The sequence below is a fragment of the Botryllus schlosseri genome, chromosome 5, assembly GCF_051294905.1.
Source record: "Botryllus schlosseri isolate E-star chromosome 5, Bs_hap1, whole genome shotgun sequence".
Lineage (NCBI taxonomy): Eukaryota > Metazoa > Chordata > Ascidiacea > Stolidobranchia > Styelidae > Botryllus > Botryllus schlosseri.
The window spans coordinates 27,750,381-27,894,559 of NC_137240.1; the positions used below are offsets into that span (position 1 = coordinate 27,750,381).

The window sequence follows — 144,179 nt, forward strand, 5'->3', positions numbered from 1 at the left end:
ATAACTAGCAGTCAAGCCTTCTCTACCGTTCATTATAGCCGATAAATATAGAAATAGCGCATAATTCGGACAGATACTTTGCAATTTCCTTTCCCATTCTACAGAGAAGGCCAAACCGACAACGTGGTATCTCCATGCGGATGCCGTCTCACTCGGCGAGCTAAATTTCCTGGCTAACGACATTGTCGCTTATTTAACCTGCCTTTGGATGACATGTTACGTCACTAGTAACGTCATAAATAGTTACATACCCAGCGCCCCCCCCCCCAAAAAAATCCCTCTCAAACCTCCGATCTCTCGCATGACTCGGGGCTACTCAAGTGAGACACTTCAATATTGACTACAGCCGGCGGCAGATGCTATCGTATGAGCTGACCCCGACATACACATTGGACGACCTTTTCTGATGATGTGTGCACAACTGCACATGCACACATTCTGGGACATCTGAGAAGAATTATTTCGGCCAATTATATGTGTTTGTCCAAATTGTGTATCTCATGCGCAATCTGGTGTCTCAATCGATGAATTCAATTTAGAGTGTACTTTAATGCGTGACTGAGATATTTTTAAATAAGAAGGATGTATGTCTTCAAAAAGGCTTCGCTGAGGTCACATTTCATTTCTACAAGTTCGGTGCTCATCGAGGAACAAGATGTATCACGCAAGGGCATAAGTCGATCGAATTTCTCCTTCATTGATTAATATGGGCAACAAACACACAATAAATTCGACAGATCTTGTAGCCGGCAGATTATTACCAAATAGGTCATGAACCAAGAACGATCGTTAGGCTTGTTACCAACAGATCCACATCCTCAATCGCCGCGCAAAATCGCTGAAAACCAATGCATAATGAATGCATAGATATATAGTATAGAGCAGAGTATTTTATTTCAGTGCTTGCAGCAAACTTTTTGCTCTTATATTCATCAGTAACGAAGCAATCGAAACAATGAAAATTCAGACAGTATTGGCATTATAGAAAAATAAATGAAACAGACACCGTCGCGGACATGTGGCATATGAACAATGAAGTACTTCGACAGTGTGTAGTTGAAGGAGTGCAACATTGCGGCGACTAGGCGACAAAATGCAGATTCCGGATGATATTGTAACGAATACCATATTGTTTTCAAGCTACATGACCGTTACAGCTAATGCAATCTTCAGAATTAATAACATAATACCTCAATGCAGATTGTCAAGAAAACATAGATTCACTATGTGGAAAATATACAGGTCGAATCTCCATGAGATATCAAGAAGGTAATGGGCCAGCACTTTTCTTGCTGCTCTCGTTAGACGCGACCATGACGTGTCCGTATAAATGTAATCGCTTTGGCATGAATGTCTCCGTGTTGCAATCGTAATAAGAACGGTGATAAATACAATATATAGGGAAAATCTTGTGATGTGCCCGGGAGCCTCAGACAGCTGTCCTTGTGGATTCCTCGTGAAATCCGTTGTTACCTCTGCCGATAGTGGGATATGTATCGTTGGAGCCGTCCATGTGGGCGATTTCGTCAGGATTATCGGGTTTCGCCGGCTAAAACGTAGTGAGATAAATAAGTTTAAAATAGGAATAATCTCAAATATCGGGTCAGGCGTCAGAGAAAGAGACGATATGTAGCCCACTTTATAGTATGGTTGCCATATTTTTGTGGTTCAAATTCCGGACGCTATCTTTAGCGCCTACTAGCCGGGTTTAAAATGAGATATGGGCATTGGACACATTGTCAGTAAATATGACGTCACACTAGCAAAGCTGCGCCCATCGACTTTATACAGGAGTGGAGTGGAACATAGATTCTGAATAAAGCCATCTCTAATGTGAGCTCTGGTGATTGGTTGGGTCTACAACAGATTTCTGGCGGAACGGATCCGGCCCGCCGGTCGTGTGTTTGGCAACCCTGCAATACTCTTAGCCGTATTAGGTCGGTGTGGTTATCTGGTTGTGTGTTGTAACCAGGTCGGAAACATCACTTTTTCAGCCCTCTTCCTCTCAGAAAAGCGCTGATCTTAGGCTCACCATAGGGCAGGGGTCACCAACGTGGTGCCCGCGGGCACCAGGTAGCCCGCCAGGAACAGATGAGTAGCCCGCGAGACTGTTTTAAAAATATATCGAATAGCAGCATCTACCAATATTCGTCAGATTATTACCAGCGAGCTTTTAAATATATAGATTGATTGATTTAGCTATTCTTGTTCAAATCACATTGACATGTAGCTTACACATGTCAATACATAATTAACACTTAAAATGATGATATCAAATTTCCTCAATTACAATTAGTAGTATACCAACAATAGAATCACAAGATATCGAAGACGTAGGATACGGCGCACTGCCTATACAATCGACATGACGGAATGCCATCCACGGTCTTCTTGAAATGGCGTGGGGTTCCGTTATGGTAGCTCGAGGTCCAGGACAATGCCAAAGTAGTAAACAACATTACTATTCGGTAACAGATAGCGGTGACGTACTAGCAGATTTTCAATATGTGTATGTCCATTACGTATTGCATCTTTTGACACAGCTCATTTCTCTTACACTCAACGCAGTTTAGTACCATATTTCTAACTTTCCGTAATCGATGCTGCTGTCAGGTATATTGAAATCTGTTATGTCTGAATGCTGAACAGTTTAAAATTGAAATTGTAACACTGCAAAATGACCTCCATCTCAAATCCCACAAGGCTGCAGCAAACTTTTGGTGCCTTGTTGACTTGGAAAAGTACAGTGGTGTATGCGCAGCAGCTATGACGGTTGCAAGCGTATTTGGTTCAACTTATCGTTGTGAATCAGCCTTTGCGGACATGAACTTAATCAGAAACAAATACAGAACAGAACTCACTAATACACATCGGGAACACTTACTCAGAGTTGAAGTGTCAAGTTACATACTACAGTACAGCGCACTAGTTGATTGCATGCAATATCAGGCCTGCCACTGACTGATATAGAAACAGATAACATGATGTCCTGTCTAAAGTGTGACATGATTTATTTTAAAATTTGAGTTGACTGTTGCTGTATAACTTATATAAACATGGTGCGAAGTAATTCGTGATTTCTTAAAAGGTCTTAGTGCTTAGCTAGTTAAAATCAGATGTTTTGATTTAGAAGACTCTCGTAGGAGTCTTACCGCAATGTGATTCCTGCCCAGTGTTATGAATATCAAAGCGGAAATTCAATATGGTACGGGTAAACGGTGGGAGTAAATGGTAGCCCGTAGACCCCTGCCATAGGGTGATCGATGCAACTGCTTGGGGGATTACTAAATGCATCTGGTTTTAAATTTTGTGAATAATATCACATTGCTTCTTCCATATATTACTATAAAATGCACCATCAGGTTGCACATCCGGTGGCTTTCAACCTGTGTGTGGTCGCGACCTCATTTCCAATTAATTTGAAAATGATCCGTGGTTCAGCTCAAAAATTGATAGGCTGATTACTTAAAAAGGTCAGCTTGCCCAAACTTACTCACGGCCTATTTAGGAAGCTGATAATGTCCAACATCTTCGTGATCCCAGCAAGAAAGGCGAACGACCCCCAGGTTTAAAACAACTGTCGTTGACTTAAGCATCCAAACGTCCTTAACCAATTCTAGGAATACCGTTATCTTATAATTGCGATTAGAATTAGACTTGTTTTAGTAAATGATGGTTATTTTTATTTATGTTTGATTGCATTTTTTTGTGAGGACGGTGCCTGGTGCCCATATTAATATCTACACACGTCGCACTAAATTGCGCGCGGCGCGAAGAAAAATTTCGAATAGCATGAATCTGCTTAAAAATAACATTGTTTATGTTTATTTACTGAGAAAGTTTTGGCATACTTTAAGCCTTCAAAATTCCGGACATTTAGGCATATTTTAGAATTTCCTCCCGGACACAGTTTCAGTTTTAACAGTGTAATTCCGGACATGTCCGCGAAATTCCGGACATATGGAAACCCTACTTTATAGCGTATGGGGGCCATTAATACCAGTAGTACGAGGAGGATGTTAGACCGACACACCATACATGGTACACACATCACACAGACCGCATTCAGTCTTCTGTATCGCATTGCACAGTGTGTGTCTGGTGCAGTTGGCCTAGTAGCACCGATCTTTGGTTGATATTGAGTAGGGTAGCGGGTAATTTAGGCTTACCATATTTTGGAAATCTAAAAAGAGGACACTTTTTCAGAAATTGGAGACTTGCGAAACTGGAGTAGAATTCTCAAAAACCGGTGAATTTTTCCCACTTCGTGACCGGTTGACTAAAAAAAAAAAAAAAAAAAAAAAAGGTTATCACTACGCGCTCAGATCTCAAAATACCGTTTTTTTCTCCGCATCGCTAGGTGGATGACTAAAAAAAAAATCATCTTTCCGCTTGGAGCTCAATATAGCGTTTTTCGCTCCGAAATACCCTCCGGAGCGTCACTTCTGTACCAATTTACGGCATATCACTCGCAATTTGCTCTAATTCTGACCTGAATTTTCAAAAAAGAGGACAAAATCTCAAAAAAGAGGACAAAGGGGCGTCCTCCGAGGACACTTTACCGATTGCGCGGTCTATCAATCGCCGCAACTATGAATCAAAATCGAATCACGAATGTCAATTATTTCTCCATTACTTTCTTGTCTCGCCTTGTCCATCTTCTGATGTAGTCAACGACTCTATACTCGCCCTTTTGTTTGTACAACCTCCACAGTACGCACGCGATAACGATCAGAATCAAGATCAGTATTCCAATTACGATAACCGCTATCATCCAAGGTTGGAAAACATCAACGATCACTGAAAACAACAAACACAAGGTTGAAAACTTGTTCGAGGAAACGGCGAGCATGAAAGTGTAGACAGAATTCCTTGAAACCTAGAAATGGAAGAATCTAGGATCAAAGATCTCTGCATTGAGGTCATATAAGAGAACTTTCCCAGTGGACATGCGAATAGAGTATTATTTAGTCATTTTATATAAATCATCATCACTAATAATCATAAATTTAACATATAGTTCCAGAATGTTGAAATCACATGTTGCAGACGTTATAAATGTAGTTAAATTAAATAGGTTACTGAAAGTAGGCCTACCGTATTTTAAGTACCCGAAAAGAGGGCATTTTTGTCGGCAAGGAAAACGAAATTAGATGTATTAGGTTTGAGTTTGATGATGTTTACATTTCCATGGCAGTGTCAGTCAAACATTACGAAAACAATGCGTAGCAAAATTTACAAACCGCATAAAAACAACAAATCAAATATATTTTTCTGATCGAGTCCATGAATATGCTGCGGTTCCCTTAACTTTTGCCAATATGGTACAGTTACAGAGAGCGTCGCACAATGTTTGTAATAACAATCAACTGTAGGGCTGGTAGGGCAATTCGTTGTAAAAACTTTTACCAACTATTCAGCATGCGCTTGCATTCTGTATTTTTCTTTTGGAAATAAATACAACGTTATTTGGTAAGGTAGACTATAAGCATCGTACTCGAAATGCGAAAAAATTGAGCATTTTTAGCGTCCACGTTTCTTGAGGAAAAGAGAACATATTATTCTAAAACAGGGCATATGGTAGGCCTAAACAACAGCGTACTGAAACGCAGTTCAGTAAACAGTATGCTGCCTCGTTTTGGACCACTAACAGACTTTATATCTCGCTCTCCATACCTTTCTCTTCGACGTCTCTTTCACAACCTTCGCCCTCGTACCCTTCCTCGCAACGACATTCAGTCTGTACGGTTTGGTCCCCATCGTCGTTCACGACAGAAGTTTCACACTTGCCGTGTCCAGAGCAACCGAGTGGGCATGACACAATCTTACCAGCCGACGGATCTGTCAATACCAATTTTGTCATGAAAGATTTCATAATCATAATTAGCGTATTGCTCCGATGTATTTAATGATAACAGTTGCAAAGCATGTGCATCATTTTTATTTCGTGATGGTGGGCTCTACATGGGTCAGTGTGTGAGATAGCCTAATAGTTTGTTGTGTCTTCTTATTTTTAATTTCAATTCAGGCAAATTGAATAGCGGCGACTTGATACCAATTATGCGAATAGTATGCCGTTAACACATGTTCTTGCACAGCCTATATTATACGAATTGGGTTTTGCTCCAACATGATCCGCATTTAGATTGCTTTATAATAAAATGTGAGGAACAGCATATGCCTAAATTATGTCATCGCATGGTCTCGTTGGCTGTACCCTTTGCAGTGCGCGAAGGTCAAGATTATTCAAGCTTCAGGCCTATCCATTTCTGGAGTCGTCTCGTTTTGTATGTTATGGGGAGTTGAATATGTGTCAATAACATGAATATAAGACCTACCTTCGTCGCCGTCAAATGTACCGTCGTTTGGTCCAAGTTCCACATTATTCTCTGTAATAGAATTTACAATTAGGAAATCTATCTTTGAAGATGCTATCAGTTAGGAGAATGAGAACAAAGCGAAAAGCAGTCACTGGGCGAACTTGCCGCCTTTGCTAACTCATCTGCTTGATTATAATTGTGGGCTTCGCTAAGAGTTTCGAGTCATCTAATACGTGACGAGGAGCATGCGCTCATTACGCCCGATACAGAAGATGCCATCGCATCTCTTCCGTGGGTGAGTGGGTATTTGTGATGAGTGGTGTTTAGCTGCTAAGGCTTTGTGCACCAGAACCGTGTTTACTGCTTATTCCTTAAATCACTTGCTATATGTCTCTTCCGGTCAATATAACATAATCGATTAACGGTTGAATCGTTCTCTGATTAACTATGAGAGAAAAAACTGTTTAAGGTGTTCGATACTTTTGTGCGTCTCTGTTCAGATGGGTCCGTTCTACGGAATATTTATTACAGAATAGCGCGAAATGGTCCACCGTTTCCGGCACACCACATTCCGCACAGAGTCCACTTTCGCGTAAGCCGAGTTTGTGCAGGTGTTTGTTAAGCAACGTATACGGAGCGCGGATATGCAATTCATATCATGTTTCAATGTAGTCTATACTCCACATGCCCAACCTAAAATACGACGCAACAGTAACATGACAAAAAGTCACTTCCACTATCGTGATGTAGCCTTCCTACTGTCTGTAAATATTGTATTAGTGGAACTCATCGTTGACTAGGCCAACGCTCGATCATGATCAGTGTGTTTCCGGTTCTTGCATAATAGCCATTGGACATGTAGTTCGGTTCCGTTTCGCAAACCAACAAAAACTCCTTTAATGGCGATAATTGGGCGATTTAGACAGAAGAAGAACATCCCAACAAATTCATTCCCTTCTATCTCTAAAGCTCCACGAGAGCGACAAATCACAACGATCGTCGGCATAGTCTGAGGAAATGATAACATTCAACCGAAATACTCGGCTTCGTTGATAATGTTATCACGCATTCAGTGCGATGCGATGGAGGAGGAAAATAGTGGCCAACATCGTTGACGCGAAGAAGGTGGTTCACCGCGTGAATCTGCTACCTGTACTTTTAGTCTCGACGAACGTTGTAGTTTCCTCAGATGCGGCTGTGCTCTCATAATCCCCAGTAACATATTTTTCGGTAGTGCCGTCTTCCGATAACGTCGTTGTTTCCTTACCTCCGAGAGATTTCGAAGTTGCTACTGTTGTCGGTATGGTGGAGTTGATATCAAGCTCTTCTGTGGTCACCTCGTCGATTATCGTTGTTTCTTCTTCGGGGCTGCTTGTCGTTAAGAAATCTGCGAGATGGCGATGCGTGTCATTTTTGTCGCGTTAGTTGATTGGACTATGGGAGTGAATTAATGACTGCGGGATAGGCTATTAATTTCTACTTAATAGTGATCAGAAGCAGCGATTATCGTGACATATCAAACTAGAAACGACGCTCTCGAAATCGAAAGGAATGAAAGTTATTGAACAACTTCAATTGTTGAGACAGGACATCGCGATTTTGCTGGTCGCTGATTGGTGCAATTTTTCACAGTTAAAAAGTACAACTTTGCGGCTATAACGCATAAATATTAGTGACACCACAAATGAAAATCTTTTTTCTGAATTATACAGGGCTTGCATTAATTTCAAAAACTCTTATGTTGGAATACTTAACAAGCATAACCGTTCGAGTACCCCGAAAAGTAGAACTGATATCACTTCTGTATGGATCGATAACCTACAAATCCTTTCAAGGTTGACACTTATCCGGCCCGTTAAATTTACGGCGGGTCTTCGGCGATTACGTCTTGATGTATATAATATACATTAAAGAGGAAAGGAAATCTTGCTTTGCTCCGGAATGATATGATGAGATGTCAGTCGGATTTCCTGGCTATTATTCGCAAGAAAAGCCTATTGCAGATATCCTAAATCATCTATATGGCGTTCGCTCAACTGAACCACACATTTACAATGCAATCAGGATATCTGATATTACTTACCCTCTTCAGTCATTACTTGGAAATGAATCCAGTCAGCATAGTAAATCAACTCGGCCTTTTCGTAGTTCTTGGTCACATTCATCAGGAAACATTGTTTAAGTGATACAAAGTAGCTGTAGGATTTACATTCGAATCTAAAATGGTATGAAGGAAAGGGTAATCACTAGGGCAAGTTTTTGTTGCAGTTAAATCCGTGGAAAGTTGCATTTATTCATTTATTTTCGAAAAAAGTAGAAGAAGTTGCATTTTGACCACATTTTGCTCGGTTGACTAAAAAAAGGTCAATTTTCCGGCTCAGCTCCCGAAATACCCGTAAAAGCGTTACTTCTGTGCTGATTTACAGTGTTTCAGTCGAATTTGGCCATGTATTTCACCAAAATCGAAAATACTTTCATGAAAAATCGAAAAAGTTGCATGAAAAATATGGACAAAAGTTGCAAAAAGTTGCACGATAAGAGTTCTTCAAACAGCTTAAAACAGCATTCTACATATCTTACGAGTATTTAGGAAGCTGCCGGAAGCTGTAAAAAAAAGTTGCAAAAGTTGAAAAAACTTGCTCTAGTAATCATCCAGTTATGTGTGAAGATCAAGTCTGAATAACCAGTGGGGCACGAGAGAAAATACAGTCGTGTGTTTTATAAAAACGCATGTACGTGGCGATTCGTATTTAAAAATTGTCTTGGAATCGAATTTCAACTGGCAATATTTGTAGTTATCACTTAATTCGGCCCTTTATCATTTAATAGTATTTCTGAACCGTCCGCATAAATTCGCTCACGCAGGTTGTTGATAGAGTTTTTAGATCTGATTCCAACACTAAAATACCTTATGAGTCCGGATGCAATGTTTACAATGTTGGTTCCTATCGAAGTTTTCATATACAAACACATACACACGGGAACACAAAGTCAATTCAGCAGAATCAACAACACTATCTTTGCATTCATTTATATTGCCAATCAATGCATGCAATAATGTACCAGCACACATACACGACAAGGAATTAGACCCGAGAATGTCGTTTAATGAGAGGTAAACCGCACCGGATCGAGTTTGATCAAAATTAGAACGGGTTTGACTCAAATGAAATATGCCAACTGCTTTATTGTGATGATATCCCAGCCGGTATTAATAGTTCAGATATTATTGTGAATGTGAAAAATATCTACAATAGATAACCGGTATTTACGTACCTTTCCTCAAAGCAACATCTCGCGTGACACTCTTTTAGACTCATAGTTCCGTTGACGGTAATTGTGTAAGGATATTTGACACCTCGCAGATATCCGCCAGGAAACTTCCGAACCATCATTGAGCAGGCTAACAATACGATATAAGAGAAGTTTAATACATGAGCCACGCTACAAAAATAATCTACCTTCGCAAACTCCATATCTCCATAAACAATAATCTATCTACATCCCTACCTAAGTGTTGGAGGTTTATCGAGGCTCCTCCTCGTCATATCATCCGCGCAAGTGCTGTGTCACAAAAAGCCTAGAAGTGGGCCGTGCTACAAGACGACAGTTACGGAATCAAAAATAACGAATATCGGCCTGCTGAAATTGACCATAGTAGTTGATAAACAACATGAACAGCACTAAGAATAATAGCCACATTAGTTAATTATCGAATATAAAGCACTATGCGGCACCGAATGTGAAATGGAAAAAATTCGTTTTGGATAAGATTGTGGAGGCCTATATGCGGTTAAGCTGTATAACAAATGTGCGAATCTATGACAGCCCTTCTACGACAAACCATATATGACGTTACTGACTGGAAATAACTATATAAATATTTGAGTTAGTATGTGGACATAGGTTGGTGGATTCGTTATCATGCTGACTCAATAAAAATATGAAAAATGTGATAATTGATTCAAATGTTTGATGATTTTCCTTTAGGCTCACAGTGAGAAATATATCAAGGTTTGTTTGCGGAGTACGAATTTTCCAGGGTTCGCGCTTACCGCCCACGAGTGCGATAACCTTGGATTTCCATTATCCGAATAATATACATATAGTTCAGCATTTCTTGTGTGATATATAGAAGACTTTAACAAAATAAAAATGCAACAGGCAGTACAGATGTAACCTTCAAAAATGTGTATACGTATTTAGCGCCTTATCGCTCAGTGAATGAATGGTCTCTTTGTTGGAGCACGAAAAACTATACGAATCATTTGTTGGCCCCTTCAAACTCGCCAGTCAAATTAAGATTATAATCTTCCAACAAAGTATTCACTGACAGATACATAATGATTACATGTTGAGATCAGAAATGAGTGTTATCGTAGTCGTGCTGTGAAGACAGGCCCTTTCCCCATATATTATATGTGGAAATGTCCCCTGTTATTTCACTATCTGATTTTCAGTGACGACACAGCTCTACGTTTATTTATATCGGTGATTGCCTCGGGTATGTCGAAATTTCATCCTAGCGATGAACATCGCCAAAATTGATGACTAGAAGTTTCGAGACAACTCATTTGATACAGCAAGATATAGGATCGTGATGAACGGAGCGGCCGATATATTTAATATTCTCTCACTGTCGAATAGACAAAGGAATGAAAACTGTATTTAATTGTGAGCTGTGATGTACCAATTAAACATTACGGGCCGTTGCGAAGCGCCACTGATACAGTGGTCACTGGCGAAAGAAATATAATTATAGCGATTTCATAGTCCAAACCTTTATTTAAGCGAAGAGATTCAGTCGAAGGAAGTAATTTAAGAACAAAAATGGAATTGTATCTAACACCTGCATCAACAAGCATTTGCCCCATTGCGTTAACGTGTGTTCGTGACACTGTTTCAAATGTGATTGACAAATCCGTCGTTAGCGGTCTACTTTGGCCAACGCCTAGCGAGATAATACGATACGGCAACACAATTTAGTTCAAAATAATGCAACGCCCAATAAAACCATCATATTCAGGAAGTCAAACGAATCGAGCACCGTTGTCTTTGGAACAATCTGTGCTTCAAGATCAAATATCGAGATTAACGCTAGCGGCAGGACATGTGGTTTTTTCAGATATTTTCCACTAAAACAAAGTTTGCTCTAAGTACAAGCGTTACAGCGTTACGGCTACAGAACACAAACGGGGGGAAGTTGAAGTCATTTGAAAACCAAAAATCTTGACGAAACAAGTTTTTGCTCGATATGAATATTATATATCCAATGCTTCTGATATTATTGTTGGACAAAAACTAGATTCTATTATAGAACGACGGTAAAGAAGATACTCGATTGAATTGGAAGTGAATCACCAATATATATAAAGGCCTGTAGTTTCGAGACGTATTGAATCGACTATACCTAATATCTCAACTGTCAAGTGCGAAGGTGTTTAATACTATATCATCAAATTTTAACGCTAGCGATTTAGTGGCCGCAGATCATATATCGCAATAACAACTATATCTATCGGGATATTTTTCTCCTTGGCATTACCTTTATACAAGTTGTAGGCTATCGTATGTCGTATGCTTAATTTCTTTTGCGTACTGTACAGTGTACATAGTGTAAGTATACCTCCGCAATACAACATATGATCACGAATTTTCCATAAGTACCAGTGTAATAATTAATCGACAGGACGGTCTATAACATACTTTGCAGTGTTTCAGGATCAGTATAATTGAATTCTTTTATGATTCGCTTGTTTTTCGTGACGACAGGTATCGTGGTATGCGCTATCGCAGTAGTCGTTTCGTTGAATTCCATCGCCGTCGAGACAGATACAATCACGAGCAGTATCAGGCATTCGATCTTCATCCTATGTCATGAGATTTCGTATTGAGTCAAAGACCGCAAAGACAGAAAACGCTCTGATATCGAGTGACGTTGGTGGAAAGACGACAGGTCTCCCGTGTAAGAAGATTATTGAAGGTGTAATCGGCATGATGCGAACATAACATCATTCGGACAAAAACGCTCTGTTCTGTGATCCCCTTCAGGTAGACGCGTCACGATGTATTAATTAAAATCAGAATTGCCTCTGGCGCCCCGTTTGGTAGAGCTCAATCAGTAGTACTTTACACTGGGCCGATTCGTTGAAATATATGGCGCCTTGAAATTCGCACTACTAAGAAAACACACGCGCTATATAATATATCTGACATATATTCGTGCATAGGAATAGACATCTCTCGTGTAATATAACGTTAATGCGGCGCAGCTACCTGGGATTTTGTAAAAATTCCGGTTCCAAATGAATGTCTCCAGCTTTTTATGTCATTACTTGCGCATGAGACGATTGATATCAAAATTCGAATGTTGTATGCAATAAAACATGTAGCAATAATAAGAGCAACCACATCCGTACTGCGATAGAGGAGGGACGTTTCTATATGTGTAAATTCAAACAAATACACTGCCAATAGATCGTGTCAATTATACAATTCTGATTGAGTGCTATATTCACACATATAATATTTCTATGGTTAACATAACACCCATGTGTCAGGGCTAGCGAAGTCAGCGATTTCGTCGAACACATTCCCGAGCAACGCATAATCAAAATCAGCTATAATTTTATCTAGGAAAATATAGTCTAAAATGAAGGCCCTCCGTAAATAATTATGGTGAGGCGTTGATATTTTCTTAACCGAATTGCTGAGAATAAAAATACGGCATGTTTTCCTCTGATCTCGTGACCGACAGCAAAATGATCCTATTACATTAACATCAAGATAGGAACAATGATTTCGAAGACTTCGGGAATTATTTAACATCGTAATAGCCTATGCCATATTTTCACAAAACGACAACAAAAGTTGGTTACCGCAGCACATGACGTATAAACATTCCACGAACAATTGATGCAGTCATTCCCGTGAAATTGACTTTTTGAAACGACTGAGTAAGTTGTTTTGGAAATCAGACTCACCTTATTTGTACCGATATGGAGAATTGTTTTACCGATCTGGAGACTTTGCTTGGAAGGTATACTATTACGAGTACAACTAAAATTTCTTCTGCACAAATAACACATAACATTCTAATAAAGTATAGCTTTCCCTTATCTCATAGTACATCCAAGATTAACATCAATCTTGCAGTAGGGCTGATGTCTAAAAAGGATAAACTCTCGACCGAATCATAACTATCCGGTATCATTTGAACATATTTATCTGCGGGACATGGCATGCCAGACTCTTCGTCGTAATCGTATGGAGAACTGATACTTGGATATGTAAATGCCTTGTCCACGTTAAAATGAATTGCTTTTCGTTTCCCATGCTGTTTTCTGTAGTTTAATGCGCTGTTCTCAGCGTAATATGCCCTCTCGGTCTTGCGTTATTGAATATGGTTTTCATCGGCATCAGACAGTAACTCGACGCCATCTGCTTACAATTTCCTAAGAGGCATATCCTTGCCACAATCAGCACTTGGCTGCCATTTACGAAATTTATTACTCAACAAGTCAGGGTCACATACAGCATCGTCCAATAGAGCATTAGACAACATACAAATCATGCTAAAACAAATTTTTCACCAAACGGTCAGTAGAGGCATCGTGATCGCAGAATACCTGCACTTCTGCAATCAACGTAGCTGAATTCGACACCTCGGCTGGACGTGTCTGAGTATAACATAAGGACTTAGGGTCGTATAAATCCCGCATACTAGGGTTACCATACGTCCTCTTTTAAGAGGATCTGCCCTCGTCTTTGACTATTTTTAAAGTGTCTTCGGGGGACGCCCTTTTGTCCTCTTTTTTGAGAATTTGTCCTCTTGTTTTAAATTTTTGTGAAGTGCACGTGGAAATTGGACTGAGATATAGTAAATCATCGCTCAAGTGACGGTCCGGCGGGCTTTTCGGGACTTGAGCCAGAAAATGACCTTTTTAGTCAACCAACGAAAAAATTCTTAGAGATACGTTATTTAGGGAGTTTAGCTGGAGAGTTGACCTTTTTTTAGTCAAGCAACTGCCTAATCGGTGAAAAGTCAAAGTCTCAAAATTTTCAAAAAGTGTCCTCTTTTGAGATTTCAGAAATATGGTAACCCTAAACTATATATAGGTATACCTACCTTGTACAAATCCATCCACACTTTTGCGGATACTAGAGTAATATTCATCTATCACTAGATTTCCATTAACGATTTAATCCAATTTCGACAATGACACGTTAGTTCTTAGGCGTTATCCGGAACGTTTAGTCTACATGTGACTCATTTATCCTGTTTCGTGGTTTTTTTCTGGCCCTATACTATCCGGAATCCTATTGCGATAGCACGTTTCTACAAACATATAAGTTCCGACATCCTGCCTTTCACAAAGTCATTCCTGAATGAAATGCGCAGTTTCCGCCGAAAGCTGACTCTTGTTTGTTACAAGACGCAGAAAACGAAAGCATTATTAGGCGGCGAAACGAGAAAAAAGCACACCGAGCGGAAGAAACGACTCTGCCGCACTCCGTTATTATTTCACTTACAGACAGAAATTACGCTGAGTGAATTGCCAGGAGAGATCGCGTTTTAACGCTTACGTCATTCTAAATCTATGCATGCCGATCACCAGATACGTCACAACCGTGGTGTCAATTCCAATTCAAAGCGTTTTCTGCGATACAACACAAACATCCACACAAGATCTGCTGTCGTTGCTTTTTTCATATCGAACAATAGCGACTCCGCCAAATTAAACTGTCGCTAACCACTGCTCCGTGAGCAATTACCTAACCAATACCGATTTGCTAAAAGCGTCTTCTGCTCGTCTGAAGCCTTGATCTATATTTAACCGGGCATGGTTTGAAACTTGGGCCGTGTCATTCTCCGTAATGGCTGAACCAATGTTTTCGACTGAATCTATTTATACAGTATGAATAAATGATATGCTGCGATATAGATGGAAGCGGTATTCTAATTCTGGAGCGTACCACAATACATTTCACAATTCAACTTCGTTGATAGGATATGCAGTGGAACCAGCATAGAATTTGGATTTGGAAGGAGTTATACAACACCTGAAACCATACGCTGTAAATTTGATCTAGGCATTTAAATATATTACGCAAGCACCAAGTAATTCATATCATAGTACAATAGAGATGCTTTCATATATACTTCAATTTCACCACTTGACCATGCGTAATTTAAAACTTGACGATGTAAAACATTTAAAGATTAGGTATATGATTTTATAAGTCAAGAACTGCTGAATTTTACGCGTGCTATATTACCGATTCGAACATGAGCCGCAGGATATTGTGATTCGTGACTCATCTGAGGCTTGATTGCCCTCATAACAGCGCGACAAGGAATTTGAAATCAGAAAATTTCCATTCTTATCGACGGAAAATTGCCGAACGTATACGTAATTGTTGCCAAATGACGAGTTTTTATCACATCATTCTGACAATTGAGTCGCATTTAAATATTTCGGCAAATTCACACGGCCGTTTGTGTATAATTAAAGTCACATAAAAACTTCGAGGAAAATAGTGTCGCAAATTAGTGATCTTGTCTATGTAATCAGCCAAGCGTCTATTGTGCTACTTAGTGGCTGTCGGATGGATTTCTGACGGGCTAGTGCGGAGCGGATCGACAAATTCTCTGGTCCGGCTCCGATCCGGTTGTTCAATTCTCTGGTCCGGCTCCGGCCGTATCAGGAAAAGTACTGATCCGGCTCCAATCCGGTCCGGCCAAAAATGAAAAAGTCCGGCCAGAAATCCGGCCCTACTCGGTACGGAGGTTCCGTGAATTGATAAATATGCCTCGTTTATGTTCACACTGGCTTGGAGGTTACTTACGTGTGATTGGTTGGTAGTTATATAGTTATAAAAGTCATGCTTATCCATAAAGATTCTGGCCGAATCAAAAAAGTAGTGATCCGGCCCCGATCCGGCTCCGGCCGTAACAGAGAAAGTACTGATCCGGCTCCGATCCGGTCCAGCCAAAATTGTAAAAATCCGGCCGGATATCCAATCCGGCTCCGGTCCATGCTCCGCACTATGATGTAGAAATGGGTGTTACGACAGTATTATGTATTGCTTGAATCCAGACATAATGTAGCTGTATAGGCCTGGCGAGAATGAAACACCATGTCAAAAGATTTATTTCTGATCAGTGCACTTTCCTCTGAATAGCATTGATAGCAGTGCCATCATTTCCTGATTTGGCGTTCAATAATACAGTTTCATTGATGTATCAGTCGTATCCATCACTGGTCTATCCAAAGGGTGTTAAGAGCTGAATCATACCAAAGCCTTTCAATTTAGGAATCACCATTCAATTTGACATATCCAGTTTATCTTTGATGTAAATTGACAACACAACTAGCGAATCATGCAAAGTTAAAGGTGATTCACAGTCAAATTCTGCGTAATCGATCACTGACACTGACCAGCCTGAAATCCAGGCAATAAAAAAAACTAAAGTCAGTTTTTCATATATATCAGTGCTCGGTAATAAGAAACTTGCCTTTATTTTCATCCAATTTTTCTTTCATTCACACCAACTCTGAATGAAGAGATGGCGTTTTTATAATTTGCATTTCCACAATCATTTTTCCTGTAACGAATATAATGTCCTTGAATAAAGAAGGTAACCGCGTCCAATTTCAGTTTTGAACATTTTATCCACATGAACGTTTGCGATGTCACTTAGTGCCATATGGCCAGTAGAGTCTTGACTTGTCAATTTATTTACCATATTTTCTTGTGCATCTTATCATCAATAATTTTTTAGAATATGTGTGTAATTTTAGTACAACTTTTATGAATAAGTGCAACACTTAAAGTTAATTTCTGTTTGAAATTGTGCCGGTTAAGCGTCCCACGAAAAGTTCCAGAAAACTAGTGATTTTTGAATGACAGTTGTATTAGAAGCAATAATAATGTTCCGTACCAGCAATATGAAACTGGAACAGTTTCATAGAGTTTCATTGGCCTCTTAAGAAATACTATTGATTTTAATACATTCCCAATCTTCCGTCAACGGCTGAAAAGAAATTATATGCATCATTAAAATTTTAATTCAATCAGTCCAAGATATACTCGTGACAAAAGTGGATAAACGTAGATCTCAGCTGTTTAATTGCTGCTTCATTAAAGCAAATACCATTCATTTTTCTTTCCGGTAGATCGCATCCTCTCGCCCACAAATTTGTGACGCCGTCACTTCATTCCATTCCTTCGAAACGCCATCATTACAAATAACAACGTAATTGCGAAGGCGGAAAAATAACGCCAGGAACATACATTCATACTTTAGTGGGCAGTCTGCAATTCATAGCGGCCTATGGCGAGCCAACTGGAGGTCAGTCACATCACTGCGAATATCAGCAATGGGATACGATGTGTTCAATTCACGGTACGAATTGAGAAAAATGATCAGGAAAATGCACAAGATACGATATCACGAACTATGGGCGGATAGGCCTACCGTACCAGTATGTGTGTATATGTGCTTTACTATCGCTCTGTTGATTCATGGTTATTGACCAATTTGCATTCCTGCAAAGTGGGAACCTGACATAAAAGTTTTTGAGACTCAGTCGACTCCGCTTAATTTTGACTCCGCTCGCTTTTAGCCGAATTAAGCTGAAAAGGGGCTCTGTCTTAATCAACTGTTCGTGTCATGGTCACGCGCAAAACGGTCAACGCATTGAAAATACTGTGCTGTTGTGTAATAAATGAATTGCAGCTGCGCTATACTGCAATATATAATTGGAACTAATTTCATAAAAATTAGGATTTCAGGTTTATTGCATTGTACAGTATTTCGATGCCAAATGACTTAACAAAACGACATACTATATTACTGAGTAGCACACACATATTCGGTTAAAATAGTATAGTAATTCTTCAAATACTGTACTGAACTATGAACAAGGAATTAAAAGAAAAAATAAATTAAAAGCTATGGATCGTCTTCGTTTCGTTGCAGTTCTTCATTTTGTGTTAAAATGAACGAAGTACTTTTTATTGCAGTGGTTCCCAACCTTTTTGTCTTCATTCCAACTTCAGATGTATTCCGAGTCTTCATTCCCCACTATACCAAAAACTCCTACATGCTCTTTATAAATGCCCCTCCATAGCATTTGGCCAGACGTTTAGCAGGGATTATTGAAAAAGTGTAAAGAAAGCAGATGATATTCAACAAATGAACAATTTCAACGAAAGAGAATACAAGAAAAACACCACTGTTTGCCTCACAATCAATGCGAATTCTTTGGTTCTTTTGCGAAAATGAGTCTTTGCGAACAACACGCAATATAATTTCCGATACATACATTCCAGAGCAGTTAACTTGTAACGGTAATCACGCATGTCTCTCCGTAAACACCTAGCCTATCCTCTATATAATGTGTAACAAATGCGTCTATTCCCCACCAGAAACCATTGAATTCCCCACCAGTGACGAATTCCCCACCGGTTGGGAACTACTGTTTCATTGCGTCATAACCTACCGATTGAAAATTGTGAACCTGTGTCCCAAGTTAAGCGGTTAATTATCCAAATTAAACGCAGTTTTTAGTTGTGAAAGAATAAAGAAATTGTCCGGGTTATTTGCTGTACGAATGAAGCAGAGTTGACTGTAGTTATCAAGAAATCAAAAGACACGGCACACAAAAAACATAAATCAAATACGCTATTCTCTGGTTAGTGTTGTACGTAGACCAGGGGATATGCAGAGAAAGACTTGAAAACTTATGAACGTGTTGGGCCTGTGCTGTATATATCATCATTGGTTGAATAGCAATTTTATCAGTTCAATACACCACCAACATGCGATACAATGAAAAGATAGGAAGGTGTCGAAGCGACTTGGAGTAGTCTATGGAATCAGACACCCACTTTGGCCTATAGGCGATGTAGAGAGGAGGCAATGAGGCATGCACACTGAATAAAAAGTAAAGACGATAGTATATAGAAAAAAGCAAGCGACAAAATGGGGTGACATGTCACAGAAGGCGAGATCGATAGGTCAGTCGTGGTCCGGTCATCTTGAGGATATATATATGTTCATGTGCATGAATATATGCGGCTATCCGTCATGATCGGAGAGCTTGATGTAGGATCAATTAAAAAAAGTATTAAAGGTTTCAATCAAGTGAGAACTCATTATTGCTGTGTCAACTTAAAAGCAATTGAATCATATCAAACATGACAAATTTCCCTTCCACACTGCAAGTCAGATATCACGAGACGCTTTCATGGTTGCCCGCAGTTGAGGGCGACATCTCTATAGTGTCCAACTTCTTGCTTTGAAGAATAGAAGTTTCTAAGAAAAGAGTAGGCAAAGTCTTATCCTGTGCGAAATATTGGATCAGTCATGTTCAAAACTTGCGCAGATTACGCGGGTTTCGAAAAGTGTAAATCATATACTATACGATACCATTCGAAGTCACAGCCGTGGGCAATTTCGACTGCTTGTCAGCGACTTCGTATGTTTCTCCCCGAAAACAGCGTAATAATTTGGTCGTCCACAAGACTCTAACATCAGATCGTTTCACGCAATACAGTAGAAATAGGAAGACGCCCTGAATGAAATAACGCGCGGTGTTATGTACAGGAAACTAAGGATAAACTGTGCAGTGTGAACCTATGAGAGTGTTTTCGCAAACTTTTAAAATGACTTGGATGTATGGAGATGTATCATACCATTGGAAGCCACTAACTACCCACAGAGAGATATTTCAATAACGAGAGTTGACCAGTAACGAAGTACTTATACTTTTCCAAAGTATAGGTTTGTCAACTTGTACTAGTGAATCAATATTTTTTGTTACGGATTACCTTTTCCTATAGGCTACATCGACATTTTTTTAGGAAAAACTACTGTCTTAGTCAGATGCTTCTAATTTCATCAATACCTTTAGGCGAGACGTTTCATTTGTTAAAAAAAAAAACAAGGCAGCCACGAAACATACTGAATGGTTGGTTTAAAAAACGGATTTCCCACAAATTAACCTACCAGTCATACCTTCCTGATTGTTATTGCAAACATTGTTCGACGTTCTCTAAAAAAATCTGAGCCTGTTTACATGCGATGATCTGGCGCAAGTTAGAACTCAACAGACTTATTTGCTGGATCAGATTCGAGCATGTATGTATGTATAATTGGAAATGGTGCGTATAACTGCAAATGGTTTTTTGCACCATGCCATTTCAAAATCAAAAGATCTATACTATAGCATATCTAGTGTCATATTTCTCTACCAGATAATATGACAAATTCAATTACTGGTGTACTGGTATAAGGGCTAGAGAGCAATTGTTCAATTTCCATTGGTACGTTGTGATACCGCGCACTGTCCCTTAAATGTTGTCGATGTCGATCGTACTTTAGACATTCAAGTAGAAAGTGGGCTACCGTCTCGGGTACTTGGCAATCTTCGCATAATCCATTTGGGTGACAATGCAATTTGCGCAAGTGATAATTGAGTTTGCAATGTCCGGTCCTTAATCGGAATAGGACAGAGGAAGCTCTTCTTGTTGTTTCTTCGCTGGGATACGTTTGGTACGATTCCGCATTGGGTGAGAAAATTCTTCTGTATTGCGATTCCTGATCCACTTGCCTGAATTCTTCTTTGAACAGGCTTCGGCATACTTCCGACACAGCACTTTTATATTCCTTGGTGGACAGTTCAACTTGATCCTCACCGATTCTATGCAGAGCGGCTGATTTAGCCAGCGCATCTGCGATTTCATTGCACCCCACTGAACAGTGGCCTGGAATCCACAGCATAGTGATGTTGAAGCCTCGGCGTTTCAAATCAGTACACTGGAGTATTATGTCTGCAACGATAATGTTATTTAATACGCGTGATCGGATAGCTTGTAGGGAACTCAGACTATCGGATAAGATAACTATATCATAGTTATTAGTGTCGTATCTTTGAATCCATTTGAGACTTTCCTGTATAGCTATGAGCTCTGTTGAAAATACTGATAAATGGTGGTTTAGTGATACATTTTTCGACACACCCTCGTCCCACACGTAGAAGGCGGCTCCACACCCAATCTCAGTTTTTGAACCATCAGTATATATTTTGATACATTCTCTATAATAATCGTTAATGTATTGCTCACTTACCAATTTGATGACTGCTGGGGGGTCGGTTTTTCGGAGCATCAACGATATACTTACGTCTACGCGACAGTCTAGAATGTCTTCCCATGGTGAGATGGGAAAAGTGTCAGACTTGTATATAGATATATACCTCACGGCAGGTATGTTCAATACCATATTAAATGTTCTGAAGGAATGCGATGGGAAAATCTCATGCCATGATTGTTGTACGAGAGATCGACAGGGGTGATTATTGCGCGATAATATATTTCCTCGGAACTTCAAACAGGCCTGTAAATGACGTAAGTGAACTGGCAGCTCGTTACACGCGTGTTGCAAAGAGTATATCGGGGTACTACGCATACCTCCACAGCAAAGTCGGAGTGCGGCATTTTGAACAGCTTGCACTGATCTGATCACATATTTAGGGGCGAACATGTACGCCTCGAATCCATATTCCATTACCGATCTTATTAATGCTCTGTATAGGGTCAGGAGACAGTCTTTGGACGCCCCCCAAGATGTGCCACTAAGAAGGCGCAGTAGATTAAGACGCTTGGTGCAGATTTCAGTGACAATTCTCGAATGTGCTCTGTAGCTTAATCTAGCATCAAACGTAACCCCAAGATATTTATACTCATTTTTTGTGTGAACCGCAGCATCATTAAAAACCAATTTCACTTCAGGTAATTTACGTCGTCTAGAAAATAGTACGGCCGCAGACTTGTTCATGTTAACTCTAAATCCCCATTTCTGACACCAGCGTGACAATTCGTGTAGCGATTGTTGCATAGTATCTATAAGACTATTGGCATCCAGACCTGACTCCCACATACATACGTCATCGGCGAAAAGATTCATATTTGATGTCACCGCATCTGGCAGGTCATTTATCATCACCAAAAATAAGACTGGACTAAGAATGGAACCTTGAGGTATGCCATTTTCTAGCTGCTGGATATTTGACACGGAACTACCCAGGCGGACTTGAAATGACCTTCCATTTATGAATGTGTTAATCCAGTGTAGCATATTACCATTTATTCCTAATGAGTGAAGTTTATAGATTAGGCCATCGCGCCATACCATATCATACGCCTTCTCAAAATCGATGAACATGGCCAACGTCGATCTTCTGTTAGCCAAGGACTTATATATTTCATCGTGCAGTAGCAGGATGCAATCACTCGTGGAATGTTTCATCCTGAACCCACTTTGCGCTTGATGGATGAGGCCATAGGTCTCAAGGAACCATCGTAATCTATTCGCAATCATCTTCTCCATTACCTTACAGAAATGGCTCGTGAGCGATATAGGACGATAAGAGGACGCTTCCCCGATCGGTTTACCGTTTTTATGTATTGGAACCACTATCGAGTGTTTCCACTCGTCAGGGCACCTTCCGTTTACCCACACATTATTTACCACTGCGAGGACGGTCTCTCTACTTTTGGCGTTCATGTTAGTGAACATCTGATGGCATATCCTGTCTGCGCCGGGTGATGTCGATTTACGTTTTTCTATTACCGCCAGCAACTCGGTCATGTTGAACTCTGTATTGAAATCATGGCCCCAATCGTTGCGTGGTTGTTGTAGTATTGGTTGTACATGATCTATTGCGAAGGTAGTTCTGGTAGATCTAAATTCGTCGTCGAGGTTTCCATCACTACTTACATTGTAGAATTGCTTGGCCAACTCGTTTGCCTTGTCTATTTCATCGGTTACCACCCTGTCGCCTGCCTTTAAATGATGTATTTGGTTCCAAGAACGTGACCCAGACATGGATTTCACTACGCGCCACACTTTTGATATGTTAGAATTGCTATTTAATGAATCACAAAAGTCCCGCCAATAAGACCGTTTTGCTTCCACGATTGCTTTTCTCGCTGCTGCTCGGCGTTTTTTGAAAATTATGACATCGCTCTCACGAAACGTTCGTTTCATTTTCTGAAATGCTGCTCGCTTGAGACGCACGTATCTGGCACATGTTTTGTTCCACCAGGGGACCGACAGCTTTCTGTTAATCGGTTTACTAGTAGGGATATTAGAATATGCAGCATTTAAGATAGCTTCGGTCGTCTTTTCCACCGCCAAATGGTGGGTCGGGTCAATTTTTTCCAGATTCCTTGAACAATCATGTTGGAAGTGTTCCCAATCGGCTCTTCTTAGCGACCATGAGCTATGGTGACTTACGGTCGAGTGTTCATAGTGTGATAGCTTTGTGAGTACAAGATAGTGGTCGCTCCCGAACAAGTGGTCCGTTACATCAGATTGCACGAGATGTGCAATATCGCTTGTTGCGATCGTCAAGTCCAAAAGTGATCCTTGACCCATTGTTGGATGAGAAATTGATATACGCGTGGGCATGCTCGTATTTATGACTACCAGGTTTTTTGATTCAATCACATGGTAGAGGTGGCGTCCACAGGTGTTAATGCGCCTCGCTCCCCACAGCGGATGATGAGCGTTCATATCGCCAATAATGATACTGCGCGAATCAAGGTGCATAAAGCAGCTTTCCATGTGAGAGCGTGATATGCGTCTGTTTGGAGGGATGTATAAATTCATAATTTTGATTCCTCCGATCTGTACAACTTGAGATTCAATCGGCGACACATCGTTCGTGGGTATCTCCATATATGGTAATTGACGTTTTATAAATAAACAAACACCGCCCCCATGGATGTCCCGGTCTTTTCTGATCAGCACATAGCCGTGAATTGTAGGGTTGTATCTAGGAACGAGATGAGTTTCCTGAATGGCTATCACGTCTGGTTTCGTTACTTGATCCCGTAAAAAAACTTTCAATTCGTCCAACTTTCTGTAAATACCTCTACAATTCCACTGAATAAATGATAATGGCATCTTGATTACTTGTCTCCCGTCTCCATATGTTGGCTATTTTTACCTGAAGGGTCCTTTGGAGCCTCTTTTTTGCCCTTTTCACGATTTCGTAGTTTCTTGTCGTTGGTTGACAAACTTGTATCTGGTACCTGACTTTCTTCAGCAGGTGTATCAACTGATAAATCCAATACAGTATCTTGTTCAGTTTCTCTTGGTATAGCGGGAATAATTATACCGAGATTGTTTCCCGCGGATTCCTCAACAATGGATTCAATGCATAACTCCTTTCCAGCCTCGAGGGCAAATAATGTATTTTTTATTACTTCGGCAATGAAAGTGAAAAATGCCTTGGTCGGGATTGTAATATGACTTCCATCAGTTGTAGCGTGTGTATTTGGTGCACACTGTTCTGCCGAAATTTCCGTTTGGGGTAGTTCTGTGGTTCGCCTCCATGCCGTACCAGTGGTGGGAGGTCGTACTTGATCTTCTTGTGTTGTGACTTGTTGCTGCATACCACTGTATCCCTGATTTTCTCTCTGACGCAGTTGACGAGCTGTCCAATAATCGACTTTGGAATTTGCCATAATGGACTGGATCTTACTCTCCTCCTTATATCTAGGACATCCTGCGTAACCCGCAGAGTGCGCTAGTTTGCAGTTGACACAAAAGGGGGTCTGACTATCACAGTTTTCGTAAGCGTGGTCTTTGCCACATTTCGTGCACCTCTTCCTTCCACGGCAATATTTCGCTTTATGCCCGAATCTATTACATTGAAAGCAGCGTGTCGGCGGTGGATTATAGATCCTTGTTCTAAACTGCAGAAATCCGATTCTAACTACTGTCGGTAGGATAGTAGAAGCGAAGCAAAGCAGTACTGATGTACTCATTTTGATTCCAGTCTTCGTGCGATAGGTGAGTCTACGAACGTAGCTGACATGTTGATTGGCAAGGGATTGCTTAATTTCCTCGTCAGTAAGATCATGAGGCACATCCGAAATAACGCCGCGTACCTCGCTAGGCTTAGTTTTGAACAGCTCTACGCGAACCTCGATCGGGTTTTCTTTAGTACCTAGATCAGTGCAACTGAGTAACTTTCCCACTTGGGCGTGGTTGGCGCATTGAATACACAAGTCACCTGATGGTAACACTCTGAGGTCAGTATATGGCCCCCCTAACACTTTGTACAACGTTTTATTGATAACCAATGGATTGTACTGCCGAATCTTCCGATTAACACCTTTAACTACCACGGAATGCGCCAATTCTGAATTTGACGCAGATGAGGCCCCTTTTGACGCAGGTCCTTCAAGCTCAGTATCAGCGGAGCGCTTTTGCGCCCCGCCTAATCCCCGCATATTTAATACACGAGCTTATAAACCAGTAAACGGTAAATATATGATGTAAGTATGGTAAGAAGTCACGATAACACCTTCTGTCCGGCGAGAAGCTCGGCCGCTAACAGCTGCTATCTGTCTTGATTGGTACGTCCTACCTCGACGACGTCCTGCACGCGAATGTGATTCGAGCATCTTAACGGTTGTATGAAGCCTACTTTCAATGATATTTCGTGTAATCAATTTCAAAAACCTATCACGAATCGTCATTCCTTATTTGAAAAAGTCAAAACAAACGCAAAGTATTCATGGGCTTAATCTTAAAATAAATTTGATTTATTGCTGTTGTGACCGTTTTTTTGCCTGCAACCTTAGCCTGCAACTGCTAAGGAAATGTAAAATATGATCAAACTGAAACGTTGCAATTCTACTCTCGTTTTATTTGCCGCCAGAAATGTCCTCTGTTTGGTGCTGAAAATGTGGTACGGTTACGGTTAGATCTATATACCGGTATATTTGCGGGGTTGTGATGTATGATGTGAATGGAGTAAAAACACACTCGCAGAGATCGATATACTGGTATTTCCATTTCCAATGCTGTCTATGAGTTAAGTCACGTAGGAGATTGTAAACGGAGACGGCATGTCATCACAATAGCATGCTATTTCCAGAACAACTCCCACACGCGGGTCAACGATGTTAGATGTATGTCCGACGTATCACATCGATTCATCACACTTTTGACGGGTAGCAATAAGCAATCCAGGATTACAGCCGAGAATCGTCATAACTTCCTCACTACACTAAACAAACCAAGATGGAATCTGCCGCAAAATGCTGTTTTGGCTCGTTTCGTCATAGCCATCAATATCTGAATTATCATTTTTACTAACACAGGAAAGTGGTGTTTCGATCACCGCCTTTAAAGGACTTTTACGACGCGCGCGAGAGCGTTCGGCATAATTGATATGCCGAGAATGATAAACACAGGACTGGTAAAAATGAAATGGAATCCACCAACAATCTAAGAGGTTCGAAGGTACTAAACGCTTATAGTGCACCACGAGAGCCATGAAATGTGAATACGCTATAATGGGAGCGCGCCAAATATCTACCCCCATAAAAACGTCGGCATCGGCTAAGTACACGTAACCGAGCGACGACTCAGGCCACATTATGCCACAGTGCTGAAGTATATGCTGACAATCAAATGCTATAATAATCCTACAAAATTAATATCGACGGTCTAGCCCAGACCGGTCAATGTATTCGGCGTCTGACTATTTCTATACAGTGATATTCAGCGGAGTGTAAAACGGGTTTCCAAATTACCGACATTACCCCATAACAAGTTATACAGTAGCCAACAACCCCAGTCGCAAAGATTAGATTTTATGGTGAAAGAAACATGTCAAATTAAGATGGATCCCGTACGCCTGCTAGATTTTTTACATTAGGCAACGATGTATTCTCTATATCAATGATCCCAACGGCGGCTCCCTGCTAACCTTCTTGCAGTTCCCATTGACGTTTGAAAATCCCGCAAAAATATTAAAAAATCAATTTATAACAAAAAATTAAATTAGTATTCAAAAATTACCCTTGCTTGGCTTGGAATCTGGAGTTTATAATTAATGGTGGAGACCAATTCCTCTGCTGTAGAGTAGCGATTCTTTACTCAGCAACGAATGTTGTCAACTATTTCGATACTCAACTCACGCTAAAAAGTATACTCGCACTCAAATGCGCTCGGATCGGCACTCAAATTTAAGTCAGCCCACCGCCAGACTTAAGTGTAGGTGAGCTGGCAAATTTCCAACGGTATGTGACCATCATACCAGTGGATCGTTTGATGCATACAACAGGCTTATCAGCAATTTTATTGATGAGTTCAATCGCCACATTGACGAGATTAATACCTTCTTGCCAATGATGGAAATGCTTTCAAATCCTATTGCATACAGGCCTGATGTCGCCACTGCTCCTAGTCAATTTCAATTGAGTTGCTAGGCATGCAGTCAGATATTGAGCTCAAGCAATTAATAAAGTGAAGAGTTTACTTGAATTTCGGAGTCAAATTCCAGAGACAAAGTATCCCAAATTGATAACCAATGCCCAGAAAAACGATTCTCTATTGTGGTCAACTTATGTACGTGAGTAGTTATATAGATCGCTGGTGACCTGGCAGGGGCTCTTATGGGTGCACCCGACCGGTGCCGCGAAACTCGTCCTGAACCGGTGACCCTTTCAGACCCCCCTTCCACCCGACCGGTGCCTGGGTTGGTATAGGCATCTCTCGACCGGTAACCCTTTTCGGTATAGGGATCACTCAACCGGTGCCTCGAAACTCGTCTTGAACCGGTAACCCTTTTCGGTATAGGGATCACTCAACCGGTGCCTCGAAAACTCGTGTTGAACCGGTGACGCTTTTCGATATATGCATCGCTCGACCGGTGCTAGTATAGCCATCTCTCGATCGATAACCCTTTTCGGTATATGAATCGCTCAACCGGTGTCGCGGTGGTAATTCGTACTTTCGGGTATATACATCTCTCGATCGGTGTTGAATATGTATCAAGTAAATAGTCATGTGAATGAATCTTTGTTAATGTGTATATCGTGCCGCGCAGACGGAAACGTGGCTTGTTGTGAGGATTAAGCAGTGCGTCCTATATTCCGAATGACCTGCGCGCTGAATTGTTTCCGTGCAGTTGTGTGCTACTATCGATTATACACTAGACCGATCAGTGTGAAATAGTTTGATCGTGAATTATGATATATGATGTCGTAGTTTAGTCGTACCAGATGACCGATCGTGTTCTTTTTTCTCGCTATTGATTGCTTCCTGAATAATACTTTCGGATTATTCGCTGTTTCGCGCCTACAAAATAGTCTGCTGTTCACAGTCGCAACTTCATCGCGATAGCACAATTTTCACACCTCGATCAGTAGAACAACACTGCTCTAACCCAGTTGTCGAAACACATAGGTCATACATTTTACGTGAAATATTGTATTGTGGTATACAAATATGCAAACTATTCTTTCAATTCAACAAGTCTAGTTAACGAATCGATTTTCAAGCTGCCGACACAGTTTTTAACACGAGTGAGTTGATATTTCTTCCCGGGTACGAGCGAGGCTTTGTTCCATTGATCCAAAACCACCTCACCAGTATCATCCTTCAATGTAAAACTGTATAATTTCAACTCCTTTCCGGCACCAGAATTGACCATCTTCTCCTCTCGAGAAACACAAGTAGCGGCGATCGAGACGTATTCATCTTTATTTCCGTATACCGATTCACAGGTCAATAATGGGTATTCTTCAGTCGTATGTCTCGATTTTCCATGTAGAGTTACTGACGAAGCCCGTCCCAGTAATACAGCAGGTTTTCCAGTAAACTTGTCAATTTGGACCCAACCGGATTTGACCATGAGTTTTTTTCGTTTGGAGAATGCTTGCTCAATGACCCCGAACAATTCACGATTGAAACACGTGAAAGATATCTCTTTGTTATTGCCGTCGATGAATATACCTGTGAGATATTGGCTAACGCCACCTCTTTTGGGTGATGAGACGAATTTGACACCGACGTGAAAATTTGAAGTTGCTCCGACTTGCATAGTGTTGACGCTGTTCGATGTCATATCGTTTGATAAAGTGGGAGTCATCAGTGTAACTCACTACACAAATCAAGTTGAATCGTATTTGAATGTATTGATTCGACCCAACTCAAATCCTATTAACGCGATCTGTTGAATCGAACGTAACCTGAATATTACTGACGCCAACATTCACCCTCATCGGATCATTCACACATTCCACGCCGCTGTTTTAACACTTATAGAATCAATACCAACTATCTCTGACCCGATATTATTCAATCATTTTGGTAATTTGCCAACTTTAAATCCATTCGCGGGATGTACTAAAGGTAAATCCAAATAATCCAGAATGAAATATTTGGACTTTGACATTGTGTGAATTGAAATAGGATTGACAAACATGACTACCAACTTTGATCCAGCCACATTTCAAACTCAAAAGAATTATTCACAACATTAACAATTGTTAAAAATCTAGTTTCACTTACTTGATTATATCATTACAACTCACAAATTTGAATTAATTCATCCTGGTTGTATTCGTATGCTCTATCTTTTTATTCAATTGTAAAGGTTGTTACTATTCTGAAGACAAAGTATTTACTAATCGGCGCATATACGATTTGACTTGGACATATTATATTTTGAGTATACGAGATTTGAATGTCTGAACAATAACTGAGAATTAATTTATCACAAATAAATCCGTATATTACAGCGTAAAAGATATCGGGGTGTCAGCAACTCTGTACGGTCGTAGTTACAACCACATTAACTAATCTACCCAGGCAACTCGTCATGATCATTCCTGAAATCAACACAAACACGACCACTGACTTGAGTTAACCGCGAAACACCATCAAGTTTTAAATCCGCTTGCAGCTGACGGATTATTCGAATGCATCGATGGGGAATATTATTGAACTCGTCGGTATTGTTACTTCAACAAATTACACCGACTGCGAAAGTTAATATCGAATGGTAAGACTTGATCACATATTTGTTGATCACAGACATGACGAAAAAAAAACATTACCGAGATTTTATAAACTAGTCATATTACTCTACACATCTATCAATATCAAAATCCGAGTCATCCAATTTTTTTACTAAAGTAACATTGCACTTTCGGATTCGAATTCGGTATAGTCATACAAATTGTATTAAATCCAACATCAAAACAAAAGGAATTTTTTTTTTTAGTTTATTGAAATCAAATCATTCGTCTTCGACTTGTGCTTTTCTAGATTACCCGCGACAATTCGTTTCGAGTGAGTTGTAACCAAAGTCAAGATATCTTTGTGTCCACAGATATGGAAGATGAATATAGCTAACACAATCACGAATCGACGTTTCAGAGTATTTCACGGGTGTAATAAACTTGTTAGTGTCACCTATCTAAAAGTACGCACGCGTTCGATTTCCATACCGACTGTTGCGATGTTTAGGATTCACTTACAATAACCACGGGTGAGGATTTAACATCAATGTCGTTACTGTCGGGATTTGCGCCAGAGAATTGAAACATATGCACTTTACAGAGTGTGAAAATATCACTTTGAGTATCGAGTACCGTTCGAAGCTAGCGATCAATTCTTAATCATTTCAGTAACTCCCCATTGTGCGTGCTAAATGTAAAATATCGCGAGGTTATACACTCTAAGACTTTGATTATTGTAAAAGTAAATTGTGATATGTTTGTTAGATGCATCCAATTCAACTAGAAGTGTCTAGTATCCAACAGTCGTAATATCAAAAAAGTACTTGCTACGCTGTAATCCACTTAACGTGTTTTGTATTGTTGTTCATTTGTAGTATTGATTGTTTTTGAACCCTCAAATAATAATTCCCGACATGAAACTAAGCCGCCGAAAGTCGTTACCATCACAAAGAAACAATTTGCACGATGTTTACTAAATGTATCCTATAGTTAGGTGTACTGGAATTATTTGTAAAACACACACACACACACACACACACACACACACACACACACACGATCAGAGAAATTGGAAATTTTTCCGTTGTCATTCGCTAAAGTAAATGTCATCACAATACTCTGTCACTAAAAGACGTTACTTGGACGTGCTTGAATTCTAGACATAGTTCTGATTTACCCAACACAAGACCCAAGGACAACCCTAGTTTCAGCCGAACACAGATCTCCAAAATACCACACACTTCGCTATTCCTAAAGCACAAACACACGATACAAAATAATACTTGTTGTGTTGTTGCGGCATCATCACTCAACAATATCACCCTCAATACAAATGATGTTTATGTGTAACATGCTATTGATTTGAACCACACCCACCTGACGGAAGAGGATTTACTCAATCTTTACAAAATGGATATTGACCAACATCACATCACCGGATTGTATCTGTTTCGCTGGATACGAGTTATGTTAGTTTAACAGTAAACAAATTTCACCCTCTTGGATTATGAACTCAATGCGTTAGCAGTCATTCAATATTTTGTTTGTGTCAACTAGTTACTTGGTATGTTACTCCACAACTCTTACAAAAGTACGAAGGATATTAACATCGCACTAAGTAATTAACTTTACTCGATATTCTCGCATTACGAAACTAAAGAATGGTTGGTTAGACTCTACAAACTGTTTCGATATCACAAGACCTTTATTGTCTGAATGGGTGTTCATGTGTCTTAAGAACCAAATAGTTCAACACAGCATTAGTACCAACAGAAACGTCAGAGTTGTTTACACAAAAGTTTGTATGCGTGCAGTATGCGAATACCATGTGTAAGTCCAGCACAATTGTGGTATCCATCCGGGTTTAGTTAACACAATTTACGACACCGAGGTCACCTCATCTTTCGTAAGACAACAAACCAACCAAGGTTTCAGGATATGTCCGTGTCATAGCAATAAATCAGCTACTCCAACAACAGAGTACATATGTTTTCTAGTTACGGCGCTTACATCTTACACACAAATCAATCTACTTTGCTAACAAAAAGTGCTGGGTCATCAAGTGATTACCCTAACAACAAAACAGCTAAACGTACTATCATACAAAATGGTCGTTATAGTCACCAACGGGACCAACATCACATCACCGGATTGTATCTGTTTCGCTGGATACGAGTTATGTTAGTTTAACAGTAAACAAATTTCACCCTCTTGGATTATGAACTCAATGCGTTAGCAGTCATTCAATATTTTGTTTGTGTCAACTAGTTACTTGGTATGTTACTCCACAACTCTTACAAAAGTACGAAGGATATTAACATCGCACTAAGTAATTAACTTTACTCGATATTCTCGCATTACGAAACTAAAGAATGGTTGGTTAGACTCTACAAACTGTTTCGATATCACAAGACCTTTATTGTCTGAATGGGTGTTCATGTGTCTTAAGAACCAAATAGTTCAACACAGCATTAGTACCAACAGAAACGTCAGAGTTGTTTACACAAAAGTTTGTATGCGTGCAGTATGCGAATACCATGTGTAAGTCCAGCACAATTGTGGTATCCATCCGGGTTTAGTTAACACAATTTACGACACCGAGGTCACCTCATCTTTCGTAAGACAACAAACCAACCAAGGTTTCAGGATATGTCCGTGTCATAGCAATAAATCAGCTACTCCAACAACAGAGTACATATGTTTTCTAGTTACGGCGCTTACATCTTACACACAAATCAATCTACTTTGCTAACAAAAAGTGCTGGGTCATCAAGTGATTACCCTAACAACAAAACAGCTAAACGTACTATCATACAAAATGGTCGTTATAGTCACCAACGGTACATGGTACAAGTAACAAGTCTCGAGAATCCAGTTATTGAAAAAACATGAAAGTGTTTCTCCTGGGCCAAGTCGTTATGTTGACGAAAGCGTATATTGTAATATCATGATCGATTTGCATTCGTTGGTCACAAAATGTCACTACTCTAAATAATTATTTTTCACTCAAACACAAACGCATACTTGTCGCCAATCGTTTTCATCAAGCACGAGTTCAAGAAACCTGCTACGACATGAATTGTTATTTTTTTTTATGTTGTGTAAATAGGTAATAATTAATTTTAGTAACACTATATCAACATCATCTAGTTGCGCGAATAGATTTACACGAAGTCTTGTGGTTTTAATCGAAGTATACAGCACGGTCTAATGTAGAGTCATCTCTACTGTACAGCAACTCGGTAATCGAAATGCATTAAAATTTAAACAACGATCTTGTTTCGTCGCACCAAAAATATGTTTACTATCGCGATACTCTGCACAGGCCGTGTAAATCCTTTTCACACTCGTAATAGTATACCAACAGCTACCGGCGACAACGTTTAACAATACCAACGACACTAAAAAACGATACCTACCCAAGTAAAATTACCATTTTCACCTGGAGGTCGGTCGCTACCCGAGTAGAAATACCATTGTCCTTTGGAGATTTATCGTTTACCCAGTGTAACAATCCCCTTTTCACTTGGAAATATATTTTTGACCTGGATAACAAACCCCTTTTCACTTGGAAATCTATTTTTACCCTGGATAACAAACCTTTTTCACTTGGAAATATATTTTTTCTCTTGGTAACAAACCTTTTTCACTTGGAAATATATTTTTTCTCTGGGTAACAAACCCCTTTTTCTTTGGGAATCTATTTTTTCTCTGGGTAACAAACCTTTTTCACTTGGAAATATATTTTTTTCTCTGGTTAACAAACCTTTTTCACTTGGAAATATATTTTTTCTCTGGTTAACAAACCTTTTTCACTTGGAAATATATTTTTTCTCTGGGTAACAAACCTTTTTCACTTGGAAATATATTTTTTCTCTGGGTAACAAACCTTTTTCACTTGGAAATATATTTTTTCCCCGGGTAACAAACCTTTTTCCCTGAGCAACAAACCATTTTCACTTGGTGGTCCGTCGTTTACCCGAGTAAAAATATCATTTTCCTTTAGAGATCCGGCGTTACCCAGTGTAACAATACATTTTCACTTGGAAATCTGTCATTTACCTGAGTACCAATACCGTTTCACTTGGAAATCTATCATTTTCCTGGGTAACAATACCATTTTCGTTTTGAAAACTAACCACCACACCGGGTCAATTTGATATTTTTGGATATTGTTACAACGGACAGTGACAACATATACACCAACAGCGACTCCGATACATTTGTGTAATCGCATTTTCACTTGTTCTGGTGCATCCCATCAAAATCGACGGTTAGCCACACACACACACACACACACACACAATAACAACGCGCTATTTCGATATGACTGCAATGTCCGGGTTCGTGCTTTAGATTTTCCAGAATCAATCCGTCTAAAGTTGTAATCCCCCCGACTTTGTTAACTGGTTGATACACGGATAACAATCTTCGGAAAATGTAGGAACGCATGCTACCCATCGTGCGCACGATTCCAGGTTACTTGTGATTAATTTCCTTGCTCACACTATACAGATTATACGTACAGGGATATGTAGCGGTAATCGGTTTGGTCAATACATATCGCCCCATCCAGTATGGAATTACAAACCCAATACAGGCCAGTTCATAACCGGATCCGGATATTCAATGCAAAGCGATAAAGCAGAACCAATGACCAAATGTAATTAAACATATAGATTCACAACCCTTGATTTTTTTTTCGTGAAAAATGACAATACATATCGAATATACTTTACGATTGTTCAACCCTACCAAGTATTCACGTAAATGTGGTTTATGACATTACATACAATGTGTCGGTGTACAAATGTTGGGTGTTTATGCACACATCGGTATGACCCATAGACAACATCATCATACCCTCCAGGACTTCAGTCAACTACCATTGGTCTCTCGATACAGCGAACGATACAGTATGCAACACATATCATTAGAGTGATATATCCACAGGTAAATATGGGGACTGGCCACAATAATTGTATCGAGATTTAACCGAGATTACTATCCGTTCACTGATTCACTCGATGGTTTTAGCAACTTGAAACATCACAAGATAGACACGACTCGAATTACCAATATTCACAATGTTTATAAGTTTCGTTACTGATCGCGCACTAAGTCTATATGAATATTCGAAAAATCGGGTATCGCTACTCTCAACACCAGTGATTCGGTTTAAGTTTGAAATCGATTTGGTAATGTAATCCGAAATGGAGTGTTTCTGCGGGATCTGTTAACCTTTACAAGAGAGTGCTGTCTCTTTGACGCATGAAACAATTATTATCAACCACACCTTGCGTGCATCGATTTGTCGGCGTCGTACAATTATTGTGGCCAGTCCCCATATTTACCTGTGGATATATCACTCTAATGATATGTGTTGCATACTGTATCGTTCGCTGTATCGAGAGACCAATGGTAGTTGACTGAAGTCCTGGAGGGTATGATGATGTTGTCTATGGGTCATACCGATGTGTGCATAAACACCCAACATTTGTACACCGACACATTGTATGTAATGTCATAAACCACATTTACGTGAATACTTGGTAGGGTTGAACAATCGTAAAGTATATTCGATATGTATTGTCATTTTTCACGAAAAAAAAATCAAGGGTTGTGAATCTATATGTTTAATTACATTTGGTCATTGGTTCTGCTTTATCGCTTTGCATTGAATATCCGGATCCGGTTATGAACTGGCCTGTATTGGGTTTGTAATTCCATACTGGATGGGGCGATATGTATTGACCAAACCGATTACCGCTACATATCCCTGTACGTATAATCTGTATAGTGTGAGCAAGGAAATTAATCACAAGTAACCTGGAATCGTGCGCACGATGGGTAGCATGCGTTCCTACATTTTCCGAAGATTGTTATCCGTGTATCAACCAGTTAACAAAGTCGGGGGGATTACAACTTTAGACGGATTGATTCTGGAAAATCTAAAGCACGAACCCGGACATTGCAGTCATATCGAAATAGCGCGTTGTTATTGTGTGTGTGTGTGTGTGTGTGTGTGGCTAACCGTCGATTTTGATGGGATGCACCAGAACAAGTGAAAATGCGATTACACAAATGTATCGGAGTCGCTGTTGGTGTATATGTTGTCACTGTCCGTTGTAACAATATCCAAAAATATCAAATTGACCCGGTGTGGTGGTTAGTTTTCAAAACGAAAATGGTATTGTTACCCAGGAAAATGATAGATTTCCAAGTGAAACGGTATTGGTACTCAGGTAAATGACAGATTTCCAAGTGAAAATGTATTGTTACACTGGGTAACGCCGGATCTCTAAAGGAAAATGATATTTTTACTCGGGTAAACGACGGACCACCAAGTGAAAATGGTTTGTTGCTCAGGGAAAAAGGTTTGTTACCCGGGGAAAAAATATATTTCCAAGTGAAAAAGGTTTGTTACCCAGAGAAAAAATATATTTCCAAGTGAAAAAGGTTTGTTACCCAGAGAAAAAATATATTTCCAAGTGAAAAAGGTTTGTTAACCAGAGAAAAAATATATTTCCAAGTGAAAAAGGTTTGTTAACCAGAGAAAAAAATATATTTCCAAGTGAAAAAGGTTTGTTACCCAGAGAAAAAATAGATTCCCAAAGAAAAAGGGGTTTGTTACCCAGAGAAAAAATATATTTCCAAGTGAAAAAGGTTTGTTACCAAGAGAAAAAATATATTTCCAAGTGAAAAAGGTTTGTTATCCAGGGTAAAAATAGATTTCCAAGTGAAAAGGGGTTTGTTATCCAGGTCAAAAATATATTTCCAAGTGAAAAGGGGATTGTTACACTGGGTAAACGATAAATCTCCAAAGGACAATGGTATTTCTACTCGGGTAGCGACCGACCTCCAGGTGAAAATGGTAATTTTACTTGGGTAGGTATCGTTTTTTAGTGTCGTTGGTATTGTTAAACGTTGTCGCCGGTAGCTGTTGGTATACTATTACGAGTGTGAAAAGGATTTACACGGCCTGTGCAGAGTATCGCGATAGTAAACATATTTTTGGTGCGACGAAACAAGATCGTTGTTTAAATTTTAATGCATTTCGATTACCGAGTTGCTGTACAGTAGAGATGACTCTACATTAGACCGTGCTGTATACTTCGATTAAAACCACAAGACTTCGTGTAAATCTATTCGCGCAACTAGATGATGTTGATATAGTGTTACTAAAATTAATTATTACCTATTTACACAACATAAAAAAAATAACAATTCATGTCGTAGCAGGTTTCTTGAACTCGTGCTTGATGAAAACGATTGGCGACAAGTATGCGTTTGTGTTTGAGTGAAAAATAATTATTTAGAGTAGTGACATTTTGTGACCAACGAATGCAAATCGATCATGATATTACAATATACGCTTTCGTCAACATAACGACTTGGCCCAGGAGAAACACTTTCATGTTTTTTCAATAACTGGATTCTCGAGACTTGTTACTTGTACCATGTACCGTTGGTGACTATAACGACCATTTTGTATGATAGTACGTTTAGCTGTTTTGTTGTTAGGGTAATCACTTGATGACCCAGCACTTTTTGTTAGCAAAGTAGATTGATTTGTGTGTAAGATGTAAGCGCCGTAACTAGAAAACATATGTACTCTGTTGTTGGAGTAGCTGATTTATTGCTATGACACGGACATATCCTGAAACCTTGGTTGGTTTGTTGTCTTACGAAAGATGAGGTGACCTCGGTGTCGTAAATTGTGTTAACTAAACCCGGATGGATACCACAATTGTGCTGGACTTACACATGGTATTCGCATACTGCACGCATACAAACTTTTGTGTAAACAACTCTGACGTTTCTGTTGGTACTAATGCTGTGTTGAACTATTTGGTTCTTAAGACACATGAACACCCATTCAGACAATAAAGGTCTTGTGATATCGAAACAGTTTGTAGAGTCTAACCAACCATTCTTTAGTTTCGTAATGCGAGAATATCGAGTAAAGTTAATTACTTAGTGCGATGTTAATATCCTTCGTACTTTTGTAAGAGTTGTGGAGTAACATACCAAGTAACTAGTTGACACAAACAAAATATTGAATGACTGCTAACGCATTGAGTTCATAATCCAAGAGGGTGAAATTTGTTTACTGTTAAACTAACATAACTCGTATCCAGCGAAACAGATACAATCCGGTGATGTGATGTTGGTCCCGTTGGTGACTATAACGACCATTTTGTATGATAGTACGTTTAGCTGTTTAGTTGTTAGGGTAATCACTTGATGACCCAGCACTTTTTGTTAGCAAAGTAGATTGATTTGTGTGTAAGATGTAAGCGCCGTAACTAGAAAACATATGTACTCTGTTGTTGGAGTAGCTGATTTATTGCTATGACACGGACATATCCTGAAACCTTGGTTGGTTTGTTGTCTTACGAAAGATGAGGTGACCTCGGTGTCGTAAATTGTGTTAACTAAACCCGGATGGATACCACAATTGTGCTGGACTTACACATGGTATTCGCATACTGCACGCATACAAACTTTTGTGTAAACAACTCTGACGTTTCTGTTGGTACTAATGCTGTGTTGAACTATTTGGTTCTTAAGACACATGAACACCCATTCAGACAATAAAGGTCTTGTGATATCGAAACAGTTTGTAGAGTCTAACCAACCATTCTTTAGTTTCGTAATGCGAGAATATCGAGTAAAGGTAATTACTTAGTGCGATGTTAATATCCTTCGTACTTTTGTAAGAGTTGTGGAGTAACATACCAAGTAACTAGTTGACACAAACAAAATATTGAATGACTGCTAACGCATTGAGTTCATAATCCAAGAGGGTGAAATTTGTTTACTGTTAAACTAACATAACTCGTATCCAGCGAAACAGATACAATCCGGTGATGTGATGTTGGTCAATATCCATTTTGTAAAGATTGAGTAAATCCTCTTCCGTCAGGTGGGTGTGGTTCAAATCAATAGCATGTTACACATAAACATCATTTGTATTGAGGGTGATATTGTTGAGTGATGATGCCGCAACAACACAACAAGTATTATTTTGTATCGTGTGTTTGTGCTTTAGGAATAGCGAAGTGTGTGGTATTTTGGAGATCTGTGTTCGGCTGAAACTAGGGTTGTCCTTGGGTCTTGTGTTGGGTAAATCAGAACTATGTCTAGAATTCAAGCACGTCCAAGTAACGTCTTTTAGTGACAGAGTATTGTGATGACATTTACTTTAGCGAATGACAACGGAAAAATTTCCAATTTCTCTGATCGTGTGTGTGTGTGTGTGTGTGTGTGTGTGTGTGTGTGTTTTACAAATAATTCCAGTACACCTAACTATAGGATACATTTAGTAAACATCGTGCAAATTGTTTCTTTGTGATGGTAACGACTTTCGGCGGCTTAGTTTCATGTCGGGAATTATTATTTGAGGGTTCAAAAACAATCAATACTACAAATGAACAACAATACAAAACACGTTAAGTGGATTACAGCGTAGCAAGTACTTTTTTGATATTACGACTGTTGGATACTAGACACTTCTAGTTGAATTGGATGCATCTAACAAACATATCACAATTTACTTTTACAATAATCAAAGTCTTAGAGTGTATAACCTCGCGATATTTTACATTTAGCACGCACAATGGGGAGTTACTGAAATGATTAAGAATTGATCGCTAGCTTCGAACGGTACTCGATACTCAAAGTGATATTTTCACACTCTGTAAAGTGCATATGTTTCAATTCTCTGGCGCAAATCCCGACAGTAACGACATTGATGTTAAATCCTCACCCGTGGTTATTGTAAGTGAATCTTAAACATCGCAACAGTCGGTATGGAAATCGAACGCGTGCGTACTTTTAGATAGGTGACACTAACAAGTTTATTACACCCGTGAAATACTCTGAAACGTCGATTCGTGATTGTGCTAGCTATATTCATCTTCCATATCTGTGGACACAAAGATATCTTGACTTTGGTTACAACTCACTCGAAACGAATTGTCGCGGGTAATCTAGAAAAGCACAAGTCGAAGACGAATGATTTGATTTCAATAAACTAAAAAAAAAAATTCCTTTTGTTTTGATGTTGGATTTAATACAATTTGTATGACTATACCGAATTCGAATCCGAAAGTGCAATGTTACTTTAGTAAAAAAATTGGATGACTCGGATTTTGATATTGATAGATGTGTAGAGTAATATGACTAGTTTATAAAATCTCGGTAATGTTTTTTTTTCGTCATGTCTGTGATCAACAAATATGTGATCAAGTCTTACCATTCGATATTAACTTTCGCAGTCGGTGTAATTTGTTGAAGTAACAATACCGACGAGTTCAATAATATTCCCCATCGATGCATTCGAATAATCCGTCAGCTGCAAGCGGATTTAAAACTTGATGGTGTTTCGCGGTTAACTCAAGTCAGTGGTCGTGTTTGTGTTGATTTCAGGAATGATCATGACGAGTTGCCTGGGTAGATTAGTTAATGTGGTTGTAACTACGACCGTACAGAGTTGCTGACACCCCGATATCTTTTACGCTGTAATATACGGATTTATTTGTGATAAATTAATTCTCAGTTATTGTTCAGACATTCAAATCTCGTATACTCAAAATATAATATGTCCAAGTCAAATCGTATATGCGCCGATTAGTAAATACTTTGTCTTCAGAATAGTAACAACCTTTACAATTGAATAAAAAGATAGAGCATACGAATACAACCAGGATGAATTAATTCAAATTTGTGAGTTGTAATGATATAATCAAGTAAGTGAAACTAGATTTTTAACAATTGTTAATGTTGTGAATAATTCTTTTGAGTTTGAAATGTGGCTGGATCAAAGTTGGTAGTCATGTTTGTCAATCCTATTTCAATTCACACAATGTCAAAGTCCAAATATTTCATTCTGGATTATTTGGATTTACCTTTAGTACATCCCGCGAATGGATTTAAAGTTGGCAAATTACCAAAATGATTGAATAATATCGGGTCAGAGATAGTTGGTATTGATTCTATAAGTGTTAAAACAGCGGCGTGGAATGTGTGAATGATCCGATGAGGGTGAATGTTGGCGTCAGTAATATTCAGGTTACGTTCGATTCAACAGATCGCGTTAATAGGATTTGAGTTGGGTCGAATCAATACATTCAAATACGATTCAACTTGATTTGTGTAGTGAGTTACACTGATGACTCCCACTTTATCAAACGATATGACATCGAACAGCGTCAACACTATGCAAGTCGGAGCAACTTCAAATTTTCACGTCGGTGTCAAATTCGTCTCATCACCCAAAAGAGGTGGCGTTAGCCAATATCTCACAGGTATATTCATCGACGGCAATAACAAAGAGATATCTTTCACGTGTTTCAATCGTGAATTGTTCGGGGTCATTGAGCAAGCATTCTCCAAACGAAAAAAACTCATGGTCAAATCCGGTTGGGTCCAAATTGACAAGTTTACTGGAAAACCTGCTGTATTACTGGGACGGGCTTCGTCAGTAACTCTACATGGAAAATCGAGACATACGACTGAAGAATACCCATTATTGACCTGTGAATCGGTATACGGAAATAAAGATGAATACGTCTCGATCGCCGCTACTTGTGTTTCTCGAGAGGAGAAGATGGTCAATTCTGGTGCCGGAAAGGAGTTGAAATTATACAGTTTTACATTGAAGGATGATACTGGTGAGGTGGTTTTGGATCAATGGAACAAAGCCTCGCTCGTACCCGGGAAGAAATATCAACTCACTCGTGTTAAAAACTGTGTCGGCAGCTTGAAAATCGATTCGTTAACTAGACTTGTTGAATTGAAAGAATAGTTTGCATATTTGTATACCACAATACAATATTTCACGTAAAATGTATGACCTATGTGTTTCGACAACTGGGTTAGAGCAGTGTTGTTCTACTGATCGAGGTGTGAAAATTGTGCTATCGCGATGAAGTTGCGACTGTGAACAGCAGACTATTTTGTAGGCGCGAAACAGCGAATAATCCGAAAGTATTATTCAGGAAGCAATCAATAGCGAGAAAAAAGAACACGATCGGTCATCTGGTACGACTAAACTACGACATCATATATCATAATTCACGATCAAACTATTTCACACTGATCGGTCTAGTGTATAATCGATAGTAGCACACAACTGCACGGAAACAATTCAGCGCGCAGGTCATTCGGAATATAGGACGCACTGCTTAATCCTCACAACAAGCCACGTTTCCGTCTGCGCGGCACGATATACACATTAACAAAGATTCATTCACATGACTATTTACTTGATACATATTCAACACCGATCGAGAGATGTATATACCCGAAAGTACGAATTACCACCGCGACACCGGTTGAGCGATTCATATACCGAAAAGGGTTATCGATCGAGAGATGGCTATACTAGCACCGGTCGAGCGATGCATATATCGAAAAGCGTCACCGGTTCAACACGAGTTTTCGAGGCACCGGTTGAGTGATCCCTATACCGAAAAGGGTTACCGGTTCAAGACGAGTTTCGAGGCACCGGTTGAGTGATCCCTATACCGAAAAGGGTTACCGGTCGAGAGATGCCTATACCAACCCAGGCACCGGTCGGGTGGAAGGGGGGTCTGAAAGGGTCACCGGTTCAGGACGAGTTTCGCGGCACCGGTCGGGTGCACCCATAAGAGCCCCTGCCAGGTCACCAGCGATCTATATAACTACTTACGTGAAGCACTTTTTAGCAAAATGGTCATAATCAAAAATAAATATCGCAATCGATTGACCGGTGACAATCTCAAACAGTTAGACTTAAACAACTGGATAATTCTAGCTGTCTAATTTTCTATTTTCTATTCTATTTGTCTAAATAAGAGCGAAATGCCAGTAATCTAATTTTGATCTAATTTGTGAAATGACCCTATGCTCTAATTTTGATTCTAATCTAATTTATTGTTTTTCTGGAAATGCCTTTTTGTCCGAGTTATTTTTCAGCGAGTCAACAAAAATGTCCGTCTCGTGCAGGGAGATCCAGTGCCAAGCCCCCATCGCCTCACTTACACTGTGCACTGCATTCTCTGCAACTACGTCTCATTTTGACACACTTCTTGAAGCTCAAAGCCAATATTAAGTTGAACAATAAATTGATTTTTTTTCTTGTTAGTGTTGCTATTCGTTGGTACGTGCTTTCATGCTTTATAATTTTTGTTATACCTAATGAATGTGTTCGTGCGGTTCCAAACGTAGCCTACTCTGAAATTTGAAATGCGGCTCCAACACCAAAAATGGTTGGGAATCACTGCTCTATATCAATTTCATTGATTGGTTGAATATGCATCATTCGCTCACTATAGATACATGTAGTGTATTTCGTTCTTGATTTTGTGTGATTGCGGGTCAAGTTAACAGCCGATAGTGACTAAATATTCACAAACTGAAAGCTGAATATTTCGTGCAAACTTTTGTAACAAAGCAAGTAATTTTTTAGAGATAGGGCAAGATGCATGTACGTTTAGTGTTGATTTTATGTTGCCGGCTCAATGCGTATAGAGTGGTCCTAAGTTGAAATGCAAAGAATTTACATTTCTGAGGTTCACACACAGAACGCGAACGTGAACCTCACGTTCAGACCATCCCTATACTAGTCTCTTACAAATATGGACTTTGTTGTAAATACATGGAGGTTTTATGGGATATTGTTTTCAAGTTACTGCTGGCGGCAGACCATGCTTCTAGATCGGTAGGTCGTCGTTTCAATCCCCGGCCGGGTCAGAGCAAAGACCTGAACAGTAGAACTGGTGTCTGCAGCCTCCCCGTTCGGCGCTCAGCATTTCCAAGATAGCATGATGGAAAGGAGGGTAAAGGACTTTGATAGCCTCACAAGGTCAATGTTGTTTCTGCACCTTCCTTATCCAGCGGCATATGTACTGATGGTATGCCCAGATCGCATGTATATGTATCAAGTCGTTGCTGTGCCACATGAATTGGTGTATATGACGTACAAACATTAATGACCAAATACCGAACGTTCTACTCCTAGTTGAAAGATATCCGGCTGCGATGTCGGCAGAAAATATAGGATTTATGGGCAAAAAAAAATATGATATATTGGCTCAATATCCCAACATGTGTCTGGCTTGGCTCATAGTTATGATGCCTGATACAGCTAGCATAAACGCACCTGAAAGCAATTCGCAATCGAAAATAACCAACTAAATATTTCATTAGTTGTGGGATCGGCGGTTATCGCCAATGGAATGGCGAAGATCCAGGTCAACCCGAGAGTTACAGCGACGGTGAAGAATCGGTATGCGTGATCTTTAAATTCCACTTTGTGGATTCTTGAGGACCTTATCTGTAACGTATGAACGAATTAAACAGCGATATTGCGTCCATAACGAACCATGGCGACTGCTTTCTTGTGTATATGTATATATTTTATAACAGCAACCTTTACCAATCGGGAGCGCATCGTAGATCGTGGAAGATAAGATCATCAAAAGCAAAATTTCAGGATTAAGATAATTCACGTTTGTACTTAGTAGAGCTAGGCAGGGACCAGAGCCGGACTGGATATCCAGCAGGAATTTTTCATTTTTGATCGAAGTCGGATTCGTACTTTGTCTTATGCGGTTGGAGTCGGATCGGAACCGGAGTCGTGATTTTTGATACGGTCAGAATTAACTATTGAGGCTATTGATGAGTATGAATATGGCAACTGGCAACTAAGCTCAAGTATAGCAGCCAATACCAACATATATTGTCATGTTTCTTTTATTTCAATATTCAATATGTAACTTGAACCTAATCTAATATTGTTTTTGTAGTTCACTAGAAATAGGTAGGCCTACTCATAGTGGATGATTATCGGAGTTCATTGGATCGGAACTCGGTCTTATCCAGAATATACCCTAGGAGAAGGATCGGAGTCGCAGCAGAGATTTTGTCGATCCACCATGCACTAGTATAGGCTACTTAGCCTTCGGTACATCATTATATCGACGAAGATGATCGTTAGCGAGGAGCGCAGGCTTATTCATTACATTTCTCGTGTTAATGGTCTCAGGCATGAACAATATATAGTACACGGTACTGAGCGTTAGCAAATGTCGCCATCAGATTAATCTGCAAATCATATGACAGGATGAATTACCAAATAGTCTGCGTTAGGAACTGCGCATCAAGAATATTAATACGCGTGAAAACAATTCACCTTATTGCGTTGCCGACTTATCACTTCTACCTTCTACTTGGTGTCGTTTGACTTCAATTGGATACCATTTCTTTTCTACTTGTATTCAAGTACACTGACAATCCATGAATGGAAAATCTGTATTAATCAGATTTCCACGATTTCGTGGTGGTGGCATGGTTGCGTGCAACAGGTCAACGTCACTTTGAGGTTTCAAATTTTGCTTTCACACTTCTTACAACGGATGAAAATGAGTTGACGCACAAATCCTTATGGATAGGTGTTTGGCTCATTTACACGCTTTGGAAGGGTTTGAAAGCATAAGTTATTACCTAAAAATCCCGTTTACCTGATTTACACCCCACGCAGTGCACTGATAACTCTACCTATTTTCCACTTATGGATTTATAGCGTGATGTCATCGAATGTTTCGGCGGCATTCTGTAAAATCTACGATGTAAAATGAAACTGCATACGAATATCGGTAAATCTTACGCAGACAACTAAAACAGAATATTCTTGTAGCGGTGCAAACGGAGACCTGTAACAATTTGCCTGTTTCCTCGGCGAAGATGAAATATCTCAAGTGGTAATTACAGTGCAAATTTCCCAAGCGATGAAAGGCAAACGAAAACCGGTATTCTAAAATTAACTTAACCGCACTCACTTCTGTTCTGCTACCGAAGAGTACCAAAGCAATTCTCGCGAAGCCGAGTACATTCGCCGTTAGTAAAATCCCGATTGGTGTCAGGAACCCGCAGTACAGAGAAAACGAATGCAGCCAACAAAGACGATCGCTGATATATAGTGATGGACGAAAATTGGGATCTGTAATGATTTTCATTGGTATTGGCCGGATCCATTTTTGCAATTGGTGTACGATAGTCGACAAAAATTTAATGATGAGCTACTGTACGCTTAACGTCGCATAGTATAATCCTATCAATATGCTACGAGTAATATGCAAGGTCATCCGCCTGCAAGTAATATATGGAGCACTATATTATCACCTGAAAAAGGATTATAGAATCAAGTATCTTCATTGTACAACCTATAAATTGCTATGCGGAAATTATACTTTGCCCGGACTATATAATTATGATTCTGACTTGGGTTCAAAGCCACGAACACGACAGCCGACATCAGTTAAGTAGCCATCAAATACGTGACATATTTGATCAGTAGATTAACCGACTTCGGGGTATGTTGATGCTCATACTGACACAGTTGTTTTGAAGTTATTGATGATACATGAAACCCTTTATCACATCTCAGGCTAATCCTTACCACTCTCGTATTTATCATCCTATTCAAGGATTATTCAGAGGCCCGTGCGTTGTATGTAGGATTTTTAAAAAAGTGACGAATATTTTCGTTGAGAATGGCACACATGGGAATGTATTTCGCTATCCGAAAATTGTATTGAAACTAGTGCACATACCGTTGTCCATTCTCGGATGCCATTCTCCATAAATTGCTTTTTCGCTCAACAGTGAAATAAGGATTGTCGATATCGTCAGCGTCGCCGATACAGCGTACACTGTTAGGCTCGATTTCAACATGTACTTTGAGGACATTTTCCCAAAAACATAAATGAATTTCCTGTAATTGGTAACGTGCATTCAGTCTACGAGGAACACAATCAAGTAAAGCGATGCTTTGAATTAACTTTTTCTTAACAGCTTTCATCATTTCACCACAGCTTGATAACATGCTTGATGGCAAATCTTGGTTTATCGTTGATGTATCAATGGAAAGTAATCAACGACGGGTCTGGATCCGGAATGGATCAGAAATCCATTTTATGGAGCATGATTTCCAAATTTCATGGTTGTCCCACACCAATGCGTGTGACCTTGGACTTGAGTTCAAACATATCTGGGAGACTGTTCAGACTCAGGATCAGATAGCTCTGTACCATGAATCGACTTGTCTCTTGAATACCTGTTTGAACTCAATGTCGACTGCAAAACATTCGAAAATACGATTTGACTGAGGCACTATAGAATCCATGGATCGAGTCGTTGTAGAAGTCATGACTCATGAGATTAATGATCAGGTGAATGCTATAATCTCACTCGTAAACCTAACTGGGATATATAGTCATTCAGATTAACCGTCGCCTGTTTATGTTCAACGTAGACGTGTTTATGTTTACAACAAGACTTCGTAATGTGTTCGCCAGTTCTCTCCAATAAGTTATATTGTATTTTTATCTCCGAACTTATCATTTATCAAAAGCAAATGAAGACTTGTTGCGACGACACTGAAAAACTTACAGCGTCCACGCTTACTGTACATACCTACATAGTTGGTACTGTGTGATAAATCTCGAATGACAGATATGAATATATATTGTCTACGATTCGTAGATAATTCCTCGTAAAGTACTGGATACATATATAGATTCATACATCAAGTATTTTTATGACAATCACTTCTAGTGCTGATCGGGTCAAGTTTTGCTACAAAATTAGGAACGATCAACACTGATGAAAGCACGAGAAAAATTGAAATGAACACTGCATTGGACTTTACTTTGTAACAGTTTAGGCATATAATTCCAGTTGCTAATATTCCATGATAAAATATTCCATGGGAACAACTCACTTGTACATAGTAAAACATTCCACACTCATCCAACCCCACGCCGATAGTAGGCTAAATTGAAGAACTGCCGCAACTGTCATACATGGCACGTGTGGTCTTGGCCTCTGGACTCCTGTTATAAATGTCACATACGAAAGAAGGAGACTGAGACTGAGGTGTATGTGGATTTGCGATACAAGACTTGTCCTGAGTTTTCTGTAATATCGGATATCATGAATAAAATGCTTACACAAGAAAAAATCAAATAAAGATTCGGCTCCAGAAATGTTAAGTAGTAGATCAAACCGTAATTAATCTAATGAGGAATGAATGGTAGTTTCATCTTGTGCATGAAGAACAGCTTAAGTGGATAAGTGAGACTGATATTTTAGCTTTAAGATGGTCTCATGTAGCCTACAAGATGACTTTGCCATTGTATGCAGACAGTGCGGTACCTACAAATACACATGGCCGTAATTCCCAACCTCTACGACAGTGGTTCCCAACTGGCGGGAATTCTCCACTGGTGGGGAATTCAATGGTTTCTTGTTGGGAATAGACGCATTTGTTAAACATTATATACAGGATAGTCTACATATTTACGGAGACACATGCGCGATTACCGTTGCCAGTTAAGTGCTCTGGAATGTATGTATCGAAAGTGATACTGCGTGTTGTTCACAATAACTCGATTTTAACTCTCCAGATAACCAATGATGGCGTCACAAACGCATCCAGCACGACCAGTATGACATGAAATAACGCTTTCGCTAAATTTTGAGGGGTACCGAAATCGGTTCACAATGCGTTTTATTATAGTATAGAGTATGTCATACTCTATAGTTTTATATTGCAGTTATAGCCGATTGTCTTGCGTACTGTTGTGGTTGTGTGCCTTTGTACTCAAACAAACAAATGCTTTTGGGTATTGGGGAATGAACATTCGGAATAAATCAGAAGTGGGGAATAACGACAAAAAAGGTTGGGAACCACTGCTATACGATGTACCACGCCACGAATGTTACTTTAATGTCTCTCAAGTGGAATATTGTACTAAATTCCACAGTTCTACGTGGGTCGAGCTCACTGTCGAACACGGCTGTTTTATGCTTACCCGCAGGCAATTTATTCGTCGACAGGCGAACCCACAATCTCACATGCAATCATGGCACAAACGTTTATATTACAATCAATGCTATCACATATTCATGACGACTCTGATAACTGCGACGTTGTCAAAGACTGCGACGTCGCCTATAACTTTCGGCTGCATTCATCATGGCATATCAAAAGAATAGTATGAATTCTTGCGTCAGCCTACAAGAAACCTATAATCGGCCTGTTGCGGGAGAAATGGATGTTCATTGTTCACATGAGTATAACTTTGTCCGTGTATCAAACGAAATCTACCGCGGCATTGATTGCGAAAATATAAATTTTATTCTGATCGTGGTTCTGGAACCCCCCAAAATCAGCTTCGAATGTTGCATTGTGACGGAGTTTGGTATTGTAACGCAACCATGCCGTCTGGGAGCAGCTGAGAAGTAACGCAAACGGCAAACGTATTGGCCTTTGTTGCGCAGCCGATTGAGCATTCTAACTCTCGTTCTCGAGCGCACTCAGACGGCATGGTTGCGTCACAATATCAAACTCCGTCACAGTAAATCAGGTTTGTTAATGTTTTCATCGTTTCAAAACATCACAAGACTGCGATACAATGGAAAGATAGGAAAGTGTCGAAACAACTTGGAGTAGCCTTTAAGATCAGACACCCACCTTAGCCTAGGCGAAGTAAATAAGAGGCATACACACTGAATGAAAGGTAATGCAGAGAATATAAGACGCAAGCGACAAAATGAAGTGGCATGTGGCGGAGGTCGTGGTCCGGTAATCCTGAGGACTGGCTAGTATTCATTTAGAAGAAATTGCTTGTATTTCGACTTGTATGCGGACATGCTCGACGACTGTCGGATAACCGGCGAGATGCTGTTCCACAATCGGGGTCCGGCATAGGCTACTTGATAGAACAATGCGTTTTCTGGTATTCAGTCCTGATCATATGGCAGTTGTTCTTCGTTGAAGCGCGTGTGCTGTACTTGTGCGTTTTTGTCTCCGAGGTGAAGTAGTCGTAGAAATTTGAGGGACATTGACCGCAATGGAACTGATACCTAAACTTGGCAATTTCTAGCTTCCTCATATCTTCTATGTTTAGAACACCAAATCTTTTGAGAAGCGATTTATCAGTTGCACATCCAGGCCCCCGTGGGCCTTTGGCAATGATACGGATGATCCGATGTTGAAGTTTTTGCAATGGGTCAATTTTATTCTTACAGACAGCACCCCAACAAAGAATTTCGTATTGTAACTTTGATAGGAATAGAGTGTTGAAGACAGTGGTGCCATTCCTTGTGTTTCAACACTAGATCTAGTGTTTTTTCGGTCATCCTAGTGTTCTAGTGCTTTTTTCGCAAAATTTTGCTAATCTAATTTTTTTCTGCTATTATGCGAACAATGAATATTCTAACCTTGGACTACTAAATTATACGCTAACTTGATCGCTATTAAGGCGATTTGGTGCCTCTGGCTGTGTTTCTTTTCAACAATTCTATGTGGTGGTGCAGAAACAAGCAATTATTACGTAACATGGTGCGCGGTGAATCCGTACTTATGAGGGAAAGTCTCTGAAAAAAATGAAGTGCGATTTCGCTCTGATGCTCTGTCGTTTCTTGTTGAACTCAGCCTGCAGATTCGGGCAATATTTTCATTTGAAGGGGACAGCATACTTAAGTGTCTTGAATCCGTTAATTAACAGCCTTTTCAACACAAGAATAATAAAATCAATCATTCCTCGAGCTGTGCAATTTCTGATATTATTTGATGAACTTGATAATTTGTCGGAAGAATGGGCTGCTTTGGCAAGATCACAAAATGAGCTGCACGTTATCAGTCAATACCCTCCAACAGAATTTTTGCAAAAATTGAAATCTGTACACAATGGATTCGGTGAATCAAAATTTCCTTTACTGGGAAAGCTCATGACGAATCTCTTGGCATTGCCATATTCCACTGCATTCGTGGAAATGAATTATATTGCACATAGACACTAGGGCTCTTCAGAACTGAATTTTTTCTCAAATCGTACTGGCTACTTGATAAAATTGTTAGGTTACCTAATTTAAGCCTGCACACAAACTTTGGTTCAATTCCAGCCAGCAACCGCTTTGCTACAGGAGAAGAAAGTTTATATTTATTATGTAAAAATAAATGATAAAATTTTTTAAAATTTTCTGTTCACCCCATGAAAGTGTTAGGCTGTCTATAGAAACGATGCTCACCAAATTTGGTTCAATTCCAACCAGTGACATCGGAGTTATTGCCGTCGAAAAATTTGGATTTGAATAAAATAGTATTTACGGTGACCGATTATTTGTTTATTTATTATAGTTGTAGAGCTTCGTGGAGGTACAGAACTTCAATATACAATTAAATAGTATATTCATATTGAAATGAACCCGAATATTTTCGGCTGACACTCGTCAGGGGTAATCGTCAGCAACTAGTAGAGAATTGGAAAGAACATTGTATATCAACAATCGTATCACAAAATATGACGTCACCAGCAAGAAATTTCGAATGAGAGAGCGTTCAATGTACTATTTTTAGGTGATACACGAACTCCTTTTGTTGACAGAGTTTTGGTTGGTGTATTTTGATAAAAGTTGATTCCAAGGCACACAAATGGAATTGTGAACGGCCTCGACCTACGATTCGAAATCGGTCGTCTCGATAATTATTCGCACAAATCGGATTATCCAACAGATGTTTGCCGATGGCAGAATTAATTGCCTTTGTTGATATACAATGTTCTTTCCAATTCTCTACTAGTTGCTGACGATTACCCCTGACGAGTGTCAGCCGAAAATATTCGGGTTCATTTCAATATGAATATACTATTTAATTATTATAGTTGTGCTCACCGTAAATACTATTTTATTCAAATCCAAATTTTTTGACGGCAATAACTCCGCTTCCCCTGGTTGCACTGGACGGCCCAGTGCTAACATTGCAGAGTGATCGCCTTTACCAACCCTCTTGTATGATTCAAATCCATATCAATTTGTTACAACTTCTCGAGGCTTCTATCTATTCGATCCTATTGGCTGATATAATAACAGACTGGAGCATAGCTAAATAGTTAGTCACGTATTTTATTTGCGGTTCTACGTGTGCGTGATAGACGCCTTCTTGCATGCATATTGAACTTTATATTAGTTATTTGATGTAAGATAAATGGCAAATTATTCTGTCTTTCACACAGCTAGCAAAATGCAATGACTTAGAATCGTCACTGATACTTCAAACATTCAATTTGACTTGAATTGTGACTTAACTCGTGACTCGACTTGACTTGACTTGACTCGAGTCACATCCAAAAAACGAGTGACTTGACTTGACTCGAGTCACCTTCAAAAATCGATTGACTGACTTGACTCGAGTCAAAATGTGCAATGACTCGTGACTCGAAGGTAGTGACTAGATCCCAACACTGCCATGATCAAGAAATGAGCATGTATGCTGTTCTAGTAGGCCTTGGAGGTTAAATGCTATGCATTGATAATAAAACTCATGTTAATACGAACAAATACGGTTCCAAGTGTCCTCTTGATCTCCCGAAATCATCAAAGAATTCATACAACCATACTGACTTTCTCTACAACCTGATAGTGTGAGTCAGTATTTCCCCGTTGACGAACATAAAGTCTAAACTGACTTGATGTTTCGAATTACTTTAGCTGTCTGCCATCATCCACAGCACCCAAAATACAAAGCCGCTGGACAAAATAGAGCAACAACCTTCACAATAAATTTGATAAATATTACATTTGTTAAATATATTGCGTTGTTTCGACACTGGTGTTTTTTCTTTGAACGTTAATGGGTCAACGTCAATTCTTTACGAATTTAGTGGGCCATGTGCAAAAATGGCTCAAGTCCGCCTCTGTCTATGTCATGAAATCTTGCTAGTTCACAAATACCGTCTGCATAAATGATTACATTTATTGTATACTCACTTGAACGTTATGTGTATCACACAGACCAAAATCAATCCGACTATAGACGTTCCGCATCCAATATAGCCCACGACGTCCAGCGCAAAACTGTTTGGTATTGGGTAGGTTTGCTGTTGATAAACACGCAACCAATCATTACGTACGAATGGTTTTGTCAACGGAATCCATAACAAAGTACCGTTCCCAATATTCGGTAAATATCGCCAGTGGTACAATATATAATAGGGTTAGTGATAGAGTTGCATTTAAAACAAAAATCAATATAAAACAAACATGTTCATAACAAGGCCCTTGTTTAAAACATGCTTTATTGCATTTTTGTTTTTTGTTTTTAAGTAATGACGTCACGAATACTCAATTGTGACATCGTAGTGGATTGACATTGACAATTGAAAACATATGGTAGATATAGATCCTTTGACGACATATCTGTGCCATTGTTGTTGAACCGACGATTTTGAGGGTTCCAACCATCCCATATCGATATACGTCGGCTATATCCGGTGGTAATTGTCCGTAGGCTCATACGACATGTTTATGGAAAGTATTTCACGATTGTAGCACAATTTTACAATTTAAAAAAACACTATTTTTTGGAACAGGCCTTTGTTTAAAACGCTGTTTGAAACATGTTTCAAACGAAGTGTTTTTAAACACCGTTTGTTTTAAATGCAACCCAAGTTAGTGGTATATGGAAGCTCCTATAACATGGCCGCTACTCAACTGGCAGACCGTGGTCCGAATGCGAACATTGTCACAGTGTTGGGATGACTCGAGTCATGACTTGACTCGTGTCAGACTCAAGTCAATTTTTCGCTTGATTTGACTTGACTCGAGTCACTTTGCAAAATTGACTTGACTTGACTTGACTCGGCGCTTCAGAAATGTGGATTGACTCGTGACTCGGAGCAAAATTTACGAGTCAATTTCAATCATCTAGTAAACGGTGTCGATTAAATCGCTGCATCTTTTTGATGTCAGGATTGTTCGCGATAGGCTGGTGTGACTTGTGAGAGCAATAAATCAGTCAATCACTGATTGTACTTTTCGCTGATCCTCCATTGTTACATCACAAATAGATTGACAGAAAACGAAGTTATCACGGCTTAAGTTTCTTTACTAGCCGTAGAATAATCTAATAGTAACGTATCTCTGTTCGTTAGACGGATCAGTGCTTACATCGCGAAGTGCCCACCTTAGCCAACCCCTTGTATGATTTGAATCGAACGAATATTTAATGCGTTAATAATCTCACGATGTGCATTAGGGTGTATTGTACCATATCAATTTGTTTCAACTTCTCGGCACTTCGTATTCGATCCTTTATTTTGACTCAGGTATTTTATTAGCAGCTCTAAGCGTGCGAGAGCGATACAACGCATGTTGCACGTATATTTATCTTTGAATCCTCCCTCATACTTCGAAAATTAAATTTGACTTAAATTGTGACTTGACACGTGACTTGACTTGAATTGACTCGACTTGACTCGAGTCACCTCCAAACAACAAGTGACTTGACTTGACTCGACTCACCTTCGAAAATCGATTGAATTGACTTGACTCGTGACTCGAAGGTAGTGACTTGATCCAAACACTGCATTTTCAGCGTTTGATCGGACCTTATCTGTCTCAGTATTTACTTAATTTTGTCAACAAAATCAAAGCAAAATCAAATACACTGTGAACCAAACTCATTTCTTGATATGACTGACAGAAGAATAAATACCTACGCTTATTACATTTGCTAATATCGCTCTACCACATGTCTTATATAGTTTTACCGTCTTTCGTCTGACAGTAGATTATTTCATGAGAGGTAAAATGGATTTAAGCAAATTTCAAACTTTTGTATCTGGAAGTTTTCTAAAAATAGTCGAGTTTCCCTGATCTGCAGTCTCATATTCATACCTCAGAATGTGAGAATACCGACGGAACCATGAACCTTTCGCCACATTATTATGTACACTATTGTCTATATAATACAGAATGTTAATCGCGTCAACACAATAATGATATAACAGGTAAACATGCCATTGAGATATTATTTTAGCAGGTTATTCTTCGATAACATCATGATAGGAGTCGTGACTTGATAAGAACAGCATGTTTGAACTCACCACAATGACTGCAAAGTTGGTAGTGTGATCACAATCGCAAGTAGTTCGACTTTGCAAGACTGTCGTCGTACAGCCTGAATATTTCCATTCGTTTGTCAATATGTCCAAGTAGGCACATCGGTGAGAAACGAAGTCCTGTAGGGAGGATTTACAGAACGCGTTCTCATGAAATCTTCGGAATTTAAGAAAAATGATCGTGATTGTTTTATATGCGGATGTGTATTCAGTCCATCGGATTATTATTTGATATCAGTTGTCACGACAAATTGCCCTCCAATAATGTGATGATGGAAAGAATGCGTAGACACTGAGAAGCCCACACCAGCAGCGAATACTTATTCACTATTTGATGCGGTAACCATGTTTGAAGTGTAAGTCAACAACTGCAACAGTGACATGCCATTACATGTATTTGGGTTATCTCATCCTTTTACTACAGGTGTCCTGGAGGCTGCATCGTTCAAATTTGATGCCACCGAGTACAGCGACTTCATAGCGTTATTTGTTGTTTCTTTACGTATATCTCCCCTTTGTATTCGATCTCAAGACTATTGAAATTTTAAACAGTATAATACAGCAAGAATCGACTATGCCAAGAAACCCAGGGTATATATAAATAAATTCCATTAGATTATAGATTATTTCGACGGTAGATAGTGATTTACGGGTGTTAAATGCTCTCAGTGAACATATTTTATCAATGAAAGTCCTTGAAAACTAGATATTTTCTAGTCTAATTGCTTAGTCGCCCATCATTATATTTTCAGGCGACAACGGGTGCCACTTTCAAGATTTACGTTTTTCGCCGTTGAAAGGTAGAATCGGAGCTTACGATACTTAAGTATACTTAAGATACCTAAGATACTTAAATATCGTAGGCCCCGGTAGAATATTGGTATCATAATGTATCTCCGCCTTTTTCAGCTCACAGGTCCATGGTCCAATATATACGGTGAAATGATTAGTTCTCAAAGTTAAAACTCCACTTTCTAATTATGTAACAACGCTGGCGATATGCAATTCTGAACTCACTTTTTCTGATGCTCTTGTAGATAAGGAAAATGAATGAGAGACTGGTTCGCGCAAGCCCTTTAGAGAAGTACCAGCAATCTGCAAACTCAGTACCTGCAATACGAAATGGTAAGCGGTCTTTCGATACCTGAATGCAGCCATGTAATTACGTTATGTATTTTCCCGTTGTTCCCATACGGCGGGGCAAAGAACGTTGCGTTCACATGGAACAGAAAGACGGCGTTGGCAGTTCGACAGTTATTCGGAAACGCAGACGCTGGGATTATGGACGAAGCAGTTTGATCAACATCAGTCATCGACTCATTGAGATATGCGTGTCGCGGATTTGAACAATTCATCTTTTGACCCTGTGAAATGGATGTGAAGATATCTGTCGAAGAGTTTCGACCCGTTGGTTGTTATGTTATACTAAGAGTCGTCAGCATTTCTACTTTGTCGAAGTACTCGAGTAGGTTTTGCCTACTTTCCCAAATATTTATGTGTTTAGACTACTTACATTTCTATACGTGAAAAGTTATCCCGCAAAACTACGTCCTTTTACAACTTGGATTTGAAAAGTAGAAAGTAGTTTTAGGATAAGTTTGCGTCACGTTTCTAAGTGAAACTGTATTCACAACCCCGTGAGATAACATATGTATCAAGGAAACTAAATATATTTTTGGATATTCTACTAGAATACCGGGTCATCAGCCCTGCTTGGTTCGTCTAAAGATAGCCAGCGCCGATTAACTACTAAACTAGGCGACCGCTCGTCCAAATCTAGATTTACTAACGACATTATTTAGTAATTTCTATACCTTTCATTATACCTCCACTTGAAGTCGCTTAGACATGTATTATAGCAGTGTTTTTCAACCTTCTTGACTTCTCGCACCCATTTTGGACCGTCACGTACCCCCGCAGACTCCAAAGTATTAGTTAAATTTCAGCTCTATTATCTTGCAACCGCCATCTGTCCTGTGCAAATATCAACTGTAGGACAGTGATAAACATCAACAAAATGACCATTCTTGAGAATAACATCATAGCCTACTATTTATGTAAAGTAAGAAGGCTTTTACTATTTTTCAAAGCTAATTCTGTAGCTAAATTGCTTGAAATACGCGGCCGTGTGTTGATAATTTCATATGAACGAGTGACGTTTCCACAAAAAATATAGGTGGTGGCGAATGTAATTATATCGCGCAACGTTAGCGGGTAAGAGATTTTTAAGAACATACATAACGTCCAGCATAGTCATATCTATTTTTCAGCTCATCTTGAAGTTATTCTGGAATAGCGGTTTAGTATGTCACAGGAGAAAAAGGGTTTGTGCAATCAAATATTTTCCAAAACCCCAACAAAACATTTCTAAACAGCAATATGTTTGGATCAGTAGGCTATTTGCAATTTGGAAATTAAAATGAGTTCGCACTGTATAATATTTCATCTCAGATGGCCATTATGTTAATGTACGTTATGAAGTATTAGCAGTTATGAAGCGAAACTGTCTCGCAATTTCTCTAATTGAAAAAATACACAAATTATGTCATCAACATTCGCGGTCCCCCTGAAAATGCTTCGCGGAGCCCGAGGGGGAATGTGACTTTCTTTATCTACATATTTTGCGATATAGTGCGCTACTTTCCATACTCGATCATGACACAACCCCTCACATGGAAAACGTTCGATCTTGAACTGTAAGTCAACCGATCTCCCGGTATTGTTACGAGGCTGGCGAAATCGTCCAATGACGCCACGACTGTCAGCTTCTGTCGCGAATTGAGCATTGAGCTTCCGTGCTGCTGAGAACCGTCAACGGCATCGTGTACGTTATCGACAAAGCCCATGAAATTTGCTAAACTCCGCGGAGTAACCTGAAAGCGACAGAATGATCACGTGATGATGATGATCGGTGGGAGTCTGATCTTAAAGGCTACTCCATGTTGTTTCGATGTTTCGACACCTTCCTATCTTTTTATTGTATCGCAGCGTTGTGAAGTTTTTGAAATGATGAAAATATTAATAAACTGGTTGATTGATTGGCGTTGCTTTTATAACAAGTATATTTTGCGAAACGCAGTGTCTTCTTTTTCTTCATTCGAATACTTTCCGATTCCTGTTTTAGAGGCTTCGTATTACATCTAACAACATGAAATTTATAATCCAATAACGTAATCACATAAAATCGTAATTTCCCGCCAATATGTAATATTTGCAACTAGCTTGATATTGTGGGGTGCAGAGTTTCTAGAATGTTCTATGCTTCCCATCTAAATTTCATTATTGCTTGATTTGAGCGAATCATCATTATCAATCGGCATTTTTCTTTTTCTCTATATATACATTCATTAGCTCCTAGGGATGGTGTGAACGCGAGGTTCACGTTCGCGTTCTGAGTGTGAACCTCGCAAATTTAGAGGTTTACGTTCACAAACGAACCTTGGTAGGTTCTGCACTGTGAACCTTTTCCATATATTACAAGTTTCACTTCATTATAACATCTTAGGTTGAAATTTTTTGAATTTCAACTGTGGGCCACTGAGGCACGGCGGTGCCAGCATAAAAAATCAACACCAAACGAGCATGTGTCTTGACAATCTCAAAAATATTACTTGCTTTGTTACAAAAGTTTGCTCGAATATTTAGTGACTCTCTGCTGTGATCTTGACCCGCAATCACACAACATCGAGGGCGAAATGCGCTACACATAGGTATTCGGCGAATGATGCTTATTCAGCCAACGGATGGAATTGATATCGCCGTCGTTTACATGATGTACAAAATCAAGCAGCCGCACGGGGACAATCTTTATTACATATGTTTATTGTACCATAAAAGCCAAATCCGTGAGATTGGGGTGTTGGCTTCTGCTGTATAACTTGTTAATAGGGTAACATCGGTAGCCAGCATAAAAACCCGTTTACACTCTGCTCAATATCAAAGTGGCAAAACTCAGACGCCGAATATACATTGTCCGGTCTGGCCTGGACCCGTTAAGGTGTAAACTTATATTCCCTTGCTAGTCCTCGTTGAAATTGTTGGCAAAGCGACGGTATATATTGATTTTATGGTATTATTATATCATTTGATTGCCCCCGTTGATACATTTGGCGAGGTTTGAAAAGTCGATATGTATTTCAGCATAGTGGCATTATATGGCCCGAGTCGTCGCCAGATATCGTGCATAATAATATACGCTATCACTTCACTGAAATGTAAGGTTGGAGTTAGCAATATGACGTCACGTGACGTCCATGAGGTTCACGTTCCCGTTCACACAGAACCTTTCAAAAAGGTTTGCGTTCACACGGAACCTTTCAAAAAGGTTTGCGTTCACACGAACCTGAACCTTTCAGAGGTTCACACCATCCCTATTAGCTTCCTTAGTTGTCTCAATGAATTTGCGGAAAAGACGGTTTTGATTCCTGTTGTAAAACATTGTTATAAACCCGGCATGCCTACCAGTATAACTTGTTGCGTATCGACGTTCCTTCGCACCCTATCTGTGTTTATTCTAATTAGCAAATCATCATTTGTATTAGAGTATAATGTTTGATTTATACAGCGGCATAGTTCCGAGGTAGATGCTGTTTACGTGTGCCACTTTTTCGACGTGAATTCACATCCTTTTTGTAAAGGGTGAGTGCTCCAATTATGCCTGAGTTAGCCGCATGAACCATATGAATTTATTAGTAGTAGGGTTGTATCCTATGGGTAGCTTTATTTCCTTTACTTTGCCTGTGGCGCCCATGATATCTAATGTATGCTTATGTGAAACTGCGGCAGTGCACGAAAGAAAGCACATGAACGTTGATACAAAAAGTCCCTGCTTACCTCCGCATGTGAAGCCTTTGTATTCCGCACTAACGTTGCAGTGACGTTGATGTAATCTGCCAAATCAGTAGTTGAAGAAGTAAACGATGCAGACACAGAATTCAAAGTATCGGTCACGGATTGTATCGATGTCGTTGTGTAGTGCATCGTTGTTACCTGGAGTGGTATTTATCGTCATTTTTGCATCTATATTAGGGTTACCATATTTCAGCAACCCAAATTCCGGAAACTCGTTAACGCCCACTAGTGGATTTCAAAATGAGTTATGACGTCACACTAGCAAAGCATAGCTCATTGACCAGAGGTGGTCCCCATTCGGTTCAGGAGTATGTGGCTGTGTGTTGTGTAACCGGAACCGAAAGCACATGTTTTAAGCCCCTCCCGCCCAAATAAACAATGATTTTGAGCCCACACTATAGGGTAATCGATGCAACTTCAGTGGGGGGGGACTTGATATATGAATCTGGTTTCTATAATGCATCTGCTCGTTAAATTATTTGAATGAATTCTGTCAATAATATTGGTCGTTCCATACATCACTATATAGTTACTACTCTCCGCCCACATGATCAGAGCTAGCGGTAGAGCTGGTGGAGGGTGATGAGTTCGAAAATACAGGGAGCGTAATTGCACATAGTTAAGTTATGTTCATGTCCTACCGATAAGATTGTTTATCAGCATTATGCCGGTGCGCACCACGGAGCTTTATAAACATCCCACATCCAGTGGTTTCCAACCTTTTATGGTCGCGACTCCATCTCCAATTTGAAAATGTTTCGTGGCCCAGATCAATATTTGACGAACTGATGACTAAAAGAAGTCAGCCCCTTTGCCCAGACTTACTCACGAACTATTTTGGAAGCTAATTACGTTCAACGTAATCAAAAACCCCAGAATAAAGGCAAACGACCCCCCCACCCCCGTTTGGAACCACTATCTTTGAATAAAGCATTTACACGGTCTTAACGACCTCTAGGAATATACCGTTCTCTTATAATTGTGATTACAATTAGGCTTATTCCAGTAAATGAAGGTTGGTTTTATTTATATTTTATTGCAGTTTTTGCAAGGGTGGTAGGCCTACTCTTCATATTAAAATCAATAAATGTGATAGTAAATCGCCCGCAGCGCGAAGAAAAATATCATACATCAGCATAATCATTCCTAAAAAATATTGCTTCATGCTGATTTACGAAATAATTATGAGCCTACGTCAAGTCTTCAAAATTCCGGACATTTGGCATATTTTAGAAATTCCTCCCGGACGCTAGTTTGAACGGTGAAATTCCGGACATGTCCGGAAAATTCCGGACGTATGGCAACCCTAATCTATATGCATGTATCGAATACCCACAGTACTCAGAATTTAGGTTACCATCCTACAGGTAGGTATTCAGTAGCCTATTCATTCTAATTAGATATCGGTTTCATAACGCCGAAGGCCTCGAAAAGGCCATTCAATCGTCTGTTTCACTACTATGGAATTCAATGTTCGAGTGTTCGACCTGCTTTCGATAATTACTATGACTCACAAATTCCCCAGAATATAATAAGACACATGAATGACAGCATTTATATAGACTATATGATTTCCCTGTCGTTCGTGGTTTTCAATTTGAATATTAATCAATGAGAAATCAATGTTTATGATAGTTATTTACAGAGTGCGCACTCTGCGCAGTGACGTCAAATAAGAGGTGGTCGCGAGAGACATCCCGCTTTCTCCTAAAGCAGTGGTTCTTAACTTTTTTCATATCGTTACCCCCAAGAAGAAAATGATGGGATGCAATTACCCCTTTTCAAAAAATAACGTGACATCATCATAATATTACATCATAACGTGACGTCATAATGTACACTGAAATGCCTGTTGAAAATATCATGTCAATGGGAAGACTGCGGCTCTTTTTGTGTTAACTGGTGGTCACATCTAGACAAAGGAGAGGATAATAGACATCATGTCATGTAATTGTCAATCGCAAACTTATTTCGATATTTCGTTTTGATAGATACCATTGCAGAAAATCCTATTTCACGGCAATAAGTTGAATGAAATTCAATCAGAAAGTTCAACCCATGATGAGGAAGATTGGTTATTCATTTTGAAGGCCAACCCAAAAGGTTCCAATATCTTCCCTCATTTCTTCGAAGGCATTTTGATGATGTTGACTTAATTTTTCTGACTAGACTAGACCCCTACACTTTTCAATACTGACAAATCTATTTCTATGATATTGTTACTGCATTATAGGTGTAAAGCTGAACTTGGACGACCCTCGTTGTCTTTCAATTTGCCAGTATGCGTAACAATATATGATCCCCACTACTGGAAAATAAATTGGACTTACCTAGCACTATACTAAACTACATTCGACCCTGTTATTATCACTTTTCCAGAAACTCAGTTACAACAAAAATAATAATAGATCACTGATAGAGTTGTGTGTTCAAGGTTTGTTTCAAATCAATGTGTGAATGATCCGACAACCACGAGATCAAAATTTTCGATATTATTGATAAAAGTCATTACCATGTTTACAGACTTTGAATAATATTATCCTGATGCCAAGGTGGTAAATTAACATATCCGGACCCAATTCAACTTCGCTTGTATAGCGCGAGTGAGATTTCAAGTTGGTAAATTAACACATTGATTGAATATTATCATGATTCTTATGACGCAACTAAAGTCAACCCTATTCTAGAAGCGCGAAAACATATAGCGACTGTGTGAAAAATCGAAAACGGAGCTGAAAGTTGATCAATTCAAGTAATATTCAGTTTCAAAAAGATTAAACTCCTAAAGAAAGATTGGAGTTATACCTACAAGTGACAATTTGTTGGTATTCAAGTCGTCTCCGGTGTGGTTCTGTTATTCGTTACCCGCGTGAGCGATCGTAGGATTTTACAGTTATTTCACACCTATTTGAGTATGCGGTAACCTCACAAAGGATTAGGGTTAGGACAGAAATAAGTGACAATTTGTTGGTATTCAAGTTCCCGCTGGTGGCGGTTCTGTTATTCCTTACTTATTATACTTATTATCATTTTTCCAGTGAAAGCGGATTCTGTGACAACTAAATACCTAAATATTACCTTTGTGAGTGATCGGTATGGCTATGACTTACCTAGCACTATACTAAGCTACATTCGACCCTGTTATTCATAATCACTAGTGGTTGATATGATATCACAGTAGGCATGGTGTGTTAAGTGAAACAAAATATGTACAAGCGCGCAGAAATAAAAGTTAGCCTACATTCATATTTACGTTTCAAAATATTTCAGTGCAGCGTTACAAGTTTTTAAAAAATGACTATTACCCCCGTAAAATTGGTAAATTACCCCTTTGGGGGTAATAACCCCCAGGTTAAGAACCACTGTCCTAAAGGCCTTTAGTTGTATAGAGGTTGCAGCGGAAGAAATACTAGTATCCACTGCATGGTCACTGTAATTCAATTTGTTTATATATCGGAAATGATGCGAGGTATTATTTGTAACGCGTTACTCGCAGTTGGCACTATTGCGGTACCAATGAGTCAGCAATGACAAACCGCAACGCAACCCAGAATGACATCGGGAACATTACGCGCGTTCACCGTTCAGATTACGTAATTTCATGAACACTATTTGGAAGAATCTCAGAAGAATATCACCAAGCCCGCATGTCATTTTCTATGCCCAAGAGTCTGATTTTGTGAGTATTTATGCTTACCGTCTCTGATAGATCATTTGCCGTCATGGTGTAGCACGAAATTTCCTTTAACTGGGAGGTGTTGAGGAACGCATACACCGTTCCATCTTCGGTCACAATGCTTTCGCATGAAGTTGAAGCAGAATATCCTGTCGTAAAGATTCCCATTTTCATTGCACCAATGCTCTGTCTTTACTGGGATAAGATTATGAATTAGCTAGATGGATAGACATAGATATATGTCTTCTCGCCGGATAAACCATAGTACTCTGGAATGGACCGGGAAACGGCGAGGGATTTGTATGAGCCTACAACACAGCACACATTACAGAAGTCGTTCAAAACGTTTTTCAGCTTGTGGCACACTTAAATAATTGTTTACGAGAGTAGAAAGTCCTTTAAACAACTTTTTCTCGTTTTCTATAATGCAATGAATCTTTTGTTAATTCCAACTTTCTATTCTAACGAGGTTGCAAACATACGCGCATTCAATTCCAAACAATCTTGCTCGTTTATATTAACACAAAGGCCATGTTCAGTGTACAGAGATAGAAAAATAACATAGAATGCTTCTTCACCGATCACGGAAGACCATTTAGAAGCACACTGGCCGCACTCACCATTCATCCAGTGTTTTGTGGAAACTTAGTTTTAAAAAATAGTGGAACGAAAGTTTCTCGTTTATTTTCGGGTCCTGGTGCAATAAACCCGAGGCCTACTCATCTTATTCTTCTTCATATTTGCACACAGACTCCTGCCGTGCTACCTCGTTCACCCTGGCTGCACCACTTATCCATAATCAACTCGATATTTAGGATTAGGTCCTAAGTAAATAAAACCCTAAAATAGTTGAACATTATTTACAATTTAGGAACCACGCAATGTAAAAATAGCAATAAGCAAGGCGTCCGCGCTGCACGGAAAAAAATCAATTCCTAATTATACTCGCTTTTTACCTGTGAGTGTATGCGGGGTCGGGCGGTTGACAACACCGTGTCGATTTCATCAATCGTGACTCGAGACCTTGTGTACCTCGCCGTTAGCAGTGTAATATCACAACACCAACCAGTATGGTTGAAAAGTGGGACTGGGCAATTCCAAGTAGAGAATTAAGTAGGGCTCGACAAAATGCTTCGAATATCAATCCTACTGATTCGAGTCGAATAGTGAGAGAAAGTACTTTCGAGAACACGTTGATTCTTCACGACATAAACGTCAGCTATTTTGGTACGTAGTAATGCAAGTCTTGCGTCCATCCATACCTAATCTAGCTCCAAGCAAAAGGTCATCAATACTGAAGTGACTCGAGTTTGGAACACCGCATTTTGAGCCTTGGCCAAAAAGGATTGCCACCTCTGATATATTGCATATTATCTCGATACATAGGTCTGTAGATTTCCGCATTTAGATTCCGCAGTATACTAGCAATTGTAAAACGTCTATCACCTTCATGCCAATAGTAGTAAAAGCATTCCATATTTCCAATATATAGCCTACAATATGAATATACATATGTTACTTGCCTTCCACGGAACATGTCTGCTCTGAGAACAAGACGTCTCCCACTTTACTGTCGGTGAAATTGTATTGTAACGTGGAGTTGACTTTAGACCGAATTGTTACTGCATTGCATTTACCTTGAGCTGAAACGTAATCACCCACTAGTCAACTTACAGATAGCTCTAAATCAGTGGTTCATACCCTGAAGGTCATGAGATTTTTTCACGTGAGCTATGGAAATAGATATGCTCTTCTATAACAAAATATTTTAAAATAGTTGAACAGCCGTAAGCTACTTCTCTATCTTGGTTTTACTTTCTTCCCTCCACCAGCACCAAACCAGCAAATAAGACGTTATCAGACCAAACACAAGCTAAACACTCACAGTAACTAAATATGTTGGGTAATTAATGTACTGTCATTTTTTCCGCTTGGTGTTTGTATGATTTTTATCATTCTAACTACCGGTTACTGTATAAACCTTTTCTTATAAAGTTTGAAGTACCGAAAAGTTTAAAAATAAGGGTCATTGATTTTTCAATATTTTCAAAAAAGCCACAGCGTTAAAATGATATGGAGCCCCCGCTCTAAATTCTGGTGGGCTGGTCGAAAGGGATCTACGACGTACCGGAGGTTGGAGCATAAGCGAATACACTTCCGTTTCGTGACCAAACCCCTGCCTCCACTGCGTCATAGTACCGCAACCGAAAACTTGTAATCGTCGCATCTTCAAGGCTTCGCGTAATCAACTCATACATTATTATTGATTGTATGGCATCGTAGGCCTGGATGATTATATCCAGTACTCCCGTAGTTTCTGTCCGTTTCAGAGCGTTGTTCGTATTATTGATAATCTCTGTAACGTTCCATCTCGACGTTACATTTTCGTTGAGAGATTGCTGCACTTGAAGGGCATCTGGGAATGTGAAGATCTTTTAAAACCACTCAAAAATATAAATTTTTCCATACTATGTGCGTTATGGCACAGTATAGTAGGCCTATATCAAGGTCGTATGACATGTTTTATATATGGTTAATTCATATATCTTAGCTTGTATATACCATACATCTTGACTTAATTATTAATGAATATGCAGTGCAGTGCAAACGCACCAATGTCTCAAAAGATGGCTTGTGCCAGACCCGCATAGTATACGATTCTCCGGTGGTATCGCTATACGTCTCGACAAGAAAATAGAATCCCAATCAATTGATAAATCTTAATATCCTTATATGTGTTGCAATTTCTCACACAAGCAAAGTGATAGCCCAATTTCATCGAAAGGTTCGAGAAGTTGACTAGAATTAAAATCGAGGGGGGCTCCGACGAGCGTTCGTCTGTTCGTCCCGGGAATGCAGGAACACGTGTTCCCTCCATACGTGTTGTGACAAATATTATTGAAATCGCCGCTGAGTTGACAGGCATTAGGTTTTGTTTTTGGTGTGCATTCATCGATATCTCGGCAGGAGGCGTTGACGAAGGTAAATCCTGAATTGCATGTACCTGAAACATGATTAACAGAACATTTAAGTTCAAGCTGACTCCGTTCATGCGTATCTTTCATGATAGTGTATATTACATACAATTAACCCAGGTTAATTTTCAGTTGTGACGTAACAGTTGATTGATATGTATGGCTCTTTGGGAGTTAAAATGGAAAAAATAGGGCCAATATGGCTCTTTGGACGAAAAAGGTTCCCGACCCCAATGCCATAGATAGAAAACGACCAAGTAAAATTGCTGTGGGATGTAGACCAGTCATAACCGACCGTGAAATAAAGACTAACCGCTCGGATATCATTCCCAAACTCTAAAACAGAACGGAATGCCCTTCACTGAGCCTGCCATCTCAAATATCATAAACATACACACAAAAGAAGCAAAAAAGGCGATTGGAATACGCAGAGCTGAATAAAGAATGCGAGTAAATATGCTGAAGGGCACGTTGCGCTAGTACGGCTACGTGGTCATTGACCCTACAGGCGTCGTAAATATATACCTATTGAAACGTATCAAAAATACCAGTCATCTTGCGATTTGAGCTGACAGAACAGGTCATTTTATTGGCAACTGTGCGTATTTTACGGAAGATCTTGGACACACCTCTCGAATAATCTGCCTGTTGCCTGAAACCATTGCATTTTCATTTTTCATGTTCAATTAACCCTACCCAAACTCAAGTTTTGAAATATTCGCTTTTTACGCATTCGATGGAGTGAATAGCAATTTGACTTCACTGGACCTTCGTAAGTCTACTTCAATCTCACCATTTTTCTTAGAGGACCGACTGCTCTCCGGAGTATTCACTATTTGCCACTTTACCTGTACTAACTACTTTATAATAATGATCTCACTATGCCACCATACCACCATTTGATTGGCAAATTTTGGTTGCTGGTGATTTGATGCACAGCCTCGAATGATATCAATTGAATATCATCGTAAGAAAGGTTTGCAATCAATAAGTTATACGTACCATTCACATTGTCATCTCTGGCCAGTAAGCTTTCAGCTAAATCGACGCAATAGGCCGTAGTCAACAAAGACATATATATTCCGAAACGCATACTGAGCGAATCCGTTCACCCTCCCGCTTAGCTTGCAATACTATAATTATGAAAGCATACGTTCATGATGGATGCATCATCGGCTACAATAGCACGATGCATCAAATCATTTCTGAATCATCTGAAATTCCGGATGAGTACTGGTTGTAAGTAAACTGGAGATCCTTTGGATTTTTCAGTCACCAGTAATGCAATATATAGCCTTAATCTGGGCTGGGCAACAGTGGGCATGCTATATCTTCGGCGTGCCACATTTACGTATTCACGTGTCTTCGTGGGTCGCAAAAACAGTTAGGTCGTTGTGACTAGTTGTACCACGTACTGATGTTGTGTGTAGCGGTCAATGCAACGACTTGTTGCAAGACACGCTTGTATAGTGCTTGATTGGAGTAGACGCTACAGCTATAGTTCCCGTTGCACGCACTAATCGACTGACTAATGACCGCTCTGAGTACTCTTGCAATCCTGATCACACACGCAGATCCAAGTAGATTTCTTTAATAACACAGAACAGTCAAATAGTAATAATTAGTGGTCAGAAACCTGTAGATTTACCAGGTTCAAATAACACTGCGGTTCAGTAACAAATAGAAAGTATAAAAGAAGCGAAATGAAGCCAATTGTCTATCTTACGACTGAAGCACGGAGCGCGCCGACCAGTGTGCGGGCTCTGTCTGAGAACACGTGTCTCGAAGACTGTGCCTGCCTGTGCTGTCACGGTTGTGGTTTCGCGCGCGGCCTATTTATGCTCTCGCGCATGACGGAATTGGGACAGCTGTTACATTGTGAGAGTTCCTCCACGTGACATCTTCCGCGCCAAATCAAACGCTTTTCGCCATGATATATGTATGTATGAATTGTATATCCCTGACTTTTAAATTTGCGATTTTGGCCAGTGAAGTAATGTTTTGAGAGATTTTTATCATTTGAGATTAATCGGCGGACCAACCAAACGCTGTGTGGCGCCTATAGGCCTACAACCTGTCGAAATTTGAACTTAATTGCCGCAATAGTGTTCATATTTCGTTGGTAGTAAAGACGGATCTTGCAACTTTGCAAGCTGTCAGCGACGATTGACCGACAAAAGCAGTGGTTCCTAACCTTTTTAATGTCGGGGCTGAATTATTGAAACTGAAACACTAAGGTAATTATATCGAAAATTCTATCGTTGGTCGTTATGCGATAGCTCTTCAGTCCTCAAACACACATATTCACAAGTTTGCGGTGCGATACACGCGCAGTAATGGGACTTAGCGGGGGACATAGCGTAGCGGTGACAGCGCCTACAAATGTGGCCAACCCAGTTCGATTTCCGTCGGAGGTTTATCTGGGCTCCTATTCCCCACCGTTGCCGTTCTTACGTTGACAAAAGTCCCAGAAAAGACCCAACGAAAGAAAACACTCACAAGGAATGGAAAGAACTAGTAGAAAGGGCCGCGGCTTCAAAAAGAACTGTGACATCTGGCACTCTAGGCCGAGGTGGATGATAGGTTAAAAGGTTCGCTACTGATGCGTGTCGTTCGACATCCTCCTATCTGTTCATGACATCGCATTGTGTGTGACTTGATCAGATGAAAAAAATAACTCAACGATTATCCTTATCCTTTTGCGATCAGTCGTTAATTTGACGTTAGCAAAGTAGTATGCGCATGAGCTCTTCAAGCAAATACTTTACAAAGAAAGGTCATCACCAGCAGAACTCGCGATGTATCCAGATTTGGTCAGATTCCCAATTTGCGGAATTCGAATCTATCCGGCTCTGGCCGGCAATTCGAAATTTAGAGTAAAAAAAATCCTGCTAAACCAAGCCAATTGGTCATATTTAAGCGGAAAATCCTGCTAAAATCGGACATTCAAAGGAAATTCAAAATCCGGATTCAGTACGACGACATTAAAAATCGATGAAATCCTGTTCCTCTTCCGTCCGGTCGGTCGGTCGGTCGGAGCGTGACCACCTTTGGATGTATCTCGTCCATGACATACGGAAATTGACGAGAACCTATCACAGAAACAATTAAAGTACAACTGCCCATGAATGTCGATCATTGTTAAGATCAAGTCACTATACCTTCAATACCTTCGGATCAGAAGTCATACCGAGTCATTAAACATTTTGACTCGAGTCAAGTCAAGTCAAGTCACATGGCTATTTTTTGAGTTGACCCGAGTCAAATCATAAAATCTCAGGTTGTGGTAGAACTGAACAGAAATCTACAGCAGGCTACGTAGTAACTCTCATTACCGTGGCAGTATAGAGCAACAAAAATTCACTGCAAATAATGTTGAATGTAGATGAAACGACTAACGTTACGCGGCAATCTAAACGCTTGCCACATCAACCTTAACGTTTCCCCGAAATTTATCTAGCGTACGTTACCCCTGGGAGTGTGCGTACCCCAGTTTTAGAAACCGCGTTGTAACGGAGTGGTTGGTATAAATATGACGCTAGTTCAGTGGTTCCCAACCTTTTTTCACCCGCGTACCATTTCGAGGTTTTATGCAGTGCTCGCGTACTACCTACATAAATTACGCGCGCCGAAGGTGGTCAAATTGTTTCCATCGGGTTGAGCTGCTGAAGGCAGCAAAACAGAAAAGAAACTGCCTATTTTATGGTGCAGTATATGATTTCTGTAGTGGATCCATTTGGAATTGCTGTGGTCAAATATATTTGGTTAGGTAAGAATCCCAATGATTTACGACTAGATCTCTTCACTACGGTGAAGAGATCTAGTCGTCGTCGTCGTCGTGGGTAGGGGCAATCCTACCAATGACTCATTGGTAGGATTGCCCTACCCACGACGACGACGGCTTCAAAAAACTCAAATTCAACCCTATCTGAACTAATAACTCCCTTCGGTCGAAAAAAGTAGAATCTACTCGCGTACCATCTGGGGGATGACCTTCGCGTATCACTAGTAATACGCGTACCTCAGATTGGGAACCACTGCGCTAGTATAAGTATTAGGCTATACCACAACTCTACCCTCAGAATGTATTGTCAACTGTCAACGTCTTGCATTATTCCATTACCATAGACGAATGTTAGCGTGATATCTTACCTTCCGAACGATCTGCATTTCAACCAACGTTAATATGACATAACCAATCAACCATACTGAAGGTTAGATCCCAGAACAGGCACCCATCGCGCACTTATGCATGCCGCGAACGCATAGTCGATTTTATATCTTATCACTGCGACGCTCCATCTAATTGCTCGGCACTGACACATTAATACAAGACTTGTTGGGTGCGCGCCTTCGTGTTAATTGGTGTAGAAAAGAAAATAGATCAATTGTCGAATGGATGACATCTTCAAGTAATATGTAACATCGCGATCGATACGCACTTCCTGCTATAAACCGGACTTGGTCGAGGCTTTATCAGTATTCAGTATAACCGCCAACTGCCTGCCAGGTGGAATGGTTCATTCGTGCCTGCTTATCATGTCATCATTTTGGTGACTCTTCAACTGCTTTGACTTAAGATCATCAGCTGACATGGCATGATCAACCATCATAGTGATATGCACTGAGGTGTAGTTTCTCGCTGCAGCAATAGCTGATCTGATCACGGAACGCGAGAAGCACACTTTGAGCATTATAATCTATTCTAGGTTTAGCACACCACAGCACTCAAAATTTTTGCTTTGAGTAACATCGGTTCTGATAATGTAATGTGGTCGCGATTTTACATACTGAGGCTGCCCGCCCACATTGTAACAAAATCATCTCAAAACTTTTGATGCGAAAGATGGACGTAATAATACATCTTTCATCAAGTTGCTCAGTGTTCACTTGTAACATGTATAGGCTACCTGGTGAATTCAGGGAGCTACATCATGATCCATGACACCATTAAAATTGGCGCCCCTACCTACGCGAGCCGCAAAATTTCTCTCCATGGACCACATCTTGTACAATGCACAATAGGCCTACATCCCTGAATTATACAGCCCGCAGTTAATTTTCTCCTTCAAGTTATTTCTGAGATTTCAACAAAGACACGTTTTGTGTGAGAACGCGCGGGTTACTGACTATATATCCGAATCATTTTACATATACGGCTATGTTCTGTGCTAGTACTTCGCTAAAGCAAGGAAATCTTCGACAATTCCGGAATTCAATAATTCAGAATCCAAGAATTCCATCCAAATAAGGTTCTCGTCGTAGCCAGTTTATGATAAATACTTCGCGATTTATTCTCACATTTTGCTGTCACCCGAGCTTTGCTGCCTACCAATATAATTGGTAATTCCGCAGTTTAAAAATTTGACAAACTTTAGGACTTTACTCACGAAAACTATTTGTATTTGTTCGTTCCTCTTCAGATAAGCTTTCCCTTTAATCCTTGCAGGAGAATATAGATCGCATTGTGCGTGAATACTTGAATCATTGCTCGAGGTGTCGAATTATTGATTGTCAGTCGAGTGTGTGGTAACTATAGTAAGGGCGTCTAATTTATTGAATGTCAACCAATAGGGATGAAAGTAGATTTTATTTTCTCACGATGATGTGCTATGCTGGACCTATGAAGACAGCCTTGGCTAACTACAGTTGGATATCAGAATTAAATTAGCATTCATTCTATAACGAGTGCAGTTCGACTATAGCATCCAAAATATGTCAATTTAACACTGCTCTGCGGCTAGTGACACTGCCGTATCGCGAACAACCCGAACACACATAAGACACGGTGATTTAATCGACATGGTTTACTTGATGACTTGAAATTGACTCGTAAATTTTGCACCGAGTCAATCCGCATTTCTGAAACGTCGAGTCAAGTCAAGTCAGTTTTGCAAAGTGACTCGAGTCAAGTGAAGTCACACGAAAAAGTTGACTCGAGTCAAGTCATGTCAAGTCATGACTGGAGTCATCCCAACACAGCGTCCGAGTCCATTCGCGGGCTGTAATTATGCTAGAGATTGAAATTATTTTGCAAACCAACAAAAAAGTGTGTTATTTTCGGGGCTAATTTATTCAACTGAAAGATATTCTTTGCGCTGCGCGCGATTTCATTTGAATAGCATTTTTGATTTTAATATAGGTACCATCAGAAATTGTGTTGAAAGTAGACAGGGGTACGAGAAATTTTATTAAAAACACAAGTGGTACGATCGCTAAAAAGGTTAAGAATCACTGCTATTACTATGATACAAGAATAATTATATTTAAATTGTTATTGATCAGTTCCAACGGAAGGCATTTTCTCAAAATACGGATATGACTCGACTCGAGTCAATATGTGTATAACGAATATATATGTGTATAACGCGAATATTATAACGCGACATTTTTTACGATGCCATGATGCATTTGTCCTCTCTTATGGGTGTCTATAACTCATTATTTTGACAAATCATGCCAAGCACAAAAACAATTAAATTCAAATATTTAAAAATACGATTTCACTGTGTTGCGTTAATTTTGAGGTTACTAAAGTATTGACGGATCTTAGTGTACTTTTTGATGCTGAATCCAAAACTGTTATCCGTTTTCGCCAATCAGGTATAGATTTGCGGCAAATTGCATTTGGATTTTCGAAAACTTTAGCTTTTAGCGTTATGCGGTTAAGATTTGTGACGTCATCAAAAGGATTTAATAATATTGTTTTGATGAAAAGTTTAGAAAATATTTCAATTATGACGAAGACCATTCCATATAGAAGTGGTTCTCAAAGTGGTGGGCGCGAAAGCATCTGAATGGAGAGCGAAGCCGATGTTACCTGAAAACATTTTTTCGCTCGGCGCGATTTATCTCCAGCTATAGTCTATTGTCTATTGTCCAGATTTCATATTTGATGATTCTCCCATCAATAGCCGTAACCTTCATTGCCATCAAACTATCCGTTGGGATTGCTGGCAATCGGATTTATCTCTTTAATATTTCGTAATATCACGAGAAGAGGTCGCGAAATTTTTCACTATCAAAAAGGGGGCGTGTCTAAAAAAGTTTGAGAACCACTACCCTATGGCAGTGGTTCTCAACCGCCGGTCCGTGTTCCGTGGACCGGTGCCGGTCCGCGACGACTTTTCTACCGGTCCGCGAGGTATATTAAGATTTTATACCCTAATTTCAAGAAGCAAGATGTTGAAGGGTTGTCCATTGGTAAAATAAATAAAACGTCAGATTTTAAACTGATGCAGAACTCAGGGTTGTAATGACTCGAGTCATGACTCGACTCGAGTCAGACTCGAGTCACGATTTTTTTGTGACTCGACTTGACTCGAGTCATTTTCTTGAAATGGGAAAATGACTCGACTCGACTCGAGTCACTATTTGGATTGACTCGACTTGTACTCGAGTCATTACGCATGACTCGACCCAAGTCATTGACTCGGCTTATTTTATATGACTTGAAGATGAAGAAATTTGCAAATCGTAATGGCTAGATCAACGCATCTGACGAATTCTGCCGCCGTCTCTATTTGTCACCACTGCTTCCGATGCACTCGTCTGATACCAGATATGCCGCCGTAAAAACAACAGACAATGAATGGTACATATTAGCAATGCATTGCACAAAATGATCCAGTAATGAAGGTGTAATAGATCCTCCGCAATCAAAGTACTCAACACTTTTCAATTATACAAGACTTTGCAATTATACAAGCAAACAATCGAAGCAAAGTTTAATTAGAGCCAATGCAATGACTCAGATGGTCAAGTGCTTGGAAGAGCTAGACTGATAAGCTCTTGCGTGGATTTGAAGGCGATGATTTTTTGCATTTTTCGGCGACTAGAAAGAATGAGTATCCAATGCTCTTCAGTGTGGTTCAAAAATGCTTGTCCATTCCTGCATCTAGTGCACCAGTGGAACGTGTATTCAGTAGAGGTGGGTATATTCTAACGTAGGGTTGCCACTAGGGCTGGGCAAAATCGAGTACCTGAGTGATTCGATTCTGAATCACGTAATTTGCTTCGAGTCGAGTCGAGTAATCGAGTATCACTCATTATGACGTCACAACAAAATGTACTATGTTGAAGTCCAAATATGTACCTTTTATACCACCACAAAGAACGTAATGCCTGTTATCTGTCGCATTAAAGATACTTTGGTATGTTCTCGACCATATCGATTTCATTGCACTGTTGTGGGATGATCATGAATTCGGAAATGTGTTATTTCCACCCAGCAAACACAAAACTTATTAAAGATATTTTTTAAACATCTTCCATGAGTTCAAAAGATGTCCTTCAATGAAGTGTAAAATATATACATTTGTCGACAGAAATGGATATATATAAGATGTCCTGTAGGACATCCTCAAAGATATCCTGATAGACATCCTCAATGATATCCTGATAAACATCCTCAAAGATATCCTGATGGAGATCCTCAAAGATATCCTGATAAACATCCTCAACGATATCCTATAAGATATTTTTTGTACAATTCGACCCTGTGTTACCCTGAACCCTGGTTGGCTAAACCTGCTATATGCTGCACTTCACACATGAACGAATACGAATCGTCAGTTTTACAAATCATGTATGGCTTTTTGTTCTGTATTGTACCAGTTCAAAATACAAAAAAATGCACTGGACTAGACCTCGACGAAGACAGTTCAAAATACAAAAAAAATGCACTTGAATAGACCTCGACGAAAAATTGGAATAAAAATGGATGAAGAATGAAGGTAAAATAATAGTCCCTGACATAACATACGTTAGCAAGAAGTAGGCAGCAAGAGGTAGGCCTTTTTGTTCAGAAGGAAAACTAATTGCCAATTTTAAAAATCAGCATATATATGGCTTTCTGTTCTGTATGAAATCAGTACAAACCACGAAAAAAAAACATGGATGAAGAAAATACGTTAGCAAGAATTGGGCCTTGATACAGAACTGTGCAATCACTTCAGCCAATACTTCTGCCTCCTCGATAACAGTCTTGCTCCTGTTTTCTCCTTTATCGTCGTCCTATAACATAAATGAATTGATTACTTTGATTGATTAGCAGTAGAGCAATAGTCATTATACGTGTTTGGTTGTGAGTGATGTGGGACGGTCATGTCAAGTCACGGTTTCCGAACCGTCTTTAGGAAGTCACGACGAACTTGGTGGAATGTGACAGCCAAGTCAAACTTTACCATCTACTTCGACGAAATTGTCGATTTAACTCTGCGCGCCAAATTTGGCTTAATTCCAACATATAGAAGCTAATAAACCAGGGCTTCTCAGCCATCTTTTGGCCGTGGCCCATTTTCGGGTTTGAAAATGTTCTTGAGACCCATCTCTTACCACAGAGTAGAGTCGTAGTCCTTTTCAATGTGTGGTAATCGCCACCACCAATTTGCATATTTCTCTATTATAAGCACCGTTTTATCTTACTAATCATATTTAAATGTAGACCTACAGGGACAAAAAATCGCGAAAAGCACGACAAAAATCTACTTCAACAAACGACAAACAAAGTAATTTTGGGTTCAGCCGAGCTCCCCTAATTGGGTGTTTGGAGTGTGATGGCCCTGGAAGATCGTATAACTCATCGTTATCGTTCTGGGCCAGCTTCAAACATTTCTTTGGTGAACGGGATACTATAGCTAGCTGTAAAATGTACCTAATATATATACCAGCGAAGTTTCAAATCCCTAATTTTGTATCTCAATGATTTGACATCTACACGTTGGAATTGAGCCATATTTGCCATGCATCTTGTTCGCCACCGAAATAGCCGACCCAATGCTCCCTCTAATTTTTGACGAGTCTGCACACACTCACCAACTCACAGTAGTGCATAACGACTAAAAAAAATGACATCACTTCAAATTTTTTCTGTGCGCAGAGACCAACTAAGCAATGTGCAATTGCGCACGTGCGCAGTGCAGCTTAGAGGGAACATGGGTCAGGCAATAGCAATCTGAGCCCCCCACGCGGTACAAATGCGACCAGTTGAGGATGAACTTGCTTTCCGTGTAGAAATGTGAATTGAAAGGAGTTTGAAATGAGTGACGGATTATTGGCACAAAAGTTTTGGAGACATTGGTTCCACCGCTAAATCTGAGCCAGTGTAACGAGATGATCAAAAATTTATGCAAGCAAGACCAACAATTTTGACAAAATTAAATGACTATAATTTTCTTTTTAATTACATCACGTCAAAGTTTGGGAACCACTGGTATAGTGTTCTGAAGATTAATGGTAGCGGCCCTGGAGGTAGCAACGATTCACTTACTGTCAAATGATATGATAAAGAACGCAGCTGTCACACAGACGTCAGATCCATAAACAAAATTACCTCGCAAGCTCCAATAACAGTTAGAAATCGTCCCACTTTGGTTGTAATTGTTGTACTCTCGGCCGTAGGATGAGCCACTTTACATGCTCCTTCAAAGATAATATAAGTAGATCAGGGGCTGCATTACAAAACAATGCGGCAAATCGGAATCTCCGCCAGCGGTAACAATCTCTCTCGAATGTGATCACCCCATAGTGTCAAAATTGGTATTTCAAAACATTCCAGACTCAACACCGAGTTGCGCAATCAACGCACTTGTTTGTGATTTTGCCATGTCGGCAATGTCAGTAGAAGATGACTTCAAACGAGGGCTTATAAGGCTGTGTGGTCAGCAACGATTTGCAATTTAGCGGCGATGATCTTTCACAAGAAGGGAAAGCAAAATACTTCCACTCTGTAAAAATGCTCTCGAAGGCATTGTTATCGAGGGTTTTGTAATCTCGATTGTAATATCAGTAACAACTTACGTGTAATAGTCTTGTAAAGATTAAAATTTTGAAAACTTCTTTTTTGTCCATTTTTGCTTCTTTGACCTTTTAGGCTGAACAATTGCCACACATCTTTTACAGCTATGCTTGTCATGATATTTCTGACCGTTGAAGCCAATTGTTCACCGCGAAGTCCTTTCAAAGCAGATACCTGTAGTACAAAATACAAATGGCTCTGCCTTACGATAGTGGTGTGTACCAGAATGAAAATAACTAGATCAGCCCAAAAATAAGTAGGGTTTCGATATTTTCCCAATTCACTAATATAGCATCAATTCATTATGGTAAAGTACATGCATAAATGACGATTATACCCCCAAACCCCCCTCTGGATACGCGCCTGCATAAACATCAAATAACTTGATGGAACGTTGATTTGACGAGAGGTTAGATCAGGGTGGACAACTTCTCCAGTCGGCAGGCCGGATATAGTAAAATTAAGTACTTGGGCACCGGATTGCTGAATCGATGCATTATTCGTCCATTTATCCACAAGGAATATATCGTATTTAATGAATGTATTTTAACGACAGCAATGTCACTTCAAAGCCATTTCTCGCCGATAATGGCGAATACAATGTGGATTTGAGAATAACATTGTCATGTAGGCAATCTCGATACTGAATTCATGCGGCCTGCGTCCTCTACCAAATTCGAAAAGTGGCCTGCAACCCATTTTGAGTTGGCGCCCCTGGCATAAGCGGTGCCTTACAAAAACCTAGAAGTGTGCCGTGCTACAAGTCGGCGGTTACGGAATCAAAAATAGGAAATATCAGCCTGCTGACCATTGTAGTCGACAAAAATCATGATTACCACAGACCACATTAGGTTTGATTGCATCGTCAATGCCGATAATGCAAGTCTTCTCGCTTCAACGAACTTACGCGTAAGCTCCACTCTCGCAACGCTGCGCATACACGTACAATATAATAACATTGGCACTAAAATTTGACGAAGTAAGGAATTAGTGGGGAATCTCGGCAAACTGGGGCGGGGCATTATCATGTAGGACAGAAAACTGTCGGCGGGCCGGACAAAATCACTTCGCGGGCCGTATGCTGCCTGCCTCTGGGTTAGATAGTCTGGCTAAGTTTGCTCTAATCGACAAAATCATACCAGTTCAGACTTCTTGCAATCGCCGTCAGTCAAGTTCTTTTCCAGTTGTTCCAGCTGAGATACGGTTTGACAGGGGTTTTCAATAAGATCTTCAAGCAAGATTGGGGCTGTTGTACTGTGTTTATTTTTTGAGTCGTTGATGATGTGACCTTTAATTAGATCCATCATCTGGTTCATCTGCTTGGAGCTGAGGTCCATCATCTGGTTCATCTGCAACTTGATGTCTTTGATGTCTTTACGCATCAAAGAAATAGAGTGGTCACTGTGTGAAGATGTTGGAGTTGATGAAGAACATGGAGGAGCTAAAAAATTATTTGAATACAAGAAAACTGGATTGATCATATGCGATAAACTTACCATTACTTTGTGATAGGCCTTGTTGTTGACAGTCAGAATTTTGCAGTTCAACATTGCTTACAAATGAAGGATCGTCTGGAAAATAGAGCGACTCTATTGCTTAAATTCGAGAATGAATCAAAGTGTTAGGAGCTTACTGCATTGGTTGATTCCCTGCAACTGGCCGCTACATTCCATGTTGGGATCATGCTGTTCTTGAACACTCTCCGCACTTGATGATGGCAAACTTGCATTCGAAGCATCATTAACAAGAGCACTCTTGCTTGTCACACTTTCATCGCCAGAATCAGGAGGTGACCGCCCTCTTGGAGTTGGTATAGGCATGCCTTGTGTCTGAATACTTGGATTACGTTTTTCTTTGAAGGAACAGCATCATCTACAAAGTATGAAAGTTATACATATGTCACTTCTGCGTATAACATATTAGGCAGAATAACAGTGTAGGCTATACCTTGATTATCAGATGACATGGAATTGTCGAAAAAAATTTTGGCGGCTGACGTTTTCGGTTAAACCGTTGTAGGTCCTTATCTGAAGCGGAGGGCAAGCTACTATTGTCTGCAGCTGCCCTCATATCACGAAAGGCCTTGACCCATAAATCTAAAACAGATGGATAATATATAGATGGTAAGTTTCCAGATTTATCAAACTACTGGATTTTTAAACAGCGCAACTAGATCTAGAATTACTCAAATTTGAAAACTCGCACAAACTTGAAAAAACGATATTGTATCGCACACGCAAACGTAGAACTGCTAATGAAATACTGTACGCAAGTAACTGTATATATAGCTTAGTGGTTCCCAACCTTTTCCGGTGTCAGGGCCAAATTTAGAATTTCAGAGTATAGTTGGGGCTGCACGAATTCGTGACTGCTTTAGATCAATAAAAAGTTCACAAAATAGAGTAAAATCGAGGAGAACTGCTGCTGGGTTTTGCCTCAGCGTATTCAACAGTGAGTCACGTGTTGTACATCTATTCGTAGATTAGTTATCAATACCTATATACAGTAGTGACATAACGTTAGCACTCTACTCAGAACTTTTCTGCAATCCTAATTAACAACTCCAGACTCCAAGCTAAGCAAGAGAATTTTGTAAATATAAATTTTATTTTATATCATAAAATTTTCTCCAAATTTTTGTGGGGGACGCAAGACGGCTAGCTCGAGGCCGCGGTTGGGAATCACTGGTATAGCTACATGCTACAGTCTCATTTTTGTCATGATTCAAGTCATCCCAACACTGGTACTTAGTAACGGTAAACCTTCACAAATTATGAGTTGACTTACTGGATGAGCATTTGATACGTATTTTGTACAGAGACCAATTGCCCGTGTCATATTTCACTTGATGATGATGAAACGATCCGTCCCGTCAAATCGGCGGTTCTAGCTCGCTTGAACCGTATCCACTCTTTCTGGTACTGCCTACGTCTGTGCTTCCCCCGTCTTATTTTATATCTGGGCATTACCACGTTGTAGCTGAGCTCCCACTACACTATTATAGACAAAAGTACAAGAACATTCGATCACAATGAATGATTTTAGCGACCACCATCTGATGATATTATATAATCCAGCACTGTCACAATAGCTTATATGATATTCGCAAAAGTGCAAACCAAGTTCTATACTTTGTGACATTACACCATACACTATATACCTATGTTTCGTATCGAGCATAGGCTATATAAATTACCATCTACAGTTCAGTTTTCAGTAATCCTCTGAAGGATTATGGTTGGTTGAGCCTTAATTTACCACGATTAATTCCAGAACGCAACTAAACCTAACATACGACTGCGTAGCTGTAAGCCGCCATTACGAGAGCGCTTTGTCTGCCAGTATTTCGCGCCGAAACTTATGTGAACTCGCAAGGGAGAAATGGCCTCTCGTTTACACTCCGGATCAGAAGCCGGAGTCGTAGCAGGATTTCAGCCGGACTGGATGCGGATTCTGAATTTATTTCGACAGTCGGGTTTTGGCAACATTCTTAATTATAATCTTAAATACGATATCATGATTTTGGCAGAAGTTTTTTGGACGCAGAACCGGAAATTCTCCAGCCGGATTCTGCGGACTTTCAAATTTCCTTCCAAAATTTGGGAACCGACCAATTCCAATCAAATACAACCCAACCACCGAAAGCAGCGGAGGTGGCGGAGCGCGAGGATGCGGGCTAATATGATATTAAATTTTAGTCTGCAAAATTGCAAGAAAGAGCGTGACACTAGGTGGAACATACGGTAGTGACACAGGTGATTAATCGCCCCATGAGAGTAAAAGTTCAATATAATCTACTGTACATTTATAAACACCACTCTACCATAATAGGAAGCAATAATCGAATTTGATATTCCTAACAAATATATTTTCAGCATTCGACAAAATTTGGCCAAGAAAAGTTGTGGTTCAGCACAAGGTATGCACATAGCAATTTACAACGTAGCTACGTTGCAAATTGCTATGGTATGCACAGGATATGATTTGGACTTGACTGGACAAGAACAAGATATATTTAAGTCGTGCTTCAGCACAAGGTATGGACAAGATATGATTTGGACTTGACTGGAGTGGACAAGAACAAGATATATTTAAGTCGTGCTTCAGCACAAGGTATGGACAGGATATGATTTGGACTTGACTGGACAAGAACAAGATATATTGATGTCGTGCTTCAGCACACAAGGTATGGACAAGATATGATTTGGACTTGACTGGACAAGAAAAAGATATAGCTAATTCGTGCTTCAGCACAAGGTATGGACAAGATACGATTTGGACTTGACTGGACAAGAACAAAATATATTTAAGTCGTGCTTCAGCACAAGGTTTGCACAAAGATATGATTTGAACATGACTGGAGATGAAAAAGATATATTTAAGTCGTGCTTCAGCACAAAGCATGCACAAGATATGATTTGAACCTGGCTGGACAAGAATAAGATATCCTGACAGGTTCAAAAGACATCTAGTGTTTGCTGGGCAGTAACGTTCGTAGCTTTGTACTGTGTCTGGTATGCTGAGACACGACCTATCAAGGTTTCAAGGCTTCCTCAGTGGAAAATAGTATCACAACTATAATTCTCGTCAGTAAATTAACTTTCAGTTGCGAGGACCGTATAATTTCAGTACTCGAAAAAATCGTCTTTTACTGCTCGACTCGAATCATTAAAATTACTACTCGATTCAGATTCGAGTACTCGAATCATTGTGCCCAGCCCTAGTTGCCAGACGTCTGGAATTTCCGGGACATGTCCGGAATTTCACTGTTAAAACTGCATCCAGGATGAATTTCGAAAATGTGCCGAAATGTCTGGAATTTTGAGGTAAGCTCATAATTTTTTCCTGAATCAACATAAACAATAATATATTTGGGTAGATTTATGGTACGTGAAATTTTTGTTCGCGCTACGCACGATTTAGTATCACATATGTCGGCTTTAATGTGGGGACTACCACCCTCGAAAAAACTGCGATCAAAGATAAATAAAAATAACATTCATTTACAGAAATAAGTCTAATTGTAATCGCAATTACAATTACAAGATAACGGTATATTCGTAGAGTCGGTTTACGCCGTGGCGATGCTTTATTCAAAGATAGAGGTTCTAAACCTGGGGGTAGTTTGCCTTTATTTTGGGGTTCGCGAAGATGTTGAATACAATCAAATCAGTTTCCAAATATGCCGTGGATAAGTCTGGGCAAATGTGCCGATTTTAATTAGAAATCAGCCTATGTAATTTTGAGTTGGGCCAAGTACCATTTTCATATCGGAAATGGAGTCGCGACCATAAACGGTTGGAAACCAGCAGGAGTGCGGTGTTTATATAGCTCAGTGATGCATTGCGCACAGGCATTAGGCTGATAAGTAATCCTATCGATGTGACATGAGCATGACTTTGCTATGTACAATTACTATGTACAATTTTAAGAAGTATTCGGAAAATTTGAAAAAATGATTTTGAACAGCCCCGTTGTACAATTATTTCTCCAATGCTGTAACTGTGATGTAGTCTGTAATGCAATTGGGAAAACCTTTAGTAATATCAAAAGGTATCTGTTCTTTTGTCACTGCACAATGCACATAGCTGCATGCACGCTTTTACAGCATGCTGGCCTGGTGAAAATACCTCTCCAGACATAAACATTAAACATGCATTTGTTGATTCTCTATTAGCTGGTATCTAGACGCGAATTCGTTGGCTCTCTATCAGATAGCATGTAGACGTGAATTCGTTGGTTCTCTATCAGCTATTTGTGAGCTGTCGTCGATGTGCTCGAAATAAAAACTGAGTGCTTGTATTTGTGATTTATATCGGACTGACAAGACAGATATTTGATTTTAAGTTCTAAGATTAGTAGAGTTATCATATTGGCGGCCTGTCTCGTCTATCCCCAGCAAACACAGAATATATTGCAGATATATTTTGTATATGACTCAACTACTTCAAAATATATCTAGTCATATGTACTGTTTATATAAATCTGTCGACACATTTGCACATATATAGGACATCTTCAAAGATACCTGTATGACATTGTCATGATATCTTGCTTGACCCTAGATGAACCCTGACCCTAGGTGAACCGTGAGCCTAGGTGACCCCTGAACCTGGTTGGGTACCTGGACCTGCCACATCCTGCACTGCCCTTATCAATGAAGACTGACTGATGATTTTACAAATCAAGCATGGCTTGTTCGTGTATTAAATCAGCACAGAACTGCGCAATCACTTCAGCAAATATTGCTGCCTAAGCATAAGTTCGAAATCGTTGTCGGAATTGTCAGACTCTGTGATGACAGCCTTGCTCCTGTTATCTTCTTTATCGCCACCCTATAACATAAATGAGTAAATTACTACAATTGATTATTATCACTGTAGAACAGAAGTCGTTATATGTTTGGTTGTGGGTAAAATGGGATGGTGATCTGAGTTACATTAACCAAAAGACCTCAAGCCCTCTTTCAAAAGCGACATGACCTTTACTTTATCACTGAAGATATAATTAACGCAGTTACGCTTTCAAGATGAGAAACCAGAACCTGTTCAAGTTCAATAAGGCCTGTCATTATAGAAGAGAATTTTCATGCTATTGGCGTCATGAAGACGTGCTGCTGGGAACGGATTTCAAAACCTATCGTTTGGGCAAGGGGTGAAGATTGTTCTTTACATTATCATTTTAATATTAATATGGTAATAGTTGCCTGTGAGAGGCTGATGTGATAATGATCGCTCATTCCATGTACGGCATAGTAAATATATGCAGTGGTTCGCAAACTGGGGTCTGCGAGACAATTTTTATGACTGCGAAGTACCTTCCAAAAATTCACATGATCCAGAAATTTTCGAATATTTTAATTCCCAGAGTATAAAATTTTTTACACAGGTTATTGTCTGAACCAAAATCGAAGTTGCTTAAAATTATTTTGTAAATCAACATGAAGTAGAGTTATTCAAATTAAATTTTATTCTCCCCGTGTGAGACAAATGCGACCCGCGGAGGGAAATTGTCAAAGGCCTGTCTCGTAAATTTTCTCATAAAGTTTGGGGACCACTGATATACAATGTTCTGAAGATGAGCGGTAAGAACAATTCACTTACAGTCCAATAATATCATAAAAGACACAACTGTCACACCACACAATCATCAAACTTAATAACAAAATTACCTTGCAAGATCCAGCAACAGTTAGAGATCTTGCAACCTGATCTTTAGTTCTTTTATCTGGGATCTCGAGGTCAGGATGAGCCGTTCTGCATGCTTCTAAAAAGAGATATAACTAGATGAAGATATCCACTGTCCAGCCATGGTATATTATACATCAGCCATCAGACAACGAACAAAACTAGAGTACTAAAGTAGATAACTTTGCACAGCAGTGACGACATATGACGTCAAACGATTAAAATGTTGAAAAATCGAGGCTTTGGCTCAACTTTTTTTTACGTTGATTACGTTCAATAACCGTTGATAACTTACGTCTAATAGTCTTTTCAGGTGTCACTCTTGCTTTTTTGACCCTTAAGACTAGGATTTCCATATACCTTCTTTACAGCTATGCTGGTCATCATATTTTCGACAGTTTCCGGCAATTGTACACCCCGGAATCCCATTAAAGCGGCTACCTGTAACAACATTATATTAGTGGTACACAATACAGATGGTACTGCCTTGCATCAATGGTTTGCACCAGAATTAACAATGACATTTATGGTCATTCTAGATAAAACCATCCACACCATAAATTTCATGGTCACGCTCATCAAAGGCTTGGTTGACTTTGCGATTTTGCAATAAATCACATTGGCAATTCAATTTTGGATAATAGAACTAATTTCGAAAAGGACCCCTGCTGTGTCTGAAAATGATTCCTTGGTGTCGGCGGACACCCCTGATTTAGACTGTCAATCGCTTTGTTCGAATGAGAAACAAAAACATACCAGTTCAGACTTTGCCGTTGTTCAAAGGTGTTCCAGCTGTGACAAGGTTTCACAGGGATCTTCAATTATATCTTTCAGCAAAATTGGGGCACTCGATTGAGGTCTTTTGGAGTAATTGCCGATATGATGTCTGAGGAAATCCATCATCTGGTTTTTCTGCAACTTTATGTCTTTGATGCACAAGCTAAAAAGGATTCGATTACAAGGAAGTTGGATTGATCTTCATATGTGATAAACTTACCATTACTTTATGACAGGCCGCGTTGTTGATGGTCAAAATTTTGTAGTTCAGCGATGATTTCAAATGAAGGAGCATCTGAAAAACAGCGAGACTTCATTCTCAAATTCGAGAACGCATCAAAGTGCTAGGAACTTACTGCAGGACTTAGATCTCTGGCCGTTACATTCAATGATGGGATTATGCCATTCTTGAACACTCTTTTCGCTAATGATGGCAAACTTGCATTGCGAGCATCATTGATATCACTCCTGCTTGCCAGAATCATAAGATGACCGCATTCTTGAAATTGGCATGTCTTGTATCTGAATACTTGGATTACGTTTCTTCCATGCAGGAAAAACATCATCTACAAATTATAAACGTTTTACATATATATATACCATATTGCACAGAATAAAAGGGTATACCTTGACCATCAGTTGACGCCGAACTATTCAAAAATTGTTTGTTCCGCTGACGTTTTCGTTTTGGCCGCTGCGCTTCATTTTCAGTCCAGACAATGACAAAGATGTGGGCAAGCCACTACTCTCCGCAACTTTTATTATATCACTAAAAGTTACCTTCCATACATCTAAAACAGATGAATAATGTAGATGGCAAGGTAGGCCCACTTGGAAAACAGTACGCTAATCTGAGTTTATAACTTACTGGATGAGCATTTCATCTATATCTTTTATACAGAGACCAATTGCGATTATCATATTATGGTTGCTTTTTGTTCTTGGCCTTACCGTGCTATTTGCATTCTTACGCAACCACCAGCCATGCAATACTATTATAGATACAAACAATTTCGCACAATTCACAATTCATAAGATATAAGCTATGGAATCAATGAGATCAATTCTACATCGGTTTTCCAGCTTTTATGTATTACAGTTACAGCAACAGCAACCGGTTGTTCTTGTTCAACAAAAAGCACAACAGCAAATGATTGCTCGATTTATTGATCGACTAATACCCACCTATATTCATTTGCAGCAAATCCTTAAAGTAAGGTTTGAGTAAGTTGATATCCAGAAAATGTGCTCATGATAAGCCGCACGAGTTCTATAGTTTATTAGTTGATCTGAAATGAATCACAGAATTATATTCAGACATAGCCGCCTAGTTATGATGTGGACATCACATTACCAGAAAGACTAGACTAGTTCTATGAAGTTATATCGTATTACCTCAAGTCCTTAACTATGATTATATAAGAAGCATATATAAATTACCTTGCACAGTGCAGTTTTCGGTATTCTTCTATAGAAATATGCTTGGATTAGCCTCAATTAACTGCGATTTCCCTGAATGCTACTAAAACCAAAACGACAACGATATCTGCACTGCAAGCCGCCATTATCAGAGCGCTTCTGTCTTTTGTCTGGCGGTTTGAAACCTGCGCGCCGAAACGGGTGTTCGCGTGAGGAGAAAGTGCCTTAAGCCAGTGAGTCACTCGGCTACGACGGCTAGACGGCTACACTACGGCGAGTACGGATGAGCAGCCGGATGGTTTTCAGCGTAGCCGGAGTAGATCCGGATTCTGAATTTGCTTTGACAGTCGGATTGTAGCAGGATTTTTCTATTGAACTATCAAATAGTGTAGCATTATTTTGGCAGCAGTTTTTCGGATTACCCAGAATTCATAAGACTTTCAAATTGCCGCCTGAAGCCGTAATGGATTCGGATTCCAAAATTTGGGATGGCCAAGAATCAAAATATCTGCAAAATCACGCGAAAGCGGCGTGTGACAAAAGGAAAAACATTCGATCATAGCAATTTACAATGATGTAAATTGCTATGATTCGATAGTGGCAATTATGGTGACATATCACCCCATAAGAGTAAGACATCAATAAAATTGATAGTATAGATAAATTATACCATAAAATGAAACAATAATCGAATTTGATTCATCACAAATATATTTTCGGCATTTTGACGAAATTTGTTGGATAAGAAAAAGATGTACTCAAGATACGTTTCCGTACAAGATATGCACAAACACAATTTTGAGATAATTAGGATAACAAAAAGATATCCGAACATGTCCGAAATATATCTCGTGTTTGCTGGGCTGTAGCATCGGAATTCGATATCACCCAAGCAGGATTGAAAACATGAGTCGAACATGACTTCAATACTGTGACTTGGACTCGGACTCGAGTCATAACACTATGACTCGGACTTGGCCCTTTAAATGGTGACTTGGACTCGGACTCGACCAGGCGATGAACTGAAAATGACTCGACTTGACTCGAGTCAAAACCACAAAAGTAAGATTGACTATTGACTTGGAACCATGTGACTTGGTTACAACCCTGGCAGAACTTCGTGAGGTAATGTTCGGCCTGAAAACATTTTCGATTTGATTTAAAGTTCAAGCTGTCTCCGGTGACGACATGTGAGCGACTCGCTCAGTACGAGCTGACTCGCTGACCGCGCAATCCGACTCGCATTCGTTCTCGATTTATTAATTATGTGGATGACCAGGTATCGCTGTAATCAGGTGTTTTCTTGCGGTGCATTGTACTCGTAGTAGGCTACGTATGGTAGTGGTGGGAAATAAGCAAGATAGCTCAAAAAGGTGCTTGGTCCTGCTCCATAACGCTTTATCTCTGGATGCTGTCGAGGAGAAGAGTTAGCGCGGTCGGTTTTAATCCACGGCCTTCGGCGCGAAATTTGCCCATGTTTATCAGGTCAAGTCAATTTTACCTCGACTCAGCACTCAGCAGACACTACCGTAAAATCAAATTAATACCATCATAAACATCTTTAATTACGAACAAAACCCTCAAAATTTCACTCCCTAATACAGGGGTGGCCAACCTGTGGCCGTAAAAGGAAGTTTGTGCGGGTGGACATGAAAATTGGATTTACGAATTGACTCCCGAATTTTTGAGATATTTTGCTTAACCTTGTAATTTTCTTCGCGCTATCCGCGATTCAATGCGATCCCGGCCATTATTCATAACATGACCCCTATGTGCTGATTTCGATGCGTATAGTAAGACGATATGAAAAAGTAGATTAGTCCGGAGTTCACCAGAAATGGACATGGACAGTTTAACATGGTTATTTGGTGTCCTGTTACTTCATTGCGGCTATGTCCTGGAATGCAGCCGTAGCCCGTATAAGTAATCGAAATGCGGCCGTGAATAGCAAGAAGGTTGGCCATCCCTGCTCTAGTATCATACTTGCAGGAAAACGGCTGCGTACATTACATTTTGTGCTGCTTTCAATTTTAAGCATTTAAAACGCATTTCTGATGTCAAGTGTAGCATATTAACTTCTACCTTCTTCTGTTAGGTTGTGTGCCAGTGAACAATATTCTAATTTCTTGGTTAGTTGTAAATGCCTTTATTTCAACTTGTTATTATAAATTAGTAGTATTAAAAACGGCTGTCATTGCAAAACCGTGAATTCAAATAAAAATACCATTATCATTGGTTTATTAGCAATTTGATCAGTTCAATAGGCCTACACCGCAAGAATGCGATACAATGAAAAGATAGGAAGGTGTCGAAGCGACTTGGATTAGTCTATGGAGTCAGACACCCACCTTAGCCTAGGCCAGTGGTTCCCAACCTTTTTCATCTCGTGCCTCCCTTGGCCGAAATTTAAGCCAAAATTCCCCCCTTAGGATAAATCTGCCCGATGATTAAAAAAGATCAAACACCTGTTGACTGAGAGAATAATTAAGACGTGCTGTTGACTGAGAGAATAAGACGTGCTGTACCGAGTGTTTGTTTCTACCAGTGCTGTTATAACACTTTGCAGACCTTCAAAAACAATGGTCTTGGTCCCAATCAAACAAATTTTGGAAGGCTTGACTCGACAGAACCCCACACTTCCATTTGTGTGTTTCGGCTTACCATGCACCAATCGCTAAAACAACTGCCGTGAAAAATCAGAATGCATAAGTTTACTTGTCTCGCGATTTTTTTTCTTCTCAAGCTTGCGTATGCATTTGGCCAATAATATTGGTACTTTCACATTTGGCAGGGTCGACCAGACTCAAGTCTGACTCGAGTCACCATTTTCTGATGACTCGACTTGACTCGAGTCATTTTCTCAAAATGCGGAAACGACTCGACTCGAGACAATCTGGGTATTGACTCGACTTGGACTCGAGTCATTGTGCATGACTCGAACCAAGCCATATGACTCGAGACTATAAGACGGCCAAGACCGACAGTTCATTGTAATTTCGAAGAACAGTAAAGTGACCACCCTATCGGAATTTCGTCTAGTGATCTTGGTACTTGACAATGCGACCAGAAACTGCTCAAAGTGAGGAAAATTAGTATATCACAAATCCAAATCATTCAATATCACCAAACAGTGTTGACTTGAGTGTGACTTGGACTCGGAATCGAGTCATAATACCATGACTTGGACTCTACCCTGTGCTCGGTGTCTTGGACTCGGACTTGACTCAATCGTGAATTGAAAGTGATTCGAATTGACTCTAGTCAAAATTATGAAAGTGAGATTGATCTGTGACTCGGAGCCTCGGGACTTGGTTACAGCATTGATACATAACGTATACACGTGATCAGACTCCCTGCTGGAGCTCACTTAAATTTAGGACATCCATTACGTTTCGGCAACATTGCACCGAGTTTAACATGTCTTTTTTCGATCAGGTTGCTGTTCACTAAAAATAAAGCAAGGCTAGCGATCGCTTTGACTTGAATCGATGACGTTGGAATATTTTGTCACTGTCTGAAAATGTTGACTTGAAAATATAAAATATATATTCTCACTAGAGGCCTTGTTGTGATAGATTGGAACAACATTTGCTCGCTTAGGATACATGTGATTGAGAGGCCGTCGCTGGCCTACAAAATTGCCGAAAATCTGAACTAGTTTAAAAAGGGGGGATTTGTATGTGAAAAAGAGATTTCAAATAGCATTTGAACATACTTTCAGCAAACAAAAAACAGGCATAAGGAGCATACGTTCGAATATAACTGGTTGACTACATGACAGTTCGGACATGAGCAATTTGGGAAATCCGTTACAATTCTAAAGTGGAATTCCTCCCTAAAAATTGCAAAATTCCCCCCACGGGGGGAATTCCTCCCCCGTTGGGAACCACTGGCCTAGGCGATGTAAAGAGGCGGCATGCGCACTGAATGAAAAGTAAAGAAGATAGTAGGCTATAGAAAAAAGCAAGCAACAAGAATGGGGTGGCATGTCGTGGAAGGCAAGATCGTGGTCAGTCGTTAGTCAGTCGTGGTCCGGTATAATCTTGAGGATGGACTAGTATTCATCTGGTAGTAATTGCTTGTATTTTGACTTGAATGTGGACATGCTCGTCAACTGTCGGATGGCCGGCGGGATACTGTTCCACACATCGGGTCCGGCACATTTAATGGAGCGATGATCTTTTCGGTCGATCATATGATATTTGGACGACGTGGACGCGCGTGTGTTGTACTTGTGCGCTTTTGATTCCGAGGTAAAAAAAAAGTCATTGAAATATTCGGGGAAACGACCGCAGTGGAACTGATACATAAACTCGTCGATTTCTAGTTTCCGCACATCTTCTATGTTTAGGACACCGAATCTCTTCAGCAGCAACTTGTTGGATGGAAAATAGGGCTGTTCAAAAATAACTTTTTTTCCTGAATCTTGCTGGCTACGTGATTAAATCGTTAGGTTGCCTTAAAAAACGACGCACACCAAATTTGAATTCATTCCAACCAATATTCGCGGGTTTCGTACAGTTTGAAAATTTTGAATTTGCCCAAAAATGCAAAAAAAACTGTTTTTCAAATTTTTCTGCCAACCCCATGAAATTGTTGGGCTGTCTTTAAAAACTATGCAAAACAAATTCGACTCAATTCCAAGCCATAGAAGCGGAGTTATTTCAGTTTTTCTTTGATAATTCTGGGATTATCCTTGATCAGTGATTGTGCATGGTTCGCATATTCGACTGTGAACGCCCAATTGGTATATGTTGTACAGTTCACTTTCACCGTCGTGCGAATAACCCATGTTAGGGTTCCATGTTTGTGTGTCTGTATGTCATGCTTCAGATTGACTCAGAGTCATTGCAATGTGTCTTATTGGTATGACATTGTTATCGGGTGTGCTTGATGGCATTCGATCTACATCAAAACTACCGGCTATGATAATGTCTGTGGATCGAAGGCTTACTCCCCGATGTTTGTATACCAACACATTGCATGCAATGTCACACACCTCCATTTAGGCGTATACTGGTGTGGGCAAACAAGCGCGACGTATGTCTGGATGGTATTTTTTCGTGGAAACACAGGGTGTAACATGTTTACTTTGAATATTGTTCATTGGTTTATCGATTCAGAGTTGATATCCGGATCCGGTTACATACTTATCAGGGTTTCCGATTTCAAACTGAATGTCGAGACATACATTGACCAATAAAGACACAATATAGTAAACATGCGGGAGGAAAACTCGACCTGGAATTGTTATCGCGATGGGTGACATAAATCCAACCGTTTTCCGAACACCGTTATCCACATACCAACCATCGTCAAGGAGGTGTTTTATTCAGACATTTTGACTCTGGAAAACCCAAAGCACGAACCCGGACATCACAGAACTATCGAAGCCTATTTTCCAATTTTCCAAAACATGCATTTCTGTGTACAAGAGCATATTGTATGTGGTTAACCGATGATATTGATGTGATACGACTGATGGAGGTATACTCTGAAACCGGTAGTCCGTGTATATTTCCGTCACTGTTCGTTGTAATCTATTTCAAACTATCGTCAATACAACAAATTGTCAGGTGTGTTTGTCAGATTTCAGAATGAAAATGGTTTTGTTACTCTAGGAAAAGCTAGATGACCAAGAGAAAATGTATTGTTACACTGGGTAAACGCCAGATCTCCAAAGGAAAATGATATTTTTACTCAGGTAAACGACGACCCACCAAGTGAAAATGGTTGGTTGCTCAGTGAAAATGGTTTGTTGCTCAGGGAAAAAATATATTTCCAAGTGAAAAAGGTTTGTTACCCAGGGAAAAAATAGATTTACAAAGTTAAGGGGGTTTGTCACCCAGAGAAAAAATATATTTCCAAGTGAAAAAGGTTTGTTACCCGGAGAAAAAATATATTTCCAAGTGAAAAAGGTTTGTTACCCAGAGAAAAAATAGATTTCCAAGTGAAAAGGGGTTTGTTATCCAGGGCAAAAATAGATTTCCAAGTGAAAAGGGGTTTGTTACACTGGGTAAACGATAAATCTCCAAAGGACAATGGTATTTTAGTTAGGTAACGGTGGACCTCCAAGTGAAAATGATAATTTTACACAGGTAAACGTCAGTTGTCCAAACCAGAATGATATTTTACTTGGGTAGGTATCTTGTGTTCAACGCTGGTAGTGTGATTGGTATTGTTAAACGTAGTTGCCGAGTTGTGCAATATACTTTTCGTGGGTATACAGTTACGAAGGGGTGGAAAATGAAATTGCTATTATGATCGTCAGAAGATTGTTGTATGTTGATTTGATTTGTCGTAGTAGCAATCCTATCATTCGCATATGACAAGCAAAATCATTACCGCGAATACATGTAACTGGTTCGCTCGGTCTCGACCAATGCCAAATAGATGATTCGTTTTTTGAAACCGTAGTGAAGACCACATGTAAATCGATGTGATAGACTTCTACCCCCTTACATTCAGTCGTGTCGTGTCCATTTTAATACGGGGCCCACAGGTATGACATGCACACACTAACGCCGTGAACAGAAATCGATGATTTTGATTAATAAAAATATTTCTTGACTACATCGGAATGTCTATGTTGTAGAAAGTAAATACTTTTATGGAGTTGTGTGTTTAATGAAAGCGATTGGTTACAAGTATGTGTTGGGGAAAGAAAATTTATTTTTCTGTATGTGACGAAATGAAAATAGATTCGTGGTTTTAATTGAATTGTGACTGTGTTGTTTTAATGTACGTTTCAACTGGTAGACTTGAGACTGAGCAACAATTCACCTCACAAAAAATGTTTGTTGTATGATTTGTCACTGGTGCGCAAAGGGTTAGGAATATTTTTGTATGGTAATATCTTCTAGCTGTTTTGTTGTGAGGGTAATCATGTGATGACTCAGCACTTTTCGTTAGCAAAGTAGATTGATCTATGTGAAAGATGTAAGGACCGTGACTAGAAAACATATGTACTTTCTTGTTGGAGTAGCTGATTTACTGCTATGGCGTTGACATAACCCTCTGGAAGTGAGTATGCTTTTCTTTCACGAAAGTTTACGTGGCTCGTTGTAATAAATTTGTGTTAACTAAACTCGGATGGATACCGCAATTGTGCTGGACTTACACATGGTATTCGCATACTGTACACATACAAACTTTTGTGTAAACAACTCTGATGTTTCTGTTCGTACTAGTTCTGTGTTGAACTATTTGATTATTAAGATACATGAACACCCATTCAGACAATAAAGTTCTTGTGATATCGAAACAGTTTGAAAGCACCACCAATCATTGTACAGGTTTGTAGCATGGGAATATTTTCATGTGTCATGAATATCTTTCGTATACACTTAGTATGAAATGAGATGTGTGGAACAATAATTAGTGTCGTACAAAGTGTTGTGTTTGATTGCCTACTTTTTATCAATGTCTTTGTGATGTTAAAAGACGGCTGAGTTTTCATTTACATTAAGCGGAGAAACTCAAGTAATAAATTTTACTCGTTTGAAAATATCGATCAATGGAGTAACAGTATCAATATGAGTGGTATATTATTTTTTTCGCGATATGCAACCAATCTTCTAAGCATAACTTGTCAAAAATTTATCGTGTCGTAGAAACACCGGTTGTTACGAATTCGAAAGAAATGTACTTCGATTATCACGATGATGGAAATTAAGATCAATGCAGTATTTCGGAGATGGATGTGTATCGTTTGGTATGTTCCCCAATCACTAAATGTCGGTTATTTAAACGATACATTTACAAGTTTTCCGAAATCTTGATTTACAAATAACAGCTTGATGATGTAAAGCCCAACCACGCAAATGTGTTCATTGCAAAGTATTTGACACAAACAAAATATCGAATGGAGACCATCACATTGGTTTCATTTCGAGTGAGTGAAAATTGTTTTCTGTTGGCCAGGTAGGACACATTCGACAAACATCGTACACATTGTTTCTTCGTGATGGTAACGACTTTCAGTGGCTTGGTTTCATGTCGGGAATTATTATTTGAGGGTTCAAGAAGAATTTCAATCAATACTACAAATGAACAACAATGCAAAACACGTTTAGCAAATAACAGTGTAGCAAGTACTTTTTTGATATTACGAGTGTTGGGCACTAGACACTTCTAGTTGAATTGGATGCATCTAACAAACATATCACAATTTACTTTTGCAATAATCAAAGTCTTAGAGTGTATAACCTCGCGATATTTTACATTTAGCACGCACAATGGGGCAGTTACTGAAATGATTAAGAATTGATCGCTAGCTTCGAACGGTACTCGATACTCAAAGTGATATTTTCACACTCTGTAAAGCGCATATGTTTCAATTCTCTGTCACAAATTCCGACAATAAATCGTTGGATTCAATAGTAACGATATTGTGATATACTGATTCTACACTTAGTCGTTTCAATTACCCGTTGGGAATCGGGATAATAAAGCATTTTGCATCGGATGTTCAATGTGCGAATACTGGAATTATTACATCTTTAGTGCTGTTTATCGCAAACGATAGATTTTAATAATTGTACTGATTGCTGAATGTAATAATACCGATATTGTCGTTTCATCTTTAGTCTTGGTTACTGGAAATATTTTCTGATATCCGCGACACGCAGAGTGATTTTTTACCAAGGTGGAGTAATTTTCCTATCAAGAACATTTCAGACACACATAGTTTTACAGCTTAATATGTTAATAACATTGGTACTGAAAAGTTTGTTGCTGTCATAACATTTACCACAACGCCGGGTCTAATTAACGCAAATAATTTAATAATAAAGTACTGATCAACTATTACAAAATCTCATATGTAAAATCAATGTGTCAATCCTTATGTTCACAGCGTGATAACTTTGAGTATAACACCATCGTTCGATTGTAAGAAATAAATTCTCAACTACGTTGGTTGGACTTTCAAATCTCGTATACTAAAATGTAATATGGTAATCTCAAACCGCACACCGAGTAGTATTTACTTTGGTTTATAAAATATACCGAGTAGTAATTACTTTATCTTACAGAATAGTAACGACTTTTACAGTTGAACAAATAAAAAGATGATTTGGCGGTATATGACTACAGCCGAACTTGCTATGGATTTTGGATTGTGGTGATTACTCGCGTAGTCTTGTCTACTTTTCATAAGGATACTTTTTGCTTTGGTTGGGTAAGTTACAAACGGATTGACTTGACAAGGCTTTTTTGTATTTTACTCTTTTGTGTATGGGAAGATGTTAAAATGTTGAGACGTAATACTATTTCCATTCACTCGATTACAACAAAAAATAAAAAATGTTGAGACGTAATACTATTTCCGTTCACTCGATTACAACAAAAAATAACCTGCTAGTTTGTTCAAGGTTTCGACAAATAGATTGAAATATTCCGATTTAACTCATCGCGTCACAAGTCGATCGCGGTATGCACAAGTGGTTGTCAAGTTAGAAATATTTACAACAGGTGCTATTTCATTGATTGATTCTATACATTAAAATATCGCGATAGTATTTACTGAAACTCTATTTGATAAACGGAAAACTCAGTCGTGAATAGAGTTGTAAGTTTCAAGGATTGTTTCAAAGTACGATCTTGAAATGTGACTGGATCAAAGTTGGTAGTCATGTTTGTCAATATATTTCAATTCAGACTATGTTAAAGTCCAAATATTTCATTTTGGATTATCCGGATTTAACTTTAGTACACCCCACGAATGGATTCCGACGCCGCACTATAACATTTTTGATGATAAGGACTCGATGATTTTCATGATAGAGTTGACGAGTGATAAGATGCGTGTTTTTGTTAAGAGGTTGATTTCAAGTTAATAAAGACAATAACTGTATAATGCACATACTTGTGATTCTTGATTCTTGTAGAATTATAGTTGGTATTGATTCTATAGATGTGAAAACGGTGCGAAGTGTCAAAACATATAGCGATCGCGTGCAAGTGACAAATTGTTGGTTTTCGAATCACAGTCTGCACCGGTTCGGTTATTCATTACTTATTACTTGATAGTAAAAACCATCGACATATTAAACTGTAGCGATTGGGATGTAAGTAATGGTAAGACGCGAAAAATGGCTATGTCTTAGGTGTTATCTTGTGAGCGATCGTAGGATTTTAGAATTATTTCGCACCTTTTTGAATAAGCGTACACTTCACAAAGGATTAGGGTTAGAGTAGAAATAAGTGACAATTTGTCGCTATTCAAGTTACCGACACTGGCGGTCTGTTATTCGTTACTTATTAAATCTTTACGAGTGAAATCAAGTTCTGTGTCAAACTGATTACGAAAATTTCACCGCGTGAGTGATCGGTATGGTTATGACACCAAGTCGTGAAAGATGGTTATGACCAAGACATTATCTTGTCAGCGATCGCGGGGTTTTGCAAACTATTTCACAGCTATTTGAAGTGTTAATTTGTGACCGTTGTTATTGTTGATATTCGAATCACCGTCTACGCCGGCTCTGTGGTAAACTAAATACCAAAATATTACCTTGCAAGTGATTCCTAGACTTACCAAACTATTTCACACCTTTTTTGCTGAAAGTACGACATGCCGCCCGCAGTCTATACCGAAAGTACGAATCACGACCGCACCCATAAGACGCAATAGCCGCATGCGACCCCGCCTATACCTGAAAGTACGACTCACCAACACGAGTTTTCACGTTAGCATGCCGCCGCCGCCTATACCCGAAAACGTTAGCATGCGACCCCGCCTATATCTGAAAGTACGACTCACCAACGCGAGTTTTCACGTTAGCATGCCGCCGCCGCCTATACCCGAAAACGTTAGCATGCGACCCCGCCTATATCTGAAAGTACGACTCACCAACACGAGTTTTCACGTTAGCATGCCGCCGCCGCCTATACCCGAAAACGTTAGCATGCGACCGATCCCTATCTCCGTAACGCTATCATGCGACCGAGAGGGGGGGTCAAAAGGTTAGCATGCCACCCCCGGTTTCGCGTTAGCATGCGACCCCGCCCATAAGAGCCCCAGGCAGGTCACGAGCGATCATATATACTACTAACTTCAGAATGTCATTATAAGTACGGAAACGTCTCCGCTGTCCCATAATTCCGAACACGAATTTGTAATTCTTTGACTCTAGTTGTTGGCTTGTAGAAACTGCATGCTTGCACTGTATTACACTCATAATACATTCCTGGTTTCAGTTTAACGACTTTTGCGTAAAATTTGTTTTGCGCTAGCCTAGCCGATTGGAGGCAGGAATCCCTTTCAATTTCCCGAGGCTGTGATCGCCTTTGGTCTATCAGTCGCCTTATTTTCACAATAATTAATAACCTTATATTAGACTTACCATATTTTGGAAATCTAAAAATACGACACTTTTTCAGAAATTTCAGACTTGCAAGACATCTTTTCTCTCAGAGCTAAAATCACCGTTTTTCACTCCGAGATACCCGCCGGAGCTTCACTTCTGTGCTAATTTGCGACATATCACTCGCAATTTGCTCTGAATCTGACCTAAATTTTCAAAAAAAAGAGGACAAAAGGCCGTCCTCCGAGGACACTTTCAAAAAAGTCAAAAAAGAGGACAAATCCTCTTAAAAGGGGACGTATGGTAAGCCTACCCTATATGTATGCGCAATACCAATACTCATGAGAGTGCAAATGTAAAATTCTCGGAACGTTTGCTACTGGTACTCATTTTAGTTACAAAATATTTATGTCGAAGAGCGAGCACGCAAGGTAGTAGACAGTCTCAAAACCGTCATTCAGGTTTCAGGATAGCAACTGCTAGATGACAACAATATACTCCCCGCATACCTCCAGTTACAATGCCACCCGATGCATCCCGTAACAGTAGGCCTACCACTGTACGCCGCAAATTATGGTGTAATATCACTGATCACCAAGTTAATCCAACAACTTTCGTTGATTAACTTTTAACCAATGATTACCAGTGATCACGATCTGTGGAGCACAATCGTGATCAAATATAGGCCTAGGTAGTAGGTACCAGTGTTGGGATCAAGTCACTACCTTCGAGTCACGAGTCATTTCGAGTCATTGCACATTTTGACTCGAGTCAAGTCAAGTCAACCGATTCTCGAAGGTGACTCGAGTCAAGTCAAGTCACTCGATTTTTGGAGGTGACTCGAGTCAAGTCAAGTCGAGTCAAGTCAAGTCAAGTCACGAGTCAAGTCACAATTCAAGTCAAGTTGCGTTTTCGAAGTATGAAACATGATTACTTCATTATGTTTAACTAGCTGTCTGAAATACAGATTGAGTAGCCATTGATTCTGAACCGAGGAACGAAAACAGAGTCGAATATATACCGAAGAAGGCGCTGTATCACTCGCATATACGTAAAACTCCGTTTATAGTTACCAGTCAAATTAGAGAATAGAGAATGGAGAAACGAATTGATAATATGCAATACATTATCCATTTACATATTATTATGATACAATTTGTGCCTGCGCTAATGGTTGAGGAGTATATAAACTATATTCGAATTCAAATTCGATAAAACAAGAGGTTTGGTTAAGGTAAAAACACAGAACAGAAATAGACATTCTGCTATTAAATTACTTCACTATGCTAGTTTACGACAACGTAAGCTGTAAGCTTCGATCACTTCGTTTGCGGTCAATTTATTTGTGAGAGAACAATGGAGGGTAAGTAAAACGCACGATCACTGAATGATTGTTCGCTCTCACAAGTCACATCAGCGTTTCGCGAACAATCCGAGCATATGCATTATACAGTGAATTTTATCGACACCGATTACTTGATGACTTGAAATTGACTCGTGAATTTTGCTCCAAGTCACGAGTCAATCCCCATTTTTGATACGCCGAGTCAAGTCAAGTCAAGTCATTTTAGCAAAGTGACTCGAGTCAAGTCAAGTCATACGAAAAAGGTGACTCGAGTCTGACTCGAGTCAAGTCATGACTCGAGTCATCCCAACACTGGTAGGTACTAATCAATAATCAATGACATCTGAGGAATCGATCCTAACATGTAACCATTATAGTTACTCTCTGTCGCCATCTACCCGGTTCGAAATTTTACTGTTTTTTTGGCTGTAACTCGTTTTGTGTTCACAATAGAGAAAACGTTCTTTTTATGCTAGATAGAAACATGATGTTTTGGCAGCTTTTGAGCTATATATCATGCAGACATGGGGTAATCGCGATTAGTAATCGTAATCGATTACGACGATTACAGCATTTTCAAGTAATCGTAATCGCAATCGATTACATTCGAAAAAATTCCGAAGTAATCGTAATCGTAATCGACTACTTCCCATATCTAATCGATTTATTTGTGAAAGAGCGATTACTTTTTATTTGTGCAAGGACTATAACATAAACTCAACATTCGCGAACATGGAAAATACATTATACCAGGTTAATGATAGCACAAACGTCTGATTTACAAACACCACTGCTCATTATTACGTCTGAAATATTAGCTTCGCTCATGATTGCGTAAGAAGTATCGACAGATTGTATGTAAATAGATATTCGACGTACATTGTCATTGTCGTGTGATTGTAAGAACACCTGCCGCGCGATATATCAGGTTAACGCAACACTCCAGACGCCACTACCTCGCAGCAGGATAATAATCTCCATTCTGCCCAGTTGCAAATGGTAACTTATGTATTGATGTTTGGTTAAAGGTTATGCTTATAGTTAAACACAATTTGTCTGTTGGTGTTTGGCGAGCAGCAGGCCTATGCAGTACGTACCTGGGATGGTGTTGAAGTGAGGTTCACGCTCGCGTTCTGCGTGTATTGAACCTCAGAAATTAAGAGGTTCACGTTCACAAACGAACCCTAGGTAGGTTGTGAACTGTAAACTTTTTTTCACATATTACAGTTTTCACTTCATTATAACAGCTTTGGTTGAAATTTATTACATTTCAACTGCTGGTCACTCAATGCATGGCTCTGGCAGCATAAAAAAAATCAACACTGAACGAGCATGCACCTTGAGAATCTCAAAAATCTTGCTCGAAATAACCAGCATTGCGTTTGTGAATATTTAGTGACTCTCTGCTGTGAGCTTGACCGGCATTGACACAACATCAAGAGCGAAATGCACTACATGTAGCCAGAGAATTATGCTTATTCGACCAATCAAAGGAATTGATATCGTTGTCTAATGTAAAAAAATCTAGCAGGTGTACGTGGTCAATCTTGACTTCATATGTTTATTGTATCATAAAAACAAAATCCGTGGGATTTGGGTGTTGGCTACTGCTGTATAATTTGTTGATGGGGTAATATCGATAGCAAGTATAGAAACCCGTTTTACAGTCTGCTCAATAATAACGTCACAATACTCAGACTCTGAATACATTGTCGGGCTGGCCTGGACCGTCACGGCGTAAGCTTATATTCCCTTGCAAGTCCTCGTCGAAATTGTTGGCAAAGCGACGGAAGATATTGATTTTATGGGATTATTATACCATTTGATTGCCCCAGTTGAAACATTTGCCGACGTTTAAAACGTCAATTTATACTTTAGCATAGTGGCATTATGTTACCCGCGTCATCGCTATAGGTATCGTGTACATTAATATAGGCTATAACTTCACTAAGATGTAGGGTTGGAATTAGAAATACGACGTCACGTGACGTCATGAAGTTCACGTTCGTGTTCACACAGAACCTTTCAAAAAGGTTCACGTTCACACGAACCTGAACCTTTCAGAGGTTCACACCATCCCTGGTACGTACGTATACCGAGCAAAGATTTGAAATTTTGTACTCGCCAAATAAAACATTACAATTTCCACAACGAAGCATTAGCTCTTTAGACGCCGAGCTAAATTTGACGATTGTCTTCAAAACGCCGCGATTTTCACCAAATAACCCTAATTTCAACCGATCGTAACTTCGTCGCTACCTTAGCTACCGAGACGTACCTAAGTCCGTATTGTAGCCGCAAACGATATCTATCTAATGATGCGTAACGTGCCTTGATTGATGCTGTCATGTTGCTAGGACAGGCTTCGGTACGAACTGAAGTTTTGCTGATTTCAGGCGCGCTGCTGCCAAGGTATGGATTTTGTTGATGTTTCTATGGTACTTATAGATTAGCTGTGACGTTGTAAATTTCACAGAATATTGTTATTATATTATATATTGATAATATATTATCCTTAAATCGTTAATTCCTTTTCGATGGCAATGCGGAGGTTTAGAACCGTCGTGAAATACTGCTACCGACACGATCTTCGGCCGTCGATGTTTCAAGGTTATCATTGTGTCGTCAAATCAGCAACAATGGCTCGAAATTTTGACTTCTGCTAGTACCGGTACTCAAGTTTGTTTTTCAGGCGCAGTATCATACCGACGGAGCTCATTTGTGCACGATTACAAGCATCGATCTGCACAAAAACATCATTATTTGTCACCGCTGAGTCCTCGTCATCTCCCGATGCAATTTTACCTTTGAAAAACTTGAATAAATACGTATTTATTGGTGTGAAGTCTGTGTTGTTGCAGTACATGTACTGCCTTGGTGGCTTCAGTAGATCCGTATATTTACTTAACGCGCGATGTGTCGCTAAAGATTGGTGATAATGATGTAAAATGTCTTTAGGTATTGGCATCTGTTGAAAATCATTACCGTCGTGAAAATATATAACAAATAAAGTTACTATTCCGTACAGGTAATCGAGCGAAATTGCCTCTCAGTAGCAAGTCTTGAATTTTGAATTCATTACCGCACAATGCCCCGACTGGAATGAACGCAAAACGGCATGTCAGATTTTCGAGACAAAAATACGCTCTCTCGATTTAGCGAACATATGGGGATACGCGGCGTTTTGAAGACAATCGGCAGCGAACATATGGGGATACGCGGCGTCGAAAGAGTTAAAAATCAACAGCTGCTGATGTATATCATAACCGAACCGTTCTTTGCCGTTTCTCGTAACGGCAGCGTGCAGTGTCAGTATTAAGTAGAAGGCAGGATTTTATAGTCACTTTATCTTATTCTCATATGACTCTATACTTTAAACGGACGCCAATCGTTATTTCGCAATTCTTTACTTGCTGCCATAGCCATCCGCTTATACGCCATGATAGCGTGGGTTGTAGCTAGAATAAGGACCCAAAACAGCAATTCGTCCCGCACTCCGAACGTTGATTTTGGGCCCCAATAAGGTGACCAATTTTCAAGTTGAAGTCTGAATTATCGTCAATAATATTAGTAATTGCATTGTATTACTATTCATTTTTAAGCCTCTCTCAGCCCCCGATAGTCAGATTTACCTGTGGAGCTGAAGGCGCGTAATTCATATTTATAACATCTGGTATGTTAATGTAATTACTTTATTGTAAGTTGTTAATTCGTGACCTCCGGTCTGTTATATATAACATCAAAAGATGTTGAAGTCACCCAAACGTAGATGATGAAAAGAAAAACTTTCGTGAGACACACGCACAAATAATTTCCCTGTCTTTATTACTCTGTGGGTGGCCCGGGTGGCATTTGTATTGCTGGCTCAGATTTTAAGGATAGGATTATTAGTCACGCACACCCAGCGCGGCTATTGACAATGGACACATGCTCAAAGTTTTGGCCAAGGTCTTTCTTTAGTAACACACTTCTTGGAGTCGCATGTGGGCCGAAACTGCATTTGTCTCTTGGTATGTCGTGGCTCGGTAATGACCGGCACCGAAATGCTTATTCCTGTAAATTATGCATACTTTTTCATGAGGGTGAGAGGTATGCATTTCAAAATCAAGCTATCAAGAGACATTTAAATCGCGAAGCCCGAAAAAAATGTTCAAGTTAATCAAATCTCACGAAAATGCTCTACAATTTATGTTGCTTTTACCAAATACTTTTGAGTCCCCTTCGAGCGCTCTCACCACCCTATTGGGGAGTTTGGGGTGCGGCAGTTACGGACCTGTGGCTAGAATGCAAATCGTTGGATGCGATAAATCGTCCCTTATTAAGTTGGGCAATGGGTAAATTACGACGTGACAAGCAAATAGCGATTAGTTCTAAGAAGAAAAATAAATGTAATCGTGAGTAATCGTGATTACTTTTCCAATGTCATCGTAATCGTAATCGACTACTTCCTGATTTTGCCGTAATCGTAATCGTAATCGTAATCGCGTGATTCAGAAATAATCGTAATCGCAATCGATTACATTCAGGAAGTAATCACCCCATGTCTGATATCATGACTCTACAGCCCGTGGTTGTTGAGATGGGGGGTTGCTGGCTGGAAAATGGGGGAAATCCCCTTAAGCCAATTTTGAATGAAGTTTTAGGACATTTGTCTGGATTCAAGAACCACCCTTTTTTCGATTTAAAAAATGTTATTTTCACTCCACCCCACTAGTCAGCCCTCAAGATCACCGGACCACAACCTGGCATATCAACCTCGATTACCGACACATGCAGCATTCATTTTCGAAGCTTAAATTTATGGTATCATTTCTTAAATCTAGTGTGTATGCTCCTTATTTACACGCTGTATGCCAGGGTGGGTATCTGATTAAAAGACTACACCAAGTTGTTCTCGTGGTGTAGCCTATTGTATCGAAAATTCTTTTAATAAAATTATGATAATTCCGAGCTCAAAGAATTCTATCTTAGGCGTTACGAACCATAAAACCACCGAAGTTCAGTAAAGCTTTTCGTTCCATATACTAACGGATGAAATCTTGTACTATTAGGGCGGGGCACAATAATTCAAGTAGTGAGAGATGATTTCTTGCAGTAGTTTCACTGCCGTCGTTGCCCCGAATACTTCAATGACTTCTTTACCTCTGAATCAAAAGCGCACAAGTACAACACACGCGCGTCCACGTCGTCCAAATATCATATGATCGACCGAAAAGATCATCGCTCTATCAAATATGTCGGACGTGATGTGTGGAACAATATCCCGCCGGCCATCCGGCAGTCGACGAGCATGTCCACATTCAAGTCGAAATACAAGCAATTACTACTAAATAAATACAGTCCATCCTCGAGATTACCGGACCACGACTGACCTATCGATCTCGCTTCCCATGACATGCCGCCCTATTTCTTGTCGCTTCTTTTTCTATACTATCTTCGGTACAAGTGAAGTAAAGACCGTAACGAATAACGGGGTGTAATGGAAACACTGAGTGTAGATATTGAAGTGCTGCACTATATACGTGTAAATGTTGCACATAAATGGGAAATTAGCGGGTGGATTGAGTAGTACGACCCATATGGAACAGGTGTATTATAAGCCCTAGGATGTTAAAACGTGGATTTGCCATATCCAGAAATGAAGACTGGAGTGGGCGCTTGCGAGCAAACCTTCAAACCTAAAAATGTAACATTTTGTGCAGAGGCATGCCGGCAACATTATGCGCTCGGTTAAAAAGGAAATATCATACAAATACGTGTAACTTTGCCGTCTTAATATCGAACATACCAATACGACGAATCAACAATGTGGGAGTTTATTCATGCAACAGACGCCAATCACAACAGAACTGAACTAAACAGACACGCCTGGAACTGACGGTCAGATATAGTCCCCACGAGAATGTGCTTTTCACATATAGCAATGTAAATCTAAAATGGCGACATGTTTTATGGTTTAAGCAGTTCGTTTCAGGTAACCTGCACCCATGGAAATTGTTGGTGACGCAATGGCGGACTTCGGCAAAAGTATATATACCAACCACTCCGGTTTTCTTCCCGACCGAGCTAATATCATGTCAAGTAAATTTATCATTAAATCTCCAAATGCAACATCGGTGACGGGTAAGCAAGATAATTTCCATCATGTTACCACACTGGTGTATTTATCAGTCGAATGGCGACGAACGGAGAAGGGCGACTCGATGCAGGAGCTGACTACGACAACCCCTGAATCACGCGAATTTTGCACCACGAAATATACGTCAATTGACCTCAGCTTTACCGTTATCGCTAAAGAAAACCAGCTACATGACGAGCATCTCGAAAGTATCACAAATAAAGGGGAACACATACATCGTAAGAAACCTTTCATCGGTGGTGAGCAATTGGGAGTAGTTTCAAAATGTTACCTAAGCTGCCATAATTGTTGTATTAATAATGATAATGTGGGTGGTGTCTCGTTAACGCAATAAACGCATTAGCGCGGAATGATTGAAAGGCATAATAGCGATTACTAGTGACGTATATGGACATTGGACATCTTAGGTCATTACTCGGAAAACGACTAGCATGAAAAGAACAACAACCCGATAGTATGATTGCTTCGAAAATGTGTTCTCGGAAACGTATTGCTGGAATAGAGCCCGTGTTTCTGTAATCCGTCTGTGTGCATGGACTTTAAATTGAACTTATGATCATATGTCTAGTTTTATAGGTAGATATCAGGCTTGATTAGACTGGCCCGGCTCAAACGATCAAGGTTTTGGTCCGGGCCGCGACGCTAAATCGAGTTTGACATTCCCGTCTATGGTTGACCGTATACGATAGATCAGAATTAAAGGCGATAGTTACTATCGTCATTTGCGTGCGGTATAAAGCACTCCGTAATGACAAAAGTGATACAAACATCGCGCAATGAGGCTGTACGTACACGTGAGGTAATATTGAATGTTAAAATGCAAAAGTATTGGCGCACAAGCACATACTGGGTATTCAGTCAGTAAATTGCCTCTACGCGTAAGATCTATAATTTCTCTAAATTCGGTTTTAACTTCCGGACGCCCGTTTACCAATTAATAAAGGCTCTTAACTTGAATTGACCATTGTGACGCGAGTCCACTTTACCTCGGCATTTTCATTCATCGGCCTGGTTAAACTATTTGTAAAAGTGTCGCACTCGTTTCTGCGGTCATGGGCTAAATTGATACATGAATGCTTGCTATAAATTGGTTGTGAGGATAATTCCCTTGGTCCACTAGTTCTTTTTGGACGCATGGCGAAACTCAATATCACCTCGGTTAAAGTTTAAATCGTACAAGGCATGGTGCCAGCCATCCGGCCTGGGTAACGATCCTGCATGGTCGAGGCAGTACTTGTTCTGCCCAACATATTTCGATCAAAATGCAAAATTTTAAATAATGATTTCCTCCATGGAAATCACCACACGGAGTGTGTAAAACATATAATTTAATACGTCATACTGTATTCGTTGAACGTGATACTGCGATTTTGCTCGGATTGTCGTTGTTAGTAAGTTTGTAACGCCACCATCGTATTCTAGAAAACGGGGCAAAAACTGATATAGTTCGCAGGTTTCGTGCAGTAGACCGGAGTAATATTTATACTGCTATGCGCCAAGTCTGTGAAGTACGGGCAATAGATCTGTGACGGCAATCGTGTCTTAACAAAGTACTGCAAAATCGAGTTTGCAGCTAATGTTCTGCCTTATGTCATTCTGATCGCGTGCGCGGCGAAAACGCTCCATCACCAAATATGGGAAACCCATGTTGTAATATTCTTTTTGTGTGTGCGGTTTTTGGGAGGGTCATAAGTGGAAGGCAGGCGCTCACGGCATGCCGTGAGAGTAGAAACATTCCGGTACTACTGCAACGTGCAATTTCTGGAAAGGAAACACCACTGGCCATCCGGATATTAATCCCTTATGTAGGAATGTAGGAGTTTTTGTGACAGTTTCCTGGGGCGCTGGGCACGGTAATTGACTTCGCAAAATAGCAGAACGATTATCTTGTCTTCCACCAAACCCTTTTAACGATGACGCAATTCCTTACTCTGAAGGCATATAAGCATTTTTACGTTGACTTCTTCATCAGTATGTACTTAGGTTGGAGTTAGATAACAACCTAATCGTCTATCTTTGTAGTTATGCTCAGATGAAAGCTTGGAGAAACTGAGGTTGACTTATTCACATTCATATGTGTGTATGACTGTATGTTCCTGTACTCGTCTTTATGTACGAATCTATACCATTGGTATTATGCGTATTGTCCTATCATTACAAGTAGACGCAGAATAAGGACTTGGAATGGATCAGTCTGATCTACATATAGCCTACATAGCTACGCGACCGAGATAACTATGGGTTGAAAACTACTTACCTGTTGGAAAATTATTTTGTTTTGCGTATATATATGAGCAGAGATTTGAGGTCAGCTACATCAAATAAAAACATAGAGTGATCAGAATCGCTTCAATATCTAAGTGAGTATCGTAACTCGAGCAAGGAATCCTGTTTAAGATGTATGGGCACTAGGCAATCTGCACTATTGTGAAATTATCGATTGAACTTGCAAGGCTATTCTTACATCTACGCTTTTACCTTTCGGAATCAACAAGGTGCGTGTGCATTGGAGCCGTACACGCAATGAAGTATTTTGCATACGTCTTGATTAATGGTGATAACAGTAAGTCCTATGTTTCCTTCATAATTGGGGAAGCGGTCTTGCGAGTATAATAGTGTTGGGTGGCCTAATTGTTCTGTAATTTAGGACTTTATCATAGTGTGCTATCGCCATTCACCTTGACCAGAGTTTCTATGTGAGCCTATTATAGGATTTGGAACCGTCCCACTATAGTATTTGAATTTAACAAATATACAATTTGAGCATTTCATTGTGCATTATGATTGGAACAAGCTTCAAATTGGTAATCTAACTCGCAAATGGGTCGACTATTCATCGTATTGGGTTAATTTGTCTGCAAAATCTATTGACCTTGAGTCAAGGCTTCTATTTTGGAAATTTATGTTGATTTGCCTAAGACCTCCCTAAAGAGGAGTAAACTGATTTGGCTTGAAACAAGGGTATAGATTGAATGTCGTAACACGGGCAACGAACAAGATTTGAACTTACTGTGGAAACAGTGACTAAATTGTAACTTCAATTGTTACGTCATAAATTCCTACATTTCTATCCAAGTAACGATGTGGCTATTAAAACTAGATCGTATAATTAAGGAAGGTGGCATCAGGTGTCGTGTTACTTAGAAATCCAAATGTAATAACGGAATAATGAATAATGGTGCATACGCAATACGCATGTTTTAATTTGCAGCTAATTTACGGCCTCGGTTTGAATTTGATTTGACGCATATTGAGAGCATCCCTAGGCTATACTCCCTATGTATGGCCATATTCTGTTTATTAATATAGCCTATACTGCCGTATTCCAGTGTTCGGTTGTGAAGTAACTGGACGCCAGATATCCCATGTTAAAGGTCAACTGCATCTCAAAAATGACTTTGCCTTATTTCGTACATTATGTGGTTAGGAATATGAATCAAATAATGAAAATTGAAAATACCTTATAGTTTTCAAGTAATTTAAATTATAAATCGAAAAGTCAAAAAACGGAAACGATACCATTCAGCCATGAAATGACGTCATGTAACTGACACAGCAGAAGTCTTGATACCTGGTTTGCTTAAGGTTATCCCTGTTGCTGTGGATTTGAGTATTTCAGTGTGATCATGAAAGCTGTTAAGAAGATGAGGAATGGAGGTAGACGTTATGACGCGTATGGCTGCTACAATACGCAATATGCGGTACTCAAAGTGTCCTTACATCGCTTTCACAAGCCATATGCCGTCAGCCGACCGGACGCCTATAGCTGATTAGCTGAACAGTGCGGAACACCGTGAAGACCAAAATTGCGCACAGAATCATATTCATGCGCGGATCACTTCCAACCATCTTGCTTCAATGAAGTATCCGAGATACACAAGCTAATTGACTACCGAACACAGGCAACTATCGCATCTACTCCGGTCCACACTTCACGTACTGTCCGAAATCGGTAAGTGAAAATGTATTGAGTCAGCTAGTACTATAAAACTGTAACTAACCGTTTCTATTAGTATTGACTGTGGTAGTAACGAAAGTAGTTATTGTTTGCACTCAAGTATACATGTAGAATTAAGTACGGTACCGTATATGCCTTCAAAAACTTTTTAAGTGGAAGTATTCTAAAATTAAGCCACTTCACTCATTGAATGAAGTAGTGGCATTAGTTACTGAAAAGGGAGTATGTAACCAGCTGACTGCATGACCTGATGGTTACATCGCTGACCTCCTTTTATCAGTTTTATGGACTCCGTGGATAATTGAAAAGGACGCGACTCGAGCCAAAACTATAGAAGTGAGATGACTTGTGACTCGGAAATTTGCCACTTGGCTACAACCCTGATAAAATCATAGACTGATGAAGCTGTAGCCTATGAGTCAGGAAGCCTACTTATCATGTAAGCAGCAAAAGCAACACGATAATACCGATGATCCATTACTATATCGTAATCTATGTCCCTCTCAAGATGTTGGCAGCTCAGCGGAGATGAGAAAGTACCAGTATCACCATAACTGTCGTAAAGTACTCTGTTAACTGTTCAAAACAACCCTTATAAGATTTCACCATATTCACAAGCCATACGCATCATTGTAGGATGCAGTTTGCAATCCTTCATTTAATGATACTTGAGAAGGAATACTGCCTTCAATCTGACTGTGTTATAACACCTTGTGATATTTTTTTGCCTTCTCTAGATTACTGCAATGAAGAAGTCAATGCACTCGTCAAAACACGACCAGGAACGGCAGAGTTCATCAATTTTATTTAAGTAGCGGCATCGTCAAAATTAGCTCGGATGATGATATTGCTGGACACAAAACCCGATGTTTCTCTTCCTGTTACAGTAGCAGTGTTGATTGATTAGTTTGTTGCATTTACTATTTTCAATAAAACTATTTTCATGCGCAATGAAGCATTTCAAAATTGAAATCCTTTGAAACTACTGGATGTGACTTTTGATCCGATGGCAGTAACGACATGCGCAGGCAAGATTTTCCGTGTTGTTTTCTGCAGAATCCCCAGCAATCGGACGAAATTCCTGTGCAGTGTTTCTCAGCTTCCTGAAAAGTGTAGTGTTAGGAAATTACTTGGCAACGGACTCGCCGTTTCATCTTAATGAGACTCATGCATCAAACTAGATGTTATAATTCTGTGGCCATAATCATGTTCATATCTATAGTAAGACATCTTCAATGCATCACCATCCCAACAAGCTGATTGAAATCATGGTAATGCTGTGATTCACTCTTATTCTGTCAGCACAAACTCTCCCTGATAGTTGGCATTTAAGCTGGCAACCTCCATATTAACACCTGTGATTGATTGTAGCAAGATTCCTAATTGAAACGAAGTAATCCACCAAATTATACATAGGCCGCTACCATACTGCATTTCATTTAGCTTTTACGCTGATCACACTACAGATTACCAACCGACCCATCATACGAAGCTGATAGGGGTTCCACTGATGTGGGATCGAGCGAATCACCACCTGAAGCGCGTCCGCATTTCATACTTACATTCAAGTACTCAGATTCAGTTTTAACACCATACAAGCGAGTCCTTCGCCATACAACTAACTCAAATATTCGCCCAGCGTCTTGGCGAACACACAATCACACATATCCCCTGTGGTGAGAATAGAGATGTCATGTACTTGACGTCACAATGCACATTCTGCTTTTTCTGTAAACATGCCAATATTGGGACTTTCAGTCAAAATTACGGCAATTTCCGATTGAGTAGAAACACGGAAAGTCGGTAATTTAGGTATAAAATAAAGTTCTGAACATGATTCCGCAAAGTTGTCTGTAGAGATGCAGTTGACCTTTAAAAGATCCGTGCCCGATGAAGTAAGGACTAATGTGTTTGTTCGTATCGGCTTGGGCGCGCCGTGAGAAGTCATGTCATGAGTAAATACTGCGATTTATCGAATCCATATATGAATTTCGTCATTGATATTTGTAATTGCAGATATTGCTAGGCCTATATGGTATTTGTCCTTTCCCGACCCCTATGGTGTGATTCATCATTGTTATCAATGAGCGTAAGTCTTCGAAAACTGGTGTCTAATATCAATGATGATGTATCTTTGGGTGGGACAATTGTTATTGATTTTACAAAGAAAAACGGTAGATTTTGCACTAATTAAATGCACAATTTTTGCATTCATTAACATTAAGAGTTTAATTTTGACAAAATTTTGCATTCAAGTATTTAAATAAGGCATTGCTGCGCATAGGTTGGTAATAACACACACGCTGTTTCACAACAAAAGTATTGACTACATCGTAATTTTTTGACCGCAACCTAACATAAATTTTATGGTGATCTCGAGAATCACACTTCCGTTGAGAATCACTGTACTACGAGAAACTATGTCCCCAAGCCGTCAAATTTCAGATTCAGAATTACGTTATGAGCTTAAGTTTGGAAAACCTAAGGCCTTGAAGTAGGCTACAGGGTATGATCTATAATGCCCACGGGTGAAGTCACCATCGTTGCAATCCGTACGTAACATACGAAATGCTGTTTACAAAGCAAATTTGAATTAAGTATATAAGTGTGACAAATTATGGACATAACGATATAATTATGACAAAATTTTTGATTTTTTATGTTTATCAAAGAATGGTCGCCCTAATATTGGTCATTTCGTTACATGCGTTGATTTCTTGGCCTCACATCGGGATTGTCGGAATTGGGACAAAATCTCGGACTCGCCTAGGCGTGCCGTAAACGACGCTCTTTCGAGAGACGTACCCAATTCCAAGTTGGTATTTTTTATGGATCACCTGATTTTCTTCTGCGGCTCGCGTTTGGCGTGTGGGGATCAGATTACACGACACTGCGGAGTTGGAATCGTAAAATCAATTCGCATCAAATCGTGCGTAACACGATGGGAATAGCTCTAAATCTCGCCAAAGCTGATTCTGTGTCCGCTGCATAAACTTTTCTGAACAACAAACTCTCCACTAGATTTACGGCGTCAGCTAGTGGCAATTATCAAGCCTTTGCAGCACAATTTCAATAAGTTCGCTACCAAATAGATGTAAACCTTCCGTAAAAGCTAAGTATTGGCGGCGCACTTTTAACCTATGATCAAGCCAAAACATACGCCTTCATTGCCCACGAGCTAATAACCTCTGTTCCGATCAATGTATTGCCAAAAAAAGTGTGCGGATACGATACGTGTGAGTAGTTAGTATGATCGGTCGTGACCTGGCAGGGGCTCTTATGGCGGGGTGGCGATTCGTATTGAAAACCGGGGGTGGCGACTCGTACTTTCAGACCCCCCGCGGGGCCGCGATTCGTAATGGGTTCTTATGGATGCGGTCGTGATTCGTACTTTTGGGTATAGGCTGTGGCGGTGACTCGTATTGAAAACTCGGGGTCGTGATTCGTACTTTTGGGTATAGGCTGCGGCGGTGAATCGTAATGAGAACTCGTGGTCGTGACTCGTCTTTTTTTGCTATAGGTGGTGGTGGTGATTCGCCTGTCGTGTATTCTTACGGGATCTGTGGTGATTCGTCATGTGTTCTTATGGATGCGGTCGTGATTCGTACTTTCAGGCATCTCTCGCGTGGTGTTGAATAGTCACCAACAATAACCGCACAAACGGAAACGTGGCTTGCAAGAGGATTAAGCAGTGCGACCTATATTTCGAATGACCTGCGCGCTGAATTGTTTCACAGCCAACCGCGGTGGTCGTGACTCGCCTTTTTTACTATAGGTGGTGACGGTGATTCGCCTGTCGTGTATTCTTACGGGGTCTGTGGTGACTCGCCATGTGTTCTTATGGGTGCGGTCGCATGCGGCTATTGCGTCTTATGGCGGGGGTGGTGAGCGGCTATTGATGCTAACACGAAACCCGGGGTGGCGAGCGGCACTTATTTCTTATGGCGGCGGGTCTTATATTTCTTATGGGTGCGGTCGTGATTCGTACTTTCGGTATAGACTGCGGGCGGTATGTCATACTTTCAGCAAAAAAGGTGTGAAATAGTTTGCCAAGTCTAGGAATCACTTGCAAGGTAATATTTTGGTATTTAGTTTACTACAGAGCCGGCGTAGACGGCGATTCGAATATCAACAATAACAACGCTCACGAATTAACACTTCAAATATAGCTGTGAAATAGTTTGCAAAACCCCGCGATCGCTGACAAGATAATGTCTCGGTCATAACCATCTTTCACGACTTGGTGTCATAACCATACCAATCGCTCACGCGGTGAAATTTTAGTAATCAGTTTGTCACAGTACTTGATATCGCTGGTAAGATTTAACAAGTAACGAATAACAGACCGCGGTAACTTGAATAGCGACAAATTGTCACTTATTTCCGCTCTAACTCTAATCCTTTGTGAAGTGAACGCTTATTCAAAAGGGTGTGATATAATTTTAAAATCCAACGACCACTCACCGGATAATACTTCAGACATAGCAATTCCTCATACCCGCCTACGAGGTAATATTTCGGTAATTAGTTTGTCACAGAACCGTCACAGACGATGATTCGAAAACCAACAATTTGACACTTGCCCGCGATCGCTATATGTTTCACGCCTCTGGAATAGTGGCTGACTTTAGTTGCGTGATAAGATCCATGAAAATATTCAATCAATGCGTTAGTTTGTCAACTTGAAATGAAACTTACTACACAGCTCAAGTTGATTCGTATCTGAATGTGTTAATTCGGTACAATTCTAATTATTTCGAGAAATCTTTTTAACGTGATCTTTTGATTCGACTGTAACCTGAATATTACTGACGCCGACTTTCAGCCACATTGAATTATTCGCACATTCCGCGCCGCTGTTTTCACACTTATAGAATACCAACTATAACTCTACAAGAATCAAGAATCACAAGTACGTGCATTACACAGTTATTGTCTTTATCAACTTGAAATCAAACACTTAACAAAAACACGAAACTAATCATTTGGCAACTCTAACATTACCAAAAAATTCCAGTATTGTTGATTGAAAATCCTTGAGTCATTATTATCAAAAATGTTATAGTACCGCATCAGAATCCATTCGCGGCATGTACTAAAGGTAAATCCAGATAATCCAAAATGAAATATTTGAACGTTGACAAACATGACTACCAACTTTGATCCAGTCACATTTCAAGATCATACTTTGAAACAATCCTTGAAACTTACAACTCTATTCACGATTGAGTTTTCCGTTTATCAAATAGAGTTTCAGTAAATACTATCGCGATATTTTAATGTGTTACTACACACAATAGAATCATTCAATGAAATAACACCTGTTGTAAATATTTCTAACTTGACAACCACTTGTGCATACCGCGATCGACTTGTGACGCGATGAGTTAAATCGGAATATTTCAATCTATTTGTCGAAACCTTGAACAAACTATCGGGTTATTTTTTGTTGTAATTGAGTGTACGGAAATAGTATTACGTCTCGACATCTCGCCATCTTACCATATTCAAAGAGTCAACCACGAAAACGTTGTCAAGTAAATCCGTTTGTAACTTACCCAACCAACTCAAACAGTACCAGTATGAAAAACAGCCAAACATACACGAATCCATACAATCACTAAAACCTAAAATCCATAGCAAGTTCGGTTGTATTCATATCCCTACACATCTTTTTTTATTCAACTGTAAAAGTCGTTACTATTCCGCAAGACAAAGAAATTACTATGTGGTATATTTTGTAAGACAAAAGTAATTACTTCTCGGTGTCAGCGGCTTGAGATTAACATAATATATTTGAGTATACGAGATTTGAAAGTCCGACCAATGTAGTTGAGAATTCATTTCTTACATTCGAACGATGGTGTTATATTCAAAGTTATCATGCTGTGAACATAAGGATTGACACATTGATTTGACATATGAGATTTGTAATAGTTGATCATTACTTTATTATTAAATTATTTGTGTTAATTAGACCCGGCGTTGTGTTGAAAGTTATGACAGCAACAAAATTTTCAGTACCATTGTTATTAACATATTAAGCTGTAAAACTATGCGTGTCTGAAATGTTCTTGAATGGAAAATTATTCCACCTTGGTACATATCACCCTCCGTATCGCGGATATCAGAAAATATTTTACAAATGTAATTGTCTCCACTAACCAAGACTAAAGATGAAACAACAATTTCCTTTGTTTAACAATAACCGGTACAATACTTTATCATCGTAATCAGCAGTGAGAATTGAAACACTTTCGCACATTATCCGGTGTCAAGATATCACACTAGGTGAATACCGCCGCTTGCATAATACCTAATCCATTCACACCATTTCACATAGTTTGATCATTACAAAAGTAAATTGGAATATGTTTGCTAGATGCATTCAATTCAGTTAGAAATGTCCGGTGCCCAACACTCGTAATATCAAAAAAGTACTTGCTACACTGTTATTTGCTAAACGTGTTTTGCATTGTTGTTCATTTCTAGTATTGATTGAAATCATTCTTGAACCCTCAAATAATAATTCCCGACATGAAACCAAGCCGCTGAAAGTCGTTACCATCACGAAGATACAATGTGCACGATGTTTGTCAAATGTGGCCTACCTGGCCAACAGAAAACAATTTTCACTCACTCGAAATAAAACCAATGTGACGGTCTCCATTCGATATTTTGTTTGTGTCAAATACTTTGCAATGAACACATTTGCGTGGTTGAGCTTCGCCGTCGTCAAGCTGTCATTTGTATCGTTTAATTAACCGACATTTAGCGATTGGTGAACATACCGAACGATACACAGTCACTTCGAAATTCTCCGTTGATCGTAATTTCCATCATCATAATAATCGAAGTACAATTGTTTCGAATCGCTAGAGTGGTTGAGCTTTACATCATCAGACTACCATCTGTACATCAAGAATACATCCGACTTGTAACTGGGTCGTTTACCTAACCGAGTTGTATGCGCAGTTTCATATTTTTTGTCATTTAGTGATTGCTGAACATACCAAACGATACACATTCACTTCCGAAATACTGCGTTGATCTCAATTCCCTTTGTCGTGATAATCGAAGTACATTTGTTTATTCATGACACACGAAAATATTCGATATTCTCATGCTGCAAACCTGTACAATGATTGGTGGTACTTTCAAACTGTTTCGATATCACAAGAACTTTATTGTCTGAATGGGTGTTCATGTATCTTAATAATCAACACAGAACTAGTACTAACAGAAACATCAGAGAGTTGTTTACACAAAAGTTTGTATGTGCACAGTATGCGAATACCATGTGTAAGTCCAGCACAATTGCAGTATCCATCCGAGTTTAGTCAACACAAATTTATTACAACGGAGCCACGTAAACTTTCGTGAAAGAAAAGCATACTCACTTCAGAGGGTTATGTCAACACCATAGCAGTAAATCAGCTACTCCAACAACAAAGTACATATGTTTCTAGCCACGGTCCTTACATCTTTCGCATAGATCAATCTACTTTGCTAACGAAAAGTGCTGAGTCATCACATGATCGCTCTCACAACAAAACAGCTAGTAGATATTATCATTCAAAATATTCCTAACCCTTTACACATCAGTGACAAATCATACAACGAATATGCTTTGTGGGTCGAATTGTTGTTCAGTGTCAAGTCTACCTGTTGATACGTACATTAAAACAACACAGTCACAATTCAATTAAAACCACGAATCTATTTTCATTTCGTCACATACAGAAAAATAAATTTTATTCCGCCAAAACATACTTGTAACCAATCGCTTTCATTAAACACACAACACCATAAAAGTATTTACTTTCTACAACATAGACATTCCGATGTAGTCAAGAAATATTTTTATTAATCAAAATCATCGACTTCTGTTTACGGCGTTAGTGTGTGCATGTCATATATGTGGGATCCGTATTAAAATGGACACGACGCGACTGAATGTAAGGAGATAGAAGTCTATCGCATAGATTTACATGTGGTCTTCGCTACGGTTTCAAAAAACGAATCATCTCTTTTGCATTGATCGAGACCGAGCAAGTTAGTTAATGGCCATGATTGTGTTTGTCATATGCGAATGATAGGGTTACTGTCAAATCTACATACAACAACCTTCTGGCACTCATAATAGCAATTTCATTCTCTCCTTTCGTAATTGTAGACTCACGACAAGTATATTGTACAACTCGACAGCTACGTTTAACAACACCAACGACACTGAACATACGACACCTACCCAAGTAAAATTACCATTTTCACCTGGAGGTCAGTCGTTACCTGAGTAAAAATACCATTATTCTTTGGAGATTTATCGTTTAATCAGAGTAACAAAACATTTTCACTTGGGGGTCTATCGTTTCCAAGAGTAACAAACCCCCCTTTCCTTTGGAAATCTATTTTTCCCTGGGTAACAAACCTTTTTCACTTGCAAATATATTTTTCCCCCCAGGTAACAAACCTTTTTCACTTGGAAATCTATTTTTTCCGTGGGTAACAAACCTTTTTCACTTGGAAATATATTTTTTCCCAGAGTAAGAAACCTTTTTCACTTGGAAATCTAGTTTTTCCCTAGGTAACAAACCTTTTTCACTTGAAATATATTTTCTCCCTGAGCAACAAACCATTTCACTCGGTGGGTCGTCGTTTACCTGAGTAAAATATCATTTTTCTTTGGAGATTTATCGTTTACCCAATGTAACAAACCCCTTTTCACTTGGAAATCTATTTTTGCCCTGGATAACAAACCCCTTTTCACTTGGAAATCTATTTTTGCCCTGGATAACACACCTTTTTCACTTGGAAATATACTTTTTCTCTAGGTAACAAACCTTTTTCACTTGGAAATATATTTTTTCCCAGAGTAAGAAACCTTTTTCACTTGGAAATCTATTTTTTCCGTGGGTAACAAACCTTTTTCACTTGGAAATATATTTTTTCCCAGAGTAAGAAACCTTTTTCACTTGGAAATCTAGTTTTTCCCTAGGTAACAAACCTTTTTCACTTGAAATATATTTTTTCTGAGCAACAAACCATTTCACTCGGCGGGTCGTCGTTTACCTGAGTAAAAATATCATTTTCCTTTGGGGATCTGGCGTTTATCCAGTGTAACAATACATTTTCTCTTGGTCATCTAGCTTTTCCTAGAGTGACAAAACCATTTTCATTTTGAAATCTGACAAACACACCTGATAATTTGGTATTTGTTGTATTGACGATAGTTTGAAATAGATTACAACGAACAGTGACGGAAATATACACGGACTACCGGTTTCAGAGTATACCTCCATCAGTCGTATCACATCAATATCATCAGTTAACCACGTACAATATGCTCTTGTACACCGAAATGCATGTTTTGGAAAATTGGACAATAGACTTCGATAGTTCTGTGATGTCCCGGTTCGTGCTTTGGATTTTCCAGAGTCAAAATGTCTGAATAAAACACCTCCTCGACTTTGGTAACTGGTTGATACACGGATAATGGTATTCGGGAAACGGATGAATTTATGTTCCCCATCGCGCTGACAACATCGGGTTACTTGTGAGTTTCCTCGGGTCTGTTTACTATATTGTGTCTTTACTGGTCAATACATGTCGCTCCAGTCAGCTGAAACCGGATCACCAATATGAGAAAGTGTGGGGGCCGGATCCGGGTATTCACTCACGACCCAACGACCGATATTCAAGTAAACATGGACTCTGTGTGTGTGTGTGAATCTCGAGTTCGATTACGATTAGATAATGTAATCCAAGGTGTGTCTCTGCGAGTTGAAGGCTTATTTCGTGTTAATCACACCGCAAGAGGGTGCTATCTCGTAATTCTACAGGTCGTTATAAAACGCAGTTGGAAACTTTTGGTCTAGTTGATCCAGCTACCTATTGAAACGGTGTACCCACACAGACCATTGAGAAAACGTTGTCGTTACCTGACTATATCCACGAGTGAATATGGGACTACGCGTAACGTTCCATAGATTCCTCTGGCCCCACGCCGTGGTTTTACGACACAAACAAGATGCAGCGGTGGAAATATTGAGAATGAAAAACGATACCTTGGTGACATTTGATTTGGATTTTACACCTGATGAACCATACACTCGATTGGTACATTGGGATGACAACTCCATCATCGAGGTCAAGGGAAAAGAAATGTACAGATTTGTTGGTGTTGTGGATATTCAACGAAAATCAGGGTATATGGTTGTGTATGGTTCGCATATTTGACTGAGAATATATCGGTATGCATAATGCACTATCCGTTGTATCATATCGTGTGTCATCTATGTCCACATTGAATGTACAGAGTCGTCGCATGATGAGACTTGAGAACATGAATTTATTTTCCGTGATGTTTGTACACCGACCCATTGTATGTACACCTGGTTTACGCGAATACTTGTGAACAATCGTGACGTACTTGATGTGATGGTGTATGCATTGGTATTTTTCATGGAGACAAAACACGGTCTGTAACATGTTTACTTGAATATCGGTCGTTGGGTCGTGAGTGAATACCCGGATCCGGCCCCCACACTTTCTCATATTGGTGATCCGGTTTCAGCTGACTGGAGCGACATGTATTGACCAGTAAAGACACAATATAGTAAACAGACCCGAGGAAACTCACAAGTAACCCGATGTTGTCAGCGCGATGGGGAACATAAATTCATCCGTTTCCCGAATACCATTATCCGTGTATCAACCAGTTACCAAAGTCGAGGAGGTGTTTTATTCAGACATTTTGACTCTGGAAAATCCAAAGCACGAACCGGGACATCACAGAACTATCGAAGTCTATTGTCCAATTTTCCAAAACATGCATTTCGGTGTACAAGAGCATATTGTACGTGGTTAACTGATGATATTGATGTGATACGACTGATGGAGGTATACTCTGAAACCGGTAGTCCGTGTATATTTCCGTCACTGTTCGTTGTAATCTATTTCAAACTATCGTCAATACAACAAATACCAAATTATCAGGTGTGTTTGTCAGATTTCAAAATGAAAATGGTTTTGTCACTCTAGGAAAAGCTAGATGACCAAGAGAAAATGTATTGTTACACTGGATAAACGCCAGATCCCCAAAGGAAAATGATATTTTTACTCAGGTAAACGACGACCCGCCGAGTGAAATGGTTTGTTGCTCAGAAAAAATATATTTCAAGTGAAAAAGGTTTGTTACCTAGGGAAAAACTAGATTTCCAAGTGAAAAAGGTTTCTTACTCTGGGAAAAAATATATTTCCAAGTGAAAAAGGTTTGTTACCCACGGAAAAAATAGATTTCCAAGTGAAAAAGGTTTCTTACTCTGGGAAAAAATATATTTCCAAGTGAAAAAGGTTTGTTACCTAGAGAAAAAGTATATTTCCAAGTGAAAAAGGTGTGTTATCCAGGGCAAAAATAGATTTCCAAGTGAAAAGGGGTTTGTTATCCAGGGCAAAAATAGATTTCCAAGTGAAAAGGGGTTTGTTACATTGGGTAAACGATAAATCTCCAAAGAAAAATGATATTTTACTCAGGTAAACGACGACCCACCGAGTGAAATGGTTTGTTGCTCAGGGAGAAAATATATTTCAAGTGAAAAAGGTTTGTTACCTAGGGAAAAACTAGATTTCCAAGTGAAAAAGGTTTCTTACTCTGGGAAAAAATATATTTCCAAGTGAAAAAGGTTTGTTACCCACGGAAAAAATAGATTTCCAAGTGAAAAAGGTTTGTTACCTGGGGGGAAAAATATATTTGCAAGTGAAAAAGGTTTGTTACCCAGGGAAAATAGATTTCCAAAGGAAAGGGGGGTTTGTTACTCTTGGAAACGATAGACCCCCAAGTGAAAATGTTTTGTTACTCTGATTAAACGATAAATCTCCAAAGAATAATGGTATTTTTACTCAGGTAACGACTGACCTCCAGGTGAAAATGGTAATTTTACTTGGGTAGGTGTCGTATGTTCAGTGTCGTTGGTGTTGTTAAACGTAGCTGTCGAGTTGTACAATATACTTGTCGTGAGTCTACAATTACGAAAGGAGAGAATGAAATTGCTATTATGAGTGCCAGAAGGTTGTTGTATGTAGATTTGACAGTAACCCTATCATTCGCATATGACAAACACAATCATGGCCATTAACTAACTTGCTCGGTCTCGATCAATGCAAAAGAGATGATTCGTTTTTTGAAACCGTAGCGAAGACCACATGTAAATCTATGCGATAGACTTCTATCTCCTTACATTCAGTCGCGTCGTGTCCATTTTAATACGGATCCCACATATATGACATGCACACACTAACGCCGTAAACAGAAGTCGATGATTTTGATTAATAAAAATATTTCTTGACTACATCGGAATGTCTATGTTGTAGAAAGTAAATACTTTTATGGTGTTGTGTGTTTAATGAAAGCGATTGGTTACAAGTATGTTTTGGCGGAATAAAATTTATTTTTCTGTATGTGACGAAATGAAAATAGATTCGTGGTTTTAATTGAATTGTGACTGTGTTGTTTTAATGTACGTATCAACAGGTAGACTTGACACTGAACAACAATTCGACCCACAAAGCATATTCGTTGTATGATTTGTCACTGATGTGTAAAGGGTTAGGAATATTTTGAATGATAATATCTACTAGCTGTTTTGTTGTGAGAGCGATCATGTGATGACTCAGCACTTTTCGTTAGCAAAGTAGATTGATCTATGCGAAAGATGTAAGGACCGTGGCTAGAAACATATGTACTTTGTTGTTGGAGTAGCTGATTTACTGCTATGGTGTTGACATAACCCTCTGAAGTGAGTATGCTTTTCTTTCACGAAAGTTTACGTGGCTCCGTTGTAATAAATTTGTGTTGACTAAACTCGGATGGATACTGCAATTGTGCTGGACTTACACATGGTATTCGCATACTGTGCACATACAAACTTTTGTGTAAACAACTCTCTGATGTTTCTGTTAGTACTAGTTCTGTGTTGATTATTAAGATACATGAACACCCATTCAGACAATAAAGTTCTTGTGATATCGAAACAGTTTGAAAGTACCACCAATCATTGTACAGGTTTGCAGCATGAGAATATCGAATATTTTCGTGTGTCATGAATAAACAAATGTACTTCGATTATCACGACAAAGGGAATTGAGATCAACGCAGTATTTCGGAAGTGAATGTGTATCGTTTGGTATGTTCAGCAATCACTAAATGACAAAAAATATGAAACTGCGCATACAACTCGGTTAGGTAAACGACCCAGTTACAAGTCGGATGTATTCTTGATGTACAGATGGTAGTCTGATGATGTAAAGCTCAACCACTCTAGCGATTCGAAACAATTGTACTTCGATTATTATGATGATGGAAATTACGATCAACGGAGAATTTCGAAGTGACTGTGTATCGTTCGGTATGTTCACCAATCGCTAAATGTCGGTTAATTAAACGATACAAATGACAGCTTGACGACGGCGAAGCTCAACCACGCAAATGTGTTCATTGCAAAGTATTTGACACAAACAAAATATCGAATGGAGACCGTCACATTGGTTTTATTTCGAGTGAGTGAAAATTGTTTTCTGTTGGCCAGGTAGGCCACATTTGACAAACATCGTGCACATTGTATCTTCGTGATGGTAACGACTTTCAGCGGCTTGGTTTCATGTCGGGAATTATTATTTGAGGGTTCAAGAATGATTTCAATCAATACTAGAAATGAACAACAATGCAAAACACGTTTAGCAAATAACAGTGTAGCAAGTACTTTTTTGATATTACGAGTGTTGGGCACCGGACATTTCTAACTGAATTGAATGCATCTAGCAAACATATTCCAATTTACTTTTGTAATGATCAAACTATGTGAAATGGTGTGAATGGATTAGGTATTATGCAAGCGGCGGTATTCACCTAGTGTGATATCTTGACACCGGATAATGTGCGAAAGTGTTTCAATTCTCACTGCTGATTACGATGATAAAGTATTGTACCGGTTATTGTTAAACAAAGGAAATTGTTGTTTCATCTTTAGTCTTGGTTAGTGGAGACAATTACATTTGTAAAATATTTTCTGATATCCGCGATACGGAGGGTGATATGTACCAAGGTGGAATAATTTTCCATTCAAGAACATTTCAGACACGCATAGTTTTACAGCTTAATATGTTAATAACAATGGTACTGAAAATTTTGTTGCTGTCATAACTTTCAACACAACGCCGGGTCTAATTAACACAAATAATTTAATAATAAAGTAATGATCAACTATTACAAATCTCATATGTCAAATCAATGTGTCAATCCTTATGTTCACAGCATGATAACTTTGAATATAACACCATCGTTCGAATGTAAGAAATGAATTCTCAACTACATTGGTCGGACTTTCAAATCTCGTATACTCAAATATATTATGTTAATCTCAAGCCGCTGACACCGAGAAGTAATTACTTTTGTCTTACAAAATATACCACATAGTAATTTCTTTGTCTTGCGGAATAGTAACGACTTTTACAGTTGAATAAAAAAAGATGTGTAGGGATATGAATACAACCGAACTTGCTATGGATTTTAGGTTTTAGTGATTGTATGGATTCGTGTATGTTTGGCTGTTTTTCATACTGGTACTGTTTGAGTTGGTTGGGTAAGTTACAAACGGATTTACTTGACAACGTTTTCGTGGTTGACTCTTTGAATATGGTAAGATGGCGAGATGTCGAGACGTAATACTATTTCCGTACACTCAATTACAACAAAAAATAACCCGATAGTTTGTTCAAGGTTTCGACAAATAGATTGAAATATTCCGATTTAACTCATCGCGTCACAAGTCGATCGCGGTATGCACAAGTGGTTGTCAAGTTAGAAATATTTACAACAGGTGTTATTTCATTGAATGATTCTATTGTGTGTAGTAACACATTAAAATATCGCGATAGTATTTACTGAAACTCTATTTGATAAACGGAAAACTCAATCGTGAATAGAGTTGTAAGTTTCAAGGATTGTTTCAAAGTATGATCTTGAAATGTGACTGGATCAAAGTTGGTAGTCATGTTTGTCAACGTTCAAATATTTCATTTTGGATTATCTGGATTTACCTTTAGTACATGCCGCGAATGGATTCTGATGCGGTACTATAACATTTTTGATAATAATGACTCAAGGATTTTCAATCAACAATACTGGAATTTTTTGGTAATGTTAGAGTTGCCAAATGATTAGTTTCGTGTTTTTGTTAAGTGTTTGATTTCAAGTTGATAAAGACAATAACTGTGTAATGCACGTACTTGTGATTCTTGATTCTTGTAGAGTTATAGTTGGTATTCTATAAGTGTGAAAACAGCGGCGCGGAATGTGCGAATAATTCAATGTGGCTGAAAGTCGGCGTCAGTAATATTCAGGTTACAGTCGAATCAAAAGATCACGTTAAAAAGATTTCTCGAAATAATTAGAATTGTACCGAATTAACACATTCAGATACGAATCAACTTGAGCTGTGTAGTAAGTTTCATTTCAAGTTGACAAACTAACGCATTGATTGAATATTTTCATGGATCTTATCACGCAACTAAAGTCAGCCACTATTCCAGAGGCGTGAAACATATAGCGATCGCGGGCAAGTGTCAAATTGTTGGTTTTCGAATCATCGTCTGTGACGGTTCTGTGACAAACTAATTACCGAAATATTACCTCGTAGGCGGGTATGAGGAATTGCTATGTCTGAAGTATTATCCGGTGAGTGGTCGTTGGATTTTAAAATTATATCACACCCTTTTGAATAAGCGTTCACTTCACAAAGGATTAGAGTTAGAGCGGAAATAAGTGACAATTTGTCGCTATTCAAGTTACCGCGGTCTGTTATTCGTTACTTGTTAAATCTTACCAGCGATATCAAGTACTGTGACAAACTGATTACTAAAATTTCACCGCGTGAGCGATTGGTATGGTTATGACACCAAGTCGTGAAAGATGGTTATGACCGAGACATTATCTTGTCAGCGATCGCGGGGTTTTGCAAACTATTTCACAGCTATATTTGAAGTGTTAATTCGTGAGCGTTGTTATTGTTGATATTCGAATCGCCGTCTACGCCGGCTCTGTAGTAAACTAAATACCAAAATATTACCTTGCAAGTGATTCCTAGACTTGGCAAACTATTTCACACCTTTTTTGCTGAAAGTATGACATACCGCCCGCAGTCTATACCGAAAGTACGAATCACGACCGCACCCATAAGAAATATAAGACCCGCCGCCATAAGAAATAAGTGCCGCTCGCCACCCCGGGTTTCGTGTTAGCATCAATAGCCGCTCACCACCCCCGCCATAAGACGCAATAGCCGCATGCGACCGCACCCATAAGAACACATGGCGAGTCACCACAGACCCCGTAAGAATACACGACAGGCGAATCACCGTCACCACCTATAGTAAAAAAGGCGAGTCACGACCACCGCGGTTGGCTGTGAAACAATTCAGCGCGCAGGTCATTCGAAATATAGGTCGCACTGCTTAATCCTCTTGCAAGCCACGTTTCCGTTTGTGCGGTTATTGTTGGTGACTATTCAACACCACGCGAGAGATACCTGAAAGTACGAATCACGACCGCATCCATAAGAACACATGACGAATCACCACAGATCCCGTAAGAATACACGACAGGCGAATCACCACCACCACCTATAGCAAAAAAAGACGAGTCACGACCACGAGTTCTCATTACGATTCACCGCCGCAGCCTATACCCAAAAGTACGAATCACGACCCCGAGTTTTCAATACGAGTCACCGCCACAGCCTATACCCAAAAGTACGAATCACGACCGCATCCATAAGAACCCATTACGAATCGCGGCCCCGCGGGGGGTCTGAAAGTACGAGTCGCCACCCCCGGTTTTCAATACGAATCGCCACCCCGCCATAAGAGCCCCTGCCAGGTCACGACCGATCATACTAACTACTCGTGTGAAAAGAGCTATAGTACGTGACATATGGGTAAGGCGTTTAAAACGGTGATAAGTGATTTGAAATTGATTGAAATACGCGATTCAAAATCAACTCGTTATTCAGTATTGCTAAATTCTGCTCAGGCTACAATGATGTTTGAGTAATCTAGCTTGCGGTGCGTAACTCTATTTCATGGAATGTCTATTATCAACACTCCAGTGTTTTGGTGCTCACTTGTAGCAAGCTTCGTGCATGGCTAAAATCGAATAAATAATGCTTATGCCTTTACACTTTCGTAGGCATATAGTGTGTTTTCGGAACGGTATCTGATGAATGTGCTGTGCAATGTGCATGCGATTTCGGTGCTACGTCATATCGACTTCACAATTTCTAATACTTCAGGCTCTGCTCTCTATATATACTAGGGCTTTTAGCAGTTTTGCGCATGAGTGATTACCCAAAATTTAAATCTGTGCTCACTCGCTGTTGAGGATAACCAGGTACTCAGTCTGTATACTGATCAGCTAACATAGTGCAACGAATTATTGTGGTTGATCACGCTTTTGTAAACCCGACTCGGCTGGCTCAGAACCACCTACTAATTTGGCTAAGCACAGAGTTGTCATGACTCAAGATCTATTGTGGCACAATGATGGTGATATATTTTTGAAACCAATGTGATTCCCTATTATTAGAAATACTCGCCAGCTTGTCACTCTATTATGGCGTTCCCTCACTTTGCGTAAGCACTGCGGTTTTAGCGCATGTTGGGAGGAAATAATTGGTCAATTAACGGTCTAGTTTTATTCTTGATTGATCCAGCAAATTGGGGATCCTATACAGAAACACCCCATAACGCCAAATACGCCCCGTAGCCAGGGTGGACGATGCACCTTTATGTTGGTATATGCCTTACTTTTCGTGTTTAAATTCTGTTAATGATCCCTATTTGTAGCAACGCGATATGACGTTGGTTACCGGGAACAACGCCGAACTGCCCTGCCTAAATGTTTGAATTTATATGACACTTCCTCTATTTGAGACGGAATATTTGCTGTCAACACCCGTATGAATTAACCTTTCATATCTATAAATGTGATTTATGGCGCACATATGATATTATTGATTGGCTAATAATGGGTTATATACTACTCTAATTGTTTACAGTTGGTATCGAGCATTTTGTCATCATGGTACTTGTAGTTATCAGCCTATGTTTAGTGCGACTGCGCACTAACCTATTTTCTTGTAGATGTCCCATTATTATACTGGATTGAGTGTAATCATAATGCCCTTTATTACCCCCTCCCAAAGGGAGGCAGCGCACTGTGATTAACAGACGCTGCGCCTCGTCGCCATTTGAAAAATAAATTATTCTGTTTGAGGAAAAACCATGCTCACATTCTCTACTGCCACAACACTAGGGAATAGCATGGCTTCATGGCATCCTCCGCTAATTAAAAGAAGGGGAGGGGGTGACTTCGTTGTACATATTTTGTGGCATCCGTCAGAAAATTAAAAGGATATAAAACTGAATGAAAAAATTTGATGTTGGTATGTAGAATATTAACATTTTAAAGAAGTGCAAAAGATAAAAATTTAACCGAAAATGCAATATATATATATATATATATACATCCCTACAAAAAAAAAAGAGCCGCATTCGGCCAGAAATGTTTTTTTTTTATCAGGCAATTACTGAGGCAAGATCGTCATTTATATCCCTTGTTTGAATCCCTTAGTGCAGAGTTTTGCTTAGGCGTTAACTCGGGGAATATATCACCTTGAAGGTGAATGCTGGGTAGATTGCCTTGATTGAGCTGAAATTCTTTTTTGTAGATTACTATAGGTATATATGTTCATTTCAATAATTTTGTATCATGTATTGTAATTGCAAAAAAATGATACTAGTTTTAATTGCAAACCTGAATCTAGCTAACTCTAGAAATAATTACTAATATTTTATCAATTGAGAATTATAATGCAAATACCCTTAGTACTGCAAATGCACTACTTAATGCATAGCAATGGTGTAATATATGTACTGTACACTGAATGCTTGGAATTCGCTTGTTTTGTGATATATCAGTGTACTAACAAAAATGAAATAATGATGATATGAGTCAATTATGTAGTTATGTATATATTAATTAGATCGACACGGTCTCTTTAGGATTCCGATAAGGTCCTCCCCACCTAAAAGCTAAGAAGATAGCACCATAATGTCTAGATTATGAAGAAGGCTATAGTAACTGAAACGATTAGGGGTGATCTATGAATCACCTAGCTACCCATACGAAGCTGCTATAATAAGGAATATGCCGTTGCGAAAGCGACAGATATGTAACCACCCTATCTTGCTTGTGTTAAATAATATAATTCTGTAGCCTTCCATATAGAGAGAATTCGATGAAAGTAATGCTGAATAAATACTTGGTCAAGAATAATATCACAAGTACTGCGCCATATTTGGCACGATAGCTGTTTTCATTGAGCTAAGACGGTGGCATTCTTGACACTGGAGTCGAACCTATATGCGTAAAAGCAGAAAATTGGGCTATATCCTCCCGCCCCTATATAAGAGTGGATGGACCCTGAAATCGAAAATCAAATATAAAAATAGATAAGTATTATGCCTAGCAGGGAATTGCTTGCCCTGGTCATAATTTTAAAAAAAATCTTAAATACCATCAAAATTTAATGATTAGAAAAGAGTGGGCAGTTTCGGATGGTTGATTGGAATGAGCTCGCCTTAACTTGTGGTATATTTGCTTGGCTCGATAATGTCATTAGCGTCTTTATACAGTGCGGCGTAGCCATTCAATCACCAGTACGGAACTGAAACTATGGTTTGCGATGCAAATGTGTCGAAAATAGAGTGACGCTTGTATGGAATTGTCGTATGCATGCCAGTTTTACGATCGTGCTGCTATTAAATGAGGCCACCATTTTTCGTGCATGCGAACTTTTGCAGTAAGTGTTGTCGCATTTTTATATTAGTGTAGGTATTTTATATATATGTGTCATGTGGTGCCCACACGAATTGTATATCAGCTGCGGTGAACAGTTGTTACCCATGTAGGTAGCATGGATGCCAAATTCAACAACCACCACCACCGAAGCAGAACATCTAAAGAAGTGTCCAGACATCCACAAAACATTGACCAAGGCATTGAAAGAGTCTGACGTCATTTGGGCTCGACAGGTGATGTTCGGATGTCCCCCTAAAGGCTCTCAAGCATACATTGATAGGATCGCCTGCTTGCCACAGTTGTAAGGTGCACAGAAATGATGCAGCGCGATCAAATGCGCCGGTACAGCTCCATGAAACAGATGAATTAAAGATGGACCGAACCAGAACAGTAACCGAGATATATTGCATTTGAAATCTCGCTACGACAGAGCCACGGACGAAATCCCGTATCCTGATGGAATTCCCTTTCCCCGAATAGACACGAAAGTATTTGAAGAAACGACTCAACAAGACATCAATGCCTCAATTGAAAATGGATATCTACATCTGAAAAGACTGCAATACTTTTATGACTGAACTGGTGATCTGCCAATTGGTTGGATTGGACTCTAAGTGTTGATACTTTTGTGGGCATCTAATGGCATATCACTTGCATATAATGCACGCGGCAGGAAAGGCCATCACATCTATTGTGAAAACAAACCTTGGAGAATTATTTTGATTTTAGATCGTGCATGATGATAAATAGGTTAACTTTTGGTTTTTTATCAGTATGTGTAATGCATAGAGAAGCCCTATTGTTATCTGCACGACCTGATTGGAGTATTTGGTTGTATTAAGCTATATTTTAATCATATATTGATTATTATGAGCCTCTGGGCCTGGAAAGGTCATTGCTTACTTCGATCAAGCTGCAGCCAATACTTCAATCCGCGCCACCAATCACCAACAAGGCGCGTAAAGGGGGTGAAGAAAGCGTAACGAACTGGGATGACGTTCAACACTGTGAAGCAAATTGAACCGAGTGTAGACTACCCGCAAAGCAATCGTTTTGGGCCTACACTATAAAAAACTGGAGGTCCCAACCGTTTCTTCCGGCGTTAAACGTCATTTCCCGGCAGTTCCAGAGGACGGGGGAGAGTCTGGAGACGAATAATTGTCGATCAGCACCCACCTATCTGCAATTGCCAATCGGGACTCGACCCCTAACGTCACCTCGTCTCACCTATCGACACATAAAGCCAATTCGAAAAGCTCACGACAGAGGCAAACAGTATCACATCTGAGACCTCGTATGCCAGCACCTTCTGCGTGGACGATTTGCCTAAATTCCGATTTCGTGCAGTGTGAGCGTGAGCACTGAGCACCTCAAGTCTAACGTATCCTGTCCTTGAACAACTTTGATGGAAAACACACCCTGCGTTGGAGGCAGCGTCAGGACTGGACCTGGAATCCAGTAGGCCAAAGCAACACATCGCAGCCAAGAAGATATCATGGAACAAAAAAAAACAGCTCGCCCGAAACGCCACTGACCAGCCGAACGTATTCAAGAGGAGAGACTCAAGCTATAGCGCAATGAAAATAACCCCATCCGGCAGTCAAGGGACACGTCAAATCCACGAAAGCCCTGGTACGAAGTAAAATTTCCTGGCCGCTTCAGAACACATCAGAATTCTAAATAGATCATCTCTATTTTACTTAAATTCCCTGATACCGCGTATGGCCCGACACCAGATGTGGTCAAAGTGATCAGCATGAGCATTGAGCATTGGCAGTTAAGTAGAAGTATCTATTTCCAGTATAGAATAAATGATCAAAAAAAAAAAAGTAAATTTCATTGGCGGTTCCCTTTGTAGCAGTAAATCACAAGTGGTTGCTTTGGAAATTGCAAAATGAATATTCGCAACTTCCCAAAATGTCACAAGACACTGCGAAAACAGCAACTTTCAAAAATGTATTTGGCCCCTATCTTACTGTGGCTATTTCAGCAAGTTCCTGCTATGACAGTTCCATTTATAAAACTAAAACAACCCGATTCCAAATCTTCTGTCTACTTCTGAGTAGCTAAAATGTGCATAGTAAAAGTAGAAGCAGTCTAAAAGGATGATCAAGAAGAGGGTAAAGGAAAAAATGCTGACACTATGTCACCCCTACCACCAGTGCATATCTATAATGTGCAACCACCGGGGCTGCCTGCCTGCCGGCTGGCAGGCCTCCCCAATCTTCGCTAGCAACCGGACCTCAGCGATACCCAGCACCAAATCGTAATCCGCCGCCGCGGCGAAATCCTGCCCGAACAGCTGAAACAAATCGTTTTCCTAATGACGTGATGGCCGGTGAAAACCCCTATCGGAGGAGCGCTGCACCCGGGGGGCAGACGGGATCGCGGGTCTCAGGAAGGTTGGGAAGACAGCCCGACGCTAGAAGAAACAACAACCCGCATTCGCGAAACTCTCAGAACGTGCGAACGGCTCCGGGAATGCCAGCGTCAGACCAGAGGGGACGCGGCCTTTCGCAGACTCACGACTCGGGTGTCGGGGTGGACCATACCATTCGCAGTTGACGCCGTCCAGCAGTCAAGAGGCGAGCCAGATTTCGAACACCCAAGACACAAAAACAGGTACACAATTTCTTGCGGATACGGGAAGTGTTCCTAACTTGATAACCCAAGATGCTGTTAAAGCTGCCTACCCACAAAGCTGGACTTAAAGACAGCCTCTCGAAATGAAATTGCGCGGCATAGGAGGATCATCCTGTGTCAACTTTGTCGTCGTCATCAAGCTGGACGACCTACCAGTACCGTTCGCAACTGGTGAAGGAGTCCCGTTAAACATAATAGGACTGAAATGGATTGAGCAAGTTCAACAGCTACCCTCAGTAGCAACAGAGTTAAAGGACCCCACTACAGTAAATTATGAACTATCATTGTCCGTGTATTCGGACGCGGCAAAAACCATAGCTGGAAGCAGTACTTGCAACGCTGCTACTGGTGATGGGTCGGTGGAAGCTGCAACGTTACACAGCGTCGAGACTGGAAGCCCAGCTGACGCCCCACGGGACCAAAGATGTCCCTGCCTCTCGGAAGGATTTTGCGCCAAGTGTGGAGAAACCACAGATACAAAATTAAGTCGGGTGAGCGCTGTGACCCCGAAATCCTTGCGTGCTGAGCGCGGAAGCCCCGCTAGCACCTCTCAGGAACATTATGTTAAAGAGATTCCTGAAGACAACGGCCACTGCATTCGCCACGATAGAAGAGTGGGAATCGTTTACGACGGCCCCATGGCCGCAGCAGTTGTGCCGCATACCGAGAAGATTACATTGAAAGCAGCTGTCGACATCCACACTGATGTGACAAATTTCGTGGATAAAGAAGAGTCTGGAGGCGATATGCAAGCATCTCCAGAAAAAGGGCCCCCGTCGGGCGTTGAAACCGCCGGCGTGAAGTTGGATGCGGGCACGCAGCCCCTTCAGAGGCAGAAAAAATCGAGTGTGGAAGCCCCACTGAATACAGTTACCCTCGCCCTCTCTCCACCGACATCAAAACCGCGCCACGGCCTCTATAGACATGGTCGCGGCCCGATAAAAACGTATGAACTGTATGATGGAACTGATAAGAAAGTGAAGACAGAGTTGGAACGGTTAAGGCTATGCAACCGAGCAGTTGAACTTGCCAATCTTCGTATAGGCCTCCGGAATACGTGCAACAACTCGCAAAGGACAGATTGGGCCAGGATATTCCGACTACAACCCTAAAAGAGATCATGCGGGGCTGTACCAGAGCGGCAGTCTCGGATGAGGGGTTGGCGGCCGCACATGTCCATATCGTGGGGTAACCCCCTCATTATGAACAGAACTTGAATGACGACAAATTGTATCATCTGACTACGCGGAACAAAGCCATACAAATCATGAAGACTGAACTCAGGCGAATGGGCCGGAGGTACGTACACCTCAGCATACACAACCAAGCTACGAGTACACACGAGGAGCAGCTTTGGAAATGGACTCATCCGATCACCGAAAACTGGGGTTAACTCTATTGCAATCGCCTAATTCGGACGTGGTTTGGTGTGAAGGCCCCATCCCTAACTCACACATACGACTCGCTCACGGAATCGTGAATCGAACACGATCAAACAGCGCATAAAATCATAGACAGAAAGTCACGTAAAAAAAATGTAAAAAAAAATGATAAAAAATTTTTTTTTCTTGTTTGAATCTGCTTTAGATGTTTAAAGGAATTCATGTATTATAAGCCCTAAAATGTATACGTAATTTCGATGTTCATGGGGAAACACTTGAGTTTAGATAAAAAATACATGTGAAACACTAAATAAATAGTGATTCACATGTACGAGTAAAGGACGGCGGAATGTGCAGGAGTTCCCTATCTTCTTTACTTTCATTCAGTGTGCATGCCTCCTCTTTACATCGCCTAGGCCAAGGTGGGTGTCCGATTCCATAGACAACTCCTAGTCGCTTCGACATCTTCCTTTCTTTTCATTGTATCGCATTTTTTGTGGTGTATTGAACTGATAAAATTGCTTACAAACCAATGATGATGAAATGATACATTCCTTGCAACGAGTTCTATTATCAGCAAAAATTATTGTTTCGATACTATTTTTCACTGTGGAAGCCTACTCGACTCATAACCGAATCACGCAAGCACTCGATTTTGCTCCGCCCCACTTACAATGAATCCCAGTGGTATGTGTAGGCTTGTAGATAGGCAGTGACCGGGAAGTTGGTGAATACACAACAGAATCTCACTCGTAGCAGGAGCTATTTCACCACTTGTTACGACAAATTCACTCCTAAAGCTGCAGTAAACTTACCCTAAAATTTATTTCAGCTTTAGAAAATTTGATGTGTACAGAAGTAGTAGTGGAAATAGTCTAAAAACATATCCGCTTGAGTAAGTTGTGCTAGTAGAGAACAACTAAATACTTTGTTACTGGCAGACATGGGGTAATCGCGATTAGTAATCGTAATCGATTACGACGATTACAGCATTTTCAAGTAATCGTAATCGCAATCAATTACATTCGAAAAAATTCCGAAGTAATCGTAATCGTAATCGACTACTTCCCATATCTAATCGATTTCTTTGTGAAAGAACGATTACTTTTTATTTGTACAAGGACTATGACATAAACTGAACATTCCTGAACAAGGAAGATGTATTATTATACCAGGTTCATGAACACAAACGTCTGATATTTAAATGCCATTGCTCATTATTACGTCAGAAGTAGCCTATTAGCTTTGATAGTCATTGCGTAAGAAGTATCCACAGTAAATAGATATTCGATGTACGTTACGTGCAATCATGTGATTGTAAGAACGCCCGCCGTGCTGTATATCAGGTTATCAACCCGTTCCACACGCCAGTACTCCGGATCAGGATAATTAATCACCACTCCATCAAGTAACTTGTGTATTGATGTTTGGTTGTGCAAACGCAGTTTGACCGTTGCTGCTTGGCGAGCAGTAGGCCCATGTAGTAGGCCTACGTAGGTACACCGGACAGAGATTTGAAATTTTGTACTCGTCAAATATAACATTATGGTTTCCACAACGAAGCAATAAAAAATCAACAGTTGCTGATATATGTCACAACCGAGCCGTTTTTGCCGTTTCTCGTAGCGGCAGCTTGCAGTACATTATCTGTATTAAGTTGAAGGCAGAATTTTATGTTCTCTTCATCTTATTCTCATATGACTCTGCTTGAAACATGCGCTAATCGTTATTTCATGATTCTTTACTCAACATTGGGACCTGCCGCCATAGCCATGGGCTTATATGTCATGTTAGGGTGGGTTGTAGCTAGAATCAGGACCAAAACAGCTATTCGTCCCCCAGTCCAAACGTTAGTCTTTGGTCCCCATAGGGTGATAATTTCAAGTTGAGACTGAATTTCGTCAATAACATTGGTAATCGCATTACATAGGGTTAGCACACGTCCTCTTTTTTGACTTTTTTGAAAGTGTCCTCGGAGGACGCCCTTCGGTCCTCTTTTTTAAGATTTTGTCCTCTTTTTTGAAAATTTAGGTAACATTTAGAGCAAAATGCGAGTGATATGCCGTAAATTAGCACAGAAGGGACGCTCCGGCGGGTATTTCGGAGTGAAAAACTGTGATTTGAGCTCTGAGCGAAAAGTTGACCTTTTTTTTTCTTCTAGTCAACCACCTAGCAATGTGGAGAGAAAAACGGTATTTTGGGCTCTCTGAGCGGAAAGTTGACCTTTTTTTTTAGTCAACCGATCACAAAGTGGGAAAATTTCACCCATTTTTGAGAATTCTTCTCCGATTCTGCTAGTCTTAAATTTCTGAAAAAGTGTCCTCTTTTTAGATTTCCAAAATATGGTAAGCCTAGCATTACATTATTATCAATTTTTGTTTCTGTCTCTCTCTCTCTCTCTCTGCCCCCGTTGGTCAGATTTACCTGTAGAGGTGGGGGCACGTAATTCATAATTATAACGTCTGTTATCTTGTTATAATTACTTTAGTGCAGGGGTGGCCAACCTTTTCAGCCAAAGGGCCACATTTGATTGACGAACTATTGCGCGGGCCAGTAGCCGCGCGAAGCGCGAAATTTTTTCGAAGTTCATAGGTCAATAATATTGTCACTTGACTACATTGCGGGCCTGCTGTATATCGCTGGGCTCAGTTTGCAAGGAATGGACTATTCGGCGCCTGGACATATCGATATCGGAAGCTTTGACCAACATGCGTCAATCATTTTGGGCCTAGGTTTCATAGTCGACGGTCTTTCTGCAAGCGCAAACGCAAGGTCGCATATGTTGAATGACACTTTGTCTCGTAATCGCGAATATAGTTACACTCCATCTGATACATTAGGCGTTCTTTCATTTTCACAAAGGGGTAACAATATTAAAAGCAAGAAATCGAATGACAACATGTTGCGCGAAGCGCGTATTAAATTTTTGCATACGATAAATCTATCGCAAAGTATTCTGCTTTATTGTAGTGTACGAAGATCTACCAAAATGTTAATGGCTCATGGATCTGCCAATGCATCGGAACTGATATTTTATTCATCAAATCTCAAGAGTTGCGGCCAGACTAATCAAATTTTTGGTTGGCCTTGCAAGTTCACAATCTGTGCAATCCATTTTTGATAATATTACTAATTTTGCAAATTACCTCGCGGGCCACTCAAAACTGTCTCGCGGGCCACGGGTTGGCCGGCCCTGCTTTAGTGTATGTTGTTAATTCGTGATTTCCGGTATGTTATATAATCAAAAGATATTGCTGTATCCCTAACGTAGCAGACTAAAAGAAAAACTTTCGTGAGCCGCACACACAAATTGTCATGTCTTTAATACTCTGTGGATGTCCGGGTGGCATTTGCATTGTGGGCTCGGATCGGAAGGACTGGACTATTAGTCACGCCCACCCAGCGCGGCTATTCACAATGGACACATACCCTAAGTTTCGGCCAAGGTCTTTCTTTAGTAGCCCACTTCGTGAAGTCGCGTGTTGGTCGAAATTGCATATGTCTTTTGGTGTGTCGTGGCACGGTATTGACTGGAACCTAAATGCCTATTGCTATAAATTAGGGTTGCATTTAATACAATAATAAATTCAAAGCGAGCATGTTTACAACATGCCCTTGTTTAAAACATGTTTTTTTTTCAAGCCTTGACGTCGCCAATGTGGATTGACATTGACAATTGAAATTATAGGGTAAATATAGCTCCTTTCACGAAATATCTGTACTATAACTGTTGAACCAACCATCTCATATCGATGTACGTCGGCCAAAAAGGGTGGTAATTGTGGAAAGCATTAACACAATTATGGCATAATTTTACAACTTGAAAAACACAATTTAGTTTTTTTCAAGCCTTTCTTTAAAACACTGTTTAAAACAAGTTTTAAACAATGTCTTTTAAACAACCATTTGTTTTAAATGCATGCCTACTATAAATTATGTATGCTTTTTTGTAGAGGGGGAAACGTATGCATTCCAAAATCCAGTTTATCTAGAGAGAATTTTCAAGTTAATTAAATCTTTCGAGAATACTCTATAATTTATGTGGGTTTACGACATACTCTTGAGTCCCCTCCGAGCTCGCTCCCTACCCTATTGGGAAATTTGGGGTGCGGCAGTCATGGACCTGGCAAGAATGCAATTGGTTGGGTGCGATAAATCGTCCTCTATTAATATGGGCAACGGGTACATTATGACGTAACAAGCAAATGACGCATCTCTTTTAAAGGAAGTTTGTTATCTCAATAGGCCTTTTCAGCGCAATCCATATATTGTCTTCCAATATAACTTCTAAAAGGCAAAATAAATGTAATCGTGAGTAATCGTGATTACTTTTATATTGTGTAATCGTAATCGTAATCGACTACTTACTGACTTTGCTGTAATCGTAATCGTAATCGTAATCGCGTCATTCGGAAGTAATCGTAATCGCAATCGATTACATTCATGAAGTAATCACCCCATGTCTGGTTACTGGCCCCCTCCAACTAAAACTTGCTACTCAAGTACTCTTCACCAACATTTGAGAATATAAATAATTCCTTTACTAATGTCATTGCGAATAGGTATTTACAACCGAAAAAGGTTAAAACAAGTCTTTGAGCATACAAAAACATCGAATGGCGCGTTGCATCCCCAGCCTCGGTCGCAGTAGATCACCGTTTCTGAGATACGACGAAGATCAAATTCAACCAAGATTCTGAGGTAACTTCTGGAAAAAATATGCAATGCACTTGATAGACGTTTAGGAGAGCTAGTCATATATTTTTAGATGAAAAATTAGCTGAAGGTTGTCAAGAATCAAATGTGACAAGGTTTTGTCAACGAGATGAAGTTATAGTTTAATCAAATTTGGAATCCCCGCTTATTTTCTAAACTTCAATGTTTACTAACAATGATTAGTTATGCGTATTCTAGCACAGGGCATTACAAACTAGGGGTTGCATAATGTAATGTATATATATAACCAGTTTCACAAAAAGTACTGCGCAGTGCACATTATACTTTGGGAATATGGAATGTTCAACTCCAGGACTTTTTACATTTACACCAATCATTGGAAATAAAATCCAGTGGAATTGCATGTAGGCCATGAATCGTGTTTGGTCAAACAGTATTAATCGGGAAATGCAGCTTAAAATCATGATCAGAAAACAATTGCCAAAATGATGCGATGTCAGAACCCAACTGTGTCAGGTATATGGGGCGAATTAACTACGTTTTTGTGTTCATTCTTGTATACTTGATTGACACAATCGTAATATGGAATCGCTACGCAATGTAGTTTAGGTGTAACACATTGAATTAAGTTGCTGGCGCCGATGCAAAAGTAGATTCTCAGTGGCAAAAATCCGTATTTTATTCGATTCGCTTGAAGATGAGACTGCTATATTGGAATAAACTTGACTGCTGCTATACAGGAAAGTGAGAAGCGCACATGTATCGAATTTCAAACCATTGTGTATTGGGTAGAAAGCAGATTTGTATTGATGAGGTCGCGACATGCGTTCATATTGCTCATGCTGCCATTACACTTGCATAATGACACCATTTCAAGCTGAAAACAACCGAGTGGCTTGATGGCAAGGAATGCAGTGCAGGTGCAAACATGCCACAACAGTGGTTACACGCCAGACACCAATGGCATGAAGTAAAATGCGTTCTAGTGTGGTCTGATTATGACATCCCAAGATACGGCACACAAAAATGATGCTTCGGAACTGTCGAAGCACCTTCCATTTCAAACGGGATACCCGATCTTTAGATATGTCGACCCTATCTTCAGTTTTTTTAGCTCATTCACAATTCAGTAATTCGTATTATCAGTTATTAGTAGGGCAACTTTTTTTACACATCAAAATAAGTCAAAATTGTAGTGTTAGGCCAAAAAATTGTCAAAATTGTTTACAAAGTGAAAAATGTTTTGCAACCTGCATTTCATCATAGATGTTTGCACTGTCGACAAACTTATCTTTGGGCATTTTACAGCTTATAGGCTACTTTATAGTCCTACCGTTGTAGACTGTTCATTAACTGCTCATTGTGAACCATAAACATTCGAATGAAACAAATAGGTATACCCTGTAAATGGTGTTATGATCAACGTACCGCAACTACTGGAATTCTTCATACATCCAGATTTCATTAAAATAAAGATTTTTCGTGCAGTTTTAAAGGCTTTAAGTTCCAATCCAGTTGCGGGTTTTGAAAATTGAGTTGATGCCATGTAATTTGAAAATCTCGCAGTTTGTACAAGCGCAATTCAAATAGCTGGATGATTTTGCTCAACATTCACTGACACTGTGCTTACCTGAATACTGCCTTGGCGCAAACGGCGCAATTTCTAGCGAGCAACATCATATTTTGGCATTGTTTTGTCGAATTCGTTTCGTCCAAGCGAATTCTGTCGGATAAAAGCAAAATAACACCATTACAATACAACACCGCACACTGATAGGCCAATATGGCACATTGTTTCTCAAAGCGAATTTGTCAGGGTATATTCAAGCATCACGAAATCCCCAAGTTTCACCCGTCATTTGTAAGGCGTGGCACATTGATTCAACTATTCGAATTTGGATTCAGAGTATTAATTCTAATTCGAGCAGTGAGTGACGATTTTCAAGTAGGTACTAAAATGATATGCTCCTTGCCAAAAAGAGTAACTTATCAATAGGAACTGTAGTTAGTTATTTTCCACTGTGAAACGCTTAAGCCTCGACTGGTCATATCGCAGCATAACAAACAGGTAGTGTTGACATATCTGCGAAGCCGTGATCAACCCACAGCATTGTCACAAAGTGTAACGAAATAGGCATGGTCGAAAAATACCAATTCATCTTTGCTGCATATATGGTACATATCTCAACTTTCCACCTCATTTAGAGTGTAGTGACGTCAGGATGAATCGTACCCTGGTACCCGACTCGAAGCTTAATACTCCACTCAGAATCGAATCACTCAATCTTGCCCAGCCCTTGTTAATTGAAGTGATTTTGATAGCGTACTACTTGCTAGCATAGACCAGTGGCTTTCCGGTCTGCTAAGTATATTAGTTTTATATTACAACAGCAAAAAGATTGTCATAATTAGAGGTGGACCTAATCGAGATGCGTTTTAAAAGCGAAACCACTCACCTTTCACTAAGTAAAACACTGCCGGCAAGATCCTGTAGCGTAGGCACAGACAGCAAACGATCGACAGTGGCCGCTCGTTCTATGGAAGCAAACTCATTTTGAGCAACATCAATTTCCAGCAACGAAAGCTGAAAGAAATTGCAAATTAAATTTTACCATAATAGAGTACTTTTCAAGTCTTTTGACAGGAGCATAAGTAAAGGTGAAACCTGACTGATATCAAATTTTTGAGTTGATACCGATAGCTAGTATCAGAGTTACAATGACTCAATTGGAGTTTGACTCGAATAGCAATTTTTTCTGTTATGACTCGACCTGTAATCGAGTCATTCCGCATCACCCAACCAAATCATATAACTCGAGACTGGGACTGCCGAAACAGCAATTTAAATTAGAAAAATGGTAAAGTTACCACATTATCAGTATTTCGTTTATCGGTATTGGTGTTTGTCAGAGAGGGCTAGAAGCTGTCAAACTGAAGAAAATTACAATTGTATGAACGTGAGGCATTCAATATCACCCAAACTGAGTTTTACGAAACGATTTGAAAGGGATTGAACTTGGATATGAACAGTGTAAGCTATGAACACGACTAGGACTCGAGTCTTAACACTATGACTAACAAAGACTTGGTTACAATGCTGTCTGTCCGTTCACCGATTATCCCGATATATTCAAAAGACATGACATCTAGTGCAAGGCGCATTTCCCAAAGTAGACAGTATCCATTTGACTAGCTTCACAGCCATTGCATAAAATAAAATAAATAGGCTGCATTTGTCTGTCTGTAAGATGAGGTGGTCAGTAACAAAGTAGGCTACTTGTATTTCAACAAAATACTTGAAGTAGGTTTGCATTACAAGTATTAATGGCTCGGGTGGTTATGATTTCCGACTAATTCCACTTCTCCTTAACGCTTTACCTTTTTCAAGTGAAACTTAGCTTGAAATATTCAATTTTCACTGACATTGAAATCGTCACGAAAATGATCGATATTTTTAACATCCCATGGCCAGTACCGATATTTATTTCATATTTATATCATTCAATATGATTGGCAAACCCATCGGTCGGTAACCATGAGCCTTTTTATGTGGGGCCATGAAAACTTTTTAACATATATCATTACCAAAAAGCCAGACGATTCGAAAATGCAAGTCCAACTCACTTTTTTCACGGAAAATGGCAAGAATAGAATTGAGTTTTCCCTCGCCAGCAGATATTTCAAATGCCTCAAATGACCAATACCCTGAGGTAGCATCCTCAGTCGATTTCCATTTACACGAAGACTGACCAGTTCCAACAAATGATCCATGTCTGCAGGCAAATAGCTGAAAGAGAGCTTGTTATCGAATGCTATATTGGATAGATAGGCTAACCCTGGTCATGGAGTTGTACAACTAGAAAATGTCGACGTTATTTAAATCAGATCAAAATGAGAATGAATGAATTCACGAAAGCTTGGATCTGGAATTCAATTCCGAAATAGAAAGAAATACATTAAAATAAAAGTTCACTTCAAATCAAACGTCTGTATAGCAAGCTTGACTCGTTTTGCAGGAAGAAGATCTCTTGCAGCATTTTAGGAAATACAGAAATTAAATTAGAACTAAAATGAGATCATAGAAACATTTCACAACCTACTTTAGAATTAGATTACCGCCGTTTTGTTCTAATTAGCGCAATTAGACAACTAGAAACAAGAATTATCTATTTGTCCAAGTCTGCCTTGACAAGACAATATGTCTGCATTGCTGGACAACACATTGCACCATATGAAAGAAACAGAAACTACAAACCTTATCTTATTATTGGACAACGTCAGGGACTTCAACGTGCTGCACAGCCTGGAATTCCTCGAGCACAGACTTGGCGGCAAGGTCGTTATTTGATTGCTGTCAACGTCCAGGCTTGATAGACACTGGAGAAATGGTACGGCATTACAAATCTCAAAATTTGGACTATCAGAGATAAAGAATGAAAAATAACCCAACCAGACTTGTAGACTAGTTCGTCGACAGTTAACTCAACTTAAACAGATACCTTTTGGAATGCCGATTCAATATCTACTATTATGTAGCTCATTTGCAATGCGGCAATTCATACTATCTATAAGTCAGTGGTTTTAGTACAGGGGCGGGCAACTTCGCCAGTCGGCGGGCCGGATACAGGGAAATCAAGTACTTGGCGGGCCAGATTGCCGAATCGATACATTATTTGCCCATTCATCCATGTATACAAGGAATAAATCGTTTTTAACCCGATCGAAACGGCACACTCATTAATGATAACTGAGCGTATTTTCACGAACACGCTTTACTTAATCCAAAATTTCCTGGGTTGTTCTGGTCGTAGACAATTACAACTATTACAGATGGATAGCTATTATCAATACGCATACGTCGAGCCATAAATAACATCTTATACTATCGAATAGCCTGTTCAAAATGCAGATTGAATACATAAAATCGTTTTGCGCAAAATACAATTCGCCACGGCGTTCGCGTGAATGTGCGCGCGTGAGATAAACCAGCGCCCGTGACCTAAATCAGCGCATCGCCGAGACATCAAATTCATTTGCAGATCTTTTCTCCTAAAATGCGTTGGTTATGCCCATTGCCCGTCTATTGGAATACTTATAATCAATAATTAGTCGCACAGAAGATTATTTGAACTGGAAGTAAAAATATTTTACGAAATAACATGCGCGGGTTTTAGCAATGTATTTTCTGTTGCTGTTGAAGATTACGCATATTGAATATTTTTGCTTTTCATACTAATACACCAATCCTGCCATGATGTTGTTCAGCGAGCTACAAGATCTCCGCTATTGATATGACAGGAAATTTATGTCCGTAAATGGCTGCACTTCTGGTGAAAATGTTTCCCGTCTTTCCCGTAGTAGCCTAGCGAATAAAACGAAAGCACCGGCACATCAAAGCTCCGGTCGCGATTCTGGTATTGAAAGGTATTTTCGTGTCTGCTCGAGATTTCCGTCCACAACGCGCAGGTCATTCATGAAAATTTGACGACCAGCAAAGCCAATGGCATACATTGCGCCACGCAATAAATTACTTTACAAAAATATGGTTGAATGTCGATTTTCAATTTAGCGGATCGAGGTATGTAGAGAGTCTGCGGTCACGAACGCACTTCGAAACTGATTGCTGCGATGTGCGTGTTGTACAACAGCAATGTTAGTTTCAACACATGGCACGAACTCGTACAAAGGATGGACAAGCGATTACATATACCGGCGTTGTGAAATGAATCATTTCAACGTCCGCGATACTATGTTATCACCCAAACAATAACACGCGGTAATATATTTGCTGTTGTGATTAGCGAAGATTCGCTGTTGCAGATTACGCATATCGATTGCTGCTTTTCATACTAATACAGCATTACCAACATGATGGTATTCAGTTCAGCGAGCTACAAGATCTCCAAAGCGCAATCGATATGACAGAAAATTTATGTCCGTAAATGGCTTCACTTCTGGTGAAAATGTTTCAGATCTGGCCCATGGTAGAGAACAAAACCTAAATATGGTTGAAT

The 144,179-nt window shown here is 39.7% G+C and overlaps 7 protein-coding genes across 16 annotated transcripts in view; 1 reads left to right on the top strand and 6 right to left on the bottom strand.

Moving 5' to 3' along the window:
* Window positions 1–870: 870 nt before the first annotated feature.
* Window positions 871–13,446, bottom strand: LOC145439570 (uncharacterized). Of its 2 annotated transcripts, none has more exons than XM_080317071.1 (9): window positions 13,304–13,446; window positions 12,027–12,190; window positions 9,597–9,723; window positions 8,404–8,537; window positions 7,588–7,707; window positions 6,339–6,389; window positions 5,677–5,841; window positions 4,637–4,800; window positions 871–1,549 (listed from the first exon to the last, which is right to left on the bottom strand). In XM_080317071.1, exons 1-9 carry the CDS (start codon window positions 13,411–13,413, stop codon window positions 1,430–1,432), a joined length of 1,155 nt encoding a protein of 384 aa, XP_080173197.1. In that variant the 5' UTR covers window positions 13,414–13,446; the 3' UTR covers window positions 871–1,429. The 2 variants fall into 2 exon arrangements, with proteins under 2 accessions (XP_080173197.1, XP_080173196.1); XM_080317070.1 differs by having other exon boundaries at window positions 7,471–7,707.
* A 4,650-nt stretch (window positions 13,447–18,096) lies between these two features.
* On the bottom strand, window positions 18,097–63,831 carry LOC145439898 (adhesion G-protein coupled receptor G5-like). 2 transcript variants are annotated; one of them, XM_080317561.1, is made up of 13 exons: window positions 63,663–63,829; window positions 59,948–60,103; window positions 57,787–57,987; window positions 56,281–56,478; window positions 56,132–56,224; window positions 55,100–55,234; window positions 52,983–53,092; window positions 47,932–48,126; window positions 46,763–46,923; window positions 45,989–46,149; window positions 44,311–44,484; window positions 19,759–19,903; window positions 18,097–19,644 (listed from the first exon to the last, which is right to left on the bottom strand). In XM_080317561.1, exons 1-13 carry the CDS (start codon window positions 63,813–63,815, stop codon window positions 19,562–19,564), a joined length of 1,965 nt encoding a protein of 654 aa, XP_080173687.1. In that variant the 5' UTR covers window positions 63,816–63,829; the 3' UTR covers window positions 18,097–19,561. The 2 variants fall into 2 exon arrangements, with proteins under 2 accessions (XP_080173687.1, XP_080173688.1); XM_080317562.1 differs by lacking the exon at window positions 44,311–44,484 and having other exon boundaries at window positions 63,663–63,831.
* A 1,325-nt stretch (window positions 63,832–65,156) lies between these two features.
* On the bottom strand, window positions 65,157–68,216 carry LOC145440015 (uncharacterized). The gene is made up of 4 exons (XM_080317676.1): window positions 67,619–68,216; window positions 66,394–66,645; window positions 65,770–66,057; window positions 65,157–65,284 (listed from the first exon to the last, which is right to left on the bottom strand). Exons 1-4 carry the CDS (start codon window positions 67,707–67,709, stop codon window positions 65,157–65,159), a joined length of 759 nt encoding a protein of 252 aa, XP_080173802.1. The 5' UTR covers window positions 67,710–68,216.
* A 6,970-nt stretch (window positions 68,217–75,186) lies between these two features.
* On the bottom strand, window positions 75,187–80,573 carry LOC145439910 (uncharacterized). Of its 4 annotated transcripts, XR_013915388.1 has the most exons (9): window positions 80,202–80,569; window positions 79,362–79,510; window positions 79,048–79,286; window positions 78,911–78,985; window positions 78,554–78,855; window positions 77,417–77,588; window positions 76,950–77,038; window positions 75,312–75,631; window positions 75,187–75,264 (listed from the first exon to the last, which is right to left on the bottom strand). XR_013915388.1 is itself a non-coding variant. In XM_080317577.1 (8 exons), the coding sequence occupies exons 3-8, from the start codon at window positions 79,232–79,234 to the stop codon at window positions 75,452–75,454; spliced, it is 999 nt and encodes a 332-aa protein (XP_080173703.1). In that variant the 5' UTR covers window positions 79,235–79,286; window positions 79,362–79,510; window positions 80,202–80,573; the 3' UTR covers window positions 75,187–75,451. The 4 variants fall into 4 exon arrangements, 3 of the variants coding, with proteins under 3 accessions (XP_080173703.1, XP_080173701.1, XP_080173702.1); XM_080317577.1 differs by having other exon boundaries at window positions 75,187–75,631; window positions 78,917–78,985; window positions 80,202–80,573; XM_080317575.1 differs by having other exon boundaries at window positions 75,187–75,631.
* A 3,030-nt stretch (window positions 80,574–83,603) lies between these two features.
* LOC145439917 (uncharacterized) lies at window positions 83,604–87,608 on the bottom strand. Of its 3 annotated transcripts, XM_080317588.1 has the most exons (9): window positions 86,819–87,599; window positions 86,564–86,667; window positions 86,006–86,169; window positions 85,735–85,944; window positions 85,599–85,673; window positions 85,358–85,541; window positions 84,897–85,042; window positions 84,586–84,680; window positions 83,604–83,749 (listed from the first exon to the last, which is right to left on the bottom strand). In XM_080317588.1, exons 3-6 carry the CDS (start codon window positions 86,012–86,014, stop codon window positions 85,419–85,421), a joined length of 417 nt encoding a protein of 138 aa, XP_080173714.1. In that variant the 5' UTR covers window positions 86,015–86,169; window positions 86,564–86,667; window positions 86,819–87,599; the 3' UTR covers window positions 83,604–83,749; window positions 84,586–84,680; window positions 84,897–85,042; window positions 85,358–85,418. The 3 variants fall into 3 exon arrangements, with proteins under 3 accessions (XP_080173714.1, XP_080173715.1, XP_080173716.1); XM_080317589.1 differs by having other exon boundaries at window positions 84,897–85,044; window positions 85,361–85,541; window positions 86,564–87,608; XM_080317590.1 differs by lacking the exons at window positions 85,358–85,541; window positions 85,599–85,673; window positions 85,735–85,944; ... (1 more) ...; window positions 86,564–86,667; window positions 86,819–87,599 and having other exon boundaries at window positions 84,897–85,038.
* Window positions 87,609–128,445: 40,837 nt separating this feature from the next.
* On the top strand, window positions 128,446–133,733 carry LOC145439909 (uncharacterized). Its single transcript, XM_080317573.1, has 2 exons — window positions 128,446–132,085; window positions 132,149–133,733. The coding sequence occupies exon 2, from the start codon at window positions 132,190–132,192 to the stop codon at window positions 133,216–133,218; it is 1,029 nt and encodes a 342-aa protein (XP_080173699.1). The 5' UTR covers window positions 128,446–132,085; window positions 132,149–132,189; the 3' UTR covers window positions 133,219–133,733.
* Window positions 133,734–137,991: 4,258 nt separating this feature from the next.
* Window positions 137,992–144,179, bottom strand: part of LOC145439571 (leucine-rich repeat protein 1-like) — a 26,704-nt gene continuing 20,516 nt past the window's right edge. For all 3 annotated transcript variants that reach the window (XM_080317074.1, XM_080317073.1, XM_080317072.1), the window contains 5 exons: window positions 142,421–142,542; window positions 141,790–141,952; window positions 140,622–140,749; window positions 139,796–139,888; window positions 137,992–138,196 (listed from right to left, as the gene is read on the bottom strand). In XM_080317074.1, coding sequence (XP_080173200.1) covers window positions 138,055–138,196; window positions 139,796–139,888; window positions 140,622–140,749; window positions 141,790–141,952; window positions 142,421–142,542 — 648 coding nt within the window. In that variant the 3' untranslated portion in view covers window positions 137,992–138,054. The remainder of the gene's footprint in view (window positions 138,197–139,795; window positions 139,889–140,621; window positions 140,750–141,789; window positions 141,953–142,420; window positions 142,543–144,179) is intronic.

What these genes read in the sequence shown, in the direction of transcription:
- LOC145439570 (XM_080317070.1), bottom strand. Translation starts at nt 13,413, where the DNA reads ATGTTATGTGTTATTTGTGCAGAAGAAATTTTAGTTGTACTCGTAATA. An exon ending in AGATGTTGCTTTGAGGAAAG is followed by an intron (nt 8,538 to 9,596) that starts GTACGTAAATAC and finishes ATACCATTTTAG; the next exon opens with ATTCGAATGTAAATCCTACA. An exon ending in TACATTTGACGGCGACGAAG is followed by an intron (nt 5,842 to 6,338) that starts GTAGGTCTTATA and finishes TGGTATTGACAG; the next exon opens with ATCCGTCGGCTGGTAAGATT.
- LOC145439898 (XM_080317561.1), bottom strand. Translation starts at nt 63,815, where the DNA reads ATGAAAATGGGAATCTTTACGACAGGATATTCTGCTTCAACTTCATGC. An exon ending in CGATTGCGAATTGCTTTCAG is followed by an intron (nt 19,904 to 44,310) that starts GTGCGTTTATGC and finishes TATTTCATTCAG; the next exon opens with GGCGTCTTCCTATTTCTACT. An exon ending in CACGGCTGTGACTTCGAATG is followed by an intron (nt 19,645 to 19,758) that starts GTATCGTATAGT and finishes CTCTTTTCTTAG; the next exon opens with AAACTTCTATTCTTCAAAGC.
- LOC145440015 (XM_080317676.1), bottom strand. Translation starts at nt 67,709, where the DNA reads ATGCGTTTCGGAATATATATGTCTTTGTTGACTACGGCCTATTGCGTC. An exon ending in CAGAGATGACAATGTGAATG is followed by an intron (nt 66,646 to 67,618) that starts GTACGTATAACT and finishes ATCATGTTTCAG; the next exon opens with GTACATGCAATTCAGGATTT. An exon ending in TGGGCTATCACTTTGCTTGT is followed by an intron (nt 66,058 to 66,393) that starts GTGAGAAATTGC and finishes TCACATTCCCAG; the next exon opens with ATGCCCTTCAAGTGCAGCAA.
- LOC145439910 (XM_080317576.1), bottom strand. Translation starts at nt 79,234, where the DNA reads ATGCCTATACCAACTCCAAGAGGGCGGTCACCTCCTGATTCTGGCGAT. An exon ending in ATTGCAAGAAGTCTGAACTG is followed by an intron (nt 77,589 to 78,553) that starts GTATGATTTTGT and finishes TTTGTACTACAG; the next exon opens with GTATCTGCTTTGAAAGGACT. An exon ending in CTGTTATTGGAGCTTGCGAG is followed by an intron (nt 75,632 to 76,949) that starts GTAATTTTGTTT and finishes TTTATGTTATAG; the next exon opens with GACGACGATAAAGGAGAAAA.
- LOC145439917 (XM_080317589.1), bottom strand. An exon ending in CCAGAGATCTAAGTCCTGCA is followed by an intron (nt 85,674 to 85,734) that starts GTAAGTTCCTAG and finishes GCTGTTTTTCAG; the next exon opens with ATGCTCCTTCATTTGAAATC. An exon ending in CGGCCTGTCATAAAGTAATG is followed by an intron (nt 85,542 to 85,598) that starts GTAAGTTTATCA and finishes AATCCTTTTTAG; the next exon opens with CTTGTGCATCAAAGACATAA.
- LOC145439909 (XM_080317573.1), top strand. Translation starts at nt 132,190, where the DNA reads ATGAAATTGCGCGGCATAGGAGGATCATCCTGTGTCAACTTTGTCGTC.